Source organism: Python bivittatus, unplaced genomic scaffold (genome assembly GCF_059951505.1).
Source record: "Python bivittatus isolate LINGU-HERP-01145 unplaced genomic scaffold, Pbiv_v1 ctg000480_np1212, whole genome shotgun sequence".
Taxonomy (NCBI): Eukaryota; Metazoa; Chordata; class Lepidosauria; order Squamata; family Pythonidae; genus Python; species Python bivittatus.
In genome coordinates this window covers 30,810,714-30,954,470 of record NW_028277075.1, presented here as the reverse complement: position 1 = coordinate 30,954,470, position 143,757 = coordinate 30,810,714, and the positions used below count along the sequence as shown (strand labels likewise).

Genomic DNA, 143,757 nt, shown 5'->3' with positions numbered 1-143,757 from the left:
CTCAGACTCCCTTTATATATCATTAGGACCTACATTAATCTCTGATAACATTCAGTGGCAAAGATACATCAAAATCAGAAAGGTTGTAAATAGATTTTCACAGAACTCTACAGCTCCTCCTCTGAAATTACTTCCATGAGGTTGCAGAAGTAAGCCACTCTAAAGTTATTCCAGTTGCAAAATAGAGGTGGCCTTTGTGGGTATTTGGAGATTGACTATCAGTCTGTGGTATGAAAAGTCTCTGAAAGACTGGTGAATTTTTTCTTCAATAGATCTGGAATCCTTGAGCCTTGAGAACAAAGCTTTGGCATTAATGCACATTTTTATCTTATACAAATACTTTAAGAAAAGGGATTTAGCATGAGATGAAAGTTTTTCTTCATATCTGTTGTGGTCCTCCTACTTGTTAGTCCCCACAGCATGATGTTTGCTTTTGATAAATGCCAAGAAATATTTAGCATAAGTCCAGTTTGGTCGTTAGTCTGTGAAGCTAAAGCAAACTAATAAGTGCGTACAAATATTCCTGTTTACAAAATTTAAAGGGATAAGGATATGTGCCTTCAGAATCTTGACCATTAAATTTCAACAACAGTAGTGTATATGTGTCTGCTTATCAAAGTAGCCTTTTATCAGGAGTGCCAGTCTGTATTCTACACTATGGAATGGAAGGACTTTAAAACAAAAAAGAGGGACATGGAGGAAAAATGACCCAGGTGGCCTTTGAAGATACAAGCCTTAACATATATGAATTGTAGAACTGAGTTAACATTTCTCATTTTAATTTATCTAGCATTGTAAGTTGTAATTTTAATTAAAAAATTACTAGCAGAGGTTAAATGTAGAAGATGAGTATGCAGCTTTTTCCTCTGCTTAGAATCAATATTGCCATTCAGGTAACCCACTTTAAATGTAAATGTTACCTCTATTTTGTAGCAGATTATATTTCTGAAAGGTGATATTTTTTCTTCTTTCTGAATCTTCTTTCTGAATCTTTCAATATTCGACAACATTGTTAAACTTCAGAATAAAATTCTAACTTGCTTTGAAAGCTGTGATTGTTTAAATTTTTTTAATGATGTAAGCATCTTACACTGTTTTTATTTTGCAAAGGGGCAGTGTACATTTGCTGATATGGTACTTCACATTTCACATCTTCATATCTGATATGAGTGAATCATTTCAGATGTTAGCATTTTAGCATTATTCAGTGATAAGCAGAATGAATTTGGGTCCAGGTTTCCAGATATCCTTGGTATATTGTGGATATGGAAATAAACTTTGCATGAACACATATTTGTCATGTGACAATTGTCATATTCAGATCGTGCCATGCATTGCCTTGGATGTGGAGGTACCCCTCCTTTAGAAAGCTTTTCATTTGTTTATTTGATTATATTGAAAATAAAAATGTATTTCATTTTGTAGGGTAGATTTATTTTCTGCCCTACTCTTCAGTGATGTGTTATGTAACATTTATTTATGATAATCCAGCCATATTCCTTTCCCTCCTGCTAATAGGCTTTCCTGTCATGCCAAAAAAGAAATCTCTCTTATTTCTGTGTGTCTGATTATTAGTGTTATCGTTGTTGTTCTCTGCTATTCTTTAGAATGTTATGCACATGAATTATATGTTGTATGTGTTTGTAAACACATGTCCATGAGGAAGAATGAATTAAAAAGGACAGGACATATCAAGTGGGGGGGGGGGTTGGTTAATGATTAGTGGATAATCTCTGCAAAGTAACTTCCTTTGTGTCTACCCTGGAAATTTACAGAACTCAGCAGTCAGATTGGCCTCTGGAAGAAATCAGAGGGACTCCATTATACTAGCGCTTAATACACTGCATTATTACTGACTTCTTTCTAGGTAAAGTACAGGGTGCTAGTTATTATCTTAAAAACCCTATAGTGCATAGGGCCAAGCTCCTTGAGAGAATGCCTTTCTGTAACTCTATGATTCAATGCCCCCCAGCTCAGCTCACTGAGGTCATTTGCGGAGACTTAGTTACAGTGACCCCAGGCTTCTCTTGAGAAAACTTTTAGTCATCCCAGTTCTTTGGAATGCATTCCCTGCTGGGTTTAGCCTCTTTGCTTCTATGCTTTTAAAAAGCTGTAAAGCATATATTTTAAGCCTCCTTTCAATGCTTTCACTTGTTTTTTTCCGATTTATTTTTATTTTTATATTTTTATTCTAAATCAATGAGAGAACCTTGGTGGCCTAAGTTTAATAACTTTAAAAGTAGAGGCAGGTTGCTAGGCAAGATAGAAGTAATGCCAGTCTGACGTGTATGCAGTATTTTCATTCTGATGGAGACAGGTCTCTTGACTTTAAATAGCCTCACATCAAGTTTTAGAAATTACTTAGCCCTCTAAAGACTGTTAGTAAACATTTGGTGTCTAAAATTGTACTTTTGAAAAGTAATGAAGTGAGATAAAACTCCTTTATTTTGATGAGAAAATGTTCTCATCTTCTGTTATCTTTTCAAGATTTATGGTGTACGATGGAATCAGAGTTTTCTGCTTCCTCCCTCCTTCACTTTCTCTAATTAAATTCCTTAACTTTTCAGCCACTAAAAAAATATGTGATGTTACAACCATATTGCTGACATCAGTGCATAATTTTCCGTCCCATGTGTAACTAGCTGAGCGTAGTACAGTGATATTAAAAACTGTAGTTCAGAATACTTAGTAGCATGAGTATGAGTAATTCTGAAGATAGTTCTTAAGATTATGTAAAACCTCCCAGATGTGTGATACAAAATTACAGCAAAAGATAGGAAATTCCTGGAGCAGATATTCCATTTCCTCCCACAACCAAATTCTCAGTTTGTGGTCTCTCAGTGATTGCCATAGGAATTATAGTGTGACAGTGTTTTTGCTACCTTGACATCCCATATGAGTTTGGAAGAATGGAAATCAGAAAGCGACTACATCTTATTCAGGACTGAGGCCCAAGGAAGTGACGTAAGTTTAACAAGGTAGGAAAAACATGCGGAGCATGTCTTTTGGAATCTTCTCAATAGTCATAGAAGGCATCTGTATTTTATTCTGCAGAATGAATTAACATGTTGCATCTGGGTGTGCGTCTGTTTCTCTAGTCCCCTCAGTTTGCATTTATGCATGTTTGTATGGGTGTTCTGGAAAGCATATGGGCTCTATACGCTCTGTTCTGGGTTGTTGACCAGGAGGGTAGGGTGGGAGTTTAGAATGAATGAAATAGTCAGGAGCATTTCAAATCACTGGCCAACTGCTTCTTCCATAAAGATCCACTGGGGGGTTGTTGGGGGGGGGCGCAATGTTTTTCTCTGCAACCCTTGGCTGGACGCAGACAGTTTTCAAAGTCATTATTTTCTTTAGTTGTCTTCAGCCTCACCAAATGTTTTTGAATGATTTGTGTTATTGTTAAACATAGTTTACCAAAGCTGATAATTTTAGATAAAGATTAATTTCAAGGGAGTTTGGTTTGTAACTGATCTGTTATAAGGTTTTGTTTATCTGATTCTATATGGTTTGTTTTATGGCATAATCAGTTCATCAGACTGCTGTTTTCATTAGTGCAGGAAATAACTGTAGTAGTTGCTGGTGAGGTACTGCTAATTAACAGAATGTATTTCATATATGTCATACATCCAGACTGATTAGTGCACCTGTTCCCTTTGCAGAAGTTGATGAGCTGCTGTCTTCTCTTAAGCATGTCCAACACACACTGATAGATCCACAAAGTCAAGAGGAAATTGCTCTGATTTTACAGCTTGTGCAAAATACTGACTTTCAAAATGCATTTAAGATACACAATGCTGTTACTGTGCATATGAACAAAGCAAGTCCCCCATATCCTCTTATCTCCAATGCACAAGAGCTTGCACAAGAGGTATGTATGGTATAAATTCTCATTTAATAATTAAATTTCCAGTAATTATTGTGTTCCAAAGTACCAGTCCTAGGTGTGACATTAAAAGCTCTCCATAATTAAATTAATATTTGCTTTTCCTTCTCTAGAAGAAAAGGTTCTTAGAACTTAGAAGTTAATATTTATGAGAATTTAGATTTGCAAATATAGTGTTTGGTATTTTTAAAATCTATATTTAAGAAATTTGAAGATTCATTCTCTAACCTTTATTTTTTTACCTGTAATACAGTAGTTTAGATCACATTTCTGCATGTCCAAAGGGGCATTGCATGTCTTTCTTAAATAGCACTCTGTCATTATAGAAATACAGTGGTACCTCTAGTTACGAACTTAATCCGTTCCGTGACTCTGGTTGCAACTCGAGTTGGTCTCAAGTCGAGGTAAAGTTTCCCATAAGGTTCAATGTAAATACGGTTAATCCGTTCCGCCCTCCGAATTTGGACGCACCACGAGGCAAATTTCCCCATAAGGTTCAATGTAAATACGGCTAATCCACCCTCCGAATTTGGTCGCACCCTGAGGTAAATTTCCCCCATAAGTTTCAATGTAAATACGGCTAAACAGTTCTGAAACATATGCATTTTATTTTTAAACCTCAAAAGCATGAAAAAAAGTACAGTACAGCACAGTATGAAGAGGGAGAATGGGGTGGGGAGACAGTTATTGTTTGGAGGGAGAGTCCCCCTCCAAAGGGACATCAGGGAGATCTCCTTCAGGGGTTTCCTCTCTTCTTTGCCTCTTAGCTGCAGGCTCAGTTCTGGGGAAAAACCTGTCTAAAGTCAGTTGCCAGCCTGCTCTGCATTTTTCTTTGGAGCCATGCTGACAAGCACACCAAAAACCTTCCAAACGCCACAAAACACCCCACAAGCCTCACCGAACGTCTCCTTGCTACTGCGATCTCGCCCACAGGAAGCCGCGACCGCGTGGCAGCAGGGAAAATGGCCGCGGATCCGGTTCATAACTCGAGGCGGAGTTCGCAAGTAGAGATAAATTTTTGGGGCCAGAGCTGGTCGTATCTCGAAAAATTCGTAAGGAGGGGCATTCGTAACTAGAAGTACCACTGTATCAAATAATCTTTGAAATAATAAAAGTTTCTGAAACCTCTTGTGGTATGATAGAGCAACTTGTTGACCAGACATCCTCAGTCCTTCAGGTGTGTTTACAGTAATTCTTGGGATCCAGGCAGCATGAGGAAATGCTGTACTATTCTATTTAGCATTTAACTGCTTTTTTTAATTAAGAGTACCTAAAAATAGATGAAATAATAACCACAGAAATTACACATTCCCATTCTTATATCAAATTTAAATTTTAATTGGTTTCAATTAAATACAGCTTAATATCCTCAAATTGTGTTTTATTCACTAAACTTGGCTATGTATCAAAACCAAATCACTAAAATCTTAGTATACTATTTGAATTTCTTTAAATAAAAATGTAGATCTTGAACATAAATTTCACAGAATAAATTGAATCGCTCCTAGAGTCATTTTAATTGAAATGTAAGTCTTTGAAATTACAGATAATTAGATAAAATGATAGTATTTGATCATCTGTTACAATCTGCATACATATTTTGCTATTTTGATGTTAATGTGCAAATTATTGATTTCCATCTGAAATTTCAGTCTTGAATGGTTAAGATTGAGAGCGGTGATGATCATAATAATAAACACTTGTAGCACTTCTGAATTAATTATTAAAAGCATTTTAAAGAAATTGGCATAATTCAGTATTTTCAGATCTACAAAGTTTGTATTTATTGTTATATTTAGATAAATTTTAATATTTTGCACATTTACTTATTTATTTATGGATTTTATATGGCTGCCCATCTTATCTATATAACTCTGGGCGACTAGAATCCACAAGAAAACAATATAATAAAGCAAAAAGTAAAATTAAAACAACTGTAATAAAATAACTGAGACACTGTATAACACACTCACAGCACAGATTCTCATGTTACAGGTGGTCTACAGTTAATGACTACTTGTTCAGCAACTGTTCGAATTTGCGATGGCGCTGAACCAGTGATACTTACAACACGTCCTCAAAGTTGCGAGTGTTGCAGTGCCCCAGCTGTCATGTGATTGTGATCTGGGCACTTGGCAACCAGCCCGGATTTCCAAATATCACATGTCCTGCAGTCACGTAATTATGACTTGCGACCTTCCCTGCTGGCTTTCCACAAGTAAAGTCAATGGGGAAGCCAGCAGTTGCGTGAGCAGGAAGTCATAGTCACATGAGATCCTTGGTTAATAACCCGCATGGTCCTTGCTTAACAACAGCAACTGAATCTTCCATCGCTAAGCAGCACAGCCATGTGGTTTTTTGACTTACAACCCCGTGGTTTAACGATGGAGTTTCCGGTCCCATTTAGCATAGTTAAGCAAGGAACGAGTTTAGGAACAAGTTCCATTCCCAAGGTCTGTCCTTAAGTCAAATTTGTATGTAAGTATTGTATAATACTGTATAAGTAGCATTGTGCAATTAACACGAATCATTGTGTATTTAACTTGAATTTTACTACAGTAAGCTCCGTTCTTAACTGTGGGTCGTCCTTAAACCGAGTGTCCTTAACCTCGGGACTATCTGTACCTTGATTTTAAAGAGAAAATACACGTTACATTTTAAACATTTCTTCAGAGGAATTGGATAACTTCTCTAACAGATTTATATTAAAAAAACTAGTTAGAATCAGCAGATATGGAAAAATATTTATGTAATGAATTAATTGCATAAATTTAGAGATCCAGTATGAAGTGTGGTTAAGGGTATGCAAGTCCACCCTTAGCCATAGAAACCCACTAAGTGACTTTGGGCCAGTCACTCCCTCTCCCAGTCCAACCTCCTTCAAAAATTGTTGTGAGAATGAAATGAAAGGGAATCACCATAGGAGCTGACTGGAGTTCTGTAGGAAGTTGGGATATAATTCCAATAAGTAAATAATTAAATATAATAAATAAGTAATAAAGTAGGGCTGCAATTTATTATACTTCAAAGAGGAAACTTGATGCGTATTCACATTTTCTTTCTAGGATTCCTCTGAAAAGTAGGTTGTTATGGATTAAAAATAATTGATTTACTTAATTTGTATTTGATGCAACATTTGAATGGGACTAGTTTTTTGTTTTTGTTTTAAATCCTAGTACAGATAGTCCATGTTTAGCAACCACATTTGGTTCTGGCAAAATGGTTGCTAAGTGAACCACGTAACTGAGAGACAGAGACGCTGTGAAGATCCCTGGTTGCTGCTGTCTCATTTAAAGTTCTCTCATGTAGGAACACCAGTGTTACCCTCACTCCAGTATGCATTGTTGTCAGGCACAGAAATTTGGGCATAAGTGCGCACATTGGTCAGAAAATGGTTTTTTTTACTGCCATTTATTTTCAGTCATATTTGCAAATGTTCGCTTTCTGAGGCAGTTGCTAAACGAAGACTTCCTGTAGTACCTCAGAAATTGGCACATTAAGTCCCAAGGGTCATATGCATCCTCCAGATTCCTTATATGTAACGCACAAAATCTCTCAAAATTATGCCGCCAAAATTTGTTGTCTTATCACCGATTTTCAGTAATGTTTTATTTATTACTGGGTGTTTTACAGTACTGGTAGTCCTTGCTTAACAACCACAATTGGGATGGGAATTTAGGTCACTAAGCAATAAGATTGTTAAGCAAATCATCACATGACCAGACCTGATTTTACAACCTTTTTTGTCGGCTGGGAAGGCCACAAATGGGAGTCATGTGATCCTGGGACACTGCAACTGTCATAAGTGCGAGCTGGTTGCCAAGCGCCCAGATTGTGATCACATGACCGCAGAGGTGCTGTGACGGATGTAACTTTGGGCACTGGTTGTAAGTCACTTTAGCACTGTCATAACTTGGAATGGTTGCCAAAGAAACAGTTATTAAGCAAGGAGTACCTGTAACTGTTAAAGGAAAAAAAAACCCTCCATCCCGCAAAACAGCCCAACAAAACCTTAAGAGCAGCAAAAAGAAATCATCCCATCAAGACAACCCTATCACACCATTAGCATTAAAAGAATGACAGAATAAAATGGCCTTTGATGTCTTGCAAAAGCCTAGCAGAATAAGAACTCCATGCACCTTAGAGTCAAAGGTGTTTCATAGTGTGCGAGAAGCCACCAAGAAGGAGCACCCTTGGACTCTCAACCCTTTTACTTCAGGTAGGATGGAAAACTTCAGCATTCCCTCTCAGGAAGAATCCACAGGATAGATTGCAACTGTTCAGGAAGCACTCACATGTAGACTCCTATCTAGTCATGTTTGGTAGCACACCATCATTCCCCTCCTGCAGGGGTTAGGGACCTATTCAGATGCTCTTCTTCAGAGACATTTGGAATTGGAAGATCCTTGAATGCTCTGACGGAATATTATGTTAAAAATGAATGTGGTCTCTGATTTCTTTTACTTACCCATTTATTGTATTGAAAAAATGGTTGGGAAATCAATTTTTTTTAACATACTTTTGTCCTTGGTACTTATAGAAAAGATTCCTTACATGAAAAGTAAGATAGTACTTTGCTTATGATGAATGATAACTGGTATCACATTTTTGGTGTTCTAATTGCCAGGTACAAAATGTTTTGAGACCAAGCCATCAGAAAGATGGGCTGGAACTTAATTCTTTATTGAATGCTCCTCATGTTCAGGTAGGAATACCCTGTTTTAAAGTGTAAAACGTTCAGTTTTTAAAATATACTGTAAACAATCTGTAGATATCTGCTGGTTTTTTTCTCTATCATATGGTAAAACTCTGATTCAAAGAAAGATAACGGCAGGTATGTTTCTGTTGGTATTTGTGGCACAATGGTTTCTATTCCTGAAGAATCAAAATTTAAAACAAATTAATTTGTTGACTGTGAACATTTCTATAGTGTCAGTTGAACATGCTGGCTACTTTGATTGGTACATGAGTCAGAATTTGCATCATAATGGCCAGTACAATTATGTGCTGTTTTTTCATAGGGTAACATTAATTAATAATAAAAATTACAATAAATGGGTGAAAACAGTTTTCTCCTGCATCAACTTTTATAGCCTGTATTGATAAAATACCTTATTCCTTGAACCATAATTCATGGGAATTCAGGTAGTCCTTGCTTAGCAACCACTTGTTCAACGATCATTTGAAGTTACGACGGCACTGAATGAGGAAACTTACAATGGGCCCTTGAAGTTGTGGCCATTGCAGCATCCATCACGTGATTCTGATTCAGGCTCTTGGTAATTGGCGTGCAATTATGACAGTCGCAGCATCCCGTGGTCATGTGATCTCCATTTGTGACCTTCACTACTGGCTTCTGACAAACAAAGTCAATGGGAAAGTTGGCAGCAAGTCGCAGTCATGTGACGTTGAGCTTAACGACTGTGTGTGATTCACTTAAATGTAACCGTAACTGCCATTGTAAATCAGCGCAGTCATGTGAGTTTTTGCTTTACAGCCACATCACTTAATGACAGTTGCTGGTCCCAATTATGGTTGTCCACCGAGGACTACCTGTACCATTCTTTAATTTGATTGTCCATCCATATGGAAACAGAAGAAAATGTAAGAAATGCCTCTTCTGGACAATATTGTATCCAGTATTGAATCTTAGTGGTATTTTTACACTGTCCCACTTAATATTTGGTACATGACTATAACAAACTATAAATGATACTGTTTTGCACCAGGCACTACTTTTGGCTCATGATAAAGTTGCTGAGCAGGAAATGCAACCAGAATCCGTGGCAGATGAAAAGGTCTATGAAAATGTTGGTCAGTATGGAGGAGAGACAGTTAAAATTGTTCGCATTGAGAAAGCTAGAGATATTCCATTGGTAAGTATACTAAAATGTGATCTAGGGAAATATTGACTCCCATATTTTTCACAATGCTTGGTCTGATCATTATAATATATTGCCTGTAAAAAAAGGGAATACAAATACTCTCCCTCAGGAATATAAAAGAGAAATGTGCAAATCCATTTTCTCATTCCACTGCTGGCTTTGTGGACTGTTATGTGAAACTGGGAAATAATTAGTTTTTGCTCACATTCTCAGAGTCTCCTGAAAATTCTGATCTATTTTAGGTAGACTCAAGTGCTGGTTTCTCATGTGTATGCTTCTGCATAAAATTGAATGTTTTTTGGAAAATTGAGGATAATGATATATTCCTGTATTTATAAAGCACACTCGATGAATGAATATACTAAAGACCAATTTAAGACACTTATTTGTTCTCCATATAAGACAGTATGTTGTTCTCCATATAAAGTATGCTAATTTTTTTTAGCATTGAAGAATTTATTCACACATCTTTATAATTCATTCCAGTAAACAGCTGTGCTCTGGGTAAACCATGTAGCAAGATTGTGCTCTTCTGCCACAATATACTAATTCTATAATTGCATTCAAGTTCATCACTGGATACAGAAAGGAATGTAGAGATGGCCTTGGAATGAAGGAGCCAACTAAGGGAGGTGAAATAGCAACTCAGTCTGGGAAAATGGAAAGCCTGAGAAAGAAATTCAGAATAACCCCTCTGATTCTGTTTGGTACAAGATGGGGTAGAGAGAAGCCCTGATAGGTTTTCATACTTGTGTTTATTATACCTTATAACAATAAAGTAGCATTCCTGGAATCCTTGTGATGTGTTTCCTGACCTGCCATATCTCAGAAGGCTGACAGGATACAACCATCATTACCACTATATCACAACTCTTCTTCCCAAAGTCTTTATATCCATGGGATAGGCTGGAGAAGGGAAGTAAAAAGAAATGATATCTGGTTATTTTTTCTGGCTCTGTGAGCCACAAAAACTGATAATGACATTACAATTTAATAGCAAAGAAATAAACTTTTTTGTAACAATTGGCAAAAGATACTATGGGGCATTCCGTGTTGTTCTTTTTTCTGTTGTGCTAACAATAGAAACTAAACAGTTACTTAGAAACTGTATTTTCAGTTTTTCTTTCTTTCTTTTCATCATTCTATTTTTAGCCTGCTCCTGAAAGACTTCAGAATACCACTGAAACACAAACATGCATGATTCTCTCACAGCTTTTCTGTCCTAGCTGTTCTGTGAAATAAATTAGACTGATACTGATCTAAGGTACCTGACTGACGATTTGAATCTAGGTTTCCTGGTTCTAATCAAACTTTTTTTATTTTAGTTATAAGATATTTCTGATACTTTCAAATGTTCACTTTCTATTACATAGGGTGCTACAGTACGAAATGAAATGGATTCAGTCATCATTAGTCGAATAGTGAAGGGAGGTGCTGCCGAAAAGAGTGGGCTGTTGCATGAGGGTGATGAAGTCTTAGAAATCAATGGAATTGAAATTCGTGGAAAAGATGTTAATGAGGTTTTTGACTTGCTGGTATGTCATATCACTTATTTAATGTCATGAAATTGTAAATTTGTTGCTTAATATAATGCTGCTTGTTGTGCATACAGATCTCTACAGTTCCAGTTCTAGTGTTGTTAATCTTTACTGAGTTTAAAAGATTTGGCCTTTATACCTTATAAACAGCTTATATTGCTTTGGGTTCTCTAAAATTAGAGGAGAACAACCCATTTTGTTATCCTTAGCATGCCAGTTACAAATGGCACCAGAGGATCTGTTCTTGGAGCTCCATCAGTACCCATTTGTAGAAGTCAGAAATTTTGTTTAAGCTGAACTTAAATGGCCATGCATAAATTTATATTAGTGGAATGTTTAATCTGTATGTTGTAACTATTTCTAATTTAAATATGTGCATACCAACCAAATTTTCCATGTATATCTTAAGACACAATGAGAATGGCTTCAAGTCTCTATGCTGCACCAAGAAAGGCATTGCATTGTTGTCGTCGTCATCATCATCATCATCATCATCATCATCATATTTACAACATACTTTTAGCAAGGTGCAATACAAAACAAACACAATAATTATAACTCAGTTGAATTACTTTGATCCCAGTAAGCAAATATTAACACTAAAACAACTAGCACAACAGTACATTAAAACAATGCCCTGCGATACAACCGAGTGTATATACATCCCTAATAATTTAAAACAAGTGTTAACCTGGAACTCTCAGCTAAATAAGAGTAGAGTGAAACAACCAGACCCTGCATAACCCACTAATCAAGCAAGAAGGTCTTTAAACTTTTTTATAGCTGTAACAGGTAAGTGCATTCAATCTTGCAGATACATTCCATTCTAAGGAGTGTTTGTTGAGTCACGTGACAGGTTTTTTAAAAATACGAACTTTTTAAAATAGCCAACTGCACACCAGATAGTTCTCTAAACAAATTAGTTTAGATTTTCTTATAGCAGGCTTGGCAACCTGTGGCCCTCCAAATGTTGGTGAATAAAAAGCAGTTTGCTCCAGCCACCATTATCATTGGTGTTTCAAGTCAGCAACATCTGGAAGGCCATACTTCTCTCACCTATGCTTATAATACCATAAGAGAATAAACATGAATACTGTGTTATGATTCCTCCACCACCAAAATAACTTTCAAATTCATATCCACTTTTAAAAATTTAACCACTAACTTCCCAGCTTTCCATTACACCTAATTTGTTTTCTTGTTCTTAATTCAGATATTCAAAACATAGCAGGATAATAAATTGATATAAAAAAATGAATTGTATTACAGGATCCAGTCTTTTGTTAGCCTTCCTTTTATTTTCTTCATATCTTTTCCTTCTGCTTCTTTCTTTTGTTCTTTTGGAATTGCTTGTACCATCAATCTATAATCTTTCCCTTTCTTGGTCTATAAGATTATTTGCTTTCGTTGAAATCTATTGTACGCATTCCTTAAAAGTATTAAAGCAGACACATCCTTTGAAAGGCTCATGTAGCCCCAATTGCCTATCTGACATTAAGCGCTGTGATAAATGCATAGAAAGGCTTTGCTGGATCAGACCAGAGTTCCATCTGATCAAATACTCTGTCTCCCAAGTGTGACCTGAATAATGGTACCATTCTCATTGCTAATCTTCTCCCTATAGTGTTAGGTCTGATAGACTTGGCTGATTTTTTTAAAAGAAGAAAAACATAGCACTTTAAAATATACCAGAATACATCCAAATGGAGATGTGAAATCTAGGATCAGCATTCAGGAAGAAGACTGCTGGACAAGAACAGTAACTTACCAAGGAACCCAAGGTGGTTTTAAATTGTCACTCACTGATGCTTTTCTTCACAGGCGGACATGCATGGCACTCTGACGTTTGTGCTGATTCCCAGTCAGCAGAGCAAGCCCCCACCTACTAAAGAGACAGTGGTATGTGACTATATCAGATAATACTTTGGTAACAAATTAAGATGTAGAGGTTCAGTTGATTTTTATATTCTGGTTTTGGTTTTGTTAAAAATCTTCTCCTTGTTGAACAAGGGAAAGTGTTATTCAGAGTCACTTGGCTGATTTCAGGAACTAAGTAGGGTCAGGCCACCTATGCCTTGATTCTTGGCTGTAGCAATCTTAGTTACATCATGTTTTGAATTTTACTTAGACTACTGCCACAATTCATTGTCTGAAGGAAGGATACAGGATATATGAGGAGAAAAAAGAAATTTAATTTAAAAAGTGCTCTGAGACTTGTATAAATTCTACAAGTGTCTGGAACAGTAAGTTGAAGAGCAAGCTTCCTCCCCAAGAGGCAGGAGAAAATAAATAGGAGAGGATGATAAGCTAAGGCTTTCTGGACTGTCATGTTCACATCTTAGTCTTCTCCTAAGTATCCTCTATTCCTTCCCCATGAGAAGCTTTGGGAGAAACACAAGGGCTAGTAGAAATTAAATTAATTAGAAATTAAAATTGCTGTAGAATTGCCTATTTTTTATGTTTGTATCTTTTTGTGTCCTAGATCCATGTGAAAGCTCACTTTGACTACGATCCTTCTGATGACCCCTATGTCCCTTGCAGAGAGTTAGGTCTGTCTTTTCAAAAAGGAGATATACTCCATGTGATCAGCCAAGAAGATCCAAATTGGTGGCAGGCTTATCGAGATGGAGATGAAGAAAATCAACCTTTGGCAGGCCTTATTCCAGGTACTTAATGATAAGAAAAGCAGACTGTTCACACAGGCATCCATATAAATATTCCCCCCCCCTTGGGGTTGACAACATTTCAAATGCTTCATTATTGGTCCCTTGAGCAAAGAAGACTTTATATTTTGTATGATTCCTTCTAATATGATACAATCATTTCTCATTTTTTAAAGAGTTGATAAAAGGCAGAAGCAATAGCACAGTTAGTGCCAGCAGCTTAGTGGCCTGGTCTTCCTCTTGGTTTTTAATCATGAAAACTTAATGTTTGGTTATGTACTTGTTTAATTGTCACATCTTCAACAATAGTATCGCATTTTAACTAGTTTTTTCTGTGTATTTGAAATGTAATCAATAATCTTGGAAATAGAGGGAAATGTGTAACTGCTGTAGGTCTTGAACAGAATATATGGGAAATGTATAGAAGCTACAAAGGAAATGCTCACTGTAGGACAAAGGCTTGCAACTGGCTCCTACTATATATAGCAAATAATAAATTTTGATTGCTGTTTAAGATGCAGGAATCCTCCAGTCCCTAAGATACAGCAGGACAAAATGGGCTTATTATAAACTTTAGTTTTAGGATCTATTATTTAAATTGCTAAAAATACACTTTTTCACAAGAACAAGAGCATTCTAATATTTTCCCATGTTGATGACTATCACAGTATCAAAACCTTTATTATGGCCTTTAGGCCAGAGGACACTACATGGGTCCTAAACTAAACCTATAATTAATAAAAGTAAAAAGTAGACATAAAATACAATAAAGTTACATAAAATAAATTAATAAAGGAACAATAATACAGAAATTGTTTCATTCAGTTAAGAAGAAATGGATACTTCTTTCAACAAACATCAGTGCCTATTCCTAGATAGCCTTTTTATAATTAATTTGAATTTGAACCCATTTTACGTCATTTTCTCAACTTGCCAGATAGACAAAATGGAGCAAAATTACATTGATTACAAGGTGAGAAGAGTATTCCTCGTACAATTTTATGAAAAATATAAGCTTAGTGAATGTTTCAAATATCTTCAGTAGGAGCGTTCTTCAAAATCTTAACTGATATATTTTTTTGATTATCCTTGCCTAGGCATCAGAATACCAGTGAAATGACTACTTCTCTATAGAATATCAATCCCATTTCAGGGGATTATCTTCCTCAATGTTCTGAAAAGAACCAGAAGCCCATTTTGAAATGCTCTCAAAATAATGTAGTTTATTATTACGAGAAATGTACTATAATGTTTTTCCAGTGTTAATTCTCATAGATATCTTCTTCCATGAAGGAAAAAGTTTTCAGCAGCAAAGAGAAGCAATGAAGCAAACTATAGAGGAGGACAAAGAGCCAGAAAAATCAGGTAAGCGGAAGACTTCAGAAATACCCGCATTAGCTAGCTCAGTGTTTTCCAAACTTGGCAAACTTGTCCAGACATTTTAAAGTTGCCAGATTTAAAAAACACTGAGCTAGATGTTAAAAGAAATTGAGTATTTGAGCCCGAGCACCCCCCACAAGACAAATCAGTTGCCCAGATAGTAACTCTGGACAATAACATCTGTTGTCTGTCATCAGCTAACATCTGTCAGCTGCCACCATGAAGACTGAGAATGCTTCAGAAATATTTTTTTTCTTTCTTTCTGTTTTTTCCAAGCACAGCACCTCTCTACTATTTAATTAAGCAGATGGTCTTTTTTCAGGCTTCAGCACTACCCTGGAAAAAGGTGCAGCTACACCAGCTTTAATGAATTGGCTCCTTTAAGCAACATCACATTTGGGGTTGGGGGGGGCTCACGTGGATTCAAGTAAAGCCCAGAAATTACATCCACGTGCCTAACGTAGTCTTATGCACTTTACAGCACTGCTGTACTTATAATCTTCAGCCCCTTCTATAAAAGTTACAGACTGCCCATTCCTGCTTTAAATTGTAAGCTTATTAACAAGGTCTTTCTTAAGTGCAATTCTTATATGATAGCTCACAATTTTAGATTCTTAATGAGTATTGTTTTAAAAAAACAGCTAAAAAACCTGAGTTGGGTAAACTGACTTTTTTTGTTGTCTTTAGGAAAGCTTTGGTGCGCAAAGAAGAACAAAAAGAAACGGAAAAAAGTTTTGTATAATGCCAACAGAAATGATGGTAAGAAAGGATTCAACTGACCTAGATATTTTTTTTCTAGATAAATGAAGTGTTAATGAGATATGGTGCAACTTTCCTTTCTTCCTTTTTTTTTTTTTTGCTTTACCAAAATGCAGTTATTATGGCTCAGTTGCTCACTTTAAAAATAAATTAATCATAAACAACCATTTGAAATGTTTGAAATATATCTTTATATATAGATAGATGTGGATATGTATGCATTCTCTTGTCTCTTGTTCCTTTTGTTCAGTTTTTGTCACACATTCAGGAGTGCCATCATATTGTAGCTCTTCTTTGAGGGTTCACTGTCTCCACAGTAGTTCAGAAATGATGCTAATCTCTCTTCAGGGATATGAGTGGTTCTTTTGATCAGGATTAAAAATTTGGGTGGGAAACAGATCTTCTTTTGACAGCAACACTTCATATAATGAAGGAAAGTGCCAAAAAGCATGTGAACACAATTCCACATCTGGTGTTTTGGCTTCATTGAATGATTTTCTTAATCTATTAAAGCAACTCAGACTACTTTTACTATTGATTTAAATCCTAGCCTTGTCAGTCAGTATCATACATGTGTATATGTATGTACATGTATGTGCATGTGTGTGTATCTCTGAAGCCACACATATAGTTTATTAATAACTACTAATGGAAAGCTTTTTGAATCACACACACACTGTAATTTAATATCAGCATTACCATGTTGTAATATAACACTTTACAATTCAGGCACCCATATTTGTTGCATGTATAACACACACAAATGTTGTGTTGGGATAGCTGGTGTGATTAGAAATAGTAGAATTAAGTTTTAAAGCAAAACTATCCAACATAAGGAAAGTTGACAAAAATCATATCATGCTTTACCGTTTACTTGATTTACTAGGGAGATGTGGCATCCACCTGTATCATCCCATCTTTATAAGAAAGGCTAGACTGGAAGTTTCACAAGAAAAGATGATTAACTGGGCTATTGGGGGTTTTTTGCTCAACTTAGTATCATAATCCCTAACAGCAGAACACAGAAAATCTAGATACTTCTACTTCAGCACATTTTAAATTAAAAATAACCAAAAATCAATGGTATAGAATTACAAGATGAGGGCATCTAAACCTTCTTTCAGTACACTCAGACATAGTGGACTGTGGAAGGAGAGATACAGTCCAATAGGAGGAGTGTGCAGCTCAAAGAGAACATTGTACAAGGGTAACTGCCACCCTTCCCATTTAAATCATAATCCTACTAATATGCCAGCAGCTGTTTTAAGGGGTGGTGGGAGTGCATGCCCTACCTATTCTCAGATGCCCTCTTCTCCAGCATAGTCATGCTGTGTACACATGGGAATTTGACTAAGGCAGCGTGTGTATTATAGCTTATAGGATGCCCCCTCCCTCCCTCCCTCCCTCCCTCCCTCCCTCTCTCTCTCTCTCTCTCTCTCTATATATATATATATATATATATATATATATTTGTAAGAACTAGCAATGCAAGAAAACACTTCAAATTATTGTTAAAATCCAAATTCTGATATTTGGAAAATTGTATTTATCTTTCTCAGCTAGTCAGTGATGCAAGAAGAATTGTTATAGAAAAAAAGAAAAAGCTTTTCTTTAAACTTGTACATTTATTTTGGGCTTTCTTTTTGAAGATTATGACAACGAGGAGATTTTGACTTATGAGGAAATGTCACTTTATCACCAGCCAGCAAATAGGAAACGACCTATTGTCCTGATTGGTCCCCAGAACTGTGGTCAAAATGAACTGTGGCAAAGGTTAATGAATAATGAAGCTGACCGATTTGCTTCTGCAGTTCCTCGTAAGTTGAAATTATGGGCATGTCGCTGCTCAAATTCTTAGTATGTCATTTTCCAAGCTTAGTACACTTGAGATATAGTGATATTGAGGGAAGATGCTTTAGTCTAGTCTTCCTTAGATGTGTATTTGTTATTAATATGCCTTGCATAAATATGAATTTATTGTAAAGAGAAATTTACCAACCCCATTCACAAAAACTTCACATTATTACCAATTTAGTTATTTCTCATTTATGTCTTGTTATTCTGTTTATGTTTCAGTAATTTCAACTGCATGTGTCATTCTCCATATCCTGTGTTCAACTGTGTTCTTAATTCATCTGCATGCCTGGAAATGTGCTATATATGACTGGATATATGTTAGAAATTGTTGCAATGTGTAACAATTTTTGAGCCCATTTAAGGAATTTAAGTCTTTTGGATATAGAGCTCAAAACTCTTAATTTAGCCCAAGAACACTCTGCTGAAAAAAGTTCTTTTCCAGATAGCTGTTGTTCATGAAGTCTTGAAAACTGATACATTATAAATGTCATTTATGCAGGTTCTTACTCAAGGTTTACTAAGTCTGCTTATTGGTCTTTTCAGATACAACACGGAATAGGAGGGACAATGAAGTAGCTGGCAGGGATTACCATTTTGTATCACGGCAAGTATTTGAGACTGATATTACAGCAGGAAAGTTTATTGAGCATGGTGAATTTGAGAAGAATCTGTATGGTACCAGCATAGACTCTGTCCGGCAGGTGATCAATTCTGGAAAGATATGTCTCTTAAATCTTCATACACAGGTAATGAAATTGCTTTTGGACTCTAAAGTTTTAAATGCTAGGTTGCAGTAGTTCAGCTTGAGTATATTTTTGATGAAATGTTATTGTACTACAGTAATTGATTAACATGAGAATTGTTTCTGCCTTGTTAAGAAATTTAAACATTATTTGTTAATTTTGCATGTTCAATGGTTTATTTGTACTGAGCATCAGTTTATGTGACAGCGATGCTAAAAAGCTTCTAGTTGAAGATAATTACCTTACCTTTCTCTTTGAAGACTATAGCTATTGAACTTTTCACATCCTAGTTCTTACCACCACAGACACAGGAAGCTGTGCATCCCTATAATATATTTGGTCATTTTCGATTTTTTTCAACAGCCAAGTTCAGAAGAGGATTATTTTTTTTAGAGAAGCTTTACGTTTTCATCTGCTATCCCTTAAATCATTTTATGGGCTTTATGATTTTCATATTTAAAAGTGAAGAAACAGAATGATCTTATACAATGTTTGAAAACAACTGCAAATTGCAGTAGCATTGTTAATCACGTTTGGCAAGGATATATTTATGAGTTCCTGAAAAAGTCATATGCCCAAATCTAGATTTATTGGAATATTAAAGAAGCACTTTTCTATTATTATACTACTAACATGTAAAAAAAAAATTCATTACATAGCTTTGACTTTTAATAATGCCTGTAGTGCTTTCTGTACTACTTTCTGTAAAATGGCAGCTTTGTGGATAACGTAGCCTAATATTAAGAAGATTGATCTTGAATTCAGTTGCCCAAATCCAGTTCCTGTTTCTAATTTGTATCATGTTATGCTAGTTCATCCAACATACCCCTTTTGTTTTTATGGTTCTTATAAACAATTTAGTAAAAAAGGGCATACTACTACTAATTGGCATTTATAGAGGTTTCATTTTGTTTGATATGGATATTAATAGCACAAATTTGTTTTTCACATTAGTCGTTGAAGAGTTTACGCAATTCAGACTTGAAACCATACATTATCTTCATTGCACCACCTTCACAAGAACGGCTTCGTGCACTGCTGGCCAAAGAGGGCAAAAATCCAAAGGTAATACTCATAGGTAATGTTTTCAATTGTGTTGTCTAAGCTTTTGGATAAGCACACCATTGTAATGTATACCAGTGTATATTTTCAGCCTTTTTATATTCTCCTGTAATATTCCAATCTATTTCCTTATGGCTGGGTGCCCTTGTCCCATTGATAATGTTTAAAGAGGAAAATTATATGGTTACTTTCTAACCTACTGGCTCTACTAGAGTTTTGGTTCTGATATGAGGAGAAACTTCATTGATTTCCCTTTTCTATTGATGATCTTGTTAAGTAACACCCAGCTATATTTAACTAGTAACAAAAGATTTTCCCCTAGTTCTTAAAATTAGTCTAAATTTGTGAATGAGTTCTACTGGGTTAAGGGAGATAAGTTTAATAAAAGCAAGGATAAATCAAAAATAGACTTCTTTGACCTCCCCCTCACAAACTTCCACTGCTGATTAAAACTTGTCAGAAATGCTTTGGATTAAAAAGAAGAAAGAAAATCAGTTGTTTTTATCCTGAGACCCATCTGTCTTATATTATTGTTTCCTCTTATGCAGCTGAGTGCGGCTTTTCTATAAGGCTATCTGTATGTGTGTGAGAAACAGCACGATAAATATTTACTGATATAGGATATTTTTTCCACTTCAATTTCAGCCAGAAGAACTAAGAGAAATCATAGAGAAAACCAGAGAGATGGAGCAAAATAATGGCCATTACTTTGATACAGCGATTGTGAATTCTGATATTGATAAAGCATATCAAGAATTACTTCGTTTAATTAACAAACTTGATACAGAACCTCAGTGGGTTCCATCCTCGTGGCTGCGATGAAAAAGAACCATGCCAATGAAGAAAAGGTCTTTGCCAATTGCATCCTTCTCATCCTTGCTAATTCATTTAATACTCAAGCCCAACACTTGCTGTGATTGTAAAATGTCTGACTTTCTCTACTTTTAATTAGACACAGTGTGAACAAGCCACATTTTAATTATTTAAGTAGTTTTTCTAACAGCTTCTTTTTGTCTAGAGTTTTGTTCTTCAAGCAAGTATATGTATACAGTCCATGATCATTATTAATATTGGTTACTTAACATTGGTAACTTAATGATCTAATAAAATTACTGTAGCTTTCAAAAATACCTTTACAAAATATTGGATGAATGAAATAATCAGGAGGAAAAAGGAACTAATCTGCTCATTTTCTTCTTAGTAGTATAAAGGGGCCACTTATATGGAGTTGTCCTTAGGCTTGAAATTGTTTTTAATGAAACATTCCTTTATCCAATAGCACTGCAGTTTTTTAAAAATATGTACAATGTAAATAATCAAACATTTTTTGTCTTTAGATACTTTATAAATCAGATTGATAGCTTATTAAATAACAAGGTTCCATTGAGAGATGAATTCTATATATGTCAATATTTTAGATGTGATATTTTTATAGATTTTTTCCCCTTTTATCTACATCAGTTAATTGGGAGCTACTGTTATCCCAAGGAACTGTGGAACATTTTAGAAGGGAAGCTATATTTTTATGACAATAATTCTTACATGGATTTTTTTTTACAAGGCTTTGCTTCCTTACAATGTAAAATTGTTTTCATAAACAAAAAACAGACTTGGGGATACTGAATATTAGCGTCCATTCTTGTATTTTTATACCTAGGCACAAGGTGTCTCATGACTGTTGGAGTTAATATTAAGTAACAGTAAGATAATATGAATGTTAGGAACATGTCTTATTCTCTTTTCTAGAACCATGAGATCCCTCATGAAAATGTCCATTGGCTAAATATTGCAGCTTCTCCAGTAGTAGCTTTTTTTTGAAACAGATTAGTTTTGTTACTTCCTTGTGGGTGGCACCCTTGAATGTGAATATTGATAGTTATTTTTCTCAATCATAGCTTTTATTTTTATATACTGTCTTACACTGGAATTACTTCAACATGTAGTTGAATAGGTGAAGTATTAGCTGTTTCTCTATGTTCTTTCATTTTTTCCTCATAAAATATGAAATAGAAAAGAATTCAGCAAGAATAATACTGTTTTTTGTTCATTGTTGAACATGCTATATGGCACATAGAGACTGTGTGGGAAAAGTGGTTTAAGAACTGAAATTCCTCAGTATTATAGGCATCCCTTAGCAGGCAAGAAGAGAAGACAAAAAAAATAATCTGGTCATATTCATCTGAAATATAAAACAGTTCCCTCCCATTCAAATTCTATATAAATGGTCTTATATTTATAAAGTGATGGTAAAATAATCACCCACTAATGTGCCTCATCCAGTAAAGCCTTCCAGTAGATAATAGAAATGATATGGAATAATTCCTTATTATTATTATTATTATTATTATTATTATTATTATTATTATTATTATTATTATTATGATGATGCATCTCAAATAGTCAATTTTGCCTGGAATGCATGACACAGAAATGATGTATTTTTCTTCATTTGAGTTGTGATTGTTCCTAAATATTGGTGATTGTTACAGGTCATTTGAGATGTAATGCATCCCAGCCTTTTTCTTTGCTTAAGGGATCAGGAGTGCACTATGGGATCACATAATTTATTTCCCATCCCACCCTGTCATATATAACTTATAGTTTTGTTTATTCTGGTTAAACTTGCATTGAACATTTAAAACCTAGTTAAGTTTGTAGGCCAGGCATACAACTTTGAAGACATATTTCCTGTTCTTCATAATTATGGCTAAAAAATGACCATATCTCACCACCCTTGGCTAATCTTGAAAAGTTTAACAAGGTTGGGCTTGGATAAGAAATCATCAGAAAATCCCAGGACTGTAGATTAAACTGAGAAGTTGAAAAAGGCAGGGAAAGCACTTCAGTTTTGTTGCTAAGAATACTTCAAGCAAATGTCTTTGAAGTCATGAGGAATCAAGCACAACTTAAAGCAGACTTACCTTTAAAGAAAAATGTTGTGTCTGTAGGAATACACTGTAGGTATAAAAATCTGTATTTGATCTTTTGCAATAGGTGTAACATTTATACGCATGCAAAATACTGACCTACAGCTTTTTTCATTATCATACTTGAATTCTGGTGTGATCCAGGGTACATTCTGGGGCAATAGATGAATTAATGAAATTGGCATGCCACAGCAATGAGTGTATTAAATTTTAAGATACACAAAGCAATGAAACCCTTTGTTACATTTGTTGCCTTTTGAATTTCTAAGATTAAGAATCTAACTACAGTTTGCTGAACAGAGAAATTATTAAATAATATAAGAAGATGAGTATAAAAAATCTACAAAAATGTTTAGTTACACAGATGCAACAAATCCAAATAATAGTATTAAGATTGTTAAAATTGGTATTTTATAGATCAACCAATAATAACAAATTTAGTCCTTTATTCTGCTGCTGAAAGCATGTATTTTGAAGGCTGTTTCACAGTCTTTCAAAATGCATGATGATTAGAAAAAATTAGAGACATTGAATATACTATTATTTAAGTGTTTTGCTGTATGCTGAATGAGTGTATTGGATTTTTCTTGGCTATTGAAACGGGAACATTTTTAACCAAGTAAACATCTCATTGACATGAACGTAACCATGTCTTTCTAAACAGGAAAGTAAGAGGCTGATGGGATGACTTTGCAGCTTGTAAGGTAACTGTACCCATGCACCAATGCTAAAAACTGTATACTAATGTAAAAATGTGTATTTCTTGCCTTCAAGTAAATGTTAACTGTTAATATATTTTCATTTTAGTGGCTTAATATTACAAACTATTGTAATAAAGATAAATGTATGGAATTAGATAAAAAGACTGCAGTGCAGTCTGTTGTGGTGATAAACACCACCAGCATTGTTCCTAACATCCTTCTAGCTTGGTGCTTCCAGATGTGTTGGGGTTGCAGCTCCCAGAATTCCCAGGCAGCATGGCCAAGATGAAGAATTCTGTGACTTGCAGTCGTAAGACATATGGAAAGTGCTTGATTGGTAAAGGCTAATAGTGAACTTATTTTGGCTATTAGGGCTGTGCATGCTTCAATAATTCAGAAGAATTCCCTTTTGTGAGCATCACGCTTCTCTGTTTATTAAAGCATCTTGACACTTTTTGGGATTCTGGCAAGACTGAACAAAGGTTGCCCCTGCTTAAAGGAACCTACTTATTTTACAATTAGTGAAACTCTTAAAGCAGAATTACTTTTTATTCAGGCTCCTGTGGAAGCTGAAAAAAAGTCAGGCTGTTTTAAGGACGAGTAGAGAAGTGCTGTGCTCATGCAAGGCACCAAGCACTTCTGAATGAAGTGCAGACAGCCCTCTTGACTATCACTGGATTTAACATTATACAAAACTGCTTCCACTGACACTACCCAGACTCGTTCCTGGGAGTCTCCAAACTCTGTGGGGTAGAAGTGGGTTTACCAGCTGTGGAAGAATGTGTTCTACCAGTGTTCTCTCTTCAGCTGGCAGATGAATGGAGTTGGATATAATCAACTGTAGAGATGTGATGGCAGTTCCTAAAGCCACTATGTACTGTGGAAACAAAAGCCACCTGATTTTTATACTTGCTTGAAGTCCTTTTACTATTCAATTGCATCAGTCCAATTTTCTTTTATGTAATGATTAAATAGGAAACCATGTTGGCACAAGGCCTTATCTGTGAGAGTTCAATTCAGATCCATCAGATTAGCAGACTAAAAGGTTACTTTGGGCATGATAACTAACATTCTCTGTGCATTGTCCCCCGCTTTGCAGAAAGAGGTAAGTTAGTAGAGATGTCTAACTGCACAGCTGATTCTCAGTGGTGACTTTTTCCAAATGTTAGAGGTGTGCCCAAGAATATTTAAATAAATTTTTTTAGTCCTTGAATAAATTTCAGAATATTTTCAACCTGACCTAACAATTCAGATGCAGCTTATAACGTCCTTCTGACAAGGTACGGACTGAACAAATGAAACTTGAATATTGCATGTGTTAAATTGTGGAGCTTTTTCACTGTCCTTTGGGAAAGAATTAGCCAATCTTGCACCATTGTTTGCTTACCAAAAATAAAGTTCACTTCTTACTTATATTGCACAAAGTGTATGTTTTGTAAATACCAGAATCTTATGCTCATTAGTAAATTTGCCTTTGGAGGGGAGAGGAAAATTAAGTGTTCACATTTCTAATTGTCCCGTGCAAATCTTTATTTTCAATTAAAGAAACTCTTGTTTCTTTAAACTCTCATTAAATGTTTCTTACTCTTTTTTTGGGTGGGGGGGCTTCTTGCATTTTCCTCTAGTGCTTTTCTTCTGATGTTGATGTATTTCACATAGTGGTTACCAGTGTGTATCCAAAAATGGAGCATAGGCAAAACATCACGTAAAGGCAGAATTTTCCACTATTCAGTCTGACATCATCCCACATACATGTAGTCCTTGCTTAACAATCCTAATTGGGACCAGCAACTCCACCACTAAGCAAAGCAGTCATTAGATGAGAAATCATGTGACCACAACTGTTTTCCAGCTGGAAAGAGACAACTCAGTTTCACACCTTCAGCTTTTGTTTCCCTCCCAACCATTCCCCATCCTTTGGAATGCTTGAGTGCCTGCTTACTGTCTTGTACACATCGAAAACAATGTGAGTGCGCCTGGGGCTGGGAGCTGCAGTTGCACTATGCAAACAGCCTACAGTACTCTCTTGAAATCTCTCTCCAATCTCTCTGCTCTGGGGGGCAGGGTCAAGCAAAGGAGAAATTGCCTACAGAAATCACTTGCTTTTTTCCTCCCCCCCCCCAACAGAGCAGAGAGATTGGAGAGAAAGAGATTTCAAGTGAGTAAACTGTTGGCTCTTCTACACATTGAGAGCAATGTGATCATGCTGGCAGCAGGAAAGGGTCAGGTAAAGGAGATTGCCTACAGATATCATTTGCTTTCTCCCCACTCCCCTTGCAGAGCAGAGATTGGAGAGGAAGAGATTTCAAGAGAATACTGTAAGCTGTTTACGCCAGGCTGCCAGCGTGATCGCATTGCTTTCAATGTGTAGAAGAGTGAACAGCTTGTTTTCTTGCAATCCTTTTTCCAATCAATCCACTTTGCAAGGTGAGGGAGAAACACAGGTCAGGCACAGGACAATGCACACTGACTGTAGTGATGATCACATGACTGAGGGATGCTGTCATGGTCATAAATGGGCCATAAAGTTATTTTTTCAGCACCATTGTAACTTTGAACAGTTGCTGAACAAATGGTCAGTAAATAAGGACTACCTATATTTCACACCCATTGAAGTAAAATGAGTTCTTCTACCTTGCCTCTCGGTATAAAGCTGTAATTCTGAGTAAGAAGGAAATTAACATAGTGATACCCTATTTCAGAACTTCACGTGCAAGAAAAAAATCAGACTGTTCCCCTTAGGTATTTTGAAGATTTAAAGCCACATTTCTCAAATGTCTTTCAATTGTGAGCCACTAAATAAATATTTCAAAAATGCAGAAACCACTCAATTAGACACATTTTTGTCTTCAAAGGCATGGGCATTCAGATTTTTTGGCAGTAAGATTATTATAGTTGCATTTTGCTTTCCCATCCCTTCCCTTCCATTTTTAGAATCTTTTGAGCCTAATTTTGTACCAAAAAATCTTATCCAAAAGTTATTTGCCACTTGAATTATTTTATGTATTCCATGCCATATAATAACAGATCTTAGCAAAAACATGGTAGTCAAGAATGTTCTTTGGCAGAAATCCCTGAGGGCTAAGTCTTTCAATTAAGTGGGGTGATACTGTTTGAGCTGTAAGTCAAGAGCTGGACAACACCAAAGAAGCTGACTAGCATCCTATGCAGGAAAGCCGGGCTGAAGCAGCCAGTGGTCTCTGGCTGGTGAATGTGGAATGGCAGTGGCAAACCACCCAAGGGACTTCCAGGATCACTTAAAGGGGGGTTGACAAACACCAATACCCTTTATTTGTTTAGCCATATTTCTTTATTGATTTTACAGTACAATCGAGATACCATTTAAAATAGAAGTGTTTCCTTTTTTGGAAAGAAAAAACACAATTCCAAGTTACGAATTTCTGAAATGGTCATTATAATAGTTTCCACCTGTGATCATGAACAAAAATTCTTATTACAAGAATTTGGCAGTACATGGAGAAACCATACTTTTATACCAAAGGAATGAAGACAAACAGGAAATGGAAATGATCCTGCTTCATGCAAGTGTTTAATTAAACAACAATTTTCCACAACAAAAACATTCCTTGAATAGGTCTGGAGTGGAATATTCAGGCTAATACATCAAAGAAAAAGCTTCATAAATAAGGTCCACGAAGTAGCATAACTTGTAGCTTTCAGTCACAACTTACTCATATCCATAGCTATTCAAAGAGAAGATCCTCGTCTTTTTCTTCTGCAAGCAAATTGGCAGGTTCTTGCTCTCCAGCAGCCTTCCGTAATTCTTGCAGTTTATCGTTCTTCTCTTTAAGTATCTTTTTCTTTTCTTGGATCTTCTTTAATCTGGGGGGCATATGAGGTCAAGCTTATTTTTTTATTGTTGATCCTTTTTAGAATGGAAATGTAAGAAAAAGTACAGCATTGCCTAATTTCCCCACCTCTCCCCATTTATAGAAAAGATGGGAAAAATAACTTTCAAAAAGAGCAGATGAGTGATCAGGAATGTGGATATGGATTATTATTTACTGTAATGGCCTGGCACACCAAGTGCCTGCAATACATTGAAGAGGGAGGAAAAGAGGCTGTCAAGCTGCATGGGTATCTATCTCTGGTTGTTACAGTACATCACTCGTATCACATGTAAATATTATTCAAACCATCCATCTTCTTAGAAACAATGAAGGGATCCTTTAGCCAATCTGGCTCTGTCTCCTCCAAGCAAAGCTTTAATTCATGTAGTCTGTGTTACCTAGGCAAAATTAACTGAGTAGTAATGATTTACTATTTCTCAAAAGAGAACCAATTTTCAAGAAATAAGTACTACTAAGACAACCCATGACCCATTGGGTCATTGTTTCAGAGATATTTCCTTACCTAAACAGAGAAACAGAATGACCAGGGCAAAAAAGCAGTGGGAGTGGGAGTAATTTGCAACTTGCTGCCACCTTCCCCATTGACTTTGCTTGTGGGAAACTTGCAGGGAGCGTCAGAAATCTGCCTGCCTGTTCCTCCCTCCCTCTTCCCCCGCTCCCTCTTCCCTCTTTAAGCAGTTTGCTCTGCAGTAATCCTTTTGCGCTGTAATACCCAACTGCTTACAAATCACTTACCTATACACTATCCAAACTGTGCACTAAAATCACTGGGAAAGGCTCTGCTCACATTTTGACTTACAGTGTAGTTAGGAGTAGGGTCCTCTCATTAACAGCACCCCAGTTATGAACCTTATGAATAATCCCTTGCATGTGTCAAAAAAGGGGGTTGACCTTAACATCCAAATTCCTGTAGTAGGTTTGGCTGAAGCAACTCCAGCTCTCAAGGAGACCTACTACATGTAGCAAAGGTAGGCAACTTCATGACCACAAAGCCATATTTTGCAGGTAAACCACCCCACAGAAAATCCTTCACCACCCAGTAAGCATTAAGGTAGACCACTGTGGTGCAGTTGCTAAGATACTGGATGAGGACTGAGGAGAACCAGGTTCAAGTCCAACCTCAACCATGAAAGCTCAGTGGGTGACTTCAGCCATGTCACTTTCAATCCAATTTACTTCACAGGATGGTTGTGGTGAAAAGCTGGAGGGTAAAGGTGATAAATAAACTCTGGCTTCCACAGAATTTTTAATGCAGACATCTTTCCTCTTCTGCACTTTGCATTAGAAAGCCAAAAATATTTCTAGATTCAAAGTACTCAATGTCTAACTTGCTGGGTCTCTTACCTGTAAAACTCCTCTCGTTCTCGCTCATCCAACTCAGTTATGATGTAAGACAGTGTGCGTTCAATTCTAGGAATAATCACTGTATAAAAAGTAATTGTTATTATCAAACACGATTTTACAAGAACATCTTGTGCCATGTTAGATTTGAAATCTTGTATGAAATCTTCCTCCTGCATCCTCTTCTACCAATTGTTTTGCATTCTCTTCATCACTGAATATTCTAAGCATTTGATGTTTGCTATTTAGGTGGCACATTTTGGAGGAGAAGTCATCCCTTGAGGTCTCTTGGGTCACTTAACACTCCCCAACTCTTTAAAGTTTTGCATAGTTTATGGCTCTGCATTTCTTGGGAGTTCAGTCAGGAGGCATCTGGGGATATTCAGAAAGCCTCAATGGATGTCATCCAAGTTACATCAACTTGCACCAGTTAAGTGCTGTGATGTGTCACGCGATTATGAATCTTCTCCATTTCTGATTTATTCTGCTTTATATTGCTTTTGTTCTAGAGGGGTTCGTGTCTCCCCCATGACAGCACCCCAGCAACCACTTTCATTCTTCTCCCACCCCTGAATGCCTCCCAACCCTTAACTGGGAGAGATGCTGTGGTTATCCAAGCAGTTCAAAACTAAAAAAGAGGAGAGTCATACAGAAATCTAGATATTCTGGCAACTGACAAGTGCCATTCATATTTTCAGTTGTAAGAGATATGGAAGAATAGGATTTTTAACAGAATGTAACAGAAGTTTTAGAACCTGAACTTCAGCAGTCTTTAGAAATATAGGTATCTCAGCACTAAAATAAAACTCTCAGTCTGTAATGGCTTCAATGGTAGTGTGAGATATTATAACAAAAATAGTCATTTGATTCTCATACAGTAAACCACAAATTACTGGCCAGTGTGTGAAAGGTCAATCAGTGTGAAACAATCTGGTGGGATAATAAAATATTTTTCAAGCTTCACTAATCAACTACAACAAGCATTTAAACATTCTACTTCTTATGTATCAAGGATCATATAGTGATCATGGGCAGGCCAAAGTTTCATTTAAACTGGGTATACAAACTTTTTTTGGGGCCAAGTATAACACTTGACTTTGGTCTCCGGGGGAACAAATTCCATCTCTCTAAAGTAGAACCAGGACAAAGAATAATTAATTTACATGTAACAAATCTACTCCATACACATGAAATAATCTCTATTCGTACAAAATTATAATTATTAAAATAATGTTTGGATGGGCTTTATGGGCCATATCTAAGGTTTTCAAGGATCACATGCAGTGCACCTCAAATCTAAACCAATTGGACACACTTGCACAGATTTTTAGGACTAGAGGTTTGGTATCACTCTAATAGCTATTAAGAAGTAGTACTGAAAGATAATGAACAAATTGCATCCCAATGTGACCCCTTGCTTGGAAAGAGAGGCAGAAAAAGGAGAGAGATCTCAGGGTCATTATTGGAAGAAAAAATGTGAAAAAATAGGTCTGCAACATGTCCTGAAGTGGTATGTAAAGAAGCTGGTGGTAGGGAGATGATTTCTTTGGATTAAGATCTTCCTCTGATGGGAACCTTGGAAAATCTTCAAAAATTAGGGCTTCTGGGGAAGAAATGGCCAATTGAACACAGCTCCACGGCAATTAGAGGAGCTGGCCTTGGTCCAGGTCTTTGAAGTCATCTCCAGATAAAGGAGATCAACAGGATCACCCACAGGTACTCCTTACAGAGAATCCCTGTGAAGGTGGAGCGCTCTGGGAGTCGAGGGAAACACTGAGCCCAAACTGTGGTGCAGAGCCTTCAAAAGGACACTAGATTTGTTTTACTTCCTCTTTTAATTAACATTGTAAACTGCCTATCTGTGATTTATTCGGTAATTAAAAAACTCCTGAAAGACAAGTTGCTGTACACCAGGCAAATTTCCTACTATCCTGGGAGAAAGAAGACCAAAATAAGTTTAAAGATCAAAAAGAAATATTTGAACATTTGGAAACAGCGAAGGGGAATTAAGAATGCTGATTGGGGACAGTTAAGATGCTAGATGGATTTGAAACAGTTTTTTTAAGGATTGTTTTAAATGTTTAAGAAAATAAAAGTAAGTGAATTTGGATGTACAGTGGTACCTCTACTTACAAACGCCCCTACTTACAAAATTTTCGAGATACGACCAGCTCCGGCCCCAAAAATTTACCTCGATGTGCGAACTCCGCCTCGAGGTACGGCCATTTTTCCACCCTGACACGTGGTCCGTGGCCATTTTTCCGTCCTGACACGTGGTCTGCGGCCATTTTTCCACCCTGACACGTGGTCCGTGGCCATTTTTCCGTCCTGACACGTGGTCTGCGGCCATTTTTCCGCCCCTGACACGTGGTCCGCGGGTGTTTTTCTGCCGCGCGGTGCGCGGGCGTTTTACCGCCCCGCCGTGCCCCTGACACGCGGCATGCGAGCGCTTTTCTGCCCCTGATGCGCATTTTGCCGCCCCGCCACGCGCAGGCACTTTTCCACCCGATGCGCGGCGCACAGGCGTTTTGCCACCCCACCGCGCGGCGCGCAGGCGCTTTTCCACCCGATGCGCGGTGCGCAGGTGCTTTTCCGCCTGACGCACGGCGCGCGGGTGTTTTGCCACCCCGCCGCATGCGGGCGCTATTCCGCCCCTGACGCACAGCGCGCAGGCGCTTTTCCACCCCGCCGCGTGCGGGCGTTTTGCTGCCCCGCCGCGCAGCGCGCAGGCACTTTTCCACCTCTGACGCGCAGCGCGCGGGCACTTTTCTGCCCGACGCGTGGTCCGTGGACGCCAGAATGGATTAACGGTAATTACATTGCACCTTATGGGAAAATTTGCTTCAGGGTGCGACCAAATTCGGAGGGTGGAACGGATTAACCGTATTTACATTGAACCTTATGGGAAAATTTACCTCGACCTGCGACCAACTCGACTTGTGATCAGAGTCACGGAATGGATTAAGTTCGTAAGTAGAGGTACCACTGTAATTGCAAGAAAAACTGCCGTTGGAAAGTTTTGCTTCTGAAAATAAACGCAAGATAAAACTGAGCTTTCAGGTCAAAGGGAATGGAGGCTAGAGGAATATATCTTTTTTAACATAATGGAGGAGTATCCTTCTTTCAAAGAAGAATTTTTAGCTGTTTGGAATCAGTGTGTCCAGGAACTATTTTTAAAATTGGGACTAACAGAGATTGTAGAAGAAGAAAAGATTTTACTGGATAAAATCGCAGTGGAGGACTTGAATAAGGATTCTAAAATGGACTTTAAAGAAATGCCAGATTATGAGACATGGAAGATATGGAAAAAGATGCTATGGATCTGAAGATGGACTCAAAGTTGCTTGATTATGAGAATAATATTGAGAAAGAAGCTGTAATGGACTGGAAGAGTGACTTTGAGAATTACCCTATTTTGGATATACAGAAGGGAAATACCAAATCTCTGAAACCTTTTCTGAAAATAGATAGGAAGAGAATGGTAAGAGATTGTTATTTGGGGTTTTATTTGGAGAAGAGACTGAAGACTGAGCTTTTCAAAAAGAAGAGAAAGGAATTCAAAGTGTACTTATTAGATCAAGATTAAATTGTTTATGTTTTCATCTTGGATTGTTAATATTGAATTTTCTTTCTCTGACCAGGACTGTAAGACAATGATTTATACCTGTAAAAATGATTGATTTGGTTTAGTTTAAAACACATATGGGATTATTATTGGTCTTTTGTATGCTAAAGGGGAGAGATCTTTTAGGTTTCATTTCTCACAAAAAACTTAGAAGCTAAAATGCAAAATAGATCTATTTGTTTAAGCTTAAAATATATAGTTTATTATTACTGGCACTCTTAATGCATTTGCTGATTAGACTGTTGAATATTTTTCATAATTCGGTTATTATTTAGGGATGAGAAAGGGGATGAAGAGGGCTTTTTTTTAATAATATTAGAGATGGTGATAAATTACTGTTAATGTATATACTTGTTGGGAGAAAGGGGGAAGTCATCTTTTATATTTCTTTCTCTTTTCTCTTTCTTTTCTTTTTGTTTGTAGGTTTTTTAGTTCTGTATTAGTTTTTATATATATAAACTTTAATTAAAAAGAAGAAGTTTGGAGATTTCTGTATATTTAAAAAAAGAAAGAAAATCTTCAAACATTAAAATGCTTGATACTATGACACATATCAGAGAATAATACCTATCACCTGATTCAGGGGTGAGTAGATACCAACTGTATAACAAGCACATAAACGACCCACAGCTTTCCATATTGTCCAGAGTTAAACAACTATCTCCTAAGGATTATCACCTGTCACTTACCATGTTCAATAGCATTCACACGTCTGTTTGTTATCTTGATTGCTTCGTCCAGAGTAACAAATGAAGTCTATAGAAGCAAACAAGATGGAGGATAAAATAAGGCATTATCATGACCAAGCATGACAGATTGGCTTTCAGAAAGGATTCAGCCCCAGGCAAACCAAAGATATGTTCCTAAACATACCTGAAAATTTCTTTATCAAGTAAGGCCAAAGTGAACTGATATGCTACAACACAGTCACTCACATGACATTTTACATACACAGATGAAGATGTTTCTGTTTACTGGGGGCCCACCTGTTTAAGTTCATAGGCAATTGTTTTTTTTTAATAAGAGTCTGGTAACAGGTGACAACATAGACAGCTCTCCTTTCCCAAAAGCCCCTACCTACGATATCTAAAACGATGGAGTGGGGTGTGCTTAAAACTCTTGCACAATCAGGTACCAACCCCTATAAGGCTAAGCCAAAATGGCCAGGGAGACAGATTATAGGAAATGTAGTTTAAAACATCTAGAAGGAAACGGCTTGGCTACTGCATCTTTAGTTCATCGCATTGGAAAGGCTTGGAGAAAAGATTATGCTATGTGAATCTCTATTCAAATGTGCACACAGAATTGCCTATGTAGTGTTGCTAACAGATCTCAGGAAGATTCTATACATCCCCAAAACAGTTATAGTCACAGGTTCCTTTCAAAGACAAGGGAATATAGCAGAAGCCAGATATTTGTTTGTTTGTTTATCAATCACATTTATGTAGCCACCCATCTCATAGAAAGCGACTCTGGGTGCTTGAATAAAATAACAAATCCATAAAAACAATCATTATAAAAGATCAAAAAGTGATCATTAAAATGCAAACATTATCAACAAGTTTTAAAAAATTAAATTTTAAAATATACAAACCCCACGGAGAGAGCAGAATATCAATCATAGTGGAGCCATCTAAGAATGTCTCCGGTTCCCAAAGACCCTCCCCCCCAGGCCTGATGACATAACCAGGCCTTGAGGGACTTCCTAAATGACAACAGGGAAGGGGCAAGCCTCACTTCAGGAGGGAGAATGTTCCACAAGGAGGGAGCCACGGCAGAGAAGGCCCGTCTCCTGGGACCCACCAAATGCAAGTCTCTGGCTGTTGGAACGCATAGCATATCTTCTCTGCTGGATCTAATGGGGCAGGCTGATGTGATTGGGGCGAGGCGGTCCCTCATGTAACCCAGACCATGCCATGAAGGGCTTTAAAGGTCAAAACCAGCACCTTGAATTGGACCCGGAAGGAAACTGGCAGCCAATGCAGCTTGTGAAGCAGAGGTGTAGTACATGCTCTTCTAGGAACACACATAACTGCCCACACCGCCGCATTCTGCACCAGTTGAAGCTTCAAATACAACAACGCTTCAGATAAAACAAAGTTAGAGTTTGTGCGTGGTCAGATATGCAGTGTTTTGAAAATCAAGCCTAAAGATTGCAATCTGTTTTTTCCCTTTAGCCTAAATTAAAGTCACTTACTATACCAGCACCAATGCAATTCGCAATAGCAACATAAAACACTGCCATTTTGGCTAGAACACTACACTGGGCTTCTTTTCTCATTTATCTTAGGAAGAAGCACTGTTAAATATGCTTGAAAATACTAAACAAGGCCCTAATGAAAATAGTCAACAGTACTATAATCCCTTGACTGATAATCCACCATGTGGACATTTCAGATTTCTTTTTAATGGCATTTTGCTTCCACATACCTGAAGGGAAGCTAGTTCTACAAGGAGTTCTACTGCTTTGGCATAGTTCCTTTTCAGCTTGGCCAGCTGTTCACCACCTCTGGCTAAACCAGTCAGCTCATAACCTAAATGATACATTCATCTGGTTAGCTAATTCATTAAACATATCAATCAACTTCCAAGCCAAAAGAAGACATTAGAGAAAAAATTAGTTCCAAGTATGGGAGGAAAAAAAACCTGCCAACCCACTTATCTTCCTTGCTAGCACTAATATAAGAAGACATATAGTAAGCCATCTAGAGTTTGGTAAGCAGGTGGCATGAAAATTATGGTAATAAAATAAAGAAATGTGAAATATAATAAAATAAAGTTTGATATTGACTTTTTCAGGAAAGAGTTAATTCCCAACACTAACTAAAATAACTAAAAGGCATCAGATGCCTCAAGAGATGATGAGAAAGCCTCAGATATCTCTTATTTCATTTGTTTACCTTCCTCCCACACCTGAAATCAGTTTGGTTAGATAAAAACTAAAGAAACTTTTTCCATCCATAGGACACTTGTAGAATCTCACATAACTGGTTATTTATGTCATAGGAATCCAGAAATCTTAATACAGTGTATTAAAACCACACTTATACCAACCCTTCTGGAAATAAAGAAAAGGCATACTTACTATCCACTCCTTCTTGGTAATGCTCAAAAACTGGCAATGTCACACCTGTAAAAGCCCATACAACAAGTTGTAAAAATTTTTCCCAACTTCCATTCCACCCATCATCCAGTTCTCTCTTATGAGTCCAAGCTGAATTCTATAGGAGCTAAAATCGCTTGGCCCAGCGATGGTCTGTTGTGAGTGTTAAGCCAGTGTTTCTCAGCCTCGGCAAGTTTAAGCATGCTGGCTGGGGAATTCTGGGAGCTGAAGTCCACAGATTTTAAACTTGTTGAGTTTGAGAAACACTGGTTTAAGTCAGCATTTAAGTTCAAAAATTAGCAGAAAACTGTGATTAAACAACTGAGGCAACCCCTCCAAAGGTAGCCATACAAGGCAGAGGACTGATCCCACCTCAAGAAATTATAACTTGTTGCACTGTAAACATTTCATCAGAATGTATGCCTCACATACATTCTGGATGCTAGCCAAATGTGAGCTGCTTTAAGAAACCTATTTACCAAACATGGTGGCAGGGGTAATTTAGATAAATGCCTGTTACAGTTAATGTTCCCTTGGGACTTGAGTCCAGGCAAAACTCTTTGCTGCCTTCACTACTACCCTGCAAAATATAATGACTGCCAAGTCCTAGTTGTCTCAGAGCCTATGTTTGCTGCTCAAGACCTTTTTGCAATTATGACTGGCCTAAGGCAGAAATAATTGGGGACTCTTGATCTAGGACAGTTTCTCAACCTCAGCAACTTAAAGATGAGTGGACTTCAACTCCCATGCTGGCTGAGGTTGAGAAATACTGATCTAGAAGACTTACCTGCTACGTTGTCTTTTTTAGCTCTGATCTTGACTTGAGCTTTGTTCACATTCTGAATCACTGTAGTACTGCAGAAGGAAAAGAACTTTTAATTTGCACTGCTATACAATAGATTTCCTCAAGGGTGCATGAAAACTATTTGTTAAAAAGTTTCCTCCATATTATATCAGTTTTAACTAATAAAACTACTACATGTAGAACTTTAAAAACTGAAAACCTAGAGCTAGCATATCTGACACAAATTCGTGCCTTCTTACTCAGAGATTACTCTCACTGATGAGGCTAATTCACATAAAATATAGGAAAGACTCAACAAGTGCAAGTGTCACTTTTTCAGGTACTAAAAACCAAGTTGATGGTGAAAACTGCAGAAACGTTTAAAGGTTTGGTGGTACTTTTCATAATAAAAACAATAGAACAATTTAACCTGTAAAATTAACACTTACCTACTATACAGTATTTCTATAACTTTTTTTCACTGTTATGTAGCTGAACTTAATTTTCAAGATGGTGACCACAGCAAACCATAATGATCATCAGGCCATCATGCATGCAGTATGTGTTTTAAAGCATGGATGAACAACATACAGCATTCATCCACAAGAAGTATGGTTCCAGAGTCATAGAAGTCCTGCTAATTTGCCTACTGCTCAACAGGAAACAGAACACTATTTCCAATCACCATTAATAGCCAGGCACCAAATCACTGCATCCTTGCCACCCATTATTACCTAATGGAAACAGGCAATCTGCAGTAGTATGGTGGAAGCCAGGGATGAGGTAAGAATGTACGGTATATGTATGCTTAAGCAGCATTTGTGTTTCAACATTCGATTACATAAACGTGCTGCATGTATGAAACCCAAATCCTGATCTGGCAAACTTTGCAGCCCCAGGAATAAAAGGTTGCCCCTCTTGTTCTGTTTGAAAATAGCCACAAAAGACTCAGTATTCTATTCTGCTAGCCAACACGTTTCACAAATTCAAATCCCCCACTGTTTTTCTTCTCCCTGCTTATCTTTAAATGCTATTCTGAAATAAAACTTCTTATGAATATGCCTATTTCATTTTTTCTTAAAGCATCTGCTACAGAATGTTTTAACTGCATTCATAAATGCCAAACAGCTCGCTGACTCATTTTTCAAGACAGGACCAGCATCTCACATGGATATCCATCACCCGCACTCAAAGTTTATGAGCTTCACCTAAAATCTCCAGCTGTGAACTTTGCTTCAGCAAGGGAAAAAGCAGCTTCTCTCATCACTTCACCCATCAACATCTTAGTCTGCAAATACAACAGAAAAGAAGAGCTTGTGAACCCAACATAAAAGGTATAGACAATAATGGAAGTTAAATCTTTAAAAAAAGAACAAAATTTGTTTATGCTATGACATTATTTGAAGACTGATTTGATGATATTAAGCTTAAGAATTTTCCAAAACACTAACAAAATAAAGCAAAACAAATGCATTAAAGCTCCTTACCTCAATAATTTTCTTTAAAATCTGCCGGAATCGTAAAGTCAATGCATCTGATTTTTTCTTCAAGAGGTTGCGACCAGTCTGGGCTCCTTTCAAACGGGCTTTCATAATAGTCTGAGCCCTGTGAAAATCAGAAAAAGTGGGATTTTTTTATTCTGCCACTTGAGATGGATATTCCTGAAAATAAACCATAACCTTCTTTGGCTCACAGAACTTGAGGGTGCATTAAGGACACAGGCCTGATGGCACCATCCTTTGCTTGAAACAGTTGCACTATTAAGTATTCCTGGGTAAGCAAGCATGGAATTGCAGTCTTAATCTACAATCCACAAAAACCTTACAAGAGAAACTCCAAATTAGCAATGATGGAAAACTCTTTTCTAAATTTAGAAAAAAATTCCTAAGTGCTGACAGGAGAATTTTCAGAATACGATAATTCCATCATGTGAATAAATTCCTCAATAAAGATGCATTTGGCATTATTTCTTTACCATCATTCAAAGAAAGGCAAATAAGAAATAAATCATTTATAACTCAAGATGCATATTATATACCTGATAAACTCATAATGGCAATATAACACAGAGTGTTTCTTGGAAATTAGTACACAATACGTCACATGCTGTGTCTCTGCCTCCACACTTCCCCAATCGCCTAGAGGTCAGACGCTACTGGTTATCCACATGTTTCAAGTTTCCAAAGCATTCAAATTACCTGCCACTAGTTTACTAATTGTCTGCACCCAAATCTACTGATTTGTCTGAATGTAGGAAAAATAGTTAGTACCCTAACAATAAACTACCACTGGGTAGCACCGAGTACTGACCAAGGAGATTTAATGTAGATTCTTTTAAGAATTATAACATGTATCACAGAAAGAGCCTAAGTTGAAAAGCAAGTTCAAGAACAGAAATGCAACTTTTAAAATGAGGGCAAAATAGAGATTTCATATTCTTGTACCAGCTAGCTTTTGCCACTGCCTCCTTTGCAGACTAACTCACTTACTAGTTGGAACAAGATTCTGTGTGTGCATTTCAACATCATTCTGTTTGCTGTCAACAATGTCATCCACTGGAGTCTGCAAATGTACTGTAAGTGTGGCTGATCTATGCAAGATTTATGCCAACAGGGATATATACTTATAGACATGACTCAGAACTGATCATATAAATTCATTGTCTTCTTCACAAGAAAAAAAAAGCAAAAAAAATGTTTTTTTAATCCACATGTCTCTCAATTATGGAGCTGGGCAAGGGGGAGGGAAATACTCAATATTAACATTTTCTACTGGACTTTATTTTTAAAAAACAGGAGAAAAATAACATAAATGCAACACTTCTTTCTCAAGGTTAAGTAATGATAAAATATTATTACTGAAAACTTAAAAGTTTACTAAACAGATATTTAACAAAGCTTATATAAAAATACTGAAAGATCAAAGTTCCATTCAGAAATAAATATGATGTTACTGTAGCTACACTAACAAGATGACAACCAATATAGAAATATTGAAAGGTCACCTACATACCTGACTCTAGGTCATCTAATTTGGTGGATTGCATAGTTGAAATACAAAAGCTGGAGAATATTCAACAATACTGGGTATATAAGTACCCTTGTGTTAAGAACAGAAACCTGTCTGATCAGAATTAGCACTTCCAACATAATTATTAAAAGACATTTATTATTTAGGAAAGTTTGAAGTTAGTATTCAACTACTGTATTTAAAGTTAAGCACAAATGAACCCATTAAAATCAATAGGGTTATGCATACCAAGACATACAAAGGATCATACTGCAAGGCTACAGTTATCAGCTATCTGGCATATGTACCAATAATATTAGTGGAACTGATTTCTACAAACAAGTCAGAATTGGACTGCATGAAATCCCCCTCAAAGTTGCTATCAAAATACCAGAAGCAAATCATTTTTGCATGCATTAGAAATAGAAGAAATGCAATCTATAAACATAGTTTGTGAACTTTATTTTTAAGTACATACACCCCTCTTAACACTGGGTTAACTGTCAACTTGAAATGATGATGAAAAGGCAGGCACAACTGTATAGCATTAGGGCTTTTTTACTTTAGAATTACTGTCATCCTGCCTACTAATGTAGATAGACTCTGGAGTACAGGTAGTCCCCGGGTTAAGAATGCCCGGTTTACAGACGACCCATAGTTTAGAACGGAGCCTAATGTAGCAAAATTCGAGTTAAATGCACAATGGTTCGAGTTCATTACACAATACTACTTATATAGTATTATACAATAATATTGTTCCGGCTTACATACAAATTTGACTTAAGGACCGACCTTGGGAATGGAACTCATTTTTAAACTGGGCACTATCTGTATTACTTTTGAGATTTTCTCCCCCACCCCACCCTTTCTGGCAAGGCCATTTTTTATTCCTACATTCCTCACATTAGAAAATAAGTAACGCTGAATTCAGTCCTTTCAACAGTGCCCTTGCCACGAAACGTTCAGATTCAATGACAATCCTGTTCCATACAAAGTCAACCACATGACTATATGACAAAGCATTCGTTCTTATGACAATGCATGTATTTCACTTCTTCATTTTCTTTAACTTCTTCAACTTGTCGCCCCTACTGAGCGAAAACAAAGAGATTTGTTGGGGAAGACTATGAGAAATAATATTCCTCCAGGGACTCTCCAAAGATCATTATTTACTCCTCTGCTGCAGGTATCCAGCAGAGGCTGAAAGATCTCCCCGCAGCTAACAGTGGCTATGCTGGAGCTCTGATGCAAGAAAAAATATGTGTCACTTGTCTTATTCTTCACCCCAAACTCACTTTATTTAGTTCAGCCTTAAACAGTTCAGACGAAGTGTCACCCGGCTGGTTTTTGTAACCAGAGGACAGCGAGCCCACCCATCCCCTTCCGCAAATTCTCTTCTCCATCCGGCCCAGATAGAAAACAGACCTGTGGAGTCCTTGGGACCATCCACACCAGGCAAGAGCGGGTTCAAGGGGGAATCCATGAACCTGGGATTGCTTGAGCCCAAGAACTAAAACTAAAAGCCCGCGGCACTGTGACACCCTGCCTGGCCCATCCTCACCCAGGGCGACAGGGCGGGGGAGCAGGCAGAAGGGAGCGCAACTCACATCCGCGAAGGGAAGATTTCGATCCTGTCCTTGCCCGACATGCTGCCAAAACCGGCCGACCGAGACCACCGCACACTCCGTCCCTCCTCGGTGCACCAGCCCGATCACGTGACTACCTCTGGTTACCGAGAGCACCAAGCCCTCCCATTCGGCTTCCCGCGATTAGGCACCGCCCCTTTCGCGGCGTCCTTGGCGCGCGCCCCGACGCAGCGGAGCCCACGCGACGATACCCATCAGAAGCGTAGAGCTAGAAAGGAAAGAAAGGAGGGCTCTAAGACGTTCGAGTGCAAAATAGACATACGAAAGTAGGGAAGTGGGAATCCGGGGAGAAAAAGCAGGAAACAGAAAGACTGAAAAGCCATTGTGGGCTGCAGGGAGAAAGGTTAGAGCTCCTACTCCTTCTCCGCTGTATCTTATCTTGCGTGAAAGTTCTGAGTGGCTGGATAGAAGACGCTTCTTTAGAACCTTTTTTTTTCCTATCATGCGACAGAATTAAAAGTAATTGTGGATCAAGCAGAGTTGGAATTTGGGGGAAGCTGCAGTCTGTAACTTTTGAAATGTTTGCATTAAAATTGCCCAGCGTAGATTAATACCAAAATATTGAGCTTGTTTTTTTAGGTGGAAACCCAAATTTTAGTCTCAAGGGTCACGAACGTTTGTCATGTGGATCACCTTCGGAGAGCAGTGACTGACTTTGGCCGGTCTTGAAAAAGATTGGCTAGTACGGGGAAGCCCAGGATTATAAACTAGACCGGAATTCCATAACTTCCCCCTCCACTTCCGGTTTCCTATCTCTGTGGGCGCCCGTCAGCTTGATTGGCCGAAGTGTCCCGAAGTGCTTCCTGTTGCCTCCCAACAGGAAGAGGCGGGGCGGTGGCTGCGCAGTGTGAGGCTGGGGGCACGCCGAAGCGGGAGTCGGGTACGTGGGGTTGGGCGAGAGTCGAGTCCGAGGCGTTGCGAGTGGGGCCTGTGAAGCGGACAGGTAAGGCTGGGGTAGGGCCTCGGGAGGGGTTTGCTTTGTGGGTTCCCGCACTTGGGCGGCGGCGGCGGCGGAGGAGGAAAGGGGTCGCCATGTCGAAAATTCTTCGAGAATGACCGCCATGAGCCGTTCGGGCTGTCCGTGGGAGATTTGGCGACCGTGAGACCGTCTTTTCCGGTGGTGCCCGCGGAATGGGCTTCCGCCGTGGGCCCGTGGCCCTTCGGACCCGCCCCTCGTCCGTGGGCTCCCCTCGAGATATGTCACAAAGGGGCTCCCGCCCTGCAGCGCCGCCTTTCCTCACGCACTGTTGGTCATAGACGCGCACTTGCAGTCCGGGTGGCGGCGGAGGGCCTGCACGGCGCCCCCCCGAAAGGCTCGTCAGGGCCGGAGATGTAGCTGCAACGGGTGCCAATGTCGGCCCAGGGTGCAGAGAAGGAGAAGGACGCCTCTAGGCGCCGGTCCTCAAACTGGCATGCCTGGTACGGTTAGGCCTCTTCTGGGGCAGGGAAACAGCGTCCTGGAGTCTGTGAAAGTGGCTTAATGGTTTGGGCAATACTTGGGCTGCTGCTTTGGTCGCCTTTTCGTGACCAGCCTTGTCAGATAAGAGGGCAAGAAAGCTGGAGAGGCTGCTGATACTGCTGTCATTTTATTGGCAGTTCATAAAAACGTTTGCCTTCAAATCACATCTGCTTTTGCTGATTTTAGTTACTGTTGCTGTCAGAAACAGAACACAGACACAAGTCTTCCTTCCCGTTGATCCCACTCACCATCAGTGTAACCACCCTGTAAAGTTTTGAGTGAGAGCTATTCCTAATTGTTTTGATTATAAAACAAATTTGTACTTCTGTCTTTCTAACTTATTATTGCAGGATGCCTGGACTAAGTTGTAGGTTTTACCAGCATAAATTTCCTGAAGTAGAAGATGTTGTCATGGTCAATGTCCGGTCCATTGCAGAAATGGGAGCCTACGTTAGTCTTTTGGAATACAACAATATTGAGGGCATGATCTTACTCAGTGAACTGTCCAGGAGACGAATCCGTTCTATAAATAAACTCATTCGAATTGGCAGAAATGAATGTGTTGTTGTCATAAGGGTTGATAAGGAGAAAGGTGAGTTGTGTAACAAATACAGCATTGGCTTTTTACGGTCCATAGGAACATATTTATGGTTTTTAAAAATATTCAATGAGGAAATGATTAAAGTCGTAGAACAGCATACTTGAAGGGATAGCATGCAATAATTTGGAAGAGCAGATCTTTCCTGTTGCGCTTAATACATGGCTTTTTATGAGAGAAAGAAGGGCTTTATGTTTCTGTTAATTGCTTAATATGTTCTGAAATATTTAGGTTATATTGACCTGTCAAAAAGAAGAGTTTCTCCAGAGGAGGCAATTAAGTGTGAAGACAAATTCACCAAATCAAAAACTGTAAGTTCTTGTATTAAATATTTGTCTTCCTGTTTTGTTCAGTAATGAAATACATAATTCTGCTAAAAGTTTCAGCCTGACATTAATATAAAGAAATACAAGGAAGAGCCATACATCTGAAGGTATATTGTATATATTATGAACAGTAGTTTTTTATACCATATTGTCCTGCTCTTGCATGTGTATGCTCATGTTCCAATTACCTATAAAAGCAGAAAACCTAGTTCAGTTCATGGCTACACAATGAGGACTGGCAATTAGCAGATTTTCAGTGTAATGTGTTAATATGACCAAATTAGTATTATGGCTGTTATCAGGGATGTAGTAGTATATTCTGTATGGAGATTTCATGTCACCTAAACATTTCTACATCACAGAACTTTCTGATTATACTGTGAACAATTCTGGAGTGGCAGAATCTTCATTATTTTGTTTTTCCTATTTAATCTGCATGAATGAGTTAATTTCAGGGAAATGGGACTTGGGCTTTTTTCAGACAGTCATGTACAGTTGTGTGAAAAAGAAAGTACACCCTCTTTGAGTTCTATGGTTTTATGTATCAGGACATAATAAAAATCATCTGGTCCTTAGCAGTTCTCAAAAGTAGGTAAATACAACCTCAAATGAACAACAACACATGACATATTACACCATGTCATCATTTATTTTACAGAAAGAAAGCCAAAATGGAGAAGCCATGTGTGAAAAACTAAGTATACCCTTACTGCTTCCATAGATATAAAGACGCTAAGTAGCAGCCAGGTGCTGCTAATCAAATGCCCTTGATCAATTGATCATTAGCAAGTGTGACTACCTCTATAAAAGCCAAAGTTTTAGGAGTCTGCTGGCCTCAAGCATTGAGGTGTGTGTTAACACAATGCCAAAGAGTAAAGACACCAGCAATGATCTTAGAGAAGCAATTGTTACTGCCCATCAATCTGGGAAGTGTTATAAGGCCATTTCCAAACAATTTTAAGTCCATCATTCTACAGTGAGGAAGATTATTCAGAAGTGGAAAACATTCAAGACAGTTGCCAATCTTCCTAGAAGTGGATGTTCCAGCAAATTCACCCCAAGGTCAGACTGTGCAATGCTTAGAGAAATTGCAAAAAATCCAAGAGTTACATCTCAGACTCTATAGGCCTCAGTTAGCATGTTAAATGTTAAAGTTCATGACAGTACAATTAGAAAGACTGAACAAGTATGATTTGTTTGGAAGGGTTGCCAGGAGAAAGCCTCTTCTCTCTAAACAGAACATGGCAGCACAGCTTACTTTTGCAAAGTTGCATCTGAACAAATCACAAGACTTCTGGAACACTATCCTTTGGACAGATGAGACCAAAGTGGAGATGTTTGGCCATAATGCACAGCACCATGTTTGGCGAAAACCAAACACATCATATCAGCACAAACATCTCATACCAACCGTCAAGCATGGTGGTGGAGGGTTGATGATTTGGGCTTGTTTTGCAGCCACAGGACCTGGGCACCTTGCAATCATTGAGTCGACCATGAATTCCTCTGTTGACCAAAGTATTCTAGAGTCAAATGTGAGGCCATCTGTCCGACAGCTAAAGCTTGGCCAACATTGGGTCACGCAACAGGACAATGATCCCAAGCACACCAGCAAATCTACAACAGAATGGCTGAAAAAGAAAAGAATCAAGGTGTTGTAATGGCCCAGTCAAAGTCCAGACCTCAACCCAATTGAAATGCTGTGGCGGGACCTCAAGAGAGCTGTGCGTAGACAAATGCCCGCAAACCTCAATGAACTGAAGCAATGTTGTAAAGAAGAGTGGGCCAAAATTCCTCCACAACAATGTGAGGGACTGATAAAGTCATGCAAAGAACGATTACTTCACGTTATTGCTGCTAAGGGTGGTTCTACAAACTATTGAATCATAAGTTGTACTTAGTTTTTCACACATGGCTTCTCCATTTTGACTTTCTTTTTGTAAAATAAATGATGACATGGTGTAATATATCATGTGTTGTTGTTCGTCTGAGTTTGTATTTACCTACTTTTGAGAACTGCTAAGGACCAGATGATTTTTATTATGTCCTGATATGTAAACCCATAGAACTCAAAGAGGGTGTACTTTCTTTTTCACACAACTGTATATGCTCTACTGCAAAGAGAAGCAAAAGTCAGTACACCATTTAGTAAATAAATTCATAGAATATACTTAATGCATTTTTCTCAGCTTTAGAAGAATTGCTTAGCTTCTGACCTCTTTGGATGTGTCAGGTATATCAAAAGATTCTAAAAAGATACTATGGCAGGACACAAGGGCATGAAGGTTTTATCTGGATCAGGAAGTTTGAATGTGGGCACACTGATGAAATATTTGACATGTTAAGAAAAGGCATCTTCTGTGCATATTGCATGAGATTTTCAGCCTTTAGTAATGTTTCATTGAATTAGGATTCATTGTGTTAAAGTTTGTAATGTTGCACTCTCATGCAACTTTTTCCCTGCTTCTACCCAGGTTTACAGCATCCTTCGCCATGTTGCTGAGGTTTTAGAATACACAAAGGATGAACAGCTGGAGAGCCTGTTTCAGAGAACTGCTTGGGTATTTGATGACAAGTACAAAAAGCCTGGATATGGTGCATATGATGCCTTCAAACTTGCTGTCTCGTAAGTAAAGATGCCTTTCTAATATTTCACTATGGTTTAGAAATTGGAGGACAGATTTGTGCATTCCTTGTTTTTATGCAGATTTCTGCATCCTTATCACTGTTACTCAGGAAGTAGATTTTTCGTTATTGTGAAGACACAGAAGCATGCAAGCCTACTCCTATCTATCAAATCTACTCCTATCTTTCACCATCTGATTTTCAGGAGGAGGAAAAAGTGTTTAAATACTTGCATAGTTTATTGTTTCTATAATTCCTCCTCTTGTCTCTTTTTGTATATAATTTAGGAAATCCTGGTAAGGTTTACTTTGATTGTTATTTTTACATAGCGACCCCACAATCCTCGATGGACTGGATTTGACAGAAGACGAAAAGCGCGTGCTAATTGACAATATCAATAGACGTTTGACACCACAGGCAGTCAAAATTCGAGCAGGTGAGTCCCAAAAACTGGCTAAGAAAATTGATCTTGTTTATTAGGGGTAAGTTCATTATTATAGTCTTATAGAAGAACATTCTGTATACTAGAATGAAGAAAATGTCCATTAGGGGATATACAATGAAGACATGTTGAGTGCTCCTTTTTGCTTTATGGTAAATCTAAAGATATTATTACCTGAAATTGTGATTACCTTGGGCTCATTGACAGCTTGAACAGTAAGCGTGATGACTAGGAATGTTTGCGTGGGTATAGATTAGGGGGGTGAATTTCACAGTGTTATGTTTCAAAAAACAGACTTTTTTGTTGAATATGTTATCCAAACAATCATTTAATTCCCTTAAGGAATAGAGCGAGAAAAAGTCAAATAGTTTTCTGGGATGCTAGCTTCACAGGATAGACTGGGATTGGAAAGTTTCTGAAAACGTAAGGAATCAGGCTCATTGGCAGAGAGATGAAAAAAATTACATTAGATGTTGTGAAAGAGGAATCATTTAGAAGGTGAAGAAGGACATTAAGGAAAAGAACACTACAAAGCAATGAAATAAACCAAGTAGGGTCTAATAAGAGGACGAGGGTTGAAATTCGGAGTGACGTGAGCCAGCTGCCTAAAACTTTAGCCCCAGCTCATAGAGATCTTAATGAGTGGAGGAGAAACAGATCTTAATTAATAGACAGAGAAGAAATAGCTAAATATACAATTAGAGAAGACTACCCTGTTTTACACAATATTGTCACTTTGGACTTTCTGTATAATTAATTTACCATTCAGTTGAATCAGAGTTGAACTCAGAGTATACAAATACTGGGTAATAGATTCTTATTACGTGAAGCTTATTACTAATTGACTGTTAATGTTTAAAGTTATTTGAGCAGTTTTAAGTCTGAATATACATATTTATGTTTTAAGGAAGCATCATTCCCTAAAGCTTTTAATAAGGAATATGGAAACCCTCAGCCTTATTTTCCTCTTATGTAAGGGCACGCTTAACTTCAGCAATGCTAGTTAAATATATCAATAGATTCTGAGTCACCAAATAGTTAGCTAATCCTGACATGTCTGCTGCTCCATAACTTAATTCTGTAAATTTGGGGTACCAGCGAATTAACAAGATGCATCAATTCTGTGATTCTGTTATCTTTACTAATCAGAAATATTCCACTGTGACTAGAAAAATGTGGAGCATTTCTGCCAAAAGACATTCTACCGGTATGAGGGATGAATACTAAAAAACAGGGGTTTTTTCAAATACCAAACCACTTGGGAACTCAGAGGGGGAGGTGAAAGAAGGGAGTCTGGCCATTTGTTACTAGTTGGTGGAGTGGGGTGGTAGTATGTCTAAATAAGGAAGTGCCCACCTCCTTGTCAATTGTCATGATATCATAGATTTTATTGGCAGTAGATACCAATCATGGACTGCAAAGGGGGGAAAGGCTGCAGACAAGGACAAGAAAACGTGTCTTCTGCTTCCTGTGTTCCAACCTAACCATATTATAGATTAAGTGCAAATCTTAACATATTTTTCCTTGGGATCGTCTCCTAGCCTATGGCCTCTTGGTGGTTAGAAATATTTTTATTTTCCATTTGCATTTATCTTTAAAATACAATGCTATTGAACCACATATATTTGATTGCTAAAGATTTTAATTTTGGGTTTTTTTTTAAAACAACATTTTTAATATACCAAAATTATGGCTTTTTTAGATATTGAAGTGGCGTGTTACGGCTATGAGGGTATCGATGCAGTAAAGGAAGCTCTGCGAGCTGGCCTAAGCTGTTCTACAGAGAGTATGCCAATCAAAGTAAGTGGGCATCCTTTGAAATGGTTCTTCTGGAAAATCTTGAATACAAAAAAATTCTAACATCCTCCTGTGGTTTAATCCTCGTACCAGGGTTAGTCTGTTCATGAATAGGAATGGGATTGAGAAGAAAGGAGAGATCTGTCTTGGGAATAGTGGACCTTAAAAAAAGCCAATTACAACTTTAAAATGGCCCAATTGGATAAATTATTTTAGCAATTTATGTTATAAAACATTGCATTTTGAAAGCATAGGAAAACATCCCCTTTATGTAAGAAGTTAAACAGATTTACAGGCAATTCTTGTTATTCATGGTAGTTAGGTTTTGTGAAAATGACATGAATACCGAATTAGTGAATGCTGAAACCTCTGTGCACTTCAGGCAATTCCAATATTTTGCCATTCCGTATGTCTACGAATAAGCTCGAGGTGCTGCGAGTACTGATTTTGGGGTTACAAATACATTTTCATGAATAAGCGAATTTCATGAATAAGCGAATAACGAGGATTGCCTATGTATCATGGAGTTCTCGTAATTTAAAAGCTTATTTTGTAGTATTTTCCCAAAATACTAGAAATGGGCTCCTTCAAGAAGAACAGTATGAAATAAGCCCAGGGGTTTTTTTGGTGTTAGTTCATGATTTAAATAATACATGATCTTTTATCAGCAGCTTTGTGGAGCAGGTTAAAAATTGTGAAAGCAAGTCTAATATTACCTCATTCTTTTTTAGATAAATCTAATAGCTCCTCCTCGATATGTGATGACCACAACAACGCTTGAAAGGACTGAAGGTCTTTCTGTCCTCAGCCAAGCCATGGCTGTCATTAAAGAAAAAATTGAAGAGAAGAGAGGAGTCTTTAATGTGCAGATGGAAGTAAGTATTTTGTGTTCACTTAGGCTGGGATCAGGGGCACTCAGAGGGGTGGTGAAAACATCAAGCTGAGTTGCCATCTTGACTTTTTTGAACCCTCCCTCTCCTTGCAGACCCCTTTGCCTCTGATCCTCAGTGCTATACCTGCAACTGTAAATATTGCCACGTGGGGGTCCCTTGGTTCTTGCAGTCTCCAACTAGGAGCAAGGACTTTACAAATTTTTCTTTTTCCACTTGGAAAGTTAGATTAGCAAATGTTCCTTCTATAAGTCTATGCTTCAAAGCATGTGCTCTGTTTTCACTGGTGTAGAAGTGGCTCAGAAAGTTAGGAAAATGTTGTTTCCTCTGTTTCTCATATACTTCCTGCTTGCTCAACTCCATTTTTATTGGCTGTGTAGATAGATCACAGTGTAGATGCTAAGTCAAAAATTTAGAAAGACACAAGAAAACCTTACAGCTCATCACAAGGGTTTCTTAAGTGGATGAAAAAGGGAATTGGAAAAAACCAAATTGATCTGGTTAGCATTGCTGTTGCCTTGCTTTTTTTGAACACTGCCATTAAGCAAGTTTTCAGGTGGAGGGAACAGGAGAGAAATAGTAGGGAAAGGAGAAGGAAAGGAATATAAAAAACAATATTTAGGGAGAAATATAACCAGAAGAAAGATACTGAGTAAAGGTAAGTGTCTCTATATTTCAAATTTTAATTATTCCAGCACATCAGAGTACTCTTCCCTAAGTGAACACCCCAAACCAGAATAGATTTTGAATGGGTTTATGGGGAGGAGTAGAAATCTGGTAATACTGGATGGAATTCTTAACAACCTATCTCTCTGTATACCCCACCCAAGTGTGTATAGTGGAATCAGGTCCAAAAGTGCTTTCCTTCAGGTATTCTCATTTTACACTATAGAATGTTATATCAGTGTGTTTTCAATCTTAACATTGAATAATCATCAAAATTGGGGTTCTGAACACCAAGGAATAATTTACATTGAAAGAGGTTTGCCACCTAAAAAATTGGCTCTACAGGGGATGGGTTATAGCCCTTCCCCTGTAGGTAGGCTAATACCTCTTATTTTGTTGTAGAAGCAAAAAGTAACATTTTAATCGAAAAGATACTAGAATAAATTAAATGTATAGTTACGGGTGTGCAGGAAACAGAAAAAATTGTTTTAAACTAAGAACTTACCACATTCAAGAAATTTCTGCTGAATTATTTCATATTGATTGTAGCTCAGTGGAAACAAAACTCAAAATTGTTGTTTTTTTGGACAAAACAACATCCCGGAGATCCCAGAGTGATTTTATGGGATGAGTAGGGCAAGGCTTATATGCATTGCCGCATCCTTTTCTTAGCAGCAACCACCACAGCACATTCCACTATTCTGCCTGCTCTGCCAATTTTCTGAGCACCTTCCACTCCTCTGTTGCTGCCATTCATGTTCCATCATGGCATATCCTATCAACCTCCCCCACCCCCTGATCTTCCCAGCGCCTTCCCTTCTCTTTCACCCCTCAGCTGCCACCACCCTTAGCTGCCTGGATTAGCCATGATTCGGGAACCTGGATTTGGAATTATAAAGCCCCATTTCATTCCAGATACGGACTAAAACATCCAATCACACATTTTCGTTCAGTCATAGGCTACCTAAAACCAGTTACTCCATGCATGGAACATTTCACACACATGCACATTACTGCTTGTAGTTTCCAAAATTTATCCTGAGTTTTCTGTTCATTAGAATTGTCATTTCTGAACATCTTAGTAGAGCAAAAGCAGGTATCCTAATGCTCCATAGTCTCATACAATTCCTTTAAGCCCTGAATGCTGCTCCTAGAGCTCTACTCTACAACAGTTGCCTCTGAATTTTATGTGGTAGAAGAAGAAAATTATTAAATATAAGTAATCATATTAAACTGATATTGAAGTAATGAAATACAGTTTAGCTTCAGTCAAGTTAATTTTTTTTGTTCTTGTTCAGTCAGTTTTGGGAAATGCACCTTTTGGGTTCAAATAAATTTATATCCTTGCAGAGTGTTTCTGGAAACTATATGTTTAATAAATAAGCAAAAATAACACATGATTGGCTCCATTTAGGCAGACACTGAATTATTACAGCAAGTCTACCACAAATCCAACTTGGATTGCATTGGACTAGACCATTTGCATTTGTTATGAAAAATCCATGAAGAGCATTTGGGTGCTACCTTTTACACCATTTTGAACTTTTGACTCTCCAGCAATGCAAAATCCTGAATCCAATGAATTCAGCTCAGTACAGAGTCTATCCCTCCCTTGTCCCTCACTTTTTCTAATAATTATAGCATTTAGGACTGGGTTCCTTAATTCAACAGAGCGTGCTGCAGATTCTCTGCTAAAGAACTTTCAGAATCATATTATTAAATAATGTGCATTTACAATGTTCATCTTGCCTGTTTTAGACAAGCAAATCTCAATAAATGTTACAATAGATCTCCTTCATAGTTTTGTATTTCTGTACATTCTTATAGCAAGCATAAAGACTATTTTCTCCTATGGGCTTAGAATTTACAGTTCTTTTTCTTCCTTTTTCAAGGAGTTTACAATCTAATTAATGGAGATGGGAAGAGGCCAATGAAATCTACATTGATAAAAATAAATGAAATATTGATACCAAACCATAGATAGGCAATGGCAGCCCCTCCCAGTGGCAGTCATCACAGTTGCAAATGAGTTTGGCTGCATATAATTGCTGTTTTTTTTGTATTTGGACAAGTCAGTTGCATGTTTAATTAAAAGTACATCTGCTTAAACAGTTGCTGGATCACACTGAAAAATAACTAAATGTTGATCACTTTATCACTTCACAGCCCAAGGTGGTAACTGACACTGATGAGACTGAGCTTGCAAGGCAGTTGGAAAGGTTGGAGCGTGAGAATGCTGAAGTGGATGGAGATGATGATGCTGAGGAGATGGAAGCAAAAACTGAAGATTAAATTCATTGGAATGACAATATAGATGAAATTATGCTTTCATGCAAATAACTAAAGACACCTAGAGATGACTGATGAGGTATCATTGTTAAAAATGCCACAGGAACAGACTTGAAATACTTTCAAGTTTTTAATGAGACCAAATTTTGAACAGACAAGAAACCATCTGCTACAGTGTGTTGCTTGATTTCCTCAATGGGAAGGTGCTTCTCACTGAATACTTAAACCTTTTCCCTCATAATAATCCAAGCCTACTTTGATGACTCTTCTTAGTATTTTCACATCTTATACATTCAGATTGGCAACTGGTTCACTATGTTGTGTCAGTGAGTTTCTGAGGATTAAATCAATATTCCTCCACAGACTGCACTGAAGCATTCAATAAATGTATTGGATATTTACTTGGATTTCATTTCTTCCTTTTCACATTCATAAAAGAAATCTAGTGCAAAGAGCTAAAGTGGGAAGAGTAGCTTTTAGCTCTTGAAGATGGTAGTTCACATGTGTTTAACCAATAAGTCCTGATCTCTAAATAGTTCATAATCAGTTTTCATTATACAAGTAACTTTAGGGCTACCTCATATACAACTTTTTGTACTTTCAAGGCACCAAGAATAAATGATTCCTTTGGGGTTTTTTTGTTTTTGTTTTTACAGTTCCAGTGATGAAGTAATGCATTAGCCTTCCTCTTATTTTGTAGGCTTTTCTTTTACATTTTGAGTATATAGTGCCTTAGACAGAACAAAAGGGTTTTTTCCTACTCTACAAGGTAAACCATAAATTATCTCATTTGTAGTACGAGGAAATACTGGGTTCAATTGCCTAAATAAGTTTATTAGGAGGATGGTACATCTTGTGCTTGCTTGTTTGCTTATCTGCCGCATCAAACTTCATTTCTATATCCTATCAAATACTAACTTACATGCACTAAAACTAGGGTTTACTAAATTTCATTGCTCTTTTTTCTTAAATACTTTGCTATTTTATGTAAGAATTTTCTGTTCTTACGTATATGAAAATCAGAAGCTGGTAAGACTTCTAGGTAAATTAGTATTTTTTTTTCTTTCTAATAGTAACCTCAACAATTTTTTTAATTGTAGTAGCTTATAATAGTATACAATTTTTTTCCTACCACTGGCTATCATGCAACTGTAACAAACTGACTTATTGCTTTAAAAGGTTTCAAAATGTTGTTCTGCGTTCCTATTTTCTGTTCCAAAGATTTAAATCTCTGTGAAGCATTTCCAAAATTGAAAAAACTAGGAGTGATAAAACCTTTGTTCAAAAGAAAATTGGTACAAAGAGAACAGGTTACTTTCGTTTGTTGAAAATCGTTTGGAGATAATACAAAAATAATTCTACATTCATAGCTAAGTGGCTGGCATACAATCCCTGAAAGTGGGATCCCTATTGGGAAGCCTCTGTTTAACGGATCCAGATTTTGTACATTTTTAACTCAGAATTCACGATCAGATCATATTGTACTTAAATGTAATCTGCATCAATCTAGTATGCAGATTTTGCAGATCCAGGCTGGTTTCAGATTTAGGGGGTAGGAGTGACATTCTGCCACCGTAAGATCTGTTTGTTTAGGTAGGGCTTAGATCTGTTACACTGAAGGGGTCTTTCTACTACTTCTATGGTTCTCTTTGGTTCTGAATGACTGTGAAAAGGTCAAAGTAAAATTTAATGGCCAACAGTATTTCTTATTTGGTTTTTAGAGCTTTGAGTATATCACAAATCATATTCATAAATCCTAAATTTAGTTCTGAGAAACCTCCAGTCCATGAGTATGTCTGTGCTTACTAAAGTTCTCCACCTGGCCTGCTAGCTCCTTATGAGGATTCTGCACCCATCTCTGAGGAAAAAGCAGTTATCTCTGACAAGCAGTGGTAAGGGATGGGGGCTTTATTCTCTTTTTGTTATTAATGCAGGTTGTTTTAAATAGTAATTTGGAGACACTTTTGCTAGAGAAAGAGAGCTAATGCTTCAGATAGAACAGCCCTCCATTGGATTAAATGCTGTCATAGTGCTATTTTGAATTAAACATACCAGAGATGACTTTATGGCAAACGTACGCATTCTGTAGTGCAATCCTGTATATATGTCTATTTAGAAAGTTTCCCATTTTAATCTTATTCTCAGAGTAGTGGGTGTGGATTTACAATCTTCAAATTTGTATCAGGTCTTCCCTTCACAGCAAAATATACTTGATTCTCACAAGTCTGTAAAATAAAAAGAGTGAATGATAACCTGTGGTCCTAAGGCAACCTGTGGCCCTCATATCTGAGTAAGGAATATTTTTGCTGGTATTTCTAATCTATATGTCCATGACATGACATTCAGCCATATATCATGGCTTACAAACACTGGCTAAAATACTACAGTTTAGTATGATGTGTGAAACAAATCCATAGAAAGTTTCCAAGAAACATTACCATAGTGTTTCAAGTTTCAATAGAAATTGCAGATATTCTGCGTACAGTATTTGACTTTCAATAGCATTGCAGAAGTAAAGATGCCATTGGTAAACTGGAGTCTTCTGTCCTGCATATACATATCAATATTTGCTGTGGTGGGAAAGTTGTAACATTTCTGAAAATTGAAGCTGAGAAAAGAACAATCTCATTTTTTTCCCCTGGAATTTAAGGAAATTTGAAATAATTTTAAGGACCCTCCAGATTCCAAGTCATTTTAGGTCATATGCTTCCATTTTTTATCTCTATTCTATCTAAAAAACATCTAATTATTTAATAAATGCCTAATTTACAAGGTAAATCATCCTGCAAATTATTTCATTTGCAAGAGAAAATTTTCAGAACTGCAGGCCGCTTTTGACATCAACCTCGACAGGTGGTTTGTTACTGCAAGCTCCCTCCCACTATGTGGGGAGTCTATAAAACCAAAGATAGATAATTTGAGAACTAATTAGACCTTACAGCTATGTCTGTTTCCCTGATCTGACATCACTGTCTGAATTTAGTTTAGTCCATACAAGTTTCTACTTGTTTTCTTCCATATGGGGACACGTTTAGCATTTGAGAAGTTTCTTGTGATAGTAAAAAACCCACATTTCAGCATTAAGTGGTATGTAGAACGGGTAACTTCAGATGCGGTTCACTTGTGTCTGTAGGGTGGGAGGAGACAGCTACTTTCTGCAATGTCCAGGAATTTATTCTCTTTATGTGTAAAGTACAGGTTGACTGATAATATTTTAATGCAAATTAGTATGGACACATATGTTTAAGAATTAATTACAATGTTTGTCCTATGTGTGTTTTTTGTTACCTAACAGTTTTCATACAATGAATTGTTCATAATCATTTCAAATGCTAAGGGGAAGTATAAGTGGGATGTTGATGATTTATTTATTTTATTTATTTATTAAATTTCTCCCCCACCCATCTCCCCCCAATGGGGGACTCTTGGCGACTCACATAAAACATTAAAACCATAAATACATATAAATACATAAAACATCAAAATTTAAAAAACATTACTAAAAAAGAGGAAAAGGAGAGTCCAAGAAGATTATTATTATTGGCATTGAAAAGGTCAGCACAAACACAAAAATAGCTCAGCTGTTGATGGAAAACTATAAATTGAACAGAAAGATAAGAATTGGGGAACTGGGAAGGATAGTGGGGTGGAATGGGGGAGAGAAAGCTGTGAGATGCAGATTCTCAAGAAAAATATGACTTAAAAGGACACGGGAGTAAAGTATCACATGAAAACTAGAAGGCAGGAAATCTACTTTTGATACACCCTAGCCATCCATGAAATGTTCAAGTAATTCCAGACTTGAGTGTCTGGAGAGCAGAAGGCCTCCAAGAACACAGGGATTAGACCATCTCTGGGCTATAAAATAAATAAAAATATTTACATAGGGCTGACCCATATGTAAAGTAGAAAGCAAGCTATTGGCGTCTATTCTAGAACCCAGTCATAAACTTAAAAACAGATGTTGGCTTTCCCCACCAGTATACTCCACAATACAAACAAATTTGCTGACATGATCTGCTGATTTAGTGACTAACGCTGCGTTGTCTGTGACTCACACTATTAGAATTCAGATTGTTTTCCTGGGTGGGAAAGCAAGTAATTAGGAGCCATACAAGAATAACATTAACTTTTTCCCTCCTACTTTCTTATCTCCAGCATTCCTTTTCGAAATCATGCTTTGACCATAAAAGTATTTTTCTAGAAAACTAGTAAACCTCACAATGAGGAAAAATGTTGCTGATACCTTAATCCTAAAGCTTTCACCTTATCTATAGCTCTGTAAGTTGCTATTGTGTATAGCAGTGTTTCTCAACCGTAGGAACTCTACGGTACCCCATGCTGGCTGGGGAATTCTAGGAGTTGAAGTCCATACATCTTAGAGTTCCTACAGCTGAGAAACACTGGTGTGTAGGGTCACTTACTACTCTCTAAAGGTAGCATACAATTTCCATAAGAAGCAGCAGTTTCCACCCAAAGGAGTGTAAATACTTCCTCGCTGTTCTTAAGGCCTTCCATAGAAAAGGGTTGCAAATCTTTTGGAGCAACTTTTAGGATATATGGGAATGACAAAGGGAAGCTGCCTACTGATTTCATTTATACCTCTGTGGCAGAGGTAGGGCCATACATATGGAGATCTTCACACTAGTCAGTAGGAAGCCCTTTAATAACAACCTATTTATATTTCTGCATGGTTGGTTTGGCTTGATTTTTAACAAATGTGTATGGATCTACTTAGAAGTAATACCCAAGTAAATTTATATATTAATATGGCCTTAACTATTCTGGAAAGTTAAGTGCAGCACACTCCTACATATCCTTAACTGAAAGTAGGCCCAACGACAACTGGTTTTATTCCCATGGAAAAGTGTGTACAGGTAGTCCTCAACTTACAACCGCAACTGGGACTGGAATTTCCGTCGCTTAGCAACAGCAATCCCTGCAGTCCCAGTAGCCATCATTAAACAAATCCCACAATCGTTAGGCGACGCAACTTCCTGCCAGCTTCCTACAACCAAGGCAGTGGGGAAGCCGGCAGGAAGTTGCAAGTCCCAGGTGACTCACAAACAGGCCAGCAGGCAGATAAGTGGTGGTGCACAATGGTGTGAGTGAGGTGCAGCAAGGGCTGGGGAGGATGCACGGGGGTATGTGAATGTGCGAGGGAGGTGCAGCAAGGCTCAGGGAGGGTGAGTAGGGGTGCACGAGGGTGTGTGGGAGCTGCGGCGAGGCTTGGGGAGGGTGGGCGGGGGGTGCGTGAGTGGCCAGCACCCTATCTCTATGTTTTACCACACACCATTTTGAAGTATTCCATTCCCACTGCATTCAACTTATGAATCTCCTGGCAACTCTTACTTCCATATAACAAAATGGGCAGAAATACATTTTATACACAACCTTGTATGCTGTTTTGAGTTCCTGAATGAACAGCAGGATACCAACCTAATAAATTAAATACATTCTCACTTTTTAAAAACATTTATTCCTCGTAGCAGACCACTTACTCTCCACTACTGCAATCATTCATTCTATTTTCCCTGTGACACAACTACCTTAATCTTTGATGTGTTAATTTTTAGAGCCATATACCTCACTACATTATACAATTTAAGTTTCACTGCAAATCATTTGGCTTCTCTGCCAGTAACATGGCATCATGTGCATGTAAAAGTATACATGTATTCCCAACTCAGACATCTCTACTATCAAGCACCTTAAGCATTCCTTACATATTTATGTACATCGTTCTCTCATCTTCATTTCTGCAGCAATCATTCTCTTATTTGCATTTTTTTTAAAAAATCCACAGCTTCTTTCACTTCATCATTCCACAAAACATCCTTTTCATACTCCATTAGTCAAATTCACACACTTCTGTAGCATTATATAATTCTTTTCACCCTCTTCCAAGTTGCTTCCACATTCCTTATGTCTACTTTCCGTTCATTATACTGGGAGATTAATCTATCTTTTAATTGTTCATACACTACTCATGCTTTCTCATCCTGCAGTTGTTCTACTTCCACTGTAGCTTCTTTTACTTCTTTCTGTTTCTTCCATGTTACTTTTTTTCCCAAGATCCACTCTTCACACTTCCAAAAAATGGTCTGTTTTATTTAGAACCTTTCCTTAATCCTCTGTGCTTCAATAAGTACCTCAACCTTTCCTAATAAATTATCAAATAATGCTTTCAGATTTATGTCCATTACTTTGCCATGTGTACATATGAATAGATCTAAATCTATTACCTCCAAGGTCCCTTCCAACCCTATGATTCCATGATTCAATGTATTTGGAATAAACAGACATTTTTCTAAGTAGATACTTATTCTCTTTCATTCTTGTGTCTCCAAATGGCCCAATAATTTTTTCTGTACTCTCTCATCTCATTTCCACCCATCCATTCAAGACTTCTAGCACAATATTTTTCCCACTGGATTGCATTCATTCAAATGTTGCACAGGTTTTTTGTTTTTTTAAAAAACATATCAGATTCTTTCATTATCACCCATCACTGGAGGTAATATGCAACTATCACCTACCTATAATTTCCTACTTTCCTACAGATCCACAACAACTCAGATGACATCAGTTCATACTTTCTGAAATTCGTTCTAGCCCATTCACTCATAATTAAACCTATACAGTGGTACCTCGGTTCACGAACTTAATTCGTTCCACGATTCTGGTCGCGAGCTGAATTGGTCGCAAACCGAATCAAATTTCCCCATAAGGTTCAATGTAAATAAGGTTAATCCATTCTGACCCCTACAAACGTGGTCGCAAACCGAATTGGTCGCAAACCGAATCAAATTTCCCCATAAGGTTCAATGTAAATAAGGTGAATCCGTTCTGAACCATATGTATTTGTTTTTTAACCACAAAAATATGAAACAAAGTACAGTACAGTACAGTATGAAGAGAGAGAACACTAACCTTGCTTGAGGTGACACCAAAAAGCTTCACAGAAAATGTCTGTCTGCAACCGCAATCTCACCTAGAGGAAACCACAACCACGTGTCAGAGCAGGGAAGATGGCCGCGGGTCATGTTCGTCACCCGATGCGGAGTTTGTGAACGGAAGCAAAATTTTGCAAATGCTGCTGTTCACAAACTGAATTGTTTGTGAACAGAAGCGTTCGTGAATCGAAGTATTACTTTACCTTCACTTCCCTGCACATATTCATCAACTTTATTCCACAAGATCAGGGCACCTTTACTCAGATTTATAACATCCTTCTCCTTTTTATTTTCTTTCTTTCTTTTATTCCGCCTATATTATTTTTATAAATAACTCAAGGCGGCAAATATGCTAATACTCCTTCCTCCTCCTATTTTCCCCATGACAACAACCCTGTGAGGTGAGTTGGGCTGAAAGAGTGTGATTGGCCCAAAGTCACCCAGCCGGCTTTCCTGCCTAAGAGGGGCCTAGAACTCACAGTCTCCTGGATTCTAGCCTGGAGCCTTAACCACTAGACCAAACTGTCTCTCTCAGTTTCACAGGCAAACAATATATTTTTCTTTCTTTCATTTCATTTGTTAATTCATGCTCTTTATCATTCACTCCTTTTACTTTCCAGATTGCAGTCTTCTATATGCTATATTCATCCCTAGATGGATCCATAGAAATTTATCTCCACTGTCCATCTTGGTTTTGATCAATCAAGGCTTTCACATAATGCTTTTTAGTAAGATAGAGAAGGTGTAGATTTGATTACCAGCCTTAATCATACCATTTGCAACATTCCCTATTAAAGACAGCACCACCAGTTTTGTCATATTTTGGCCAGTGTACTTGCTACAACAGCTCAATCAAAGTCCAGTTTTATTCCAAGCATGTTGTTCATGCTATTCTATACAAGCCAGGACTGTTAGCCTAGAGACTACTTTCCAAACTAATATCCTGCTGCCCACATCCCACCAACTCAGAAGTACATGCTATACTGACAGTCAGGATGTTAATATATCAAACCTTGGAAACTCCCAGTGAGCAAAACGTTGTAGCCTCCGGTAAGTTCTTGGCTTCCACATACCAGAGTCTTCTTCCTGTGATGTGTAATCAAATGTCTGACTCATATTACCTGAGACACTCAATCAGTTTGAGTCTTTACAGTACAATTGCAAATAGGGCTTCATGGAATGACCTTGTTCAGAGTTTTGTAATCTTTTAAGGACAGGTGCTCTCTTGCCAGCTCAGTGTTTGCTTTCTCTTTCCTGGGTAGGGAGGGGACCAGACGTCACCCTGAAGTGGTGGCGAAGAAAGTCAGTCTGCCTCTTAAAACCTCATATTCAGAAGAACCGGTTTGCAGCCACTTGCAAGATTCCCAACAGGCACATTCTTCGCTTGGCTGCATGCCCATCATGGAGGAAGGAAGGGGGATTCTTAAAGAGGGCTTTCTAGTTAAAAAGGTAAGACTCCCTCTCAGTGATCTCTAACTGGTAGACTTAATTACAACCTCTTGTTTAAAAAAATAATAATGTTCATTTGACTAGAAAGTGAGTTATAAATATTAGAAATAACTAAATGTTCCCTGGAAGAACTCCCATGGTCAGTAAGCAAGTGGTGAAGGAACTGAATTGGGATAACATACCTTGCAAAATTTCTGCTACTCTTTTCTATCCCTTCTATCCCATTGTTTAGAGTTGGACATTCAGTTTTTAGCCTTGCATACCATTTTTCAAATTCACTTTCTTAGGCTGCTTCCAGATGAATGACCCTTGGCCTGCTGCTTTTTAAGTGGATGTTCAGTTGACTTTTACATTTTTAGAAATGTAGCATTTTTCTTTAGATAATCCTGGTTTTTTGCTTTAATCCCCAATGGGCATGAGGTAGCAAGTATTCTAATGAGCTGTTTGAAGCTCAGTATTGCACCTTTTCAATAGGTGTGGCAGGAGGACAGCTGTGTTAATCTATGGCAGCAAAAAATCAGAAGGAGTCTGGTAACACCTTTTCCAGCTCACACATTTAATAAAAGGCATAAGCTTTTGTCAGCTGCAGCTCACTTCAACAAATGCAGAATGCGGCTAAACTGATACAGGATTTAAATTCAGATGATGGAATGGGGGGAGGGAAGGACAGGTTGGTTATGCAGATGCAGGTTACATAAGAGACAGCTCCCAAGCACCTTATCAATTAACAATTGTAATGTAGGAAAAATGCATCTTGTTTGTTGAGACCTTTTAAGTTAACTTGAAACCTTTTGATATATGTTGAGTTCAGCAACTCCTCACTTAAAGGTGCTGTTAAAGTCTCATTTTTTTTCTCAAAATGGTCACTTTGAAACCTGCAATAGAATGTCCTGGAAGTTTCTTTCAATAGTGGCATTTTATGATATTTGATCATAATTCCCTGGCATGGAAACAATTTTCCACTGGAACAGCATAATACTTTAGATTCCTGCATTATGAGATCTATGCAGATGGTGCCTAGCGCTACCAAATGAAAGGCACGGTAGATTAGAGCATTTTTAGTGCCCAGCAGCTTTTTGAGAAAAGAAAAAAGAAAATAAGAAAAGATTACAGCTGAAGGATGATCTGATCTGTGTCTGAACACCTTCCATCTCAAAATAAAATTCTGTCAATCGGGCAGGATTATACAATAGAAGCATTCTGTGAAATCACACGTGGTGGTATAATGTAAGAACTTAATTATTACTCAGAGCTTTATGGAAGGTCCAAATAATACTGTGATCCATTTATAAACAGGCTGGCTTTTCCCAGTGCTGCATGGTTTTCAGCCATAAACCATCCCGTGAGAATTAAAAGGACAATATGCTTCCAGCCAGAGGACTTCTGTTGTACAGTGTTGTTCTGTTGGTGGTTATACAATGAAGCACTTGTACCCCTGCACAACAGTGCAATTTTTCAGCAGGTATATGCATGCCTAAAGTACAGCGGGAGGAGCTGTTCCTGATGATGGTGGATGAGGTTCTGGAGGTGCCACTCCTTTCTTGCCTTGTTTATTTTGCATTTCTGCTTCCAAAGCAATTCCTTCCTCTCCCAAGGCTTCTTCAGCCCCTTTCACACTGCCCTTGAGGTTCTGAAAGAACAGCACAGCAAGGAATGAAGAAAGGAAAACCAATCAGATGTACTTCTCTCTTTACAAGGATGGGGTTTGGGATTTTTGTTTTGTTTGTTAAACAATGGATGTAACAATGAGGAAACATGGGCTAATTTCACAAATGATATTATCATCTGGACTGTTGGTGAAATTCCATTAATATGGCAGGGCAATTGCACCATCAATATTTTATCTGAAAGTATTCTCTAACAGATTAAAGACATCTCCACCTGATTTTTATTGAATTTGGGCTGGTTGCTTTTTTCTTTCAGAAAGCAGTACCTAAAAGTACCTTTTAGTTTGTAGAGGTAGTCCTCAGTTTAAGAACGAGTTCCATTCCCAAGATCTGTCCTTAAGTCAAATTTGTATGTAAGCCGGAACAGGATTATTGTATAACACTGTATAAGCAGTATTGTGTAATGAACTTGAACCATTGTGTATTTAACTCAAATCATTGTGTATTTAACTCAAGTATTGTAAAATACATCACTGGTAAGAACAGTAGAGAAACAGTTTGATGTGGTTGTTAAAGATGCCAGGCTAGAAGATGGGAGACCATGAGTTCTAGTCCCACCATAGGCAGGAAGCCAACTGGCTGACTTTGGGCCAGTTACTCACTCTCAGCAATAGGAAGAAGGCAATAGCAAACCATTCTTTAAAAAATGTTGCCAAGAAAACTGCAGGGACTTGTCCAGACAATCACCTGGAATCAAGACTAGACCTGAAAGTATTTTTTTTTAAAAAGCAGTATGGATTGGGCTTTAGCAAATGTGAGTGGGGCAGCATTGGTTATATTTATGCTATAGTTTTAATGAACATTTGTGATTCCTTTTATGAGTGTGTGTATTTGTGTGTGTGTATAAAATTCAAATCATCTCAATTTAAATTTCAGTTTTAGGATTGGTTTTCTAAGACACGGGTCTCATATTGCACCCATGGGGTATTTCCAACTGTATAATAGAAGCATAAAGGGAAAAGTTAAAAATAATGTAATAGCCCTGGTGATTAGGATTTTGTTCAAAGTTCTACCAATCAAAAACCTATTCATAATGAAATAAGTTATGAGTTAGAATGAGTAAAGGTATTGCTTTGTACAACTCTGTAACAGATAAAGCTGCTTTTAAGCTGCTTCGGAAACCACTATTATTTGCTTCTTTATTGTTTGCAGGGTCACGTTGTCCCTAATTGGAAAACAAGGTGGTTTGTTCTTCTCCAGGACAGGCTGCTGTATTATAAAGTGGTGGGAGGAAAGCAGGAGCCTTCTCCAAGGGGCAGGATTTTTCTGGACGGCTGTACAATTACTTGCCCATGTTTGGAATATGAGAACAGGCCGGTATGTCCCATGTTAGATTCTTTGCTTATTTCTCTGATTATTGTGTTGACTTTAAAGTGAGAGAAACCAATTAGAGAAGAGAACAATGCAGGTTTTGGGAATGAGTTGGCCTAATATTCTGAGAAAGCTACTTTTCAAAGAGGACTCCCCAGAAGACACTGGGAGATCCCTTTATACAGTAACTCCATAGTGACTTTTATAGCTCTAAGAAGGAGTTTATAGTATGGCAGGAAAAAAAGTGAATGGGCAAGTCAGAAAAAAAGAAAAACCTTTCTAACAGTTGGAACAGTTCAGCTGAGAACAGTTACTCCCAGCAGTGATGAACTCTGTTTCATTGGATGTGTTGAAGCAGAGGCTAGATACAGTGGGGCAAAAAAGTATTTAGTCAGCCATCAATTGTGCAAGTTCTCCCACTTAAAAAGATGAGAGAGGCCTGTAATTTTCATCATAGGTATACCTCAACTATGAGAGACAAAATGGGGAAAAAATCCAGAAAATCACATTGTCTGATTTTTAAAGAATTTATTTGCAAATCATGGTGGAAAATAAGTATTTGGTCAATATCAAAAGTTCATCTCCGTACTTTGTTATATATCCTTTGTTGGCAATGACAGAAGTCAAACGTTTTCTGTAAGTCTTCACAAGGTTTTCACACACTGTTGCTGGTATTTTGGCCCATTCCTCCATGCAGATCTCCTCTAGAGCAGTGACGTTTTGGGGCTGTCACTGGGCAACACGGACTTTCAACTCCCTCCAAAGCTTTTCCATGGGGTTGAGATCTGGAGACTGGCTAGGCCACTCCAGGACCTTAAAATGCTTCTTACAAAGCCACTCCTTCGTTGCCCGGGTGGTGTGTTTGGGATCATTGTCATGCTGAAAGACCCAGCCACGTTTCATCTTCAATGCCCTTGCTGATGGAAGGAGGTGTTCACTCAAAATCTCACAATACATGGCCCCATTCATTCTTTCCTTTACACGGATCAGTCGTCCTGGTCCCTTTGCAGAAAAACAGCCCCAAAGCATGATGTTTCCACCCCCATGCTTCACAGTAGGTATGGTGTTCTTTGGATGCAACTCAGCATTCTCTCTCCTCCAAACACGACGAGTTGAGTTTAGACCAAAACGTTCTACTTTGGTTTCATCTGACCATATGACATTCTCCCAATCCTCTTCTGGATCATCCAAATGCTCTCTAGCAAACTTCAGACGGGCCCGGACATGTACTGGCTTAAGCAGGGGGACACATCTGGCACTGCAGGATTTGAGTCCCTGGCACCATAGTGTGTTACTGATGGTAGCCTTTCTAACTTTGGTCCCAGCTCTCTGCAGGTCATTCACTAGGTCCCCCCGTGTGGTTCTGGGATTTTTGCTCACCGTTCTTGTGATCATTTTGATCCCACGGGGTGAGATCTTGCGTGGAGCCCCAGATCAAGGGAGATTATCAGTGGTCTTGTATGTCTTCCATTTTCTAATTATTGCTCCCACAGTTGATTTCTTCACACCAAGCTGCTTGCCTATTGCAGATTCAGTCTTCCCAGCCTGGTGCAGGTCTACAATTTTGTTTCTGGTGTCCTTCAACAGCTCTTTGGTCTTGGCCATAGTGGAGTTTGGAGTGTGACTGAGGTTGTGGACAGGTGTCTTTTATACCGATAACAAGGTCAAACAGGTGCCATTACTACAGGTAACGAGTGGAGGACAGAGGAGCCTCTTAAAGAAGTAGTTAAAGGTCTGTGAGAGCTAGACATCTTGCTTGTTTGTAGGTGAGCAAATACTTATTTTCCACCATGATTTGCAAATAAATTCTTTAAAAATCAGACAATGTGATTTTCTGGATTTTTTTCCCCATTTTGTCTCTCATAGTTGAGGTATACCTATGATGGAAATTACAGGCCTCTCTCATCTTTTTAAGTGGGAGAACTTGCACAATTGGTGGCTGACTAAATACTTTTTTGCCCCACTGTATGTATCTCTCCGGCATTCTCCAGTGAGCACTTCCAACTCTATTATAATTCTAACCTAGCAAACCCAAACCATGTAACCAACCGCTCTTTAGTCATTAGACATGACATGCTTTAATTTAGGTTCCTGCACTTACTCTGGTGGTTGGATTTGATGGCCTAATCTAATTGACCTAATCTAACCCAACTTTAATGTACATTCCCCCCAATCCATGAGCATCAGGCTATTGCCTGTTGGTTAGCTTAGACATGTGTTGCTTGCCTGCAACTTCTACATGGCACAATCTGCTGGATAAGTCAGGCTTGCTTTTTCTGATTAGTAAAATGGAAAACACAGGCAGACAACCTGGTAAGTTTTCAGTAGCTTAGCAGTGGTTGTTTTCAAGCCTGCAAGTCAGGTGCAGGGAAGGAACCATTGAAATCATTCTCTCTTTTAGATCCAGCTGAAAGTGACACTAAAATCTGTATGTTAATATAAATGAAGTTCCTCGAATCTGATGAGCTTTTCATCCTCTTGATATGGGGATGCATGGTATCCCATCTGTTTTTTATGATCTCTCTCTTGCTCCTTATTTGGCTAATTTATTTAATGGCGTGGGGGTGTCCTGCTTTAGCATGCAACATAATTCTCAGTTGGGTAAAACAAATACATGAGTGCTGTAAGGCACATTCCTTTGGGGGCCATTCCTGTAAACACTGCTTCTTATGCTGTTCTTTTGCAGTTAGTTATTAAGCTAAAGACAAAAACCAACACAGACTATTTCCTTGACTGTTGCTCTCGAGAAGAGCGTGACATTTGGGCGTTGGATATAACTGGTGCTATTCATGCTGGCAATCCAGTGCAAGTTCAGCAACTTCATCTCATGAGAAACTCCTTCAAACTTCCTGCAAATATCAGCCTGAAGTACGTGGTAAATAAGTTCTCAATCTGTTTTTGAATGCTGCTGGGTTGTACTGAAAACAGCGAGCACCACTTTTTGTGTGTTGGGAATGGGAAACCTGTGGTTCTTGTCACTGAACCAAACATCTCCGCAGCTCCAGCTTTCCAGGCCAGTGGCAAGGGATGCTTGATATTGTAGCTCAACCACATCTGGAAGGCTACAGGTTTCCCACCTCCTCTGTACATGCATTCAAGATTCCCTGATGCATTTCCTCTGGAACTTGGCATTACCCACTTATGAATCCAGCCTAGTCTTCCATACTGTATCATGAAATTTTGGAATGTGATATAATGAAGCACAGATAATGACTGCTGGCAGTAGTGGGTGGCCATTTCTTGGGAGAAATGGATGATTTCCACTCGCATGTAAGCAGAACTGGATTCCAAACATGCTTTGAATATTTTTGGATTCAAAACATGCTATTATCTGGAAACAATGGAATGTGGGTAACTTCACAAAACTGGTTCATCTGTTTGCTTATCGTTGACCATCTCTTGATTTTTTTCTCCAGTCATATTGTAGACAAAATGTATGACAGCAGCAGTGGAATCAAGATAACACCCAACACAGGACAAGGCAGCTTGTATAAAGAAAGCTTTACAGGTACACGTCACCATCTTTGTTCTCCAATATGCTCCGGTATAGAGAAATTGTCATCTGGTAGAATACATTTTCAGGACGTTTTCATTATCGGAACTGAGCTCTGGTATGTGAAAAATAATAAAGAATGTATCTTCAGTTCCTTTTGTCCCACTGCTTGCAAAAAGCAGGTGGCACATTTCAGAAATTGGATGGAAATATCCTTTAGAGGTGAAGATACCAGAGCAAGTATATTTAGTGGTTGGAGTGCTAGACTAGAATCAGAGAGATTCAGGTTCATCTCCCTACTCAATTATGAAACTCACTGTGTGTAAAGGTTGGGCTACTTTACAACCAGTGTATTCAGTCAAAGATAATCTAAGACTAGGGACTTCCAAGGAAGAAATGGCGAACTGAAGACAGCTCTGACTGCAGTGCAATGAAGACCGGCAAGCAGACTGGTTCTTTCCAATTCCTCTCTGAGCAAGGAGAGGACTTGAGATACCCACAAGTGTTCCATACAGTTGCTCCTTGCAAGGAGACTGCAAGACAGTGGCCTTTGGTGGGTTTGGAGCTCTGAGAGACAAAGGAATAGCCATCTTGTTCAAACCACAGTGCCTTCAAAGGGACACTGGGTTTGCATACTTCCTTTTCTAATCAGTTTCAGAACTTGCTTGTTAACTGCTTTTCAGTTATTAGGAACCTTTGGATCAACAAGTCTGAAAACACCAGGTGGGTTTCCTCCAATTCTTAGTGAAAGAAGTTTTAATTAAAGTTTAAAGAAAACACCCACCTGGTGTTTTCAGACTTGTTGATCCAAAGGTTCCTAATAGCTGAAAAGCATTATATATATTTGGAATAAACAGCAAAAGGGTGATTAAAAGTTTGATTTTGGAAAGTTACAAATGAACTAAGGATTTGAAATAATATTTTGGAATTAATTATAAGAATCCTTCCCGTGGGAAAATACTTTTGTTTTGAATTCTTAAAAAATGGATGTGTCAGGCCTAGCCCAAGGAAATCCAGGAGACCATACAGAAATTATCCAGCAAGGTTTATTAGCTACAACCCATTTACAAGAATCTTCCCAGACTGAAGCCCAGTTCCCAGGCTCAGTCAGTTCACACCAATGGGATTTCTTAGGGAGGTGCCAATTTCCTCCGCTTATCTCTTCCTCGGTCCTCTGGAGATGAGAGCACATTCTTTACTCCTCTCCCACCATTCCAGTCCATCACAGGATGGGATGTTGAAGGTTGGATACTAGAGGGAACTAGAAGGAACTAAAGATTACAATTAAAGAGGAAGAACACTTACATTTGACTTACTAATACAGAATAGAGCAAAATATTTTAAGATTGGAGATATTGAAGGATATTTTTGAATGATGGACCCAGAAGTTGCTCTTAAGAGTGTCCACCTGATACCTTCTTCTGTTTTTTACTAGACATTTCTTGGGAAATGCATGTTGGCAGCAACCATATATCCCCAGTGTTACCTAGTTTGCTTCCATCCAAGCCTTTCAGGAAGAAAAGAGTTAAATTTATCCTGAAAGGTTTTAATACATAAGTAAATCTTCAAAGGGCTCAGTGATAACTTTTTAAATATTTTTTTAAATTTATCAGAAGGAGACAGTATCATTGTCTCTCCTTCTACTTGTCTTGGAGATCAGATGACTGTGAATGGTTCTTGCTTGTCTGATTAACTCTTCTTCCTTTCAGGCTCCATACTGGTAGATTGGTTGATTTCCAATAGTTTTTCAGCTTCCCGGCTTGAAGCAGTCACACTGGCCTCTGTGCTGATGGATGAAAATTTCATTAAACCTGTGGGACTCCGCAGCACTGAAGCCATGAGGAATGGAGATTTGGCTGAGCAATTTTTAGATGACTCTACTGCCTTATATACATTTGTAAGTGATGCAAACTCTGCAAGTTGAATATCCTTTCTACTGATGACGTTCAAAAGGGTGCTGTATATATTTATTTTTTAGAGTCCAATAAAAAAAAATAGGCAAGCAAATGATAAAAGCTTGAAAGATAACTTGTTCTTTCTAAAGCTTTCAATGCTTTTATCTAAGATTATGATACTAGTTGGACTTTGCATAGGTGTGAACAAGCCTACATAGTAAGACTTTGGATGTAAATATAACACTGGAGAACAGTGCTCTTCTAACAAGGATGAAACCCATCCTTGGGTTGTACATTTCTGTTACCATGACTGCTTGTCAGGATCTGCTTCAGCAATAACACCCCACCAACTAAGCACTGCAAAATCCCTCCTGGTGGGCACCATCTTACATTAATAAGCTAGCTGCTTACCTTCAGGTGAAGATAGCAACAGCAGCCAAGCAGCCTGCAACAGCCAGTTCTGGGTTGGCCTGCCATTTGAATTTCCCAGAATGCACTGTGAGTGATGCTTTGCAAATAATTAAAATGGTGGATGGCTGATTGGAGGAGGAGGAGGAGGAGGAGGAGTTTGGAGATGGAAGTTTGTAAAAGTGAATGAAAAAAATCATGCTGAAGAATGAAATAAATATGTGTAAATCTTGTACCGATTCTTTAGTATCACAGTACAATACCTGTTTTTGTGTTTGTTTTGTTTTTACTGCAGGCTGAAAGCTATAAGAAAAAAGTTTATACTAAAGAACAGCTTAATATTAACATACTTGAACTGAGTGGCACAATTCTGAAGCAAGGCTTTTTGATAAAACAGGTAACCATGACTTCTGGATCATAATCTCAAGCTAAGAATGGAATGCAGATGGGAGAATATTTTACTGGTATCTTTTAAAGCTCTTTTTCGGGGGAAAAATGGCATTTTAATAGGAAATCCACACAATTTAATTAATATACAGTTAGCAGATTAACCAGTACAAGAACAAGAGTTCCAATTAGCTGGTAACTAACTGAAACTCTTCATGCTAAGTTTCTGTTAAAAGCATGTGTTAAGAATGGAGAATATAGACAATCAGTCTTCCATCCATAGTATGTGACTTGATGAACTGAGACATATACATAGCTTTCCTCTCAGTCTGATACAGGAAATGCCACCCAGTCATTGTTGTCTTGTTTCTGGCATGGCAAAATGTTCTTTCTACACAGCACAGTCCACACCTGAGCGCACAGCAAGAGGCCCTAGGATCACATGTGGCTCCTGAAAGCTTGGCAGTGGCCCTCATGAACCACCAAAATGTATTAACAAATTATAATTTGTAATATGACAGAAGGGGGAAATTATTCAATACACAGCTGGAGAGTAATCATATTTAATGATGCTTCATTTTTGTTAAATGTAATTAAATAAAATCAACTATTTTTATTGTGACTTTGGCCATCAGTTTGGGAAATGCAAAGGCCTTTGAAAATTTTAAGCATCCCTGATCTATACTCATTCAAACAAATTTGAGGATTATGGTGTTTCCTCACAAACTTCAATATACTGAATATTTCTCATTCATATCATCTATGGCATCTCTTCTGTCGCAGTGAAATCAGTAGGTTATGGTAACATGTCTAAATAAATGCAGTGTACGCAGTAAACACACCTTGTTCTGACGCATGAGGAACTTTCTGTTCAAAGCAAAACCAACTCTATGCTCTGAAATAATCTCACATTGTGTTCATTGTGGTCAAACATAAGATTGCTAATCAGAGAGAAATTAGTACGGCATTATATACTATACTTGCATTAGGAAAGGAAGTTGATATCAATATTGGCAAGCCATAATACTATTTCCAGTGAAGACTTCAGTCTGGGTTTAATTAATATATCTTTTAAAATTAAAATTTATTCTTTATTTTAAAGGAGTACAAAATGTAAGCAAAGTGTCAAAATACCCAACAATAATAAAATTAAAGTAACAATCCATAAAAATAAAAATGATTAAAAAAAACAGGAAAAGGAAAAGGAAAAAAAGAAAAACAAACAAGAACATCTACCTTACATATTAAACGTATAGTTACTGGTTTACAAAAGAAACCCAAAACCCAAACCATATAATACTGTATTAGATACAAAATATTATTGTAAAATATCATAAAATATGTGCCCAAGAAGAACATATTGCTTCATCCTTTGATTACAGGTAGTCCTCAACTTACGACCATTCATTTAACAACAATTTGAAGTTACAACAGTGCTGAAAAAAGTGACTTATGGCTAGTCCTTGTACTTACCATTGCACCATCCCCACAGTCATGTGATCAAAATTCAGGTGGTTGGCAACTGGCATGTATTTATGACAGTTGTAGTGTCCTGGGTTCATGTGATCATCATTTGCAACCTTCCCAAGGGGGCTTCCAACAAGCAAAGTCAATGGGAGAAGCTAAATTCACTTAACAACCGTGTGATTTGTTTAATGTTCACAGAAAAAAAGGTAATAAAATCGGATTTGACTCACTTAACAACCACATAAATTAGCGATGGAAGTTCTGGTCCCAATTGTGGTTGTAAGTTGAGGACTACCTGTAGTGGAAAATATTGCCTGTTCCAGGACAGATAAGTTTAATATCTTTGCAATCTGGTTTCAATATCAGCAGAACATACTACTATAAGCCCTTCTACTGTGAATTCTAAAACATAGTTTATAGCTTAGCATGTCGTGTAAACCCCACCAGGAGTATTAATCATTAAGCCAGAGCTGTGATGGAATGGTTTGATGAAGGCTGCGCTCGGGGAGATAAGCATTTCCTTAGCCCCCAACAGGAGCGTGGGAAGGTTAAGAAGATGAGACTGGTACCACCCTAAGGAATTCACAATGTTTTCGCTTGCTGGCTTGGGAAGTTTAGATTCAGTCTGGAGAGATTTCTGTCTTTGAGGTGGAAGCTAATAAACGCAACAGAATTGTATCTGTATTGTCTCGTGGAGTTCTTTGGGCTGAACCTGACAAGAGCTGAGCAAACGTAGCTTAACGTTATGTGTGAGCCAGGTCTGCAGTTTGCTTGGACAAAATAGAGGCAGTCCTCAGTTAACAACAATAATTGGGATCAGAATTTTGGTTGCTAAGCAATGCAGTTGTACAGTGCGACATCCATGTGACCACATCACTTAGCAATGGCAATCCTGGCAATCCCTGTTGCCATTGTTAAGTGAGAATCATGGGTTGTTAGGTGAGGACCTTGCAACTTCCTGCTAGCTTCCAACAAGCAAAGTTAATTGGGGAAGCCAGCAGGAAGTTGCAAGGAGGTCATGGGCTGGGGTGGCTATTGCTGGGGGCAGGAGGGTGCACAAGTGGCTTCCATGGTCTGGTGCAAAAACCCAGCCGCCCCAAGCCCAACACCGCAGCATGAAGACCCAGATGCAGCTGCCCTCTGCAGCCCTGTGCTCCTCCAACCCTAACTGACTTTCACCGTGTTGTTGCTCCCACTGCTGATGAAGCACGCCTGGCCTGGTTCTTCATGAGGCAGCTGCTGGCTGTGGGAGGCCTTCTTTCCGAGGTCTTGCAAGGTAACTGCCACATGCGACCTCAAGAAGAAGGCCTCACATGGCCAGGCACACTTTGTCAGCAGTGGGAGCAAGAAGATGCAAAGGTCAGCTGGGGGCGGCAGGGTGGCAGGGGCCACGGAGTGCAGGGGGCCAAAAGGTCAGAGATGGGGGGAGATAGGCAGGTGGGGATGCTGAAGTGCACTCTGCAGTGATAAATGTGAGCGGGCTGCCAAGTGCCTGAATTTTGATCACATGACTGCAGGGGCATTCCAACGGCCATAACTTTGGAGACCAGGTGCAAGTACCCTTTTTTCAATGTTGTTGTAACTTTGAATAGTCACTGAATGAGTGGTCATTAAGCAAGGACTACCTGTATTATCTCTCAGCTTGTCCTCCCTCCTACGGCTGCTTCTGCAATGATAAAAGGTAGTAAACAGATAATTCAATATTCTCACTCTACTACTGACAATTACAGAAGATCTGTATTTTGAAGAAAGAACGTTGGATTTATTTTCCAATTTTCAGGGGCACAAGAGGAAGAACTGGAAAGTGAGGCGCTTTGTCCTGAGGTCTGATCCCGCTTTCCTACACTATTATGACCCCACAAAGGTGAGACAATGGCATTCCAATACTTGAAACTCCCTGCATGTGTACCTCTGGGGAGCATCTTCCCCTCCCACCCCACTTTAGGACTCTGTTGTTAGTGGGCAAGGGGAATGAATTCTGCATGGATTTTTGTAAGGCTAAGGGCAGATCCTTTGAACTCGCTTCCTACTGGATCCTAAATAACCCACAGTACCTATAGTGCACGTTGTGTAGTTTGCACTACGCTGTACTTCGCTTCCCTATCAGTTGGAAGTCCATGTGCCAATAAGATGGATACCGAATCCAGAAAGTAATCTCATGTAATGCATTTGCTTTGGGAATAGATATATCTTATGGCTATTGTTTTCTGTTTTTGAAAAAAATAACACGTTTAGGCTTTGGGATGTGAGAAGTTGCGCCCCTGATACATACCTGGCCAAGGGTTTTTTTCCCTCATATGCAGATATAATACATAGAGGAGCCCTGCCCTCTTTTGTACACTAATTAGAGAGTGAAAATTGATTCAGCAGAAAAATAGTCAGACTTGATATAAGGTGCCTTTTGGTATTCCTCAGCTTAGAGTTCTACATCCTTATTCATCCATTTTGTTAAAAAGATGTATGTATATATAAGCTGTGTTTACATGACACACAGAGGACACTTCCATCTGAGGGTTCCAGATAGGTTTGAAACCATTTCTGGAAGTCTGTAATTCCATTTTGTTGCTTGGGTTTGAGATCTGAGCAAATTTAGTTTAGCTCACCTATGGTTGTTTGAAGCTATAGTAAACTACAGGTAGTCCTCACTTAACAACTGCCCTGTTTAGTGACTGTTCAAAGTTACAACGGCACTGAAAAAGTAACTTTACAACCAGTCCTTGTACTCACGACTGTCGCAGCATTCCCTCAGTCACGTGATCACCATTTGTGTGCTTCACAGCTGGCTTCCAACAAGCAGAGCCAATGGAGAAGCCAGCAGTAAAATTGCAAGTTGCAGTCACATGATGCCTCACATAATGACCACGGTGATTTGCTTAACAACCGTGGCAGAAGTGAGGTCATAAGTCCGTTGCAGTCATGTGATATCTTGCTTAGAAACCACGTTGCTTAGCAATGGAGTTGCTGGTCCCAGTTGTGGTCGTTAAGTGAGGTCTACCTGTAGTCATGCCTTTGAAATACTGCAGCTCTGTGTTGTTTGTGGACAGACCCCCTTGCAGGAAGTCTTGCCTTGCCCCAACTTCTGGTTCTTAGCCATCAGCTGGCCCTAACAGGTCTTTCAAAGAGAAAAGAAGACTGACAGCTCTGCAGCCCCCCCCCCCCACATAGGAACTACTCCAAGTTTTTGTATATGATAAAATAGTTACACAACACATCAAATTTGGAGTAGGATGGGGAGAGGAACCTAAGGAATTTTTAACATTCCTTCTGCACAGGTGGTAAGAATTTTTCTTTCTCTAGGACCATAATGATAGTTCAGGGCATGGCTGTGATTCTTTGCTACTTGTTCTCAGTATTGTGAGTCAGCAGAAGAGAAGCTGCTAGTTTCCAGACTGTCTTCAGACTGCTTTTCAAAGGATTGGCAGATAGAATCACTGGCAGTATAGCCTTCAGGCAGTGTAAAGTGTTTGTGAAAGTGCCATTTAATCCCCAAGTTGTTGAAACCCTTTAATCAAGTGTGAAGATTTACCTAAGGTGTAATGTGTCATGCATACCTAAAGCAGCTGCCATCCTCAGCTTGTGGAAACTAAAATCTGAAACAAAGCATTGTCATTGCTTTCCAATTCTAGTTTCTGCAAGTTGACAACGGCAACCACTTTAGGATGTCATAAATCACCTATGCAGAGCTTAGATGGCAGTGTCCATATGCTCCCTAACATTACTGTGGCTTAGCAGGTCATGCAAACATAGCTACTTTGGCACTGCCTCTTTAAATAGGTCAACAATTAGGAAAAGACTGTAGAGCATCTCCTTAAATAGAGACAGGCTCAGACAAGTCAGGCTTTCCTTGCTTGTCTCAAATTTGTTGGAGGGAATGTAACAGATTATTTACTTTACTCACATCGGACCACTTTTTTCTCCCATAGGAAGATAACAAACCAGTTGGGGGATTTTCTCTCCGTGGTTGCCTTGTCTCAGCACTGGAAGACAATGGGGTCCCAACAGGCAAGTTATCACCTTGCAAGATCCATTCTTACTATTACGGGCCTTTTGATCGTTTTTTTTGGTTTGTTTGTTTATTGATAAAGTTGTCCTTTGTTATTTGCAGGGGCATCAGAATGACCAGGCAAGCCTGTGTTACCCCCTCCCATTATGCTGACCTTGTCTCATCTCCAAGCCATGAGTTACAAAGTCTTATCCCACTGTTTTCTGTACTGCAAAATACAGGGCAGTCACAAAACACATGAGAGAAAATAGAATCAGGTTTTTGCCAACGGCTCTTTTTATCGCCCATCAAGGCCTAGTTTCCACTAAGGAACGCTTGTGATGAAGAGCTCCTAGAGCACATCTGATACGTCAAATTGTCTGCTAGGGCCAGTTCTTGAACAATGGGAGAAGAAGGGAGTGGGGGCTGCATAAAATATGAGGGCTCCACATCCAACTCCCTCCAGCTTTGGCCCTATCATGCATGAACATATGCACACCCACATGAACATATATGCACCCTTCTGAAAGCGGTAGCAAAAGAAGTCCAAAAGGTAAAAGGCCAGCCCCTCTCTCTGTCACCTCTCTATATCAGACATCATCAGAACAGCTTAGGAAAGGGTAATCAGAGCAGTGGAAATGGCTGTGGTTTCTCTTTAGAAATGAAAAACTTGAAAAACCTTCTTCCCAGGTGGAATATAATAGTCAGATTCAGAAAAGAAGCACTGCTGAGTTGCTCTTTGTCTCATTTTTGAAAGCATTTGTACATGACTCGAGCAAAGTTCATGTCAATGCAGTACAGAAAAGCAGATTCAGTGAGTTTTCTACAGTATCCTATTCAGACATTCTCCCTCTAGAGTTTGCTGGTACTGCAGCAGCTTTTTGTCTTTTATTTGTTTGTTTGCCTTTGAGTCAGTTTTTGACTCCTGGCAACTGAACAAGTCCCTACAGTTTTCTTGGCAAGGCTTTTCAGAAACGGATTGCCATTGCCTCCTCCTTCCTAGAGCTGAGGGAGTGACTGGCCCAAGGTCACCCAGCTGGCTTCGTACCTAAGGTGGGACCAGAACTCACGGTCTCCCCGTTTCTAGCCTGACGCCTTAACTGCTACACCAAACTGGCTCTCTTTATGTCCTATTAAATGGTTGTTTCTTCTTCTTCTTTTTCCTTTGCAGGAGTGAAAGGAAATGTGCAGGGCAACCTCTTCAAAATCATCACAAAGAATGACATTCACTACTACATACAGGCTAGTTCCAAGACTGAAAGAGCTCACTGGATTGAGGCAATCAAGCCACTAACATAGGAGATGTACCAAAGTGCCTTTATGGGACAGTGGCAAAATTCATACCGTATCTGGTACACATAAAGGGGTTGCTTTTTCAGATTGCTGGCTGAGTTGTTTTAGCCCAGCATGAAGTTAGCACCTGGCAGATCTACTGTATTTAGGCTTTTTCTTTGAAGCAGGGAAGCATATTATAACACATCCACTGACAATTTGTGTTTTTTTTAAATGTGGCCCGATGATGACATGTTGATTCTCTGGCACCATTCTGCAGTTCAGAATATGCTATCTGGTACCTTCATCTGAAATAGAAGTAAAATGGCCGATGTGGAAAAACTAACAAATCCAACATCCTGGAACCAAATCTGGCCATTTCAATATGCTTTTGTGCAAATCCCTTAAATAAGGATCTACGTACTGTAAGTCTTTAGATGATTCTATACAGAAGGGCCCCTTCCCTCCTATTTAACTAGTGGGAAGCTTCAGAGATTCCAGCATTATTCATGAAAGTGCTGGAGACCAAGAATGTTGCTGTGATATAAGGCTTAGTATTTACATATTGAAGACAAGGGGGAATTCACTGTATTAATATCACCATGGATTTCTAATTCAGAGTGCCCTAGATTTCCTGAGAGAACAAAGTTTGCTTCTTGCTTCCTTTTCATATCCAGTCCCAGCGTGACTTTAGATCAATTACATTGTCAGTCTAACTTGCCTTACAGGATTCCTGTAATGATAAAAGGAGAGATGAACTGAACAGCCATGTACGGTAGTGCTACACTGAGTGCTTTGGAGAAGGGAGGTCTCTATGTAATATACTTTGATGGCAATATGAGAAGTCACATGTGCTGAACATACAATGTAGCCCACTGGCTGCTGTTCCCATAGCGGTGGAAGTGGAAGAGGAAAAAATGTCTTAACATATAATGTGTATTTATAATCTGAGCATAAGGCACACAAAGTATTTAGAATTGGTGTTAGAAAGATCACTTATATTTTTACCATCATAGCACTGTGATGGTGGGTTCCAGATGTTGCGATGTTTGATTCCCCCCATTCCAATTCCTTTAACTGTATATGATCTTGTGTGATGTAAATGTTGGGTGGTCGTCTAGATGTTCATACTTTTGTTAAAAAAATAAACCGGTTTTCTACTCTCAAATTCCTTAGCTTCCTAAAACTTTCTTTTTAAAAAGTAACCATCTGGGGACGCTAGATCACACTAAGTGAAGGCATCTTGAGCAGGGCTAGATGAAAAAGCTTGACAAGTATACCATGTGCCTCATAACTGAGTCAGATGTTCCAGAATAAATTCTCAAGGAGAAACTTCCACTTATGCAGTGGGATTTCTTCTTCTCATGGCTTTCTCCCAACTAGAGATCTGTAGCTGGGAGGGATTTATTTATTTATTTATTTATTTATTTATTTATTTTCTTACTTACTTACTTACTTACTTACTTACACACACACACACACACACACACACACACACACGCATATAAAAATAAAACAGAGGCCTGTTTTAGCTGTTCCTAGCACTGCACTCTTCTGGACAGAGAGCTCTAATGTTTCTGGGATCTGCTGGAGCCACTCTCCCAGCTTAGGAGTCACAGCCCCAAATGCTCCTATCACCACTGACCTTTACTTTCCACATCCTCTCTAGTTCCTCCTTCAGGCCCTGGTACTTCTCCAGCTTCCCATACTCTTTCCTGAAGTTCCTGTCACTTGGTACTGCTACAGCTATCACCACCACTGTCTTCTGGTCCTTGTCTACTACCACAATGTCTGGTTGATTGGTCAGTACCTTCCTGTCCGTCTGGATCTGGAAGTCCCACAGAATCTTAGCCCTGTTATTCTCCATGACCTTCTGTGGAATCTCCCATCTGGAGTTGGGAGGGTCTAGCCCATACACTGTGCAGATGTTCCTGTATGCAATGCCAGCTACTTGCTTGTGCCATTCAGTGTATGTTGTTCCTGTCTGCATTTTACATCCTGCCACTATGTGTTGGATTGTCTCTAAGGCCTTTCTGCACAGTCTGCACCTTGGGTCTTATCTAGTGTGGTAGACCCCTACTTCTATGGATCGAGTGCTTAGTTCCTGTTCTTGTGCTGCTGTGATGAGTACCTCAGTGCTGTCTTTTAGTCCAGCCCTTTCCAGACACTGATAGGATTTCCCAGAGTCAGACACCTCAGCTACCTGTCGATGGTACATTCTATGCAGGATCTTGTCTTGCCATGGCACTTCCTCTGCTTGAACTTCCTCCCATGTCTGCTGCTACCTCAGGCATTTTCTCAGAAGCTCATCTTTGGGAGCCATCTTACTGATATACTCCTGGATGCTCTGGGTTTTGTCTAGGAAAGTGGCTTTGACACTCACCAGACCCTGCCTGCCCTCTTTCCAGTTAGTGTACAGTCTCTGAGTGTTGGACTTGGGATGGAAATCTCTGTACATTGTGAGGAGCTTCCCAGTCTTCGCATCAGCAACCTCCATGTCCTCCTTTGGCCAGTTCACTATACTGGCAGGATATCTGATGACTGGCAGGGCATACATGTTGATGGTGTAGATCTTGTTCTTCCCATTGAGTTTAGGAAGATTCTCAGTCATCCAGGTGGAATTGTCTGGAGGTTGAGTCATGGCAACTGGACTTCTTTTCTTTTTGGTTAGAGATGTTTCGCTACTTGTCCAAGCAGCTTCTTCAGTCTAAAAAAGTTAGTTAGGGGGACCCCATAAAAGTCTTCCAGGGTGGCTGTGTTTCTTACTAGCATAATAGGCTCGTTTAAGTTGGCTCTTCAGGACCTTTGGTGGTACTTGGATGTTACTGTCTTCCTTGCCTCCTCATCGTGGTTCCCATTTGACTGTGGGATACCGAGGTACTTGTAGGTGGTCTATATGTCTGCTATGTGGCCTGCTGATAGTTCCACCCCCTCGATCTTAATTACCTTCCCTCTGTTTACTACCATTTGGCCACACTTCTCCAATCCAAATGACATCCCAATGTTCTCACTGTAGATCCATGTTAGGTGGATCAGCAAATTGATGTCTCATTCTCTCTTAGCATACAGCTTGATGTCATCCATGTAGAGGAGGTGGCTGATGGCAGTTCCACTCTAGAATTTGTATCCATATCCAGTCCTTGTGATTATCTGGCTGAGGGAGTTCAAGCCTATGCAGAACAGCAGCAGGGACAGTGCATCACCTTGGTATATACCACACTTGATGGGCACTTGTGCAAGCTGTCTTGGGTTGACTTCCAGTGCTGTCCTCCACAGTCCCACTGAGTTCTTGAGGAAGGCCCTTAGTGTCCTGTTGACTTTGTATAGCACCAGGCATTCACAGATCCATGTGTGTGGCATTGAATAATAGGTTCTCCTGTAGTCCATCCAGACTGTGCTCAGATTGGTCTGTCTAGACCTTGACTGCTCTATCTATGAGCAACTGGTGTTTTGAGCCTCAGTGTTGTTCCCAATGCCCTTCTGAGCTGTGCTCACGTACTGACTCATATGGTCCTATAGCTTGGTGGCTATGATGCCTGATAGGACTTTCCATGTTGTGGGGAGGCACGTTATTGGCTGGTAGTTGGCCGGAGCTGTTCATGATCAGCACTGTCCTTCCTTGTGTTAGCGAGTCTGGGTGGGAGCCTGCTGCTAGCAGCTGATTCATCTGTGCTGCTAGGCATTCATGCACTGCTGTTAGTTTCTTTAGCCAGTAGGTGTGGATCATGTCCAGGCCAGGTGCTGTCCAGCAATTCATGTTCTTGACTTGCTGTTGAATGTCTACTACTGTGATAGTGACTGGTTCCTGTTCTGGGAGATTACTGTGGTCTGCTCTCAGGTCCTGCAGCCACTTTGCACTAGTGTTATGTATCATCTCTTTCTCCCATATGTTCTTCCAATACTGTCCAGTTTCTGCTGTTGGTGGCTGTGCTGTTACTTTGATGTTGCACTACAGTTGGGAGTACACCTTGGATGGTTCTTTGGAGAACAGGGCATTTATCTTCTTGGCCTCTGCTTCTCTAAGGTATCTCCTTAGCCTGGTAGCCAATGCTGAGAGCCTTTGTTTAGCAGTCTCTAGGTATAGATACACACACACACACACACACACACACACACACACTTTTTAGACTTTTTTTAGACAGACTTTTTAGAACCTATAATGTTCATATATTAAAATATGCCCAGAGACCTAATAGCTAATAACTTTCTAATAATGAATACTTTTCATTAAATATCATTGCCAATGGATACTCAGCTTCTTGTGTGTTCCCTTATACATATGTGCTTAAAGTAAAAGAAAGATATGGCAATGATTCCAATTATTAGAGGTGAAAGAGATGAAATGTATAAAACTTAAATGGATATAAATTATCAATTTTTAAAATTCAATTCAGAATTATATAGTAAATCAGAGAATGTATTGAATGAAGATAATGAAGCCTTTTTAAATTAAATTAACCTACCATTTGCTCTACTATCTGAAGTGGCAAATAGCAAATGGTAAAACACCAGGATTGGATGGTTTTCCTATTGAATGGTATAAAACATGTACAGATCTTTTGGTGCCAAAACTTTGTCAATTGTACGATGAGGTATTTGATAAGGGAATTTTATCAGCAGTATTTAATCAGGCTTATATCACAGTTATACCAAAAGCAGGTAAAGATCACACTCAGTGTGCTAATTATTGTCCAATCTCATTGATTAATATTGATACAAAGATTTTAACAGCAGTGTTAGCAAATAGATTACAGCGAGTGATATTGTTTGTTATTAAAATGATCAAGCAGGGTTTATAAAAACTAGGCAAGCAGCAGACAACATTAGGTTAGTTGTAGACCTAATAGACTTGAATAAAAATAAAGATCAATTTGTAATTTTATCATTAGATGCTGAAAAAGCCTTTGACAAAATATTTAAACAGTACATGTTTGCCGTACTAAACAGGCTCAGATTTCCTTTGGAATTCATAAAATGGATCAAGGTATTATATGTCGCCCACATCTAAAGTAAAGGTTAATGGCATGTTTTCTCCTACTTTCCCACTAGAAAAACTAGACAAGGATGTTCACTTTCACTCTTGCTTTTTAATATCTGTGTGGAATGCTTGGCTTGTGCTATTAGATAACATGGGGAGATCTATGGAGTAGTACATAACTCAGTTGAACACAAATTGGTTTTATTTGCAGACAGCATTCTTTTGTTTATTTCTAAATCTCACACTACTATTCCAGTGTTGATGCAAATGATAGATGCCTTTAGTAAAATAGCAGGGTACTCGATTAACTGGCCCAAATTGGAATTGATGCCAGTAGGTGAAAATTTGGTTACCCATCCATTTAAGGAATATTAATTCCGTATTTGTACTGAATCCATTATATATCTAAGTATGTGTACACCAAAAGATGTAACTCAGCTAGTAACATGTATAAATAAAATATACAGAGAGGTTTCTTCAGATATCGATAGATGGGAGTCATTAAACCTTATCCTTTGGGGAAAGGTGAATGCTCTCAAAATGATTTCCTGATTAATTTATATTCTGAGAGGAATTCCAGTTTATATATCTGGAAAATATTTTCAGAAAATAAATTCTTTTAGAAAATTTCTATGGGGTTCTTGGTTTTCAAGAATATCTTTACAAAAAATGCAATTACCAGTTAATGAGGGAGGATTCGGTTTTCTGAATCTTGAGCTGTATCATCATGCTTACCTATGATCAAGTATTAAATATTGGAAGCCAACAGTTGGTGTTTATTTTCCAATTTGGGCAACTTTGGAATATACATATATAGCACCTTTGGTTGGATGGACAGCATTAGGACCTAAATATACTAAAACTCTAGTATCTCTGAAAACAATTATGTTAGTTAGAAAGTTATGGAATGTAATGTCTAATAAAAAAAAAATTGTAATGCTAAATTCACTTTATGGGGAAACCCAACTTTAAAAATTGGGGAAAAGATGGTGATATGGAAAAATTGGATGGAAGCAGGGATATTGACTTTGGACCAACTGATAGATGACAAAGATGAATTTTTAACATACTCTGTGTCAAGAGATAAATATGATCTATCAGATATAACCCAGTGGCAATACTTACAGCTACTACATTTGTTAACAACCTTGTTTGGACCAGCAGCATTTTCAGCTTCTGAGACATCAGAGATACTAGAACAACGTTAAACTTTTTAAAACTAAAAAAACATGCTATTGCTTTTCATAGATATTTACTATCAATAAATCAGTTTGGTATGCAGATGCTAAGAAATGAGTGGAATAAAGAGTTAGAGGTTCCTATATTGCCTAGACAATGGAAGAGTCTTTTAACTTATAGCAAGAGTGTAAATGGACCTCAAATTACGACTTATACAACAAAAATAATACTTAGAATTTATTGGACTCCATTACGTTTGTATAAAAAAGGACTGTCAAAAACAGAATTTTGTTGGAGATGTAATAGAGACAATGCTTCTTTAAAAGACATGTTTTTACAATGTCCAATACTTACTAAGTTTTGGGAGAAAGTAGTGGACTATATCAGTGTGACTCTGTGGCAAAAGCTAACATTTTTAGAGGATAATATTCTCTTGAACTACATACCTAGTACATGGAATTTGACAACTGGACAATGTAAATGGATTCTCCATGCCCTTACTGTGGCTAAAAGACTGATATTTCAACATTGGAAAGATAAACGTATGGCTCCATTCACTCTGTGGATTGAAGACCTAATTATACTTGCCACCTATTAGCGGATCGCCTATAGACATAGACTTTGCATGGACAAGTATAATGAAATATGGAACTCATTTATACACAGTACAGTAGGTTAAAAAATGATAGTTAAGGTTATATTGTATAAAGGTATTAGAAATTAATATATATGTATTTGAATATTATTTATATTAGATAAGTATATATAGATTAAAAAGCAGAGACGTCACCTTGCCGACAAAGATCCGCATAGTCAAAGCTATGGTTTTTCCAGTAGTAATGTATGGCTGTGAGAGCTGGACCATAAAGAAGGCTGAGCGCCGAAGAATTGATGCCTTTGAACTGTGGTGCTGGAGAAGACTCTTGAGAGTCCCCTGGACTGCTAGGAGGTCAAACCAGTCAGTCTTAAAGGAAATCAACCGATTGCTCATTGGAAGGATTGATAATGAAGCTCAAGCTCAGATACTTTGGTCACCTAATGCGAAGAGAGATCTCTTTGGAGAAGACCCTGATGCTGGGAAAGATTGAAGGCAAAAGGAGAAGAGGATGGCAGAGGATGAAATGGTTAGATACCATCACTGAAGCAATGAGCATGAAACTGAGCAAACTCAGGGAGGCAGTGAAGGACAGGAAGGCCTGGCGCAATATGGTTCATGGGGTCACGAAGAGTCGGACACGACTTAACGACTAAACAACAACAACAAAAAGTATATATAGAATTGTAACTCTTAATTGTTATAATGATATATTATACTTTTTTTTTCTGTTGGTTTTTTTTTTACTTTTTCAAAATTTTACTGTAATTCTTGTTGACTTTGATTTGTGAAGAAATCTATCCATGAAATGGGAAGAACAGTCTCATCTCTTGTTGAGTCGAGAAAACCATGATTAGATAATCTTGGAAGAAAACATCCTAGTTAACATTAACTGGGCTTCTAAGAAAGGATGCTGTCATGTGACAAGTGTGGATAAAATCCTTTTGGCAGATTGATAGTAACCATCAATAGGTTAAAAATCTTTGATACTTGCAGCACATGCTTGATTCAACACTGGAATCTACTCTTCAGATCAAATATTTTTGCTACGAGAAAGCCCTGTTCTTAAATACAGACAAAAGTGAGGTGAAGTTCAGTGCAATATATTGCTTTGAGTTAAATATAATAAGGATAGTCACACACAGTTATTTTATTTTCATTTTTTCAATATATGGCATACAAATTTACCTGGGACCAAGCTCCAGCGAACATAGTATGGCTTACTTCACAATAAAAAAAAATGTGCTGAAAAACCTTTTGTATATAACAAATTGTTTTCCTTTTATAAATTAATATAAAATCTCTGTGCACCGGCACCTCTCTCATCCCAAGGCTTCCAGTAGACAGTAACAGAATGGGCATGCAAGAGTCCCAGAATCCTGAGCTAAAGTAAAAAATAATATTTAAATTCTGTTGGGGGGGGGGAGGAGCCTTAAGAAAACAACAGAAATTTCACAAACATTTCAAGAGGCACACATAAAAGCAAAGAAAGGAAAAAATGAAGAAAAAACACTTTTGCCATAATGCAGTAATGATATGGGATTATTTATTACAGGGGTGGAGAATTTATGATCCTTCAGACATTGGGCTAAAATGGCCTCCTGGGATCTTTCGCCATTAGTCACGTTGCCTGGGATTGCGAAGTGTCATAGCTCAAGAATGGGAAAAACATTTTTGATTTATTATTTGCTTCAAGCCACCTTGGTAAGTTTGAGGTCTCCTGCGATTTGCAAAATAGTCATCCTTTGCACAGGCTGCACACGGTGACTGAAACTAAACAACTGACGTCCATCAAGCAGGATCCGGATCTGCTGATGTTCACACAAAAGCTCCATCTGAAAATGAAGAAAAGGCTAAAGAAACCTCTGGGAAGTTGGCACACAAACACTTCACAGATGGTTAAATTTCGTGAGATTTCAAACAAGAACACTAAGATTTCAATATTCAGTGACCTCCCAAGATATAAAATTTGGGTCATATACACACATGCACCTTCACCAAGTACTCTTAAAAACTACCAGTTACCCCAGACAACAGGCTGGGAACTATTGGTCTAGTTTCTCTCCTCCTTGCTCCTGTAGAAAGTAAAGCTGGAGGCCATGTTTTGTATGAATGTGGTCACAAATTCAGTCCCTCCGGTTAAAGCAATTGTGGGCAACTTCCTTGCAACTTGGGACCACACTTTTTTGGTGAGGTTAGAGCCATCAATATTTTTGTCCTGGTTTATAGATCTTGGAGTCCTTGCAGAAGCAAAATGTCAAAGGATTTGAAGAGCTGGAGAAGAACGTTGCTCTTGAAGACTTGAAGGATTGTCAGTTTAACAATGGGAATTAGGCAACATACATTGTCAGGCATAAACTTATTAGGACTGTACAGTACTTCAAATCTGAAGGTAAAATACTTCAGAGTATACAGGGGCACAATACCAGGAAAAGACACAGTGCTTTAAAGAGTTGAAGTTTCATATTTCAGTCACCTATTTGCCTTTGAATCTTTGAATCCAAAGCTCTGCACAGTCCTAAGACATGTGTGTGTGTGTCTGTGTGTGTGCGTGTGTGTGTGTGTGTGTATGAGAGAGAGAGAGAGAGAGAGAGAGAGAGAGAGATTACCTTAAATGAATCCTCTGCTGTAAATGGGAAATAGGGAATTGTCTTTTCCTCCTTACCCCATTTCCCAGCAATTTGCGAATTCCGGACAATGGATTTATCGCTAAAGCTGACTACAAGTAATAATCCAATATCTTTGGTTGTGTGATCATCCTTGGGGTCACAAAGCAAAGTTACTGAAAAACTATAAGAAAGCAATATATGTTAAGGAACACAGGTTTTAGCAATGCAAGATGACAGCATATAATTCATAAACAGCTTTTGCTTCCCTCCCTCCTTCCTTCCTCTCTTTCTCTTTCTCCTTCCTAATATTTTTATGCCACCCATATCACCAGACACTAAGGGGTGTACAAAAGCATAAAAACAACCTGTATAATAAAATATCATAATTCCCCCAGAATAAAATAACCTCTCAAATATAGCAATCTATAAAAGAAGAAGTAGCATCTTCCCAACTATCATTAAGTTTTGAAATCCCATCCCAAAAACGTTTTCCAGGCATGTGCACGTAGACATTTATCTCCACAATATGTAGTAAATATGGTGTAACTCCACCAGCAACTGAAAAAAAGCAACTACATTTCTCCTAGCTCAGCCCTCTTATTATAATACTAGAAGTGAATGAAACTTACACCAAAACAATGATTATGGTTAGACAACAAAGTCCTGGAAGGATTCTTCCAGATCAAGATCCCCTAGCACTACTAATCAAAACTGTTCAGTTATTTTTACTCCTCTTAACTTTTGTGTGAGTATGGAAAGAAAATAAATGGAAGAAATGGTGGGAAGAAATCAAGAAATTGGAAATGGAAAATAAAATCTGCTAGAGCAAAGATGGAAAATATGGGCTGATTACAGATGTATTACAGTATTGTAATACACTGTCGTATCATTGTTTGGATTGTCCATATGATTCTATAAATCAGGCAGAATACAAATTGCACAATAAAAGCTTAACAGTATAAAAGATATGGGATGGTGATGTCATTTTGTGTGGTATGATATAAATCTGATTTTTATATAATAAACACAGAAAATAATTCCTTCTTGGTTAAAAAAGGTATCAATTGATCTGTTATACCCACTAGAAGCAACCATTTCCAAAAGTGTAGCTGTGGGCTAGCAAATTTTGGCTGCAAAAATCTGGACAATCACTAGATGGAAGCAAAGCTTTCTCAAATGCTCTAAACCTTTGCAGCTGTCTAGTAAAGAGCTGCATTCTTGCAGCCTAGATCTGGTAGCGCTAGTGATGCTGTGTTAGTCTGTTGCAGAAAAACCAACAGAATCCACAGCATCCTAAGACTTGCAATGTGTTTTAACATAATAACTAGTATACAAAACTGGCTTTCTAGTTTGTGTAGCAGTTAAGGTGCTGGACAAGAAACCAGGAGACTGTGAGTTCTAGTCCTTCCTTAGGCACAGAAGCCAGATGGGTGACTTTGAGGTGGCCGCACTCTCTTTCAACCCAACTCTTCTAACAGGGTTGTTGTTGTGGGGAAAATAGGAGAGAACGTTATATATGCTGCCTTGAGTTGTACAAATACAGGTAGAATATAAACCAAACAATGTTCCAGATGCATCTGGAGTTTCAAGGATCCATATATGGTTTGGGGAAGGACATATAAATAAATAGTGAGGTTAGAGGAAGTGAAATGCAGAAACAATAGATGCTGACAATTACACTAATAAAGACCATGCACAAAAACGTTGTGGGTGACATAGGTATCCTGTCATTGTTAAGCTTATTAACCCATGGGCTGTCATTTAAAAAAATGTTATCCTGATTCAAGCAAAGGATGACAAAATGATCCTGCTGGCCTTTTGTAAGGCCTTAAAGACATGGTTTTTGTCACCAAGCTTGGGGATCCGGATGTCTGACAGAGCCCATGCAACGGTTGCATTGGTTTGTGACAGGTTGTTCTGTTTTTACCTTGGCTGCTGATTATCTGTGTGTTGTTTTTAATTGCTATGCATTTTTATGGTGTTTTAATTGTGGTGAGCCACTCAGAGTCATGAATTTGAGATGGATATAAATATAAATATAAATATAAATATAAATATAAATATAAATATAAATATAAATATAAATATAAATATAAATTGAATGAATGAATGAATGAATGAATAAAAATGTATTTTCTTGATGTAAAGTGAACTAGGCAGAAGAATTCAGAAGATGGGATATACAAAATTCACACATATATGTGTATGATGGCACCCAGGATATCTTTCCCAAATGACTTCATTGTCTCCCAATGTTTGGAAACCTCTGATCTAATCTAATCCTCTGCTCAATGCAGTATTTACAACTCAGGATGCCTCAGTTTGGAAGTTACTGTTATAAAATCTAATTATTCGAAATAAAATGCCTTAGTATGTTTTGTGAAGACACACTGCTCAGGAGTAACAAATGTCTTTTTATTCCACATTTCTTTTTATGTTCTCAGAGAGAAGGAAAGAATCTTTTTACCAGAGAATGCAATAGTCTGTCTACCTCTCTTGTTTCCCAAATAATGTGTTATGGCCCCAATGGGCAATTTAACTGCAGCTCAAATACTAGGTCATGTACCTACCTTTTCGGAGTGGGATATATCACGCCCATGATAGTGATTTTCATAGTTGGCCTCAGTCCTCCCTTAATTTCACCAACATATTTCTCTACCTGAAGGTGGGGAAAAATCATTCTAAACGTGTGTTTAATGATGGCATCTATAACATTGGGGGGGGGAAATCACTAAGATTCTGAGCAGTTTGACAATAGCACTAATTGCCCACAAAAATGTTAAGCTCCCTTTTGCTAGACTTATTCAAGTGGAGGCCATCTCACACGAGAGGCTTGAATTTGGATTCCTGCGCTGAGCACTGGGTGGAATTCAATGTCCAACTCTAGGATTCTGTGGTACATAATGACATGCAAAACTATGCAAAAATTACAGTGATGTCCATTATTAACCTACAAGCCTATCTATCTATCTATTCTCCTAACTTTAAAGCTCTGCCTGTTTTTCTGAAAAGCCACAGCAGTAAAGAGGAAAATGGAAGGGCAGCTCAGTTCTGTGAAATGGATTTCATTGAAGTCTACTTTAAGTAAACTCAACACTGTGTTTTCATCACGCAGTACAACCCTCATATTTTGGGGACTGCTTTGCTGGAATATAGTGGAACTTAGATGATCTAAGTGGTAGGCTACAGCCTGGAGCAATTTCTCTGATACTACATTTTATATACAGGATTTCATTGCAGATTAATTATATGTCCACAGAACTGCAGCCTTTGATTGCTGGTTTCAGTGTGAATTGTACTACCTATTTCTTTACATATCTAGGTTATTCTAGACCAGTGTTCCTCAACCTTGGCAACTTTAAGATATGTGGACTAACCATGGCTGGCTAGGGAATTCTGGGAGTTGAAGTCCACATATCTTAAAGTTGCCAAGGTTGAGGAACACTGGTCTAGACACTTTCTAAACATGGGGGAGCCAGTGTGATACAGGGATAGAGCACTGGATTAGGTCTACTGAAATCAAGATTATAATCTCTCCACTTTCTGTTCAGCACTTTTATTACTGTTTTGGATTTCTTGTTCAGCAATGGAAAAACACTGATCACAGTATGGAAAGATACTAAGTCTTTCGCATAATAAATCCCAGGGATGTATGTCCACTCCCTACATTCCCTCCCTATACAAGTGCAAATTATTCATACATAAATATATTGAATTATTCCGGATATTAATCCACACATATATGACAATATACATATATTTAGCCCAGCACTTTGTAAAAATCTATAGTTCCAAATGTTTATCATAACAATGCATATTTTGTGATTCTCCCTGGCTATATTAAAGCCTAGCTAATCTCACAGGTGAACAATACTTAAGGCTATGCAAATATTACTGATTCTTAACTTTGTCAGCCCTTTCCAGAAAAGAATTATCCCAAGAAGCAATTTTAATAAATTTCAATTTTAAAACACAGGATAATTAATGGAAGGAATGAATAGCAATCTTTCTCTGGTTATTTCCAAGTTTATGAAGAAGAAAATAAACTTTTTTTATCCTTCTCCTAAACAAATTTATATTACAAAGTAGGTCTTTTTCATTTACTTACATTTGTGCACCTGTCATTTTCTGTCATTTTTTGGCTTGCTATGTTCCTTAGAAATGGTCCGAAAACTTTTTTTCTTGTTCCTATCCCTGTATATCCACATAACAAACAAAAAGGATAGAATAAAGAGGGGATGTCATGGGGAACATTATCTCTGGCAAACACAAGCTAGACCCCACCCGTGCATATAGCTGAGTCACAACAGTCAGTATCTTCAGAAGACAACCAGAGCAGTAAGAAGGAAGCCCTGTTGCCTTGCCTTCTCTTCCAAGGATCAGTAAAGGCTAGTTTCTGCACGGTTCTAACAATACACAATCCCAGCCAAGGAAAAGTCTCTGAGAAGGTGATGTTGTCTGTAAATCAGTATTTGGAGACTCCTCGACCACAAAAGTGAAATATTTTGAGGGCCTCAGTTCCGTGTTTCAAACAAAGGGGCTCCTCTCTTCAGGGGAAAGTAAATAGGAAATTCAGAGATGTGGCCCCACCAACCATGTCCTTATGAACCTGATCTTCAGAGATAGCAATCCCATGGATTTTAAAGGGGTGAACAACCTTAAACAATGCCATTGAGATGTATTGGTAAAGAAATAATGCAGATTATTTTTATAAAATGTACAGAGGGCAACGCTAATGTTTTGGAAATTAGACTATTACAGAAACAGTCTCAGGACAGACCCTGCACTGTTTGGTCCACTGCCAGTAGAGGCCACTCCCCACTTCCTGCATGCAGCAATGAATGCCATCTTCCTCTTCCCACTCCCAGCCTATTGCAAATGAACTCTGCACCTGGGTTTTCAGCTTTGGTTCAAAACTCCTCTTTTCTGGCCCAAGCTGTGTTAAGCCCTTCCTGTGCTTTATGCTGTTCTCGTAGCAGCCCCAGACTGGCTGATAGGCTGCCGTGCCTGGCACATCCCCTTCCCTGTGCAGCCATTTTGCTCTGGGCAACATTTTCTGCTGGTCAGCATTTGCTGATTTTTCTGTCATCTTGTGTTGGTTTCTCAGTCTTCAACACTAGAAGCTCATGCTTATTCAACCCTTAATCTCTCAGTGGGCACTGTTTCCATTTCTGCCCAGACGGGGTGAAGCAAACTCCCCTTGCTTTCTCGTCCCCTGCCCACAGTACTGCAAATCTTCCTTTTCTTCCCCTTTATTTTTTTTAAATATCTTTAAGTTGCAAGGTAGGAACATTCCATGAAACTGAATTGAACATCAGAGCCGCAATGCTACAATAAGAGGAAGAGGAAAAGGAAAAGAAGGGACTGTGTTAGAGTCAAAGGATATAATGTGGGAAGACAGCTGGCTGACTGTGTACGTGAACAGCATTTCCACTGGGACTGCCAATGAACTGAAGCAGCTGTGCATGCACTTACATGCGCAGACAGCTATGGCCCGTTTCAAAGCAGCCACAGGAGTCTTCCAAAGAGAGCTGCTGCATTAACGCTTCATTTGTGCTAACCAGCTTTGTGAAACAACACTTCTTTCAAGTGCTTTACATCTTGCAAAGCAGTGTGGGGCTTGACAGTAACCATGATTCTGAGTGCACCCCTCTTCTGGTAAAACAATGGCCCACCCTTGCCCTTAAAGAAAGAAAGCTGATGCTGAGATATCTGTAGAGTGATAGGTTTATAAAATAATTTTTATTTCTTAACCTATTCTTTTTCATGTGGGAGAAAAACCAGAACAGTTATGCTCCTTGAGTAAAAATATATATATAGGAACTGACACATGACAAATTGCTTCAACTCATTCTCCTTATGTGGAAATAGCATGTAGCTTGCGTTCAGACTGATACCTGCAATGTAAACACTTGTGTCACTATGTATATAAACAGCAAGAACATTTGTTGAACCTTCCCTAATGCTTATACTACTGGGAAATGCATGGCCATGTCTAATACAATTTTTAAATCACCAGGTGAATTGATTTCATTGCTCTGATGCACTGGTGCTCTCTCTGGTGTAGGAAAGTTTACCAGCTACCTTTGTTGTTACGCATCCTAGTAAGTTTAATGAGAACTCTTGTTGAAACGAGTCAGAATTAAATACATTTATAACCTAAAAAATAGTTGCATAAATAAGAAATGAGGAATGGGGAGCAACTGAATTACTACCATAGATTTGCTGAACTTGGAGCATGGTTTGCTTTGTAAACCAAGGCAATTTGCATCCAGCCAGTGCACTCATTCCCTAATTATCCATGGCTGGGCTATCGTGCTTGTGTTCCTCTATGTGCTTTGTCACAGCTGGAGGAGTCTATTAGAATCACACAGTCATTCAAAAGCAAGTCTAATTCACATCAGTACACTTATTTCTGAGTAAACAATATGCATATGATCAGCCTGCAAGTGCAGTTGCAATCCTCAAGGGTAAAGGCAATAAAGAAAGTGGATGGGGCAGTAGGGCAAAGTAGGTGAGCACTGACAGGAAATCGCTTATGAAAACTATATACTGTTACACTCCCTAGGGGGAGAGGCAGATAGTAGGGTCTTTATATTATGCATAAACTCCACTAATTTGAAATAAAAGGGTGTTTTGAAGAGAACTCTGTGCATGTTCCTAGAGGGCTGGGCATCTTCATTAGGAAAGGGGGGACCTGCGATCTTGACTTTGAACATTTCTGTTGAGACTCTTGGTCAAAGCAACTCGGAATACCTTTGCATTGAAGGACCTCACAGCACAGGTTCCACTCTCCAATTCTCCTTCGTGAGAAATGCTAAGCTGAGCTGGGCCGGATTAATAGTTGGATGGGAGACCACCAAGAAACCGCAGGGTTGTAGACCAGAATAGGAAATTTTAAAAAAGTACCCCGGAACAAGAGAGTGGCAAACCACTTTTGTATGCTGTTAAGAAAACTCCACGGCCTTGTGCATGTTCACACGAACACCCGAACTGGACCGAGAGACAGCGGGGACCGCTGCCCATGCCTCCCCCTCTCAGAACTCAGAAGAGTCCTTTCTCTGCTTTCCTGTCTTCTTCCGTAAAAGAGGCTGAAGGGAGGAAGAAGCGAGTGCCACCGTCCCCATACGGGGTGTTAGGCCTCCGAGATCCGGAGTGCACAAATCTGGACGACCGCTGAATGGAGAGGCCGCCGGGATTCGTGCAGCGCAACTCGGGTAGCCCTAACGCCGAGCGCCTTTGCGCAGCAACGCTCGCACCCCGCGCCCTCCGCGTGGCGAGACAGAACTGGAGGGAGGAAAGTCGGGAGACCGACGAAGGACTAAGGGAAGAGCGTCAGCTCCTGCTTCGCCTGCCCGCTTGAATGATGGCGCCTGCCCAGCCCCGTTGCCCGATGAAGCGATGGCGTATTTCCCTTTCACTCCGCCCGTGTCATCCCCGGCCTGTTAGATCACATGATATGCTGTTCAAGATGGCTGCGGCCATCAGGCTTGATGGCATCCGGAAGGAGGGGTTGCGCAGAAAATAGTGAAGCTATTTCTTTTTCCAGGTGAGTCAGGCTGGAAGCAAGAGCTGCCGCTTTTACAAGGCAAAGGATTGAGGGAACACGGGGAGCGCGAGAGGTCAGACTCCGAGGCGGAAGCAGGGACTCTCATGTCTGGGAAAGTTTTGCAGAGGCTGCTCGCATCAAAGGGACGGCGCGTCCGTCAGCAATCCCAGACAGGCAGACCTTCCCCTGTTATTGCCCGGGTTTGCTGATGCAGACTGTGGCTTACTCAGGAGGGCAAGGCTTCGAGAAGTTTTCGAGGCGGTGAACCCCCCCAGTGAGCCATTGCTTAACGACAAGACTATATTCCTCCTTCGCCCAAGTGTAGGGCCACCAGATCTGGTCTGCGGGAGTCTGAACGACCAGGAGCTAGAGGAAAACACCAATTCTTTGTGGGAGCTAACTAGGCTGCTGGAGTTAGAGGACTTATTTCAGAGTGAACAAACTCAGGTAGTGGTACCTGTTGAAGAAGTTGAAATCCTATGAATTGGATACATTCAGAGGTCAGGAAGGATCGATCCCTGGGAATTTTGATTTACTGGGGATTCCTGGTTACTATTTCTCTCATTTGCAAACATTATACACAATTTCCCAGCAGAATTAACTAAGCCCTTTTCAGTGACTCTCTCATAATGCGCCCAAAGATTTAGTCTATAATCATACGAACTTGGAAAATAAGTCCTGTTGAACACATATTTTCTTCTGAAAACATGGAAAAAGTTTGGGTGGTTATTTTAGCTGTCATGGCATGGAAGGAAAGCCATTATCACAGCTTGCCACATTCCCTGCCTTTCCAGTGAAGATCAGTTGAATGACTTGTGAACAAAGCTAGTTGAGAGCGAGAACAGGGACTCACAATCATATTTCATTTTTAAAATAATAATTTTAAAAGAAATTGGTAAATTAAAGTTCTTTAAAAATGAAATCCATGTCTTTAGCTAACATTTGGCAATAAAATATCCTTCCAGTGTGTGATACACTGAGTTTTTGCACTTTAGAAATAACCTTGTACAGTCTATTATTCCAGTAAATATGGCTGAAAAACAATGGTATATAGCACAGGAGCAAAGGTTTCTTGAAAAACTGTAGTTTCAGATGTTAATAGAAGTAGTTTTCAACTGTCCTGTATTATAATTCAGCACCACTGTAATAAAATAAATACATAAATAAACTTAGATTAAAATAAAGATGAGTGAAAAAGCAAAGGCTTTTTAAAAGGCATGCAATTAATAGAGCTTTCTTCCTAGACCCACTGGCTTAGGGGAAAAAAAATAGGAAAGTCAGAAATGTGTCAGTTTATGATGGCTGGCTGTTTTTGTGAAGTTCTGCTGATGGAAGTGAGTTGTATGCAAACAAGGTTTTTGGGGGTGGGGGTTGCATATTAGTTTTTTCTGGTGCAGATTTTGGCAGAGTCACTTAGAATGGGAAAGCTGGTAAATAACTGGGGAATCAGCCAATAAAGAGACTTCTCTCCACCTGCGTGTAGCTAAGCTGGAAGGGAGAGAGTGGTGAGTTTGGAATTATAAGTCGGAAATAGAAAGAATGCAGTAACTTTAGTTGCCTGGCTGGATAAAGTTTTGAGAAAGACTGAAGTTCTTTGACTCACCTCTTTCCAAACTCTTTTCATTTTAGGACGTACATTATAAGCAACAGCTTCAGTAAATATATATTTCAAAGTACGAGCTGATGAATCAGGGTGTGTGCCTTTTGAAGCAGGAAGATGTATCCATTTGGTAAGGAGGAAGCAGCATCCCTAGAACGACTCTTCTGGTTCTTCTCTGAATGTGTGCAAAGAGGAGACTGGGAACTTGCACAGGCCTGCGTCCCTCAGTTACACCAGTGGCAGGGTGATGGTTCTGAAAAGGTTGAAAGAATCCTTCATGCCCTAATAATCTGCCCTTCCCGTTTGAGGTAAGTTATATTCTGTTACAAATAGGTGAAAGTGGTATATGTGAAAAAAGGGATTTCATCATTTATAACACACAACAATACAATCCTATACATGGATATGAAGAAGTAATTCCTAATTGTTTTCAGTGTGATTACCTATCTGCAGGTAGATGTATAATGGGTTGCAACCTTAAATCATTTTTCATGGTGTTCCTTTAATGTGTGTCAAATAATATTTGTTTTGAGTTTAATGTGCACATTCTGATTACAGTGTAACCTGTTATATTTATGTAGTGTAATCCTCAATGTATTTATGCAAAAGTACATTTTGCGACTTTTAATAGGGCTGGCTTCATGTTAATTATGGCTAGGATTATATTCTAAATGTACTTAGTTGGTAATGAGATCTCTAAATAAACACGTTTAGGATTGAATCTTCAGTCTTAAAAAGCAGAAGTAGCTGTGTTAGCTGTGAAGGAAAATCTAAATTCTATATTAAGACATTATTTTCAGTAGGACAATTCAAAATCGTGTGAGCTTCTGAAATATCAAGAACCTTTTCCCAGACAAGACAGTAAAAATGCAATAGACAAGACAATCAAAATGCAAAAAATGCATTCTTATGTAGAATTATGGTAAAGTAAAATAGAATTATATCTTTGCATTAAATTCTTACAAAATATTTTAAACATATAAAGCAAAAGAAGACAGAATGTACAGTCTTTTTGATGTTTAAAATTGATGTGAAATATTTTTTCAGTAATTAAAGAAACCCCAGAGTTTTAAATCTGCTGATGGTGCCAGCATACTGAGATTTACAAGACTTAAATACTACTTCATGCTAGCTTTTAAAAATTATTTACTGCATTTTTTTAGAGTATATGAAATTGGTGATCTCTTGGAACATATAGGGAAATAATTTTCCTGGTGGTTGCTCTGGAAAAAAAGAATATTTTCCATTCTTTTATTCTCTAAATTAAATTGTGTCATTTGCCACAGATTAACTAAAGTGTAGTTATGGCAGGTGGAAGAAATCCAGGTGATTGGAGTGGTAGAAAGTTACAGCAGAGGTATTACAGTATGTGCATATTTAATTTGAGGTAAATTTTTGAGGATTACAGTTTTCTGGGATATTATATAATTCCTACTATGGTTGTAGTTTGCAACATGATTATTTAAGAGTAACTTCTTTTAAAAAGTGAACATATAGGATGTGAATGTATTTTTGGTTATGTTATATTTGTAGGAGTGAATCAAAGCACAGTCCTCAGAAACTTGCTTGGTTTTGGCTCCTTGTATTGCAGGAATGGCTATCACATGAACAGGTAAAGAAAAACGTTTTAGTTCAATGTAGGAAAACACTTTGTCTAGTATAGAGAGAAATTTTGCTGCAGTAATGAAATACAGGAATCAGCACTGGAGTAATTACAAGAAGTTTTAAGACCTTTTTTCCATCGCCTTAAGCCAAATAAGTTAACTGAACCAGTGCTGCCTAAGAAGAAGCTTGGCATATGATTTCTGAACAATGCAAAAGTAAAATAGATTGTGGTTAAATAGTAATATTGTATTCTTACTTAAATTGCTTCAATAGAAAAAAATGATTTTCTTTTTTAAACACAGAAATAGTAATTTAGTTCAAGTACTATAGTTATAAAACTAAAAAAAAAAAAAAACTGGGCTGTAAATTTCAGCTGCAGTTTGCTGTAGTGATTAAGGTACCAGGCTAGAAACTGGGAGACCGGGAGTTCTAGTCCCACCTAGGCACAAACCCAGCTGGATGACTTTGGGCCAGTCACACACTCTCAGCCCTAGGAATCAGGCAATGGTAAACCACTTCCGAAATCTTGCCAAGAAAACTGCAGGGACTTGTCTAGGCAGTCACCAGGAGTCAACATTGATACAAAGGCACAAAAGCAAAAACCTCCTATAATGTCATTATGATACCCCAATTCTGTATAATGGAATGATTCTCATGGGAGGATATGCTTTTGAATCCTTTCTAAGGTACTCATATTTTTAAATGGTCTTGCTCCTGTGCATTGAAAATCAATCTAACATGCAACTCCCGACTGAATTTAAATAGAATCAAACGTGCAAAGCTGCCATTACAGATTCACCTCTTGGCTTAGTGGGAAAGTTAGCAGTTGTACTAAGTTAATTACATAATCTGGGAGTGGCAAAAATAATTTCCCCAACTATATGTAGTTTTAATCAGTGGATCCTTTGAATTTGAGCCAATGTGGGTTCATATGCACCAGTAAATAGCTGAGGGAGCAATTGCAAATAAAAATGCAATCCCTCTGGGGAAATACCACAGTAGATGGGTATTGCTATAAGTTTTTAAGCATCTAAAACAATATACCAACAGGAGCTCACAAAACGATTCTTATTTGTATATCCTATTTTTTTCTTACATTTTCTTTATCTGTTCTTTAATCATTCCAGAAAACAGTCCCAGTAACTCTCCAAAGAGAAACTGAATTCTTGCTTCTTCTAGAAGAACTGGAAAAGGATGTCCCGTACGTTGTTCTAAAGGTGTGGTTTCTTTTTAAGGACAACACGTTGCTTCTAGTGCAGACATGTCTGAACAGAGCATTTAGTGCATGTAGGCTGGATGTGAATTCAGAATGCTGATATATGAATATGTGAAGAACTTTGCTGAATCAGACCAGAGTGCTAATTAATCCAGTGTTACATTTGTAAGTGACCAACCAGGATCCATTGGGAGGCCTTCTACTATAGGATATGAGGACATTATCATCTTTCCACTCGTTTCTTCAAGCATCCATTGTTGAGAAACACTGTGCCTCTGATACAGGAAGAAATTATTGCCACCATGGCTTCCACCAGCAACTGATAGCTCCTTGGATTTATCTCACCTTTTCAAATTATTAGATAACATTATATCATGTGGTAGTGATTTGTAGAACTTGACTGTGCACAATGTGAATAAGTAGTTCCTTTGATCTGTTCTGAATCTCCCACCATTCCAGTTCAACCACAGTTCTAGTTATTATTTTGAAAGAGGAAAAGAAATATATTTCTATCCATTTTGTCTGTATTGTGCATAATGTTACCTATCTAAAGTTACCTACTTATATATCTTCTTATATGCCTTAAACATCCCAAATGTAATGGTTCTTCATAGGGACATGTTTTAGCCTTTTGTTCACTGTGATTGCTTTTTCTATATCTTTACTTTTAATATTTTCCCCCCAAGGTGCAGTGATCAGAACTTTCAAATGCTGTTGCACTATGGAATGTATAAAGGCATCATTATATTGGCAGTTCTATTTTTGGTTCCTTTTCTAATAATCCTCAACATGACATTTAACTTTTTCCACAGCAGTCCTATACTGTGCCAATGTTTTAATTTGCACGATGGACACCACCAGCTTACACCTCCACTGATATATATTCAAAATCAGAGATTTTGGCTTTGTTTCAGCAAGTATTATGTTTAATATTAGTCTTGTACGCATGAAGGTTACATGAGATGGGCGGTGAAAAACTGCTTTTAGAAAGTATGAATCAGGAGTTAGTGACCTGATTATTGCCCGGTTAATTAGATCATCAAGAGAGGCCTTTTTGAATAACTTCTCACAGAAGCTTCCATTCCTTCCAGGTTATAGAATGCTCTGTTCAAGGAAATATGTTTCACCACCACTGTTCTAGTACTCAGGAAAATAGCAAAACCCTATCTCCTCTAAGCATTTAACTGAATTATTTTAGTGTGACTAATTTATAATTTTACCTCCGATTTTAATGATATTGTTTTATGAATCATCATTTGTATTTTTTAATTGTTGCAAGACAGCTTGAATTTTGTATAGACAGAAAAGTGAGATTAAAAATTAATAAATAATAGGGATAAATAGGTGGTGAGATGACAGCTTCAAAAATGTGTGAATCAGGAGCTGGCATTCCTTAATTGTAGAATTAAGGTTTCACCAGAGATAGAATTTATAGAATTTGGTTCCTTTCACCTCTGGTTTCATAACAGATAATGCAAGAAACAAATGCTACATCTCTTTCACTACAACACTAGGCATCATTGCAATTATGTTCTCCCTTTCAGGTTACATGCTTGTGTTTTGTGACTTCAGTCCAGTGTCCAGTATTACTAAGCTGGGTGTCATATAGCTATTTAATTATTTGTAAGATTTACATCTTGCCTTTCCTCATGGTTCAGTTTTGTTTTCCCATAACAACAACACTGTAAGGTAGATTGATCTGTAGGACAGTGATGGGCCTGAACTAAATACTTCTATGGTTGAGGGGGAGAGCCAGTTTAGTGCAGTGGTTAAGGCATCAGGCTAGAATTTGGGAGACCGTGAGTTCTAGTCCCACCTTAGGCACAAAGCCAGCTGGGTGACCTTGGGCCGGTCACTCTCTCTCAGCCCTAGGAAGGAGGCAAGGGCACACCACTTCCAAAGAAAACCTTGCCAAGAAAACTGCAGGGACTTGTTCAGGCAGTTGCCAAGAGTCAACACTGACTCGAAGGCTCCTCCTCCTCCTCCTCCTCATCATCATCATCATCATCATGGCTGAGGGTGGACTTGAACCTGCTGAGCCTACAAAACAGTTGGAGACTGTGGGAATTCTTAAGACTAAGGCAGTCTTCATTATGTGGCTCTTTGTAGTCATCCCTGTCCCACTGCAACCCTTCTTGTACTTCAAAACCATTGGGGTTGTGGAAAATGGGAGTTAACATTTCAATCTGGCACAGAAATGACAATGACACTGCAATCTTCCAAGAGTTTGTTTGATACCTGATTATTTATCCCAATGAGAGCATCTAATCACAGTGTAGCTTTCCACTGTGTGTTATCCTGAGGGGTTGAATTAGAATTCTCATTAATTCCAAACCACTGTCTAGGTATTATAGTCCAGCACATTTAGATGGTGCTAGATTCAGAAAGGTACCATCTAAGTGTCATTGGTGTTAAGTAGCTGCAAGTGCAAGATTAGTTGAAGAACTAAGTGGTTTCCTCTGCCATACTCTCTGATGCCATGAAGATTTCTTGTGGTCCTGGAGGAAACCAGGGAAGCCTTCAACTCATCTTCTTGTTCCTCTGATGCTGTAATGGTACCTTTGGTGAATAGGCAGACCAGAGGCAGCTGTCTCATAATCACAGGGCTGGACCAGGGAATCTGGCTAACTGCAACATTACCAACTGCCAAAGCCATAGATGTTTACAGACAGGTACTGGCTTCTAGGCGTCTAGGGTTTTTTTTTTTTCTCATCTCCATTGAGTCAATGTATTTGATCATTACTTTGTATTTTATATATTTTTCATATCATATATGTTTATGGAGGAAAATGTTCTTATCTAGCTATTTTTCCCCCTTTAGGAACTTTATGAAGCATTTGAAGAGAGCCATTTCTTGCACAGGAAACAAAGAGATGGTTCAGTACAGAAATTTGGTGTGGAGGTGATGTCTACTCTTCAAAAAATGCTCTTACAGGCTCCCCGGAAATTGCAAGCCATATTGGAACTTCTTCAGCGTGATCCTGTGGAAAGTAGCTCTTCAGTAATACAAAGTGGTTTGCCGCAGAACATTTTTGTTGGCTTTCTTTGGGATTCACTCAAATATTTGAAGCGTCTTCAGCTAAATCCAGAGTTACTGGAGAGAGAGGGGAGCAAGGTTGCTGACGAAATATATAACGCCCTGAGCATGTTGAATTTGAAGGTGGAAAGTCAGACGAGAGAGCTGCGGCTTCTCTGCAGAGAACTTCTGGATGCTTGCTGGGTTGAGCAGAGTCCCCTTAGGGAGGAGAGGCTACTCAGCTGCCTGCTGCGAAAAGACAGCCATGCCTTGCTTATTCTCTTTGGCAGTGTATTTACTGAGAAGATGAGAGAGAAATTGCTGGGGCAGAAGTCACCAGGGAAAGGTTGGTTTAGTTGTATGGTCTAAGCCCTAACTGCACATTGTGGCCAAAGGGCATCATCCAGCCCTCGCCAGGATTCTGGGTGGTCCCCGCCCTCCAGATTATCTGGAGTGATGCTGAAAGGCTGAAGAATCTGCAGCAATTACTGGAGCCTTGGAGGCCGCCATTCACTTCCTGAGCAGATGGAGGGCTGATTGTGATAGGAAGGGTTTGGTGATATGTCACAAGAAGGGACGTATTTTTTTCAACCTACTTTGTGGGGAGGGGAGGGGAGGGGAGGGGCAGAATTAAGGATGGAATAGAATAGGAAGTCATTTCAAATTCTATCCTTAACCTCCCCCTTCCCTAAAACAAATCAAAATCACTCTACACACCAGAATTTGATAGCAAAATGGTTGAATTTTTGTAGCACAACTTTGAACCTGCTTGAGATTGTTTTAGGTTAGAAATTAATGCAATCTACCTACCAGAGTTTACCCGCTTCCACTCTTATTTTAGTGAGAAAAAGTAGTTGCAGTACTGAAAATTGGCCATTTTGCTCCTGAATTTCAAGGGCACAATTGTGATATGCTGGGGAGAACCTCATGGAGACTATGGGTTGCCCATCCTTGATACAGGTAGTCCCCAGTTTAAGAACAAGTTCCTTTCCCAAGGTCTGTCCTTAAGTCAACTTTGTATGTAAGCTGGAACAGGATTATTGTATAATACTGTATAAGTAGTATTGTGTAATGAATTTGAACTATTGTGTATTTAACTCAAATCATTGTGTATTTAACTCAAGTATTGCTACAATAGGCTCCATTCTTAACTGTGGGTCATCCATAAACTGGGCATTCTTAACCTGGGGACTACCTGTACGATGATTTGAAGGGGACTAAACTCTGGTCCTTGCGTAGGGTGAGTAAGAAGGGTATATCGTTTAGATCAGCTGAAGAAATCATAAATTGCTGGTCTAATGAAGAATAGTGCATAAGGATGGTTTGAACCATTTATTGATAGCTGATGTGCATACGGATGGTTTGAACCATTTATCCCAAGCTGATAGATTTATTGAAGCTTGTGTGTGAGATCTTTCCATTTAGTATCTTTATCACTAACATAGTTGGTCAACAATACAGAGTTGACTGTAGTAGGGAAAGGACAGCTGCTCTTATTCCTGCTTCCTGTGTTTGTGCAAATTGTATCTTATGTAATGAACTTGCTGCTATTGCAAGCACCAAGATTTAAAACAACAGCAACCACAACAACATTCCTTTCACTGCCAGTATAAGTCCCCTGTATCTTGGCCATATATGAAACTAATTACAGTTCTGAATATTTCAGGTACATCTGAACAGTTGGATGCTGAGCGGGCAGTGATGGCACTGTTCTTGGATCATGAGCAGGCTTATTCTTGGAAAGCTGCTTATTTCTACTATCTTAGCAGCAACAAACACTTTTTGGAACAAATTCTGGTAAATTCATAATGAGCTGTAAGAAAAATTGAACAAGTTAATTGTGTAAATACTCCTGTTTCAGAACTAAACCTGGGCTGGCCCAAGTTATTTTGCTGCCTGAGACAAAAAATATGGTGGTGCACATCTTTAATTCTATAGTTAGAAACTGGAGAGACTCATAATTTATTAACATTAGAAATGGGTCAGCATCCATCCCATGCTGGCAGTTTGGCATGGTCCAGATTGGAAAAAGAACAGTCCACAGTTCTCTGGAATGGATTGTTCCAGAATTGCTGAATACTGCATAACCCTACAGTGGATACTTCTGGACTCAGCTCCATACAAGTAAATGCATTTCTGTAAATGAGCTTTTTCCTTAATCTCCTATATACATTTCAAAACTACTCCAGAGTAGGTTTTTCCTGGATCATACCTATTCAGAACGTTAACGCTGTTTTCTCCCAGACTCGTCTTTGGGTCTTCCATTATTATCATGGATTGGGGCATAACACGCAGCTCTCTCCAACTTACGTTTTCCTATTTTCATACACACTCTTGTAGATGACACCAATTTATACTTTATGAACAAAAGAGTTCAAATGTAAGTCAGAAAGTGTGGATGTGATTTTATCTACAGGAAGTTTTTCTGGCATATTAAACCTACACCTTCGCTTTACAGCCACCAGCCATACTTCCAGCTTTAGCATTCCACAGTCTTAGAATAAAGAAGTCATTTTTCCCCCTATAGATTACAGCATTAACTTTACTGAAAAGGGAAGACTTCTCAAGTCTCAGCGGTTTACTGAGACAGGAATTCAGCTACCTCAGTCGCCTCCTGATACTGCTTGGTTGGACTCAGTGTTGCAGCTTAGAATCAGCAAAGATGCTGCTGCAGACCCTACACAAGTCTCAGGCAAGTCAAACATCACCGTCCATGGGAGGAAAGCACAACGCTTCTCTCTTTTGACCCTAGTCTGTTTCTTGAAAGAGAAGTCAGAGAATGTGCTCACTTACTTGTTTTTGGGGCAAGGATAAAAGAAGATGACTTCTCCCCCTCCCCCTTTGTTTTTAACAGGGTCTCTACAACGATTCCGTACTAAAAGACTTCTGTGATGAGTTGTGTGCCCAGGTGGAGGTTCTTGAGTGGTGCATACAGCAGAATAGGTAACACAGCATGGGAATACTTGGCTTAATTCTTTGGTGAAAGATCTTCCCCCACAGTCAAGCAAATTTGTGTTGAAATATAATGATAGTAATATCGATTAGCATGTGCTTGCTTGGCCTCTGTCTGTAGCTGTGAGTAGAAAGGGTTGAAAACTATATCTGGGTGTGGCTGCAATCTGTACAATTCTCAGCTCTCTTATCTAATTTCACCTAGTGTGAATATATCCATTCCTCCATTCAGCTACTCTGGTTTAGCTGTTCTATTTGTGTTATCTGTGAAGGACCCTATCTCCATCATCATTGCTCACTTAAGCAGATTTATTCACTGCATGTACTGTGATGGGATCAACGTTTGGTGCAGCTGTATTGCAGAGTTAAACTCTTGGTGAATCATATACACTCCTTGGGCTCCTGCTAGTGAACAAACCATTTTGTAGAACAGCAATACATATAGGGCTGCCTTTGTCACTAAATGTATTTGCATTCTACAAGTTGCTTAAATTGTTCTTGAAACTAAAGGCTAAAAAAAGACACTATGCAAATTAACTTAAATCAACTTTGGGAATGTTGTGTATTCTTATCTAAAAAAAATCCAGAGGTGAAGCCAGCATTTGCTGACTTTCAAACTATGCTTACTTTCTTGTATAGTAATTGCATCCCAGAGAAGATTCTTCTGCAGCACTTGCACAGTTTGGAGTGCCATTCTTCCCTTTACCTTCTCTACCATCTTACAGACCTCTTGGCCTTGAATGAGGAAGCAGTAATTGAGCTTTTCCAGAAAACTCCAGCTAAGTACACAGAAGTTCCAGGTAAAACATGTACTTGTAAAATGTAATAGAGTTGACCAAAATTTCTTCTTTGCTTTAATTGTTTAACGTTGTATCCTGTGTTTTAATGTTGTACTGGCCATCTTTGCCTTGCCATGGCTTCTTTGAGGCCTTCTTGATATTGGAAACTGCCAGGAAAAACTGGCTTTGGCTGGTAAGGGATGGTGCAGGGTACAATGTGGGCTTTCCCACTTTGAGATCAGAACTACTACTCCTATTTCATAGAGAAGAAACCAAAGGAACCCCTGGTCCTTGGGATGCAGGACCACTGTCTATAGGATTTTGTCCTAAAACTATTAACTTATTAGTTAGTTATTACCTCAAGTAGCTGTTGAGACTTAAAAATCATGCATGCCAAGGTTAACTAATGGCTAGTTTTTGTGTGTCCTCTTCTGTTTCAGATTCAGCAGTGATGCCAGATGCTAGTCTTTTGAGTCAACAACGCAATCTTACTCTTTTCCAGGCATTTTGTGCCATGAAGTATGCCGTCTATGCACTGTGTGTCAAAGCACACAGAGGCTCAAACTGCAGACATTGTGCAAGCTACTTTGTCTCTGAGCTCCCTAATGAACTTCTGGAGCAGAACGAATTTCCCAATCAACCTCTTCGTCCAGGTCTCGTGGTACCTGTGACTGCTAACTAAATTTCATGTTGCTTTTTATTTATTGTGCATTTACTTCTTTCTGCAGTGAGCTTTCTATTTTGAATGGCTTTGTTCAGAATCTTAAGCAGTGAGAATTCAGTGGTAGTCATTGCAAGTGTTATCGGTTGTCCTAGTGTTCTGATGATAACGTTGGATGCTGTCCTTTATCCAATCTATGTATTTGTGATGGTATTCCTGTGAGTCCAGGCATTTGGGGAGCAACTTTTAATTACAGGAGAGGATAACTACATTCTGCAGAGAAAAAGTACAGGGCACTCTTTATGCTCACTGGTGCTATTCTGTAACCTGGATGATACCATTTAGTCCAGCTTTCCCCAACCTAGTGCACACCAGGTGTGTTAAAATGGCAACTTCTAGATTCTCAGTCTGCAATTAATTATAAACCTCTATTTCTAAAGGTGTGGGCATTTCTGTTAAAAAGGTCAAACATTAAGTTTTAAAAGTTTAGAAGAGACCTGCTTTGCAGAAAATATACTTTATGAGTAAGTAGAAGAATCAGACACTTAGGTCTCAAATTTCCCTTAATTTCAGAATGTTCTCCATTTCATTGAACTTAACTCCTTCTCCTACAGCTATGCCCAGCTCCCAGGGTACAACAAAGAAGGTTCTGCAGTTTAACCTTTCTCTTCCTTATGAATAATTCTTAATCTCAAAGCTGTATTTGGGCTGCTTGTGTCTGTTTGGCTTAGTCCACTTAACCAGTCTTAGGATGAATATGTCTCCCTCTGGCTCTTTCCCCCTTCCAGGATCCTCAGGCTGTACAATTTCTCTCATACTAGGTAGAAGTGAGGAAATGGGTATAATGTTTGTTTATCACAGGGAACTACATTATGGGAAAAACTGCCAAGTTTATTTTTTTAATGACACTTCAGCTACTTGGTTCTCAAACAGAGCTGTTGATTGGAGAACAATACTGAACCTGTTTATTTAATTGTTTTCTCTTTACAGATATAGATTATGCAAGTCTCTTTCCTCACTATCTCTCCAAGTGTCGGAATTATTTAAGAAGTGTACCCGCTCCTCTACGACTGGAACTCCTGGAGAACATATTCTCTTTGCTCTTTATCTCCTCGAGTGACCTCTATGGTGACAATCCACAAGAAGAAGATAATGCAGAAGACACTGGCTTCAAGAAAAAAAAACATTTGGGCAAGAAAGCAGAGTGTTGTACTAGCCAAGATTCATCCGCTTCAGCAAGTCCTCAGCACGCTGTCAGTCCTGTAATGAGAGCCCATGTGCACTCTTCCTCTGCACCCCAGGAGTGCAAGAGCACCCAAATGTCATTCAGTTTGGAATCAAATAACAAAAATTGTGATTCCTTTGGGTTGAGCTATCTGGATTTGAAACACTTCACTAGTGATATCTATGGATTTCTAGCAGATGACGTAACATTGGAGATATTTCTCAAAATGCTCCTGGAGCATCTGAAAGAAATTGAGGATTCCTTTGTGTGGGATTCACAACACATCCCTAAGTTGGAACTGGCTCTGCTGGATTGCTTGAATTTGTCTATAAATAGGGAGAGCTTTAACTGCCGTGTGCAGCAGTTCTCCAAGTATCTTTCTGAAGCTCAGTGGCGGCACAGAATAGTGCTCAGCAACAAAAATACAGGTAAGAATCACGAGAGATTTCACTCATTCTTAAACTGACAAAAAAGGACAGGTGCTTCTATTAGTGAGAGTTTAAGAAGAAACAGTTTTATATCCTAGTGTGGAGAAAATCAGGAAATAGATACATGTACACATGAATACACAAAATAAAGTTGCTTTGGAAAAGAATAGGAGATTCAGCAGTGCTGTGAATTTGCAATGTATCACAGAATGTTCTCTCTCCTATTTAGTCCTCTAAGCTTATTGTATGATGTGCCCCAAGTATCAGTGGGCTGATATGTTATGATCATTTGTCTTCTCCAAGCATATGCGAGAGAAAGTTTTAGAAGTTTCTGAAAAGAAGGCAGCAGTGAATCAGGATATTGGTCCAAGCCTGGGTTATGATAAGCTTTCATACTTCTGGCTGAGCTGCATCACATGATGCAGCCGTGTTTCTGCTTTAAAGAAAGAAGCTGTAAGGAGAATTACCAGAATAGAGACTCCAAATATATAATGCAGAAGACTATCAAAATTTGCAACTCTTTTTCCTATGATTTAGAGAACCTATTCTGGAGGCTAGGACTGAAGATATTCTTTTATATTCCTCCTTTTTGGTGGTCATTTGGCAACTTCCAGAGTTTCTCTGTGTCTTTTTCTTAGCTTATTTGCCATGCATCCCCATTGCTCTCTTTCAAAAGTCATTTCAGAAGTATATGGCATTCTTTTTTTTTATAGTAATTTTATTAAGCATTATAATTACAACAATAAAAACTAATATAAATAGGAAAAAAACCCTAAAAGAATAAAAAGTAGAAGGTGCAGAGAAGAAATAAAAAAGGAAAAAAATAGGAGAAATAGAAATGAAAGAAAAAATAAGAATATAGTAAAGAAAAATAAATATAAAAAGAAGTGACTTCCCACCTTCATCACAACAAGTATAAACAATTTTAGTAACTTATTGCCTTCTCTTAAAATATAACAAACAATCTCTTCTTCCCATATCCCATCTCTTATCTATAAACAAATCCATAAAACCTCATCATTTCACTCCTGATGTCAGCAAAAGTCCATTAAGGGTTACCAGAGATAACAACGTACTATTTTAGCCTTGATCAAATAAACCAACTTTACATTCCTTCCTTTTACTTCTAACAGTCTTAATCTTTAGTTCATTCAAATATTGTTGTAGGATTTAATTTCTCTTCATTTCTTCTTTGTCCCATCGCACAAAATTCCTCAAAATTTTAACAAGCCTCTTTTGTAAATTCAATAAAGGAAAATTATCCAGGTCACTCCCTTGGTTTGTTGTTTGTATATCCTTTTTAATTATTAAGACATTAGCCAGTTTGTTTCAAAATCCACTTTCAATTCAGTCTCCATCTTGTCAGGTAGAACTTGTTCCTCTTCCATAACATCTAAACACAATCTAACTATAGAGGCAGACACTATTAAAATTGTTAATTTTTTAAATTAATAATTATTAAAATTAACTTCTGATGCCATTGTTCAAAAATATCCTTCAGTATGTCCAATGTTAAAATATTTTGCTTCAATCTGTAATTGTAAGTCGAATTTGAGTTTCTTTTTCTTTAATTGTAATCTTTAGTTCCTTCTAGTTCCCTCTAGTGTCCAGTTTTTAAAGTCTTGTCTTATTATTATTTTTTTAAATCAAAACAAAAGCATTTTCCCATGGGAAGGATTCTTTATAAGGCACTGACCACGGTTTGAGCAAGATGGCTATTCCATTGTCTCCCAGAGCTCTAAACCTGTCTGAGGCCGCTGTCTTGTGGTCTCCTTGTGAGGTGCAACTGTCTGGAACACTTGCGGGCGATCTCAAGTTTTCTCCTTGTCTGGAGAGGAATTATTGGAGAGCCAGTCTACTCACCGGCTCTTCGTTCCACCACAGTTGTCGGCTCCACTTTTTGCAGAGCTGTCTTCAGTCTGCCATTTCTTCTCCGAAAATCCCCAGAAACATATGGCATTCTGAGAAACAAAGCTCCTAGATTTTCCACCAAAAAATGAAACAGTGAGTTCACATAAAGTATCTTAACGCTAATATAGGTAGTCCTTGACTTATGACCATTCATTCAGTGACTGTTCGAAGTTACAACGGCACTTAACGAAGAGACTTACAACCTGTGCCCAAAGTTACAGCTGTTGCAGTGCCCCCACAGTCACATGATCAAAATTCAGGTGCCTGGTAGCCTGCCCATACTTATGACCGCAGGGGTGCTTCAACTCTCCCTCACCTGCCTATCCTCCACCCACTATGCCTTTTTGGCTGCCCTGCATCCTGCCTTGTGGGGTGGCAAGCAACCCCAGAACTGCGTGGCTTTGGGGCTGCAAGAAGCCCCTGAGCCGCAGCACAGCACGAAGCTGCAGCTGTGTGAAGCTGCCCCAGGAATGATTGTTCACCCAGCTGCCTTCTCTCCCAGTTCCCTGCACCGACCTTTTGCCTTCTGTGCCCAGTCCCTGTGGCCGAAGCAGAAGTGCCTCGCTGCCTTTGCTGTTTCCTTTTTGGACCCAGCTTCTTCAGTGAACTTTTCCTCCGCTTGGCTCCCTGAGCCTTTGGAAAGCTGTGCTGATTTTGTAAAGGCTCTCCAAAGTCACTGCAGCTTTACAAAGGCTCAGGGAGCCACGTGCAGGAAAAGTTTGCTGGAGAAGCTGGGTCCAAAAAGGAGACAGCAAAAGCAGCGAGACGCTTCTGCTTCAGCTGCAGGGGCTGGGCACAAAAGGCGAAAGGTCAGTGCAGGGAACTGGGAGAGAAGGCAGCTGGGTGAACAAATGGTTCCTGGGGTGGCTTTGTGTGACTTCGTGCAGCTTTGTGCAGCTGGGCTGGGGCGGCTGCAGCTTTGTGCTGTGCTGCGGCTCAGAGGCTTCTTGTAGCCCCAGAGCCACGTGGTTCTCGGGCTGCTTGCTGCCCTGCAAGGCAGGGTGCAGGGTGGCCAAAATGGCAGAGATGGGGAGGAAGATAGATGGATGGGGGTGTTGGAGGCAGTCCCTTACCCTACTGAGACCCAGGGCTGGGAGGGACTAATCCCAAAATGGCTTGGATTGAGGTGGGTCCTCGGTTAATGACTGGTGAAATTTGCTTGACGATGGCAAGGGGAATTGCTGGGATTGCGGGCGCTAAGCAATGCAGTCACGTGACGTCTGGCTTTACAACTGCATCACTTAGTGACGGAAATGCCTGTCTATATATTTTTTTGCTTTCATCTAATATATGTTGTGATAAAGTGACAATCATGCAACAACATAATGGTGTTTTTGCAGGTAGTCATCGTGCTCCAACTAGAATAAACTATAATTTAACCAAAGCATCCTCCTTGAAGAAGCATACTCAGTCTCAGAGACGAAAGCCAGGTAAAGTGGTAGAAACAGCTAAGAGCCTTAAATTACTGTCACAGATGTATTGTTGCTTCTGCCATTCAGAACCTCATGCCTGTATGAGATTCTGATTATTTATTTATGCTATATATCTGTAGTGAATAAAGAAGATGGCCTTGCAGGACAGAAGGAAGATCCGCTACCAAGGCCACGACCAGATAAACGAAACTTGTGCCCAGGCCAAGAAAGTGGTTTGCGAAAATGCCTCAGACAGCAGCCCCATCCGTAATTCTCATGAAGATAAAAGAGGGAGGAATGTAGCACACTGAGGCCTGCACGATTCTGTTATTATAGCTGTTCTAATAAAAGTAGCTTTAGGTCTGCACGGTGTCTGTTTCTTAGTTTGGTCTGCCTTATAAGGCTGACATCAATCTTGCAAGTCTGAATGTGTTTTCTTTGCTCCCTCTTTTATCTTCATGAGAATTGGGGGTGGGGCTGCTGTCTGAGGCATTTTCGCAAACCACTTTCTTGGCCAGAGCACATATTTCGTTTATCTGGTCGTGGCCTTGGTAGCGGATCTTCTTTCTGTCCCTCAAGGCCATCTTCTTCATTCGTAACTTGAATCTTAAACTGGGGGTATCTAATATTCATTATGAGAAAATAAATTACGCTATGGTCAGTATTCACTATAGATATAGGTGCAAGACAAATAAAATGAAAAGAGTAGGGGATGCTTCTGAATAGGCTCTGTGGAGCTCAAATGTTTGGGATCAAATTCCTATCTCCCTATCTCTCCTTCAGCAAAAGGCTCCAATTAATCCAAACACCCAGAATAGCTGGGTTGGAAATACTGTTTGGAAATGTTTAAGAAGGAGCTTGCTCTGTCCAAGACAATCAAGTTGTGTTTACTGCAGCTGAATTTAAAAGTGAATTTGCTTCTTAGAAATAAGAAGAAAATTGCCACTTAGTACTGCAGAGGTTAAAGAACAGGGTGGGAACTAGCCGTGGTTCTGTGTGTATAATTATACTAGCACATGATATGTAATAAAAAATTATGCCTTATAGACAATATAGGCTAATAAATGTGATGTATAAATCAATCAGTCAATCATAGAGGAAAAAGTATGAGCTAAACTGTTGTTGTAAAACATTTTGTTGCAGGGCAGCGTGTTTTAAATGTTCCTTCTCCTATGTTATACCCTGTATTTGCACAGTCTGTAGACTGTAGACAGGCTGTGCTGCCATGAAGTTAGCATATGAGGCCAGTGTGTGAAATAAGAATTTCTACAAATTAGACAAATTGTACAGAATATCCTAACATAGAGCAACTTACAGAATTCTCCATATGAGTTCTCTAAGCCAGCCCAACAATATAAGATATTTCTCCAGACTGGATAACCCTTTTTGTTTTAGCACTGATCTCTCAATTCATCCTGTAGACACTATAATGAAGTGATGGGCTTCATCCAACTTTATTATTTTTTGTTCTGGTTCAGGCCACAAGAAAAGAACCTCAAGCCCATCTCTGGAGAGCACAAGCAGTGAATTAAGTATCACCAGCACATCAGGTATGGAAGAGCTTTCTCAGTCATGAAACCTCACATTGCTTCTGTCCCAAGAACGCTTACCTAAGAGAGCTTGCAAAGTCTTTAAACATGTTTTACAAAGCACCTCATGTCTACTCATTAAAGCAACCCACTCATTTGCAAAGTTCATACAGTTGCTTTGAAAGTTGCTCCCAACTATCTATGCATAATGGTGCAGTTGCTGGGAAGAAAGCAAAACCAAGCGGATTGTGCATGCTGACCCAGGTGGAAATAGCCAAGGGTAGCTTCCAGTACAGCTGAACAAGCCCTGCAAGCAAGCTGGCATTAACAGTTGAGAAAGAGATGCTTCATACGTGCTCCCTCTTTCAAAGGCTGTGCCCTTTCTCTTGCATGTTTCCAGTGGCAGCTTCTGTCTCTAAATTATGGCTGACTTTTCTTCTTCTGTAAATGCTTGTGAATTTTCAGTTCAGTTTTCGATCTCTGTTTTGATAGTGTGGCTTTTGATTATATAATTAACATATTGGTTGATAAATAGCTACTGTGGGAACAGCAACTTTAAAGAGTGACAGTGATACTTTAAAACTAATCAAAAGAAACAAAGTAACCTTTCCCCCTTATATTTTGCAACCATCTGATGATGACAGGAACTGCTGTAAAACCATTCCACCTTCGATTTATATTTTTCTCAGGGAAGGAAAGTGATCCTAATAATTTTTATGGTATTTTTTGTTTATCTATTTTTAGAAGACAGTGCTGGCACGTTCTCTGATTGTAGTGATACAGAATATTGGATAAAGCCTCCAGAGAATTCCCTCATCCCAGCCATGCTTTCCCCACCAGAATCTCTTCTTGTTGCATGCATCTTGAGAGGAAATTACACAGAAGCTCATCAGGTAATGGCATAGAAACACATTAGAGCAGTGTTTCTGAAATTTGACAACTTTAAGATGTGCCTTGAAGTTTTAAAAATCAGAGTAAAATTAAAGGAAGTTGGGAAAAAAACCTTACCAGGAGATTGAGTTACCCAGTAGAAATCTCTATTTGGCTGATAGGTCTCCCTTGAAAAACTTCTCTGACTGTATCCTTCCAGAGAAATTATTAGAAAGATGGAATAAAGCTGAGCTTATTTTTTCTGTGAACAATGTTTAAATATATTTAAAATCTTACCTAATAAGCACACATTGCCTCTTAATATCAGGTTGCTATTATGTTTGATTTGGAGACTTCTGCTTCCTACGGTGAACTAATTTTCCTGGAGCGTTACCAAGAAGTGGTTGGGGAGCTAGCAAAAGTGGAACACAAGATTGAGCATCAGTCATCTGAGGGATCTGGAAACCTAAAACAGACTGGCAGTGGGCGTTCAACTCTACAGGCTATTGGAAATGCAGCAGCTGCTGGTAAAATCTGATTACTGATTTTAACAGTCAGAAATAAAAAGAGGGCCTGGGAAATGAGACTTCACATATAGCAGAGCCTATGTATGGTACATATGTAACTTCAAGAGAATTAAATTTCAGCTCACTATATATTGTATTTGCATGAGATGAAAGAATAAAGTGAGTATAGAAGGCTAGTGGGCTGTCTATTGCCTAATGACATAGACGTTCTGCAGGTAAATTGTTGAATCTGTTTCTCTCCCTGCAATTGATTATGGAAGACAGATTCGAGATATTGTGAGAATTGCAATAAGAAAGGGTTTTCTCTATATTAGAAGTCCTTAGTTGAAACATGTTTTCTCTATCATTGGGTTCTGTTCCTCATTTTTTTTCCTGATCACCTTCTGTGTATGTACTGTTTATGTGCATGCAAAGAATAGTAATAGACAAACCAAAGGTCTAGACCAGATTCAGAGAACATAGAGTGTTGCCACTGGAATTTCCTGGTTTTCATCCCTCCCCCCACCTGCCAATTTTCCTTAAGATCAAAGGAATGTCTGGATCAATTTGAGATGAGAGAAGCTGCAGTAGGACTTGGAAACTGAAGAAATTCAGTGATACTGTCTTATGCAGGCAACCATGTTTTTCTACACTGATAAGACCTTTCTAGTTCCAAGCCATTATAGCTGGCAAGACATACAGTATTTCCATCTTGTTACTGGAAGCAATGAAATGAAAAGCAGTGGTTGTGCTTTGCTCAGTTAGAAATAAAACCACAATAAACATTTAAAAGTTGCGTGCTCCTGAAAGTAGGCAAAGTAGAAGAAAAGCCTAAAGAAGTCTTCAGGACTGAAAACCTGTAATAAGTAAGTCCCAAATCCTTTTGTATAGCTCTCATTTTTGGTTTCCCAAGGGATGGTGTTTTACTCCATTTCGGATGTTACGGATAAGCTGCTTGCCCCTTCAAAAGGCCTTGTACCTGTGCTCCAAGAGAACTTCTGGACTAGCAGCATTCAGCTGGAATGTACTGACCCTTTGAATAATGTTCTGGAAGACCTTTGTCCATCTGCTATGGCCATATTCGATTTGGCAACTACTCAATGCAATTTATGGAAAACCTGCAAGCAGCTCTTAGAAACAGCAGAGAGAAAATTGCAGAATAGCCTTGAAATCAAAGGTACATTTCCCTCTTCTGTTTAGTGCTGGGGTCTTTTTAAAAACGCAAAGGAGTTAAGGAAGGAAAATAGTGGTAAAGCATCTATATAATTCTGCTAATATATCTTCTTCCTGGATTGTCGTCTATATCTAATGACAGGCAGAAGACTTGATTCTGTTCTCCAGAATCCGGATGGCTTGAAAGGTTTCCCAGCAGTTCTTCAACAAATAAGTAAAATTATCAATATATCACAAGGACAGCCCCAATCAGGTAATTTTGTTGCTTTGTGTCATTAGTTCATTCACACTTGCACCATTCGCCATTATTCCGGTTGTATTCTGGCACTGCTTCCTAAGGAGGCTCATTAGGGCCCTTTTAAATTGTCATCTTTTCATGGATGCAGATCTTTCTTTTCAGGGAGGTCTACATCTTTAGCCTCCCATTTTTCATTGCTCTTCCTCAGGATCTAGTTGTATTGTATTGCTTCATTGTGTAATTCCTTTGAACGCTTTTAATATCTTCCTGCTGGTTTTTAACGTTTTTACTTTTTACAGTGGTTTTCTTTTTTATTGCTCTTACGTGAGTTTTGTGTTATAATTATTGCTAGAAACTTTGAAATGCTAGGAAAAGTGGGATGTAAACACAGGTATTCACAGCTAGCCATGGCAATGGAAAAATGATGTGGCTGTGATGTCACACCACAAACCCTGCCCTTTCACTCTTGTGTTCTGATGCCACAGGCAAACACTTACGTTGTGGAGCTTGTGTTGTGATATCCGCCCTGCTGCCCCAAATGCCTATAAAATTCTGTCTGCCACAAAAAAAAAAAAGGTTAAATACATTTAGCCAAACTGGGTTTTAGAGTCTTGACAGAGTGTAAATGCATATATATTAAAATATCCCATTATGTATACTATATGGTAGCCAGTGCCTACTGCTGTGTTGCAGCATCTCTCATTACCTTCAGCCAGTTGCATTTAGGCAGTCTTGTGCCCCCACTTCTAGATCACCATTAAGAATCCCTCAACAGTGACTGGTTTACACTTTATATCATGAATGTAGATGCCTTTGGTATCAACAAAACCATTCCTTATTTGCATATACAATTATATAGGCCCAGCAATTAGAAGACTCAGCACCAAGATTGATTTGCTTGATTACCAGCTGGTTCCCTAGTTGCCAGCTTAGAGTTGCCAGAATGGTACTTGTGGAAGATAACTTTTTGGCAGCCCATTTTGGAAAATTTAGAGCAGTGCTTTTCAAACTTGGTAACTTTAAGATGTGTGGATTCAACTCCCAGAATTCCCCAACCACACATCTTAAAGTTGCCAAGTTTGAAAAGCACTGGTTTAGAGCATTGCCCATTTTCTGTACCTCCTTGCACATGCTGCTTCTGCTGCTGCCCCTCCCTCCTCCTCCTCCTCCTCCTTTTTAAGTTAGTGCTGAACTGTAAACTCTGGTGTGTTTACCAGACACAGAAAGCTAATTGTAGGATACTTTGAAAGGATTAATCATTTCACCCCATTCATGACATTTATTTTCTTCATGTATTTTACAAATGAATTACAAATGAGATGGAAATGTTATATTAATGGATTTTCCTTTTGTTTCCTAACAGAAATTTCCGACGAGAAAATAAGTTGCCATTTCCACTGCAGCATTGTGGATTTGCTGCAGACCTGTTACCCAGATCTCACTGTGGATTGTATTACTAATCAGCTTGTTTTGTCACAGCACTTTGACGAAATCCTGCAAAATCTGGCACATGTAGAAGATTTTTCAGGTAAGTATATGGTGAATGATTTTTTGCTCATGAATGTTAAGTCTATAATCTGGTATGAAATGTACGTGTTTAGATTTATTCTTCACCTGCACAATGCTCAGGCCAGCTTCCAAAAATAGAATTACAGTTAAAATGGGATTAACATTTCAAACACTAAAAGAATTTAAATCCTTGAAATGTAAAAATATAAATATAATAGCCATTCCTTAATTCTTCCAGTTTAATGTTATCACAAATGTGGCAGAAGATCTCTGCAAGGTTTCTTTTATTGGTGGAAAGTGTTGGTACCCTTAGATATGTAATATCTAATCTTTTTTGTTTTTATAGATTCCAAAGGAACTCTGCTTGCTTCTTTGGTAGAACAAGCTTCTCTAAAACCAGCAGAATTAGAGGCACATCCAGTTTGCAGTCAGATCAAACATCTCCTAAAAATCTTGGACCAATATGTTCTGACCATGAAGGAGAACTATGTGCAGACTGCCTACGTACAAACATTTTTTGATTATATTAACAAGCTGGCTGCTATTATCCTTCGAAGCCTCACTCCAGAAATAGGTAAGAGATTGTACCCTATTGAAGCAAGACATATAGATTTTAGTTTAAGAGGATCCACTTTTAATAAGGAAAGAAGGCAGATTGATAAACAGTGGAAAAAGTAACATATTAATAGGAATTTTAAATGATTACATTCATTTTTTGCCTATAGTTGAGTTTCATAGGATCACACTGAACTATTCAGCTATTTTAACTATATTTTATTAAGGTAGTAGGTGAAATCTATAAACTATAAACTAATTTGCAGATGCATAGAAGAAATTGAAATACTGTAAAGAGATCATAACAAGCTCTACTGCATGGCATGAGATGTAGAAGATGGATTTTGGGACATAAAATGAAATGAAGCTCAATAATCAATACATTATTTTTTTTTAATAACATTTTTTTGCACCTAGATCAGTCTGCAGAGATACAAGTTGGAAATCCATTCATACTGCTCCAGCAAAGTCCTTCTCATTTGCTATCCCAGCTTCTATTTGAGAAACAGATTGCCCCTGACAGGTAAGTATCTTTCACATATAGGTGCTCAATGGCTGAACATGCTTGTTTGGAAATAGTACAGGTAGTCCTCGTTTAGCAACTGCCTCGGAAAGTGACTGTTTGCAAATGCAACGGTAATAAACAATAGTAAATGGTAGTAAAAAAATCATTTTCCGATCAATATGCGCACTTATGCCCAAATTTCCGCATCTGACAACAGCGCACTCCATAATGAGAGTAACTGGCATAGCTGCACGGGAGAGCTTTATCTGAATGAGGCAGCAGCAACCAGGGACCTTTGTAGTCTGTCTATCTGTCTGTCTGTCTGTCTGTCTCTCTCTCTCTCTCCCCCCCCCCAACTTAGTTGCCAGACCCAATTGCAGTTGCTAAACAAGGACTGCATGTATTGTGTTGAATTTAGATTGCCGAGCAAACAGCTCCACAATCACCTAAATACAATTGCTGTTAAATGATTTGGCATGTGTTTGTTGTAGTACAACAGTGTGAGGTATCTCAATAGAGTAGTTTATATATGTTGTTTTCCACTGACGTAAAGTAATTTTGTTTTAGCTGATCTAAGTAGTAATCTGTTTTTCCTGTATGGGATCTGAACAAAGTAACTTATATGCGTCCCAGTACATAACCCTGAATATTCTCAATCCTAGAGAATAACATTACTATGTTTTTTGGAGGTAATGCTAGATGTCATGATAAAAGATAAAATATTTCTCAATTTTTGTATACTAGGGAAATTAGGGGTTATAGCAGAGAATATCAAATGAGCTTCATAATTAACATATGTTACTTATGGCACAAAAAAATCTTCTGAAATAATCTTTCTGACATGGTGAAAACAAGCATAATAAAGGGATGTGTTTTTGCATGGTCCACTCCCTGATTTGCCAGTCTTCCATATGGAAGTACCTGTGGTTACATGGGAAGGATTAAAATCAGGTTATTCCACACATATACTATGTCCTATAATTTATTGTGTTAAATCCAAGAAAAAAAATGAGATCACTTTGAATATATAAATCAGCATTAAATCTGTTCTAGGCTGTAGGATTTATGGCAATTACTTAATTGCATGTGAAAGTTTTCAGTACGTAATTTCTTTCCCCAAAAAACATGATGATTAATAGCACATTTCTTTCTAATTCCAATTGCTTGTAAAAGCTGTGGAGTATCTCTTTGGAGCTTCTTAATATATGTGTGTGTGTGTTTTTAAGAAATCCTGTTTTTAAAAGATTGAAAAAATTATTTTTTAGAGAAAATAAAGAAATGTATGACAAAACTGGATGATTCTAGTGTTCTAGTTAAATTATGACTAGTCACAGGCCGTTCAACTCCAGTGCCCATGTTTCTTCAAGCATTATGTGCTTAGATGCTTAATAGGTATATTTTTTGGGGAATGTTTGATATGTATTTGGTGACATATACTCATCTGTAACAAACCTGGTTTTCCTTTTGTGTGGGAGACAGTGCATAATATAAGGCCACATTTATTATTATGTGTTCTTAAATCTGCAGGTTGTCTTTGCTGCTAGCTAAAGAAGAACTGAACTTAAATGTGCAGCAAGTGATCATCAACTGTTGCTGTAAGGCATTGCCTCTCTGCACCAACATGCAAAGCAACCAGACTAGATCCTTTGTGACAAACATTAGTAGCCTAGCACATTTGCACGCATATCATTGTCTGCCTGATATTGAGATTCCAGTCCATAATCCAGCCATGGATTCTGAGAACACTTCCAATAATCCTGTCCCTTCTCTGCCTGATCATAACCAGCATTCACTTACAGCTTCCACCCTCAATTTTCTAAAATCCCAGTCAAAACTGATAGCTACCATGGCTTGTCTTAGTGCATTAAAGGTGCAAAAAACACCCAAACAAAGCCTATCATGGATTGAGTTCCGAGGAAAACGGGAAGCACCCTTGTCTATGGACCAGATTTCTAAAGAATGTGAAGTATTGTTAAAGGAGTTCCCCTTCCTAGAGAGCTTTCTTCTTACTATGTTTGAGCCTCTACAGGATCCTCAGGATAAGGAAATTGGTTTGGCTAGTGATCTTTGTGGCAAGTCTTACATCTCCTTGCTTTTCCTGGGATTGCATTCTTCCATGGCTGTTGAAGTGTTAATGGAGGCCTTTGAACAAGCTCTCACAGCTAGGGATTGGCCCAGGGCCCTCAAAATCTTGGATCTCTACAGCCAGGATATGAAAGAGCTAATCACCGTGCGGGATGCTGTATTGAGCTGTGCCACTGCTGATGGTAAACATCTATACTTTTTCTTTAGACAATGGTGTCTTGGATATGAGGTTGCAGATGGATAGTTTGATCTAACTTTTTGAGGGAAAATGCATTCAATAAAATGTGGCAGTGGGCTCATGCTGTGTTTTCTAGCAATCCATGAAAGATGGACTGGTGGAGGTGGCAAAGGATAAAGGAGAAATGAAAATAGCTTCTTGAAGAAAAGACATTCCTTCAATTATTACTGATTTATAAAAGGAGAGAGGCAGACAGGCTGATAGTGAAGGGGAAGCTGTATCTCTCTGTAATCGATCATATGTTTTGCATTGGGGATCCATATGTAATCTCTGGTATTTTCAGGTAGAATTAGGAAAGAAACTCTTAGGAGTAGAGCGAATAGTTGGTGTATCCAAAGCTAAACTCATAAGAGTTTTCTGTGTTCCTGATAATTGTTATCACTTTCTTGAGTGTTAGGTTATTCATTGCAAGGTTTATCCCTTGTAGCTAAAATACACTGAGTTTGGGTCTCTGTCTTTGAGAAATGCCTCCTTTTCAGGTGAAGATGGATGGCATTACCTATTTCCAGTGAGAGATGCCATGCTGAGGAGCAGATTGGCCCTTCGGTGTCTGGATAGATGGCCTCTGGAGGCTTGTCTGGAAATCTTAGCTTATTGTGCCTGTGACCCTGAAGTAACTGAAGAACTCAAATTTGATCTGCAGAGCAAAATCAGGGAGCTTCAAGTTTATCAAAAGGTATGGAGGCATCACATTAGGGATAGAGTATTTCTCTGAGTTCCTTTGTCCCTTTCTCTTGCTGAATGTGGAAATAATCTTTTTGGGCATCAAGCTTGCTTTGGCTTTGCGAAGCATGCCTGATAACTTCTTCTGCCCCTCATCATGCACTTGTTCCATTTTTGAGATGAATGTGGAAAATAGTTGAGGCATATATTCTTCAGTGCTTCTGTTTATTAGATGTAAACTTTCTAGAACCTATGGAGAAGAGGTTGTTGGGTAAATATCCCAAGTAAAATAACCAACAAGCTGGAGAGACTTAATAAAATGCTTCTTGATTTCATAAAAAAAGGACAATGATCATTGAGCACTTCTCCAGAAAAGAAAAAGGTAGACTATGTATGTTTCCAGAATACATATTCATTAACTAATTTTCATGTAACTAATAAAGAATAACCAAGCATAAACATACACATATTCTTCAAGAAGATTCCTTACACCTGCATACTATATAAACATTGTTACTTCAAGTGTAGATAAGAACTGGGTTTGACCAATCAGAGACTATGGTGGCTGTGACAACTTATCAGGTCCGCTAGAATTTACTTCAGGATAGTTCTTCAACGCTATCTAGTTACTGCTACACTCTGCATAATCTGCTTGCTTCTTATTTTTCTCTTTATTAGCAAGCTCCCTCCACAGAGTTGATGTTAGAATATTTATGCATGTATTATACCCTGCCTTTTTTCTCTAAGAGCTCAAGGTGGTGTACATAACACTCTCCTCCAATTCTCCCCACAATAGCAATCCTGTGAGGTTGGCTAGGTTGAGTGACTGGTAGTAATAACTTGGTGATTGGAAGCCAGTGCTTCAACACTTAGATGTATTATTGACTAGAATGCATATCTCTAATTTTGTCTATGTGCTGTTCCTAATGCATCCTTCTTCAAGAAGTTATTTTCTTGAACACTGACTACTCCAAGATGCAATTCTCTTGTATTCCCATATTAGCTTTAAGGATAGTGGAAGGGAAGATATCTAAATCTGAGAAAAATACTCAGTTATTACTTGTTAGGATCGCTGGGTTTCTGGCAAATAAAAGTGTATATTATGTAGCTGAATCATGGCATTCCATAAATTATTTCCTCTATTGGGGTATGTGAGAGTTTGAAACAGTTTCCTAAAAAATGTTTATAACCTTCTCTTGATCTAGTTTTTCAGCTTGAGAAGGATAGTTTATATAGGGTTTTTTTGGGGGGTGGGGTGGGAACAGGGGACAGTTCTTAATCTCCACTGTTCTCTTCTAATTTTCTTGCCTCCTTTTTTCTTATAGTCAGATTTAGTTTATATATATTTATGGGTGGAAAATGTAGTATATACTGATGGTGCTATTAAAAAAATCCTAGTGATAGCTGTTCCTGCTTTTGGGAAGCTGCTCGCTTCTAATTTAGAATTATTCCTGGAGCAGCTGTTCAGCTGCCATTTTGAAGGCTAATAATTTATTCAATAATATATTGAATAATTTATATTCAACAATTTGAATAATAATTTGAGCCTAAATGCCTGTTGCAGGGAAGGCAATAGCCACCTACCACGGGAGTTTTTGTAGATAAAATGGACAACAGATGCCAAGATTACAGCAACATACAAAATTTTATTGAGTAGTAGAAGCAACATATTTACACAGGGGAGCTCTCGTTCCAATCAGCCATGACAGACAGTGGTGGGAGAGGTACTTCACCATAATATGTCTCTAACTGTGGGTTCTTCAGCTCCCAGGTTTATAGTATTAGGCTCCCCCCTCTCATCTGGAACCAGGCTGTGGTGCCAGGGCAATTGATCAGGAGATTGACATTTGTGCATTCATATCAATACAGCAGGTGAGTAGGAACAAGGGGTTCCTGCTCCCCAAGCTGTGTGCCATAAATCTACTGATAGGAACAGGAAGCTAGTTCCCTGATTAGGGAGAGTGAAGGGTTAATTACATTGACAGAAAGAATGGGAAGGTTATTTGCATTGAAAAGGGGAGGCCACAGGCTCCTTACCTCCTGAGCCTGGCAGCTCAGGAGCATGGCAGTTCAGGAGGCAGCAGGGCTTGGAAGAAGCTGCAGGAAGAAACTAACTTGACTAGTAAAGAAATTCAGGTGCTGGTCAGCCTGGCAGAATAATTTTTTACAACAGTGCCTCTTCAACTTTGTTTGGTTTTATTTTATCAGATTCTTAGACTACAGGCTGTCCACATGTGGCATAACTGGCAGGAACTGAAGAGGACCTGTACTGAAGATCCCCAGGCCATTGTGGGAATGATTCTAGAAGCAAAGGTAGGACATTTTCAGCAGTGTTTCATATTTTCTCTTCGAGGCTTGTTTCCATGTACTTTCTGCCTAGAAACAAGATATAATTCCATCTACCGTATTTTTCCGACTATAAGATGATACTTTTCTCTAAAATCCTTACCCTAAAAATTGAAGGGCGTCTTATTCAAGGAAGTCAGCCGAGAATCGCACGGTTACAAAACTGCCCATACTTTGTTTCTGCAGAGAGGCTTCCTCCTATTGCTAGCCTCCAATCACGAGTGAAATAGCTTGCCTCCCAAACAGGCTTCCTCCAATCACAAGCCTTATGTAACTGACATCAGCTGATGCTGAACAAACCAATTAGAGGAAGTCTATTTGCAGAGACAAGCTATCGGCAGTTTCACTCGTGCTTGAATGTAATCAGTTATGCAAAGAGCCTGGAAATAGAGCTGCAGAGAGACGGTTTGGACCTCCTCCCACCGAGTGTATCAGGTCAATGTTAACTAATTACTAAATAAAAATGTGTTCTGCACTATCTTTAAAATATTGATTTCTTAATTTTGGGTTGGAAAAGTGGGGGTCGTCTTGTACATGGGGGCATCTTATTGTCGGAAAAATGCGGTAGTTCAGTTACTGTGGCCAGCTGTTTCTAAAAAGACAAAAGGCAGGGCTTTTTCCTTGGTCCATACAACAATTCTGTAGTAGAAAAGGACTAAGGAGGTAGTTTGGTGTAGTGGTTAAATACACCAGGCTAGAAACCGGGAGACCATGAAGTCTAGTCCTGCCTTGAGCACAAAGCCAACTGGGTGACCTTGGGCCAATCATTCTCTCCCAGTCTTAAGAAGAAGATAGTGGCAAACTGCTTTCAAGAAATCCTGGCAAGAAAACTGCAGGGACTTGTCCAAGCAGTTGCCAGGAATAGAGACTTTGTCTCTTACTGTGATTTTCACTTAACAATTAGAGAAATAACATCATTCTAAATCTGTAGTGCAGATGTCTTGGTCTGCATGCTGTCTGGGAACAGGAAGTCCCATCAGATACAACTGAAGGGCACAAGCTTGGGGAAAGCCATCTGCAGAATGAATGGACAGCCTTGCCAAACGCTTTTGTTTAAACTTTTAAAATTACAGTCTCTAAGCACTCTTTATTTTTATTCCAGGATTATGAACTATGTGAAGAATGGGGTCATTTACATTCTATCCCAAGGGATCATTTGATCAGCCTTCACCAGGAGCACCTCCTTCATTTGTTGGATATGGGAGATATGGAAAAAGCCCTCCAGGTAAGTGGTCTCTCAGGTATTCCAGGATTCTTTCTTTTGTGCCAAAGAGGGACATATGCTTTGAAGGTTGGGTGCTAGTTTGTTTTTTCTTCAGATGCCAAAAGGCTGGCTTTGGATGTGGAGCCGGGTGGGGTGGCTGCTGTGCTGCCTTAACACCTTGAGCAATTGTAAATATTTCATTAGAAAAGGAAAATATTGAGTAAATTTCCAGAGAGTTGAATCTCAGTTAGGGAGTTTGTGACAGTGATTATGAACTTGTGATGCAACAGACAGGCAGAAATGCAAGGATATGGGGCTATGACATGTCCATATGACACACACAAAATATGCTTGATGACCAGTCACAACAATTACTGGCAATAACATTGTCCTTAGCTTTACTATGCTTATTTTGGCATGTGTCCTTGGAGAAAATTGTGGTCTCAATTAAGTAATAATAGATGCAGAAATGTTTTCATCCATGACATATTTGAGTCTGTGTGTGTGTGTGTGTGTGTGTGTGTGTGTATCAGTCAATTTTGCTAGACTTTCTTTGTATATACATTATTATTTTAGAGAGAAGCTATTTCAATGTGTATTAAGCATCTTTGCAGCATCAATCTAACAAACTAATTAATCTAGAATATAAATACAGTATGTATGCAGGAGGGTGAAACAACTTGCTTCAAGCAGCTCTGACATGGTGGAGGGGATTGATGAAGGCAGAATTTGTTGTCCAAACTGTATAAGACATTGAAAAGTATTTACCTTAGATAGGGAGAAGGTAGATCTGCCTAGGTGGCATCTTTTGTTGACATCTGTATGAAGTGTATATGTGTGTGTAATTTTCTTTGTAGCTCTTACAAAGGATAGAAGATCCAGACATTCAGTTTGTCATAAGCGAACGGTGTCTTGATAGACATCCTAGCTTAGCAGCTTCTCATTTCCTTGCGGATTATCTCACAACATATTTCTACAAGAACTTGACAGTTATGCGCCAGAATGAAATTCAGGCTCTTTATGTGGGATCCAAGGTAAGTAGCAGAGACATTTTCAAGAACATGCTGCAAGACTATTTGTTGTTCTCTATTCTATAGTTGCAGGTTCTTTTCTCAGTACGTCATGATATTCCTTTCTCTCCTTTTTCAAGGTATTGCTGACTCTTCCTGAGCCTTCCCGGGCTAACTATTCCCACCTCTCCTGTAAGCCACTGCTCATGCTGGAACAGCTGTTGATGAACATGAAAGTGGATTGGGCAGCTGTGGCTGTGCAGATGTTGCACCAACTCTTGGTTGGGCAGAAGATAGGCTTCAGCACAGAAGACATTGATGCATTGCTCTCCAAGTATGCTGAGAAAGCTCTTGACTTGCCGTTTTCTTTAAAAGAGAAGAGATCAGGTGACTATGTTTTGAAAATCTCCCATCGTGACAGTGAAAAACTGAGTTTTTAAAGGCTTCACTGAAAGACCAGGGATAGCTTTTCAGTCTATTTTAAAATATTTTCAGAACTGTTAACATATGGCAGAGAATGTATGCAGACTTATGACATGAGGAAAAATGTATATTACTAAATGAAGAAAACAGCTGAACAATTATAGGCGTGTGACTCTTAAGGGAGAGAAAAACATATTCAGACAGAAAAGACAGAAAAAGAAATTATTATCATAATTAAGCTTTAAAGACTGAACCCTGCTTAGTTCCCCAAGTGTTGGGGCTGAGATGAATAAGTTCCCATTAGAATTGGGTATGAATGTGAGCCAGGTTGCATATTTTTGACTATTATTTTTCATTGCTGATTTTATCCTGGTTGTTTGTTGTTAGCCGCCCAGAGTCACGTTGTTCAAGTTGGGCAGCCATAGAAATTCGTTTAATCAGTGAACAAACTTGCAGAAATTTTAGCAAACAGAATGAGGAGCAGTTTTAATTCTTGCTTAATTTTAGAGCTTCTTCACTTCTGTGATGTGTGGGGGCTGAGGCTAGGAGGAGGTGTTTCTTCTCAGTCATGGCCCCTCTAGTGTGGAAGAGGCTTGAGGTAAGATTTGCCCTAACAGCGATTGCCTTCTGGAAGATTACTCTTCCAGAGGGCATATATTTTGGCTTAATTAGGATGACATTTGGGGACAGTGGAGGGGTTGAATGTTGTCATTTTAGTGTGTATGTACTACATGTTATTATTACTTATTAATTTTACCATGGATGTCCTTAAGTGCTCTTTATTGTGACTTTGTCAGGTAGAAGTGTGTTGTGTACTACCAAGTGTCTTGACTGCTAGGGCATAAGCAATGAATAAATCAATAATAAATATCATGTTCCTAGTTTTTGTAGCAGTGTGGTTTGAACATTAAGGAAAGTAAGGGAAGGAGTAGAAAAGGAAAATATTGCCACCTGTTCTGAGAGACCAGTTTCTGAACATTCAGAGGAAGATTAGAGAAAATTGATCCAGAAAAATTCAGATGGAAAACTTAGCAGAAAAAGCCTGAGCCTCAGAAAGAAATCAGTAGAAAATAGAATAAAACAAAATACAGTCTAGTCAGAACTAGTGATGAATCAAAGCACTACCTCCAAATGATCCACTAATTAAAATTATAGGAAATTGCTTCAATAGGAGACTTATAAGTCAGTTAGGATCCAAAAGATGCTGGAATAGTAAACTTTTGCCAGCAGAAACTGGGATTGAGCAAAAAACAAAAGAAAAAAGAAAAATCAAACAAGGAAGAAATGAACTCCTGTAGGGAGATGCCTTTCTTTTCTTCCTGACTGGCTCTTTTTTGCTTGGCATTTGTTTCATTTTTTAAAAAAGGTCCTGTTGTAGCTAAAAACATGATGAGGAAAACATGCAATTTTCTCTTGTTGGGGCAGGGGGTTGCTGGGGTGTTTTTGAGTCATATCTGGATATTTTGATTTATCTGAGACCAGTGGAAGTGACTGGACAGAGAGTACCACATTTTGTATTTCTCCCCTACTCCTGGTTTATCATTTTTTCCCCAGCTTTCTGTTTTGTCAGCGTTTCTGTAATTTATCTTTCTGCAATGCAAAAAATTCTGTTTTGCATTGCAGAAAGATAAATTAAATAATGAGTCAGACCTTTCTCTTCACCCAGATTCTTCTTCCACTCTGGTCCTAAAGATATAAATCCCCCAAATGTGACTAGTATGGGGGGGAAAAACAGTGTATGAGCTCTTTAACTGTCATAGCTTAGAGACACTTTCCCCAGCCTTAAAACCTTGCAGAGGTGTATGGGCTTCACCCCACAAAATTGTCAACAACAGTTGTGTGGGAACATAAATAATGGGAGTTGGACCACTTGGAAAATTGAGAAAATTGTAATGGGTACTGGGATCCTTTATGGAAACAAATGTGACTTCTATCTTACATTCTTTGAAACAGCTAACTTTATTATAACAGAAGTCACTATTGTTACTGCTCCTTCTATAGCAGAGCTTGCATTTATAAAGTAATATATTAAAGCTAAAGGATGTTTAGGAAACAATATTTTTAAAAAGTATATACAAATCGCTACATATCAATCTTCCTCATCCTACTTGGGCACAGATCTGAACCATAGTCTTGACGAATTATTTGTCTGCAATCTGTACAAAAGCTGTTATCACTTCCATCACACGAGCTAATCCAATTTTGAACAAGCATTTCTAGAATCAGTTGTTCTGATCTTTACAAATAAATATAGTTGCCCAATTTCTTAACAGCATTCTCTTTTTGTCTTAGATTCTCTTATTCAGATTCAAGAAAGTTTGTGTCAGGGACCTGAATGTGACACCTTGTCTAAGTCAGAATCAACAGAGCAATTTCCAGCTAGTTTTCCTGGTGAGAAAAAGGTTTAACACCCGAACTGTGTTCTGATGTTTTTGTTTTTCATTTGCTTTTATGACTGTGGAGAAAAAATATAGCAATTAATAGAATGTGGTGCCGCAATCTCAAGGCCTTGAAGACCTGGCTGTCCTCTCAGGCCTTGGGCTAGGATGTTTGGAGCCCCTTGGTGGATATGTTTGTACAGTATTTGTTTTTGGTGTTGGTTGGCTTCACCATCTTGTTTTCTATTCTCTCTATTTTATACTATATTGTTATCTTGCTATGTTGTGAGCCACCCAGTTGAGTGTTATCTTATCTTGCTATGTTGTGAGTCTCCCAGCCACTGGAGTTGGCCAGAGTTTAAATTGAATAAAATAACAAAATAATAATAATATTTATTTATTAAATTATAATTTATTAAACAACTATTGTTGTTATTTCTTATCAGTTCTATGAAAGATGTTGATGCTTCTATCTGGGGATAAAAGTAGTGATGTTCAGTTTTTTGTAAATGGTTTTATCTACTGACAGATTAAGTGCTACAAACTTTAGGGCAAAGGGTATAATATTCAATGCAGCAGTTACTTAGTTTTGCTTTTCAAATGGCAGCAAGTCCATTTTCATTTTGTAATGTAATCTCAGTAGCTTTTAACTCATCTGGAACAATTTTTAACTGTTTGTAAAATTATTAATTTCCTCTGCAGTAGATACCAAAGGTAGCTGCATTTTCTGACACTAGTTTTCTGGGAAGCCTATACTTTTCAGATAAATGATGGCATATAATTGCCCAGTTATCACTTTGGTTGTTTCCAAGCAAAACCTTGAAATAATTATGGATATTAGAAGAACATTCTGAGAAATTAATATTGCAGGTTTCCAAATTTCGTTGAAGACAGAAAAGTTTTGCCAGTATGAGTTTTCCATGTATGAAATGAAATTCCATGGATTTTCATTTCTTAAAAACTATATTAACCAAAACAAGGTTGGCCCTTAATGTAAGGCTCTCCAAAAAGGAAAGATTAGGCAGGAAAAAGTAGCTTGCTTCTATTGTCGTACTTTCTGTGATTCTAAGACAAACTTCTCATTCTTAAGGTAGATTTGGAAGAAAACCTACTCTTCCATTCTGATAAATACAAGCGCTATGCTGATGGAGCATATATTGGCATATATTACTTCCCTCTTGTCTGCAAGATGATCTTATGTGACCGGAGAGATGAGCAATCTTTCTGCTGGTAATGGGGGACAGAAATTTTTAAGGACACTGTCTTCTGCAGTAGAATATCCAGTGCATTATCTGGTCTTTGTGTTAGTAGTAATTCAATTCTGCATTGGCTTTGGTTTGTCTCTTCTGTATCTTTAAGATACAACACATTCTTCCAACCCAGGAGAGAAAAGCCTCCAGCAAGCTGCTTCTGCTCAGGACTTTGTGCCACCAGAGAAGCCCCCACCAAAACAGCAGTGGATCCCAGATGACACTGAAGTCACATGCATGGTTTGCAAAACTCAGTGCTTTACAATGGTAATTGAATTGCAGAACTTGGCAGGAGTGTATAACAAAAGTTCTTGAATAAGTATTTATCTAGTGTCCTTGGAGCACTTTTTACCATGCTTTTGCCAGTCAGATTTGTCACTGTTTACAAAAGATCCCAAGATTAGATTTCTTGTATGGATTAAATAGTAACTGCGGGAATGCCAGTGCTTGTTCAAATGTCTCCTTTTATGTCTCAGTTTAATAGAAGGCATCACTGCAGACGTTGTGGGCGGCTGGTGTGCAGTTCCTGTTCTGCCAAGAAAATGGTTGTGGAGGCTTGTAAGGAAAACCCAGCTCGTGTGTGTGATCAGTGCTACAATTATTTCAACAAGGATTATTCAACAACATCATTCCATGATACAGAAATGTGTGTAAAGAATTTTTCCACATCTTTCTGTCTTTGAAGTGATCGTTCTCAGTATGAAAACCAATTTTATGGCAGATTTCATAATTCCTGATGGCTATACTGACAGGGGGTTCTGCAAATTATAATTAAAATGTTGTGAAGGCACCAGGTTGGGGAAAACTTTATTAAATGTATTTATTATTGTTGTCTATAAAAATTAGCTTTCTTTGAGGCTTTTTGTAATGGCTGCATTTTGTGCAGGAACATACCTCCTCACATTTTTGGTTTGGTTTGTGAAGATTGGCTCTAACCCTTATCAGTAGATTTGGGTAATATAATTTTACAAGTAGTACATAAATGAAATGGGCATTGTTTAAGAGCTTGGCAAGGGAGAATAATGAACATGTTAAGGTTTTTTTTATGAGGCCATTGATAGAATGCCATGATCATGAAAAGAGACCTCTTCTTCCAAGCATATATTTACTTATATACAAAGCTTATCCTGCCTTTTCTGAGACAATCCCAATGGACATAACACTACAAACTAACAAGATTCATTCACAAAAAAATGCTTAAAATATTAAAATAGCAGCATACTCCCCCCTACATAAAATATACAGCATAATTAACTACACCAGTGACAATCCATATATGTTCTTAAACATCGTTACAGTCATTTTTCAGCTTGAGGCAAACTGAACTATAGTATGAAATTAATTACTGTTAACAAACCTGCAGAAGTTTCCCTTTCTACTTAACAAGAAGCTATTAGTAGGACAGTGCAAACAATTAAAAGAGGTACTTCACATGTATCTGGTTTCTCTAGTGGTTGCAGCTTATTACTAGGGGATAACCTTCCAAGCAACTGCTTTGACCCTTCCAGGAGAGCTGCTTTGCTAATATGCTTTGCATAGCCTTAATTGCCAGGACTCTTCTTTAGTGCGGGAATCAGCGTGTAAAAAAAATATGTGGTTTAATTTTATTAGTTATTGACTGCAATATTCACACTTTCTAAATTTTCCAAACTTATTAGAATGGGTGTGAAGCATCTTTTTTTTTCTTTTTAATAGTTCAAATGAAGAGGATCAGAATCAAGAAGGTGAGAAAAACACATAATAAGGCCATGTTCATAATTCTGTATCTGGTACATGCTTATAGGTAACAGAAAAAAGATGGAAGAAAAATCTTGTTGCACCTTAGAAGACCAACAAATCAAGGGTAGTGTGAGCTTTCTAGTCTATGTTGCTGCAGGACTAAGAAAATGGATGAAAATACTAATTGAGCTAGCTGCCTCCTGAAAATATTTCAAGATCAGAAAGCTGAGGCATGATTCTTTAGGCTTGATTAAAGAGCCCTCAAGTTCTTTAAAGAGTCACAAAATGCTTTTTATAAAGAGGCCACCAACCACATAAATACTATAATTTTGTAAAAGTTTCAAGGCTGCTAGCAATAAAACAATGCAATAAAATAGCATCAGAATAAGCTCAATAGAAACAGCAATAGATAGCATTTAGATCACTATATCAGTAAAGCCAGGCATCAGGTTAAAGGGAAAAAAAACTGCTAGTAATTTAGCCATCATGTCTCTCTCAGTGTGACCATGTACCAAATTACTTTCCTACCAAGGTGTATTCTTCCCCAAAATTGCTGAGCTATTTGTGGAATATGGTTTCTTAATCTGAACTCTTCTTAAAGTGTGTTTTTTGTTGCTGTTCATGGCAGCTGTATCTTCTGATAACGAACGCTCGGATTACTCTGCAGTGGTGCAAATACCAAAGCCAGCAGAACTTGAATGGCAGCTTTCTTTGATGGAAGAAGACAATAAAATGGTGCGCAGTGAATTCTTTTATGAACAGGTAAGTAAATTCTCCTAAATTGCCTTCTCTGTGGTCTCCTATGACAGGCAGGAAAGACCAAGGGACATTATTGAGGTTTTAGAAAATGACTGAAACAGTAACTTTCAAGGAGGGGACAATGGATTTGCTAGATCTCCAGACCATCGTGTTGCAGGCTAGTCGAGAGCCCAACCAGAATAAGACTTCACATATAGCAGATCTTCTATCCTCTTCCATCTTCCCTGCTGCCTTTCAATGGAACAGCCTGCTTCCTGAGACAAGGACAGCCCCCACTCTTACAGCTGCCCAGAAGATCTGGAAGGCTTTCAGGAATTCCTTGTGGAGCCATTGGTGCCTATATTAGTGGATATATTATGACTTATTATTGTAACTGAATATTGTTGATTGTTGGTTTGTTATGTTTTATTTTCTGTTAACTATCTAGGATCACTGGGTGGGGGTAGATTGCATGGATGGATGGATGGATGGATGGATGGATGGATGGATGGATGGATGGATGGATGGATGGATGGATAACAGACAGACAGACCCATCTCTGTGAACCTACTAGAGTAAAGAGTTATTACTTCCATTCTGCCTTTTAAAGTAGAGAATATTCTACATCTGTGCTGGGCTTTGTTTCATTATTTGTTCCACCTAACTTATATGGAGCTCTTTTAGCCCCAGCCCCCAGCAGAGTCAGTCATTCTTTTTTTCTTTCCCTGTTCTAATATTCAGGCTCCTAGTGCATCCTTGTGCATTGCCATCTTCAAACTGCACTCTGACAGCATTGCCTGTGGTCAGCATTTGATAGAATATTGCTGCAAACTGTCTCGAAGCCTGGCAAATCCTGAAGTGGATGCTGGTCTCCTCATAGATATCATGAAACAGTTGCTTTTCAGTGCCAAAATGATGTTTGTAAAAGCTGGGAGGAGCCAGGAGTTAGCGCTTTGTGACAGGTAAGATGTCAATAGGCCTCCTGAGAAGTCTTTCCATTGTAATGATTTCTTGCAGATTAATCTTTTTATAGATTGTTTATGAGATAAATCACAAGTAATCTCACAAATATTGCCCTTGTACATTTTATGCTGTTTATTACATTTTGGGGTTTGTGTGCAGTTTAATTAGATACATTAAAAATGTCCAAACCTGCCTTGCCACGTGACAGAATGTATCATGCAAACTTTTGGACAGAGAAGGAAACAATACACTGACTTGCCCACTTTTTAAAAAATATTTTTTATTAAAGTTTATATATATTAAAACTAATACAAAACTAAAAAACCTACAAACAAAAAGAAACAAGAGAAAGAGAAAGAAATATAAAAGATGACTTCCCCTTCTCTCCCAACAAGTATATGCATTGATAGTAATTTAACACCTTCTCTAATATTACTAAAAAAAAAAAAAAAGGCCTTCTTCATCCCTTTTCTCATCCCTAAACAATAACTGAATTATGAAAGATATTCAACAATAAATCTAATCAGCAAAAGCATTAAAAGTGCCAATAATAATAAACTATGCATTTTCAGCTTAAACAAATAGGTCTATTTTGCATTTTAGCTTTAAGTTTTTTCTGAGAAATGACACCTAAAAGGTCTCTCCCCTTAAGCATACAAAAGACCAATAATAATCACATATGTATTTTAAACTAAACCAAATAAATCACTTTTACAGGTATAAATCATTGTCTTACAGTGCCAGTCAGAAAAATAAAATTCAATATTAACAATCCAAGATCAAAACATGGACAATTTAACCCTGATCTGAAAAATCCTCTTTGAATTCCTTTATCTTCTTTTTAAAAAGCGCAGTCTTTCTCCAAATAAAATCCCAAATACTGTATTTTTCCGACTATAAGACAATACTTTTTTCTAAAATCCTTACGCTAAAAATTGAAGGGCGTCTTATTCAAGGAAGTCAGCCGAGGAGAGAACCGTGCGGTTGCAAAACTGCCCATAGTTTGTCTCTGCAGACAGGCTTCCTCCTATTGCTAGCTTCCAATCACGAGTGAAATAGCTTGTCCCCCCATCAGACTTCCTCCAGTCACGAGCCTGATGTAACTGACATCAGCTGATGCTGAACAAACCAGTTAGAGGAAGTCTGTTTGCAGAGACAAGCTATCGGCAGTTTCACTCGTGCTTGAATGTAATCAGTTATGCAAAAGAGCCTGGAAATAGAGCTGCAGAGAGACGGTTTGGACCTCCTCCCACCGAGTGTGTCAGGTCAATGTTAACTAATTACTAAATAAAAATGTGTTCTGCACTATCTTTAAAATATTGATTACTTAATTTTGGGTTGGAAAAGTGGGGGGCGTCTTGTACATGGGGGCGTCTTATTGACGGAAAAATACGGTAACAATCTCTTATCATCCTATCTATTTTCAGAAAAGGTTTCAGAGATTTGGTATTTCCCTTCTATAGGTCCAAAATAGGATAATTCTTAAAGTCACTCTTCCAGTCCATTACACCTTCTTTCTCCATATCATTCTCATAATCAAGCAACTTTGAGTCCATCTTCAGATCCACAGCATCTGTTTCCATATCTTCCATGTCTCATAATCTGGCATTTCTTTAAAGTCCATTTTAGAATCCTTATTCAAATTGTTCTCCACTGCTATTTCATCCAGTAAAATTGTTTTCTTCTAAAACCTCTGTTAGTCCCCATTTTAAAAATAACTCCTGGATACACTGATTCCAAACAGCTAAAAATTCTTCTTTGAAAGGATACTGCTCCGTTATGTTAAAAAAGATATATTCCTCTAGCCTCCATTCCCTCTGACCTGAAAGCTTAGTCTTATCTTGTGTTTATTTTCAGAAGCAAAACTTTCCCAGGGCAGCTTTTCTTGCAATTAAATCCAAATTCATTTACTGTATTTTCTTAAACATTTAAAACAATCCTTAAAAATCTGTTTCAAATCCATCTAGCCTCTTAACTGTCCCCAGTCATCATTCTTAATTCCCTTTCGCTGTTTCCAAATGTTAAAATATTTCTTTTTGATCTTTAAACTTACTTTGGTCTTCTTTCTCCCAGGATAGTAGGAAACTCTCCCAGTGTAAAGCAACTTGTCTTTCAGGAGCTTTTTAATTGCCAAATAAATCACAAATAGGCAGTTTACAATGTTAATTAAAAGAGGAAGTAAAGCAAATCTAGTGTCCTTTTGAAGGCTCCGCACCACAGCTTGGGCTTGGTGTTTTTCCCTTGACTCCCAGAGTCCTCCACCCACTAGAAATTGCTAGATTGCAATCTCTTCACAGGGAATTTCTGTAAGGAGTACCTGTGGGTGATCCTGTTGATCTCCTTTATCTGGAGATGATTCCAAAGAGCTGAACCAATCCCAGCTCCTCTAATTGCCATGGGCATCGGCTCCACAAAGATTGGAGCCATGTTCAATTGGCCATTTCTTCCCCAGAAGCCTCTAACTTGCCCACTTTCAGCCAATTTACTTGCTGTTAACCGTCCCGGGCTTTTGATCTTAGCAACTTATTTATGGTGAACGATACAGAGCTGAGCCAACCATGCATCTAACAAAATGGACTCTGTTATAATTGTATTAGTCTTGGAGGAATCTTAAGACTTAGTTTTCTGGAGCAAAAAGAAAATCAAAGATAGCTACCTCTTTGGAAAAATGTTGCCTCAGTAATAGCCCATATGAAAAAAATGTTGTAGATGGGATTTCTTCTCACAAGAACAGAATCCAGATGTGAAACCCAAATCAGGCCCTATTCTGGATAAACTGTGAGTTGTTTTCAGGAGGCAGCTTGAAAAGAAAAGAAAAATGGCATGACCCCTAAGGTTTTGCCTCTTCTTAGTTGCACGTTTCCTCTTGAGATTAAAGTATAATTGAAACATTCAAGAACTATACTGAGTGAAATGAATCAAATGTCCACTCAGCCTTTCATTTGTTTCTTGTTTTAATTCCCCCCAACAGCTACCTCAGCAAAGTGGATGTGTTGAATATTTTAGTAGCTGCTGCTTATCGTCATGTTCCATCTCTGGATCAGATATTAGAACCTGCAGCAGTTAGTAGGCTAAGAAATCAACTTTTGGAAGCGGAATACTATCAACTAGCCGTAGAGGTAACACTGTAGGAATGATGTAATTGTGAAGTATAGCCTTTGGATTCATTAACACACTACTGTGTTCTTTAGTGGGATGGAATCTCTACAGAAAAGAAGAATTTCATCTTCATTCTCTGTCCCAACAAGGATTTTGAATAGAATTTTCAGCCTTGGAAACCGTTTTTGGTTTTGATTCTGGATTAAGAAAGCTAATTGTTTATACAAAGTAATGAGTAGATTAATCAGTGAAATATAACTAACAGCTCAAATATTATTTCTAATTACTGGATCTGTAAGTTCTTTAAGATATTTGTTGTTCTATTATAAATTGTAAAGTATATTAGATACGACTTTTGCTGCTAAGAGTGAACTATGGATCTTAAACTGTAAATTATCTTATACCTCCTCAATATTTGAAAAGGCTACCTTAGATTGAATTTCTGATACTATGCTATTTCTATTCAGAAAAAATTTATTAATCAGCTTACTTTATAATCATTTATACTTACTTAGTTGACCAGCTGAAAACTCAGTGAGATCTTTATGGTCCCAGTGGTGGTTAACTATGCCAGCCTTTCACAATCTGGTGTCCTCCTAATTCTGATTGGGGAAGGCTTGGTGTCATTTCCAATTTACTAATGTTGTAGACAGTCATCATGTAATTATGTTTCTTATCATACTATTGGTTCATCTTGTTTGTATTTTCTTTACTAATTGTCAGAAATTGTTTGGAGCTTCTTACAGAACCCTCTCCTACCTCTACCTTAAAATGCCAAAAGTTGAATTTGGGATTTTACTATGTGCTCAGCCTCTAAGCTACAGTCCTTTTCCTGTAAACTATGACTTAGCCCTAATGCCATTAAAGAAAGTTATTCACTCTTTTTTTTTTTTATGAAGAAGATATTTTAGTAAAATCAAATGCTTCTTTGGTGGGAAGAAAGTCTTATATTCTGAACAGAAATTTTCAGTGTGATTTTCTTCTCTTTAGGGAAAAGTGTATTTTTCTAACCTTTATTAAAATTAGGCAAAATGTGCCCCTAATGAAGATCAGTAGTTTTTTCTTCTGCTGCCTATAGAAGTATAAACTTCTGATACATTTGGTAATGGACAATGCTTATAAAATGCTGTTATAGTTGTCTTGGTCTACATTTTTTAAAAAAGCTTAACCATTGTAAGAATGAGAAAATTATATTATTTTATCTTAATTCTTTCTGGTTACTTGGGTTTTAGGTTTCTACCAAGACTGGTCTGGATCCAGCTGGAGCATGGCATGCGTGGGGCATGGCTTGTCTTAAAGCTGGAAACCTGACTGCTGCCAGAGAGAAGTTTAGTCGATGCTTAAAATCACCTCTTGACTTGAATCAGCTCAGTCTGGGTTCACGATTGGTCCAGGAAGTGGTTCAGTATCTAGAAACCACAGTGAAACCCATTCTTTCAGTGGTAAGGCTATGGTCCTGCTAAGGGGTTAGGGGCAGCATCTTTATAATGAATGCTCAAAATTCAAGGATGTATCTAGGATATCCCTGAATTTGGCCATCCCCATATTTCTGCAGGCATGCTTCTAGTGATATACCTGGTTTCCATGATGCTAATTGTATGATCAGAAGCTGCAGGCATCTCTCCATACCTTGTATATATATTTTTTAGCAGACATGTGAATCTACTTAGAAATTTTGTTTTTATTTTATATTTTATATCGTATTCTATTTTTTCCCCAAGGGGTGAGAATGACTTACATTTTCTACATAAAACCTGTGCATATGGATAAATGAGACATTTTAATATTTGATTTTGGTGCTAAGGGCACCTTTCCTTTACTGATGCCCAACTGAACTTATTTTATTTGTACTCACTAAAGCTGTGTTTGCCAGGAGCATAATTGGGTCACTTTTGCTGTCCCCAGAACACCTTGGGAGTGGATACCTCCCCCAGAACTCCTCAGAAAATGTTAAGCCTATTTATTTAGTTGAAATGATGATGTATTCAGCTCTGAAATTCCTGGGATGCCTGAAAATTATAGATAGATAGATAGATAGATAGATAGATAGATAGATAGATAGATAGATAGATAGATAGATAGATAGGAAGGAAGGAAGGAAGGAAGGAAGGAAGGAAGGAAGGAAGGAAGGAAGGAAGGAAGGAAGGAAGGAAGGATACTCCTGATTTAGATGCTATAGAGTTCATCTGAAAGTTAAAAATTTTCAGAACAGAAAGAGTAGATGCTGCAAATATTGAAGGCACAATTAAATTCATGTAAATGAAATTTGGGTTACCATGATGTAAAGAACCATCAACGACAACTCATTTTGATTTCCAACAGCTTTTACTACAGATAGTCCCCAGTTTAAGAACAAGTTCCATTCCCAAGGCCTGTCCTTAAGCCAAATTTGTACGTGAGCCGGAGCAGTATTATTGTGTAATACTGTATAAGTAATATTGTATAATGAACTCGAACCATTGTGTACTTAACTTGAATCATTGTGTATTTACCTCAAATTTTGTTACAGTAGGCTCCATTCTTAACTATGGGTCATCCTTAAACTGGGCGGTCTTAACCTGGGGACTACCTGTATTTAAGTGAATTCTTTTATCTCTGCCTTCAGATGTATATACTACAGCAGTCCAAACATGAGGAATAAACCCAAAATATCTTCAGCTTCTTGTCATATGACAAAATGCCAGACATAAAATGTTTGGGCATTTTACATAACATTCTTATTGGCTGCAGTTTTTGTTTTGTTATTGTTAGAGCTGTCCTTCAAAAGCAGTGCCAACTGCACATGGGAGCAGTTTCCAAAGCAGACAGAAAAGACATGGCAACTTTAATAATTTGAAAAGAGGCACTTTGTATGTGTGCCCACAGACTGTGAAGCACCTCTTTGGATGGATCTGCACAGCCCAATAACTACCAAGGATAACATGCATAAACTAAAGAAGTGAAAATAGGATGGTTAATTTGCTTCAGTCCTTCTGGAACAAGTAAAAAATTATAGGCCTCTTCCCCACAAGATTATATACAGAGTTCCTTCGAACTTCCTGCTGTATCAAAAAAACACAAAACATTATTGCATAGTAATTAAGGAGCTTGATGAGTGCAGTGGGAAGACCCAAATCCTTATTCTGACATTGTGTTCATTGGACAACGTTGCGCTATTGAATAACCTAGTCTTCACTGGGTTGTTAGGATAACAGACAAGATGAATGACTACATGTGTTTTGTGTGTGTATTTCTATGAGCTACTTTGAGGAAGGCTGTGATAAAAAATTGAATAAATTGTCTTGGAATGTTTGCTTTAATCAGCTATACAGCTGATTAATCAGCTGTTAATTACAGTAACAATGGTGTAGTTAAATATAAAAACAAAATATAGTGCATTACTGAAAAGTATGACAGGTTTCCTGTCTAAGAGAGGAGAAACTGGATGTGGTGGAAACCATACTATATCTACTTTCTTAATTTTAGACTAAGGGCTGGATTTAGAGTTTCCCATTGATTAATTCTGAGAGGCCTTGGAACCTCTCATTAAGGAAGATTTGGGAATGAGGACATTACTTCCTCTCTGTTCTCCTGTTAAAATTCCTGCTCTGCTTCACACAGAGTTTCAGACCTCCATTTTGTCATAGCAGCTTTTTGGGGACTTGGCCCATTTCCTCAAGGAGAAGTATCCTTTGAGTGTTCTGTTGACAGACATTCTGAGTTCAGCCTGTGACTTCTGATTCTCTGCCTTAATAGCAGGATGATGACTATTTTGCCACTCTGAGGGAACTGGAAGTGACACTGAGGACACGAAGCCTATCTCTAGAGATGACGCCAGAGGGAAAGATTCAACACAACAGCTATTATCAAGAATGCCTTTTCTATTTGCACAATTATGGCACCAATCTAGCAATCATTAGTTTTTATATGAGGCATGATTGCATGCGGGAAGCTCTGCTGCATTTGTTAAATAAGGTAGGACAACTGCATTCTTCTGGTTCCTGGGCGACAGGAATCTGGTTAAGAACTTGGAAACTAAAGTAAAGTGGAGTCCATGTCTGTAAGTTGACTAGAGCATGTTTTATAACCTCATGTATTCTGTTGGCTATAAACTTGTTTTTGTTAGCCTTTGTAGTTTTTTTAGAGAATGGTATATGGGAATGGGAGGGAGGCAGCAAGTCCACCAACTGTTTATTCATTCATTTATTGAACTCATACCCTGCCACAATCAAATGAACTCTTGGCAACTTCCAGGGTATATAATTACAGTTATCATTAAACAATTAACATGTCCTCTGTAAAAACACTAACCTAAATGACAAGAAAACTGAAAATAAATAAAAATAATAAATAAAAATTGTACGATTTAGTCAAACTTTTTGTTTGCCTAAATCTTCATTGGTATAAAATAGTTCTTTGGATGATACTCCTTTTTTCTTGACCTGAAACCTGTGTGTTTAGATGTAATTTAGATATCATACTTGTACATTTATATAAATTTAAACTCTTGGAAGATCTCTAAAAAGCTTGTCTGCATGAGTATTTTGAATTAAGAAACTAGATGGTAAGAGCTGTCCCTTCCCTTAGTGCTCATTTCATTACCTATTGTTATTTCTGTAACCGAACTGTCAAAATGTGCTGTAGAATGGAGTAAAGAATACTACTAGAGTGGTGAAACTGATTTATTCAGAGAGTTTGTTGCTGTTGACTCTTCTGGAAATCTTCCTCACCAACAAGATACCTGTTCTTGTGCCATCCTCAAAGCTTAGGCAAAAGGAGCTAAAGCATTCTTTAAGTGCACAGTGAGATAACATTTGAATGCAGCTCAGGCAGACACCTCTCTGATTCACTGAACGGTGAGGAGGAGGTGGTGGTACCCAACAATCTGACTTGCAAGATTCTGTTATTATAGCCAAGCTCGATAAAACTGGTTTTAGCTTTCCCGTGGAGTTGATTGCTTGATCTAGTCTATCTAATGGGGCCAACAGTAGAATCCAGTTATCGTGTTGTGCTAACAAGTGGTGGGAGCCAATTCTCCCACTATTTTAAGAACCTTAGTCACAGTTGGAAACCTTGTTTATTGTCTTGTGATTATCTAGGAACAAACCCTCCTATATTCTTTCTACCTTAGAGAGAACCCAGTCCCACTCACCACTCCATAAAATGTCTTTCCTCATAAAGAATGGCTGAGTCCTACGAGCAGATACATAATGGGTAACAAAAGAAATACAAGGGCTAGGAGATACATCACCTGAGAGGTTTTCTTTCATACTGTTAGAACCACAGACTCTTCAGAAGCTCTTCACAGAGCTCCAAGAGAAGGTTCCTTTTAGCTTGCCTCACTTAGGCTTCTCCTACCTGATGCTCGGCAGATGTCCTGGGACTATACGTGCTTGTCAGTTGTTTAGAATCTAAGATTCTGTTGAATTAGGAATGTTTCAGCAGTTGCTATGTCCACTTTCACATTAAAAAAACATTTTGAAATGGAGTTGTTTATGAACAGTATATAACCAACTCTATTCTGATCATATAAGCTTCTCTTCTCAGAGTAATGACCTAGATGGTACCAGCTGATCTACATGGTTTGCTTTTTCACTGTTTTAGGAGAGTCCACAGGATTTATTTATTGAAGGGATTTTTATCCCAAGTTATAAAAGTGGAAAACTTCACATGTTGGAGAACTTGCTAGAAACCATTGATCCAGGACTGGAGAGTTGGGGTGTCTATCTCATTGCAGCCTGCAAACATTTGCAGAAAAAGAATTACTACAATATCTTGTATGAACTGCAGCAGTTTATGAAGGTAAGAGTTGAGATTTCTTCATATATCATAATTTGAAACATTGCAAAAGTTGATTGACAACTTTATATAAACAGTACAGTACTTAGAGAGCCAGTCTGGTGCAGTGGTTAAAGCGCTGGCCTAGAAACCAGGAGACTGTAAGTTCTAGGCCCCTCTTAGGCAGGAAAGCCGGCTGGGTGACTTTGGGGCAGTCCCTCTCCCTCAGCCCAATCTACCTCACAGGGTTGTTGTTGTGGGGAAAATAGGCAGGAGTATTAGGTGTGTTTGCTGCCTTGAGTTGACTACACACACATACACACACACAAGTGTGTGTGTGTAATAATAATAATAAAAATTATTTTTATTTGATTTTTATATTACTTTTTTAGGACGCATGCTTTTGTTTATGTGGGAGAATTTTTCAAAGTTATTCCTGGTAAAATAAAAAATAAAAAAATGTAGCTGTGGATGATGGGATTACAACAGATTGGGAAAACTGCTGCAGAGGAAAATTTTAAAGGCTAAATAGTCTGATAGCCTCAGAAAGATTTAATGTTTGGAGAAAATATTTATGCATGGTGAATTTATGCTGTAAGTTCATATATGCTTATTCCTGTATATTTTAGGATTCTTTGAATTTGTAAAGAGAAAAGTCAAATGATGCTTCCCTTTGAGCATCTTCTAGATTTTTTCCCCTTTTAATAGATTTTGTAGAAAGAAAAAAAGATGAACAAGGATGGCATGGATGAGTTACAAAGAGTTCTGGGTATCACTTCCCTCCTTCTCAGCATTTGCAATGGAGACAAATATATGCAGAGTTTTCTGATCTGTATGAGCAGGTACACATTCTTCTGTATAGCAAAATATAGAAGAATTATAGAATTATAGAACAACAGTTCAGAAGAATTGTTAAGCAATGTCTCCCCAAACTCAAAATCAGTCCAGAAGCTGCTTTTTAATATAAAACTCTAATACTGTCTCACTGACCAGATAATTTAATTTTAAATCTTCATTTGTGTTTAAAAGCCTATCTCTTTTCCAGGATCAAGTTCGTGCTGCTATGACCTGCGTTAGGTTTTTCACAGACAAGGCCAAGTCTTACACTGAATTGAAAGAAAGGCAAAAATGGCTCTTAATGGTCAAGGACCATCTTAAAGTTTACTTTCAGGAAGTTTCTAGGAATTCAGGAAGAAAACAGTTTGCCTCCTCTTTTCGCAAGAATATGTCTGCCCCTCATGTATCAAGATAGTAATGAAACAGTGTTGGACAACATTTTTATCAATCATCAATTTGTGCATTCAACTGTTTAGTAATAACGTAGTGTGGTACAATTCAGGACTTTTCTATAAGCACACACAGACTTACTGAATGGTTAACCTGAGTGAGGTTTTCCATCTTATGTTTTGGATTGCTTTCACTTACAATTTCTCCTTTGGTTGTTATTTTAATAATTCTCTGAATTTATTAGAATGTGTACTGAAGGATATTTTCCAAAAATCAGGCATAGCAATACAGGTGAGCTTCAGATGGAAGTAACAAAATTCCTCCATTGTTGTGAAAACTCGGGGTCCTTATCTGCAGATGAATTCTGTACCTACTCTGTTTGGAAACAATCTAATGAAGATTGAAATTGCTTGCAAGGTATGGAGCCCCACTTAAATTCATTAGTGTAGTTTTAGATACTGAAATGGAATACTGAACAGAGCCTGGCGTATTCTACAACAAAAACATGTAGATTGTTTACTGAAGTTAACCCAAAAAGTCACATTTCATTTTCATTATGAATTTTCATTTAAAAAAATAACAATGACTCAGAAAAGCATTATTTCCCTATAGTCCTAACATGGCAATTCTGTGGCTGAAATCCAAAGAACAATAGAACTCGGTGTCAAAAGCTCCAAATGACTTTTCATTCACTTGCATGTCACTCAATTGATCCTTTTTTCTGCTGCTGCAATTTTTCCTCAGGTCATGTTGGAAGGCAAAAACATTGAAGAAGGATTTGGGATTGCATTTAGAATACTGCAGGTATATTGAACAAAGAAGCTTTATATCTAATAGTGACCCCTTGCACATGAAAATGAAATAGATAAAAGAAAACCGCTACATTATTTCAGCTTATTTTTATGTAATTTTAGACATTTGTTTGAAAAATTGAGTTAATTTCTGAATGGAATCATTGTGTGTATTTGTATTGGGCCCTGTCTCCCATTGATCAGAATGAGGTAAAATTATTTCTAAGGGAAGAAAATTATTCTTTCATTTAAAACCTGTCACAACTCATCTTAAAATCTGCACTCCTAAATGGCAGATCCCTCAGAGAATTTTCTCCAAATCTAGCTTTATCACAATGAGTTAATTATCCTAGGCAGATGCCTCTGTCTAAAGCAGAGTTTCTCAAACTGTGGATCCTGACACCACCACCTCCCAACAGGGTCATGAGCAACTTAGGCAAAGATCACAATTATCAGTTCTTGGCAGTCCATTGACACTGTTAACTGATAGTTGAGCTCAGCTTCTCTCAGAATTAATTGTAAGCTTCCAACTGAAAGTTCATGAGATCGTGACTATCACCAAATTAAAGCAATATTGACTTTTAGTTATTTGATTAAGCACCTGAAATGCTACTAATTCTTTGTTCTCAAATGTGATAACTGTCTGGAAAAGCTCATCTCCCCACCTTGCATTCAGTGGACGATTGGAGATGTGAAATGAAGCATGCATGAGAAACTGAACTTGGTTCCAGAAAAGCAACTGGGGCTGCTTGCCCGCCATAGATTTCCCTGCCAAATTTGTGCTATGACCCACTTGTTATTGGTATGGGACTCCCAGGATGCTTGCCCAGACTCAGTTTGGCCCTAGCTCAACTTAGGTTCCTATACTTTGTTATTGTTGTTCAGTCGTTAAGTCATGTCTGACTCTTCGTGACCCCATGAACCATATTGCACCAGGCCTTCCTGTCCTTCACTGCCTCCCTGAGTTTGCTCAGTTTCATGCTCATTGCTTCAGTGATGGTATCTAACCATCTCATCCTCTGCCATCCTCTTCTCCTTTTGCCTTCAATCTTTCCCAGCATCAGGGTCTTTTCCAAAGAGTCCTCTCTTCGCATTAGGTGACCAAG

At 38.5% G+C, this 143,757-nt stretch overlaps 6 protein-coding genes and 1 long non-coding RNA gene across 11 annotated transcripts in view; 4 read left to right on the top strand and 3 right to left on the bottom strand.

Moving 5' to 3' along the window:
* PALS1 (protein associated with LIN7 1, MAGUK p55 family member) overlaps positions 1–24,942 on the top strand; it is a 60,883-nt gene extending 35,941 nt beyond the window's left edge. For 2 of the 3 annotated variants that reach the window (XM_007424498.4, XM_025164257.2), the window contains 12 exons: positions 3,663–3,871; positions 8,514–8,591; positions 9,616–9,762; positions 11,145–11,306; positions 13,131–13,208; positions 13,792–13,975; positions 15,266–15,337; positions 16,040–16,111; positions 17,761–17,928; positions 18,512–18,714; positions 19,666–19,776; positions 20,419–24,942. In XM_007424498.4, the coding sequence (XP_007424560.1) occupies positions 3,663–3,871; positions 8,514–8,591; positions 9,616–9,762; positions 11,145–11,306; positions 13,131–13,208; positions 13,792–13,975; positions 15,266–15,337; positions 16,040–16,111; positions 17,761–17,928; positions 18,512–18,714; positions 19,666–19,776; positions 20,419–20,595 (1,661 nt within the window). In that variant the 3' untranslated portion in view covers positions 20,596–24,942. Of the gene's footprint in view, positions 1–3,662; positions 3,872–8,513; positions 8,592–9,615; positions 9,763–11,144; positions 11,307–13,130; positions 13,209–13,791; positions 13,976–15,265; positions 15,338–16,039; positions 16,112–17,760; positions 17,929–18,511; positions 18,715–19,665; positions 19,790–20,418 lie in introns of all 3 variants that reach the window. The other variant, XM_088145620.1, reaches the window with a different exon arrangement.
* A 1,740-nt stretch (positions 24,943–26,682) lies between these two features.
* ATP6V1D (ATPase H+ transporting V1 subunit D) lies at positions 26,683–40,942 on the bottom strand. The gene is made up of 9 exons (XM_007424497.4): positions 40,743–40,942; positions 37,614–37,731; positions 37,335–37,414; positions 36,130–36,197; positions 35,325–35,369; positions 34,670–34,773; positions 32,929–32,995; positions 28,618–28,696; positions 26,683–27,244 (listed from the first exon to the last, which is right to left on the bottom strand). The coding sequence occupies exons 1-9, from the start codon at positions 40,781–40,783 to the stop codon at positions 27,106–27,108; spliced, it is 741 nt and encodes a 246-aa protein (XP_007424559.1). The 5' UTR covers positions 40,784–40,942; the 3' UTR covers positions 26,683–27,105.
* Positions 40,943–41,583: 641 nt separating this feature from the next.
* Positions 41,584–52,274, top strand: EIF2S1 (eukaryotic translation initiation factor 2 subunit alpha). The gene is made up of 8 exons (XM_007424496.4): positions 41,584–41,724; positions 42,591–42,832; positions 43,070–43,149; positions 45,639–45,790; positions 46,119–46,225; positions 47,934–48,031; positions 48,760–48,903; positions 51,751–52,274. The coding sequence occupies exons 2-8, from the start codon at positions 42,592–42,594 to the stop codon at positions 51,874–51,876; spliced, it is 948 nt and encodes a 315-aa protein (XP_007424558.1). The 5' UTR covers positions 41,584–41,724; position 42,591; the 3' UTR covers positions 51,877–52,274.
* A 388-nt stretch (positions 52,275–52,662) lies between these two features.
* On the bottom strand, positions 52,663–60,031 carry LOC148214944 (uncharacterized). The gene is made up of 3 exons (XR_015797018.1): positions 59,842–60,031; positions 58,807–58,867; positions 52,663–54,098 (listed from the first exon to the last, which is right to left on the bottom strand). It is a non-coding gene; the product is annotated as an uncharacterized LOC148214944 (long non-coding RNA).
* Positions 60,032–60,062: 31 nt separating this feature from the next.
* On the top strand, positions 60,063–77,320 carry PLEK2 (pleckstrin 2). The gene is made up of 9 exons (XM_007424495.4): positions 60,063–60,278; positions 63,098–63,262; positions 65,943–66,124; positions 66,673–66,764; positions 68,459–68,646; positions 69,348–69,449; positions 72,687–72,770; positions 74,830–74,908; positions 76,060–77,320. The coding sequence occupies exons 1-9, from the start codon at positions 60,222–60,224 to the stop codon at positions 76,185–76,187; spliced, it is 1,077 nt and encodes a 358-aa protein (XP_007424557.1). The 5' UTR covers positions 60,063–60,221; the 3' UTR covers positions 76,188–77,320.
* Positions 77,321–83,923: 6,603 nt separating this feature from the next.
* LOC103057890 (galectin-related protein A-like) lies at positions 83,924–92,824 on the bottom strand. The gene is made up of 5 exons (XM_007424493.4): positions 92,278–92,824; positions 89,630–89,715; positions 88,092–88,180; positions 85,522–85,702; positions 83,924–84,747 (listed from the first exon to the last, which is right to left on the bottom strand). Exons 2-5 carry the CDS (start codon positions 89,654–89,656, stop codon positions 84,604–84,606), a joined length of 441 nt encoding a protein of 146 aa, XP_007424555.1. The 5' UTR covers positions 89,657–89,715; positions 92,278–92,824; the 3' UTR covers positions 83,924–84,603.
* A 158-nt stretch (positions 92,825–92,982) lies between these two features.
* ZFYVE26 (zinc finger FYVE-type containing 26) lies at positions 92,983–141,692 on the top strand. 3 transcript variants are annotated; one of them, XM_088145614.1, is made up of 36 exons: positions 92,983–93,070; positions 94,700–94,978; positions 96,204–96,282; positions 97,403–97,492; positions 100,313–100,853; positions 102,174–102,304; positions 103,035–103,199; positions 103,362–103,450; positions 104,099–104,259; positions 104,679–104,891; positions 105,890–106,552; positions 109,804–109,893; positions 111,354–111,425; positions 112,149–112,297; positions 112,603–112,801; positions 113,694–113,957; positions 114,096–114,206; positions 115,555–115,719; positions 116,047–116,274; positions 116,673–116,778; positions 118,288–119,027; positions 119,563–119,759; positions 121,955–122,059; positions 123,195–123,317; positions 124,154–124,330; positions 124,447–124,693; positions 127,022–127,120; positions 128,491–128,624; positions 128,834–129,003; positions 130,053–130,081; positions 130,705–130,838; positions 131,556–131,776; positions 134,749–134,896; positions 136,109–136,318; positions 138,612–138,830; positions 140,460–141,692. In XM_088145614.1, exons 2-36 carry the CDS (start codon positions 94,788–94,790, stop codon positions 140,691–140,693), a joined length of 6,894 nt encoding a protein of 2,297 aa, XP_088001740.1. In that variant the 5' UTR covers positions 92,983–93,070; positions 94,700–94,787; the 3' UTR covers positions 140,694–141,692. The 3 variants fall into 3 exon arrangements, with proteins under 3 accessions (XP_088001740.1, XP_088001739.1, XP_088001741.1); XM_088145613.1 differs by having other exon boundaries at positions 128,467–128,624; XM_088145615.1 differs by lacking the exon at positions 140,460–141,692 and having other exon boundaries at positions 128,467–128,624; positions 138,612–140,365.
* The last annotated feature ends 2,065 nt before the right edge of the window (positions 141,693–143,757 follow it).

Excerpts from the sequence above, each read along its gene's own strand:
- EIF2S1 (XM_007424496.4), top strand. The coding sequence starts at position 42,592 with ATGCCTGGACTAAGTTGTAGGTTTTACCAGCATAAATTTCCTGAAGTA. Across the intron at positions 42,833-43,069 it reads AAGGGTTGATAAGGAGAAAG|GTTATATTGACCTGTCAAAA; the intron begins GTGAGTTGTGTA and ends TGAAATATTTAG. Across the intron at positions 45,791-46,118 it reads GCCTTCAAACTTGCTGTCTC|CGACCCCACAATCCTCGATG; the intron begins GTAAGTAAAGAT and ends ATTTTTACATAG.
- PLEK2 (XM_007424495.4), top strand. The coding sequence starts at position 60,222 with ATGCCCATCATGGAGGAAGGAAGGGGGATTCTTAAAGAGGGCTTTCTA. Across the intron at positions 66,125-66,672 it reads CCTGCAAATATCAGCCTGAA|TCATATTGTAGACAAAATGT; the intron begins GTACGTGGTAAA and ends TTTTTTCTCCAG. Across the intron at positions 74,909-76,059 it reads AGACAATGGGGTCCCAACAG|GAGTGAAAGGAAATGTGCAG; the intron begins GCAAGTTATCAC and ends TTTCCTTTGCAG.
- LOC103057890 (XM_007424493.4), bottom strand. The coding sequence starts at position 89,656 with ATGACAGAAAATGACAGGTGCACAAAT. Across the intron at positions 88,181-89,629 it reads AAAATGACAGGTGCACAAAT|GTAGAGAAATATGTTGGTGA; the intron begins GTAAGTAAATGA and ends CCCCACCTTCAG. Across the intron at positions 85,703-88,091 it reads ATATATCCCACTCCGAAAAG|TTTTTCAGTAACTTTGCTTT; the intron begins GTAGGTACATGA and ends GCTTTCTTATAG.
- ZFYVE26 (XM_088145613.1), top strand. The coding sequence starts at position 94,788 with ATGTATCCATTTGGTAAGGAGGAAGCAGCATCCCTAGAACGACTCTTC. Across the intron at positions 94,979-96,203 it reads ATCTGCCCTTCCCGTTTGAG|GAGTGAATCAAAGCACAGTC; the intron begins GTAAGTTATATT and ends TTATATTTGTAG. Across the intron at positions 131,777-134,748 it reads GAGTTAGCGCTTTGTGACAG|CTACCTCAGCAAAGTGGATG; the intron begins GTAAGATGTCAA and ends TCCCCCCAACAG.
- ATP6V1D (XM_007424497.4), bottom strand. The coding sequence starts at position 40,783 with ATGTCGGGCAAGGACAGGATCGAAATCTTCCCTTCGCGGAT. Across the intron at positions 37,415-37,613 it reads TTTTAAAGAAAATTATTGAG|ACTAAGATGTTGATGGGTGA; the intron begins GTAAGGAGCTTT and ends TTGTATTTGCAG. Across the intron at positions 27,245-28,617 it reads GAACGAGAGGAGTTTTACAG|ATTAAAGAAGATCCAAGAAA; the intron begins GTAAGAGACCCA and ends TATGCCCCCCAG.